Here is a 144179-nt window from a genome sequence, read left to right on the forward strand (position 1 = left end):
TGTACATAACACTACACTAGAACAAGGACAAACAGTTTAAAATTATTTAATTTTAAACTGTTTGTGAGAGCTCATTTATTAATTCCTACCAGATAGCATTGTGACACTAGAAAGCAGGAATATATAAAATGTTGATTTACTTTCCGCTATTTTTTTGGCTCTCCATGCATTATCCACTTAACTATTGGTTAAAAAAAATTCTGAACTTAACTTTACAATGCTTCAAATAGCATTGTTCAAACAATTGCAGCAAAAAAAATGCAAAAAAAGATGTATCAAGTATTGCAATGAAACATTTCGTGTACATTGATACAATAATCAGTTATTATGGATATATTAATTTATTAAAATATATTTTAATTTATAAAATAATTCTGATTTTATAAGTTTTGATCTGTTCTAGGTAAAGCTTGTAAACAAAAGATTACAACAATCTTAAAAAATAACATTTTAATATATTTTAACAAAAATCATTAAAAAACAATACATTAGCTACACTAAGTTTTTTTCTTAAATTCTGTTTTCTTAATATCAGCAGATTTTTTTACAGTTTTTAACAAGTTATCCTTCTTTTCCTTTATGCCCTCTGTGGTTTCATGCAAACTGTCTATAAAAGTTTCCTTTTTTTCTTTTATACCTTCTCGTACAGTCTTAGTAATATTTTCTTTTTTCTCGTGATATATTTCTTTCATTCTTTCAGCACTGGGTACAGGCTTGATATAACCCCATTTTTTCAGATAGTTGATAGAAATGGTAGTTCCCCCTAAAGTAACTGTGTATCTTGCTGGAGTAGCAATCTTATAACATGCATAAGCAACTGCTAGATAACCCATACTTGAGTCTCTCAATGGATTTAATACCTTCTCACTGACATGCCACGATTCCAATATATGTACAATATCAATACCACTGCAACCAAAAGATTATTTTAATAATTTGCAATAAAATAAGTAAATATCATAATTTTTTACAGAAGTATAGAAGAATAAACAATTTGTCAACCTCAATTTGAATAGCTAACATTGGTTAATTAGGTTAATTAAGTGTGCCTGCGGATTTTTTAAATCATGTTTAATAAAACTTGTTCGTACAATCAAAATATTCATTATTAAATATACTTTTCTAGTAGCGTAGTATAAAGACTAATACAATTTTTTAAATTGCTAAAATTGATATCAACGATATCAACTGAAGTGTTTATGTCTAAAGGAACATTGAAAATAGTACATAGTACATAAAAATAAAATAGTAGTAGCAATTATTATTGCATAATGCTCTTAAAAAATTGTTAAACAGTTACTATACTATACCTATTTTTAAAAGTTGACAATTGCCCAAATTATATGTAATGTAAAAAGTAATATTGTCAGTAAAAATTATTGATTTAGAACCTACAAAATAATTTACCTTTTTGCCATGTAATAAAATCCACCAAACCAAATACTGGACGTGAAAAGATGAACTGGCACTAATATATACCAATAATCCCTATACATTTGCTTGAACTTCTGAAAAAGTGTCAACTTTTCAGGTGGCTTTTCACCCCTTTTATTATCGGAATATTTGCAAATACTATATTTTTGTGGATTGATACGAAATGTTAGATTATAATTATCACAACTAAAACTATAGTCGTTTATGCGTTTGTTTAATCTAGTTATGCAAGGATAAGGGTAGTAGGAAAGTATGGAAAATTCTCTTTTGACTAATCTACCACATGCTGCCCTTGAAACAATTCTTGTAAGAACATTTGCCATTTTAATGTTAGTGATGTACACTATTTCGAAAAATCATGTATATGTTTTAATACTTAATTTTAAAATATATGTAACCTACATTTCCAAAAAAAAATATAAATCAAAAACCAAAACACCGGTCAGTCATTATGTCAATTGTCAAATTGTCAAAGCAAAGATTATTCAACCTCAGAGAATCAGAATCAGAATGCCAATTTTTGGCAAACAATTGTTTCTTATTCTGTGGTTATGGCAACTATAGACGTAATATGCTATTCGTACTTTTAGTTGAAGAATAGATTAAATTATTTCAAATTTACTAAATTATTAATCTCTAATAATTTAAATTACAGTTCTGTCGTAGCTTGTCACAAATTTCTCAATTTGAGTCTATGTTTCCGTTTAAAATATGGCGATCGCGTACTGACACACTTCGAAGGCGGCGTCTGAGAGTGGGCATTCTGATTGTTATTTATTCTGTGCCTGAGGTTTTAGACTATCACTACTAAAATGTATTATTTTCTCTTAAAAACAGAAAAAAGATAATTAATAAATATATTAATTGATGGCAATGCATTTAGATTAAGATTAGGGCTATAAAAGTAAGCAATGGAAACTAGTGTCACAGAATAATAAACAATCAGAATGCCCACTCTCCTTGAAAAAACAGAGATGTTGAAAAAATAAGTACGCGCAGACGGAATCAGCCACATTTTAAACGGAACCAGTGCTGTTCCGTGACATTTTATCTTGTGTGTATAGAAAAATTAACCCGGTTTAATTTATTTACGGCAACTATAGACATAATGTGCACTATTTTATTCGTACTTTTAGTTAAAAAATAGATTAAATTATTTCAAATGTACTAAATTATTAATCTCTAAAAATTTAAATTACAGTTCTGTCATAGCTTGTCATAAATTTCTCAATTCGAGTCAATGTTTCCGTTTAAAATATGGAGAATTGCGTGTTGACAAACTTCAAAGGCGACATCTGTGGGCATTCTGATGTTATATTCTGTGCTAGAGTCATTTGTCTCAATAATCAGTAAAACAACATTTCGTAAAATCGACTAAAATTAATTTAAAATGTCAAATCAAACATAACTGTCACTGACTGTCACATTCGCCAGCCATAGACCAAGGCTGCCGATCTAGTACAATTGTACTATTTCTAGTACATTTTTAGCACATGAGTACAAAAGTACATTTTGTAAGTTATCCACCCATTTCTAGTACAATTATTACGCAATCTATTTTATACGGCTAATCAGATATATAAAAATGTCAATTTGTGTAGTTTATGAAATAATTTTTTATTCCTTTCATTTTTCTTTTTTATGTATAGATAAAGGCACAAAACACAAAACCGGGTAATGCAGGTACCTTATTCCATCTACTAAGGCAACTTTAGACCGATTACTGTTAGATGACGCTGCATGTGATTAATGTCGGTGTCGGTAATACAGTTACAGTCTGTACCTACACAGTGTGAATAAAGTTGTCATTTTTGTATTGTTTTTGCAAAGAAGATATTAAGCGTCTATATTCTTTGGTTTTTGGTTGCAATTTGCTAAATTCTTACAATTAAAATGGACAAGTAAGTAAACAATAGTATATTTACAGGAAGGATGTATACAAAAAATGTTTTTTAGATTTGTGAAACGATTACCCATGTTGCCGTCTACATCGACAAGTGAAATAACTGAAATCCCGACACCATCTACATCAAAATCAGTAAGGGAAACACAATGTGAAAACATGAACGTTGCTGAATCAGATGCGGCCGAATATTCTTCGTCCAATGAACAAAAAAGTATTATAAAAACTATTAAAAAACGATACCCTCAAAAATATAATACTGGATGGGAAAATGAATTTGTATGGTGCAAAAAAGCACCAAATAGTAAGTATCCTTATTGTATATTGTGTAATAAGGAAATTAGAGGTAATCGGGCCCATCTTAATCGTCACCAACAGAATGCTATACATCTGAAAAATGAGACACATAAGAAAAACACTGTAGCTATTGATGTATCTATAAAAAAAACTTTTTTAAAAAATGAAACGTTGGTTAAACAGGGTGAATTAAAATTGGCAGTGTTTATTGCAGAACATGACTTATCTTTTAAAACGATGGAACATTTACCAAATTTAATCAAATCTATTTGCAAAGATTCTGAAATTGCAAAGGAAATAAAATGTAGTCGTACAAAAACTACAGAAATTATTAATAACACAATTGGACCCTACGTTAAAAACCAAATAGTCGATGACATAAATAGAACAACATTTTCAATCATTATCGATGAAACCACAGATGTATCGACAAATAAGTGTTTAGCCATACTCGTAAGATATTTTTCAATAAAATTGAAAAAAGTTCGAGACAGTTTTTTAGGGCTGTTAGAATTAAATGATGGTAGTACAGCAGAAAATATATTTAATGCAATTCTACTTTTTTTTAATTCAAATAATATTAATATTGAGAATATGGTGGGTTTCTCTGCTGATAACTGCAGTACCATGATGGGTCAGCTAAATGGAGTTCGAAAATTGTTAACAGACCGTTTACCGCATCTAGTTGTTGTTGGTTGTACGTCACACTGGTTAAATTTATGTTCTTCTAACGCATGTTTAAAACTTCCTCGATCTGTAGAAGATTTTGTTAGAGACATTTATTCACATTTTAATTTGAGTGTCAAAAGATTAAATATTCTTAAGGAATTCCAAGAATTTTGCGATCTAAAACCACATAGACTCCTCAGACCATCACAAACCAGGTGGCTATCATTACAACAGGTAGTGGATAGAATTTTATTACAATATGATGCTCTCGTGTTATATTTTACAAATGCAGTGTTTGAGGATCAAACACATAAAACAGATAATATTCTCAGTGCCTTAAAAAATAAGATGTATAAAATGTACTTGTTGTTTTTATCATACGTTTTAAAAATAGTGAATGTAGCAAATGTTGACTTTCAGTCAGAAAAACCACGATTACATCAAATCTTACCAAGAATTTCGGCACTGTATAAACAAATATTAAAAAATTATATGACTGTTACGTATGTTAATAGTACAAACATACATATTATTGATCCAAATGATCCAAGACATTTTGTGTCTATTGAAAATATGTATCTGGGATTTCAAGTTCAAGAAATTATAGATAATAGTGGTGAGGAAATTAATGATAAAGACTTGCATGATTTTCGTTTACGATGCCTCCAGTTTTATATAGAATTGTCAAGTCAAATAAAAAATCGCTTTCCGTTCGGAGATGAACTCTACCAGCAGTTGACGTGGTTGGATCCTATAAATATATTTTCTGAAAATAAAGTAATAAGCATAATAAAACTTGCGAGAAAATTTCCAAATATTGTATCACATCAATATCTTGAAAATTTAAATCTGGAATGGCGACTACTATCAGAGTTGCCAGAAAATAAATTTAATAATCAAATGGATTTGGAAGAACTTATTTTGGAGTTGGATTCTAGTAAAAATCCGTTGGGTGTACCATTATTTCCAACTTTATGTAAGTTCCTCAAGAACATATCTTGCTTACCTCATGGCAGCGCAGCAGCAGAAAGAGTTTTTTCATCATTAAATTTAATAAAAAGAAAAAATAGAAATTGTCTGAGTACCTCAACATGCCAAAATTTATTATTAACAAAAGAAATAACGAAAACTCTAACCTGCTTTGATTGGGAACCACCGAGTGATCTACTTAAGCAGTATAAACGTTGATTTTTTACTTTTTATTCAAATTATTGTTTTTAAACCTTAAATTTTTAATTTTTTTAGTTTGTTTTTACATTAATACATACTTGTTTTTTTGTATCGTAGAATTTAATTAGTTTGTTAATTTGTAGCAGAATTTTTTAAAGTTAAGTTTTAAAAACTAATTTTGTAAAAGACAAAAAATATATAATATCTGTTTTCTTTCAAATTTCCCACCTCTTCCCCTACTATTCCCCATTAATTTATTCATTGGGTACCAAGGTTAGTAAATAGACAGGTTTTCTGGTAACTTTACACCAATCAGCGTCGAGAATCTAATGGCGGGGAGAATGCTACATTCAAATTCATTTTCCTTACTCCTTGTAGTATACTCCTATTAATCTATGTATATTGAAAAAAATACGTTTGGACTTTTAATGACTAATTATTTCATTCAATCTTTAAAAAATGTGGGAGATAAGTACCTTAAGAGTTACAGAAATCATAAAATATTGCAACTAAACATGTAGTAGAATAGCATTACTATATTAAATTGGAAGTAGATTCTTTCTTGTGTATACATTTGACTAAAACATATATACTATATTAATAATGGGTTGGATACAATTTACTTTCTTTTTAATTATTTTGGGTACATAATTTTGAATTAAAGATAAAGCATGTAGTGGATTATTATAAATTAATCCAAACAAGTAAACCATGCTGAAAAAGAGATTCAACTAAAGATTTATTTATCAGAATTAGTAGTTTTTCCCGTAAGTTCAATATATTTAAGGAACATCTGATTATATTACTGGATTATATAATAGAATATAAAAAATATTAAAACATGATTCCATTAAATGATACCTTTTAAGTAGTACATATATTATTAACAGTAAATTATAAAAAAACTATAATTCCAGTATGATAGAGGGGATTTTCACCATTTTTATATATTCATCTGATTAGTAATTTTTAATGACTGTTGAATTTATAAATGATTATTTAATAGGTTTTGTTCAAAATAAAAAAAAAACATCTTATTTCATGACGTTTCAGTTTATTTATTGTTTAATCCATCTTCAGATAGCTGCAATATTAATTTATTATAATTTTAAATGAAACTATTACATATATATATTTAAATTACAATAATTTTTTTTCTCCTCACTCGAGGAACATTCTGAATAAAATAAAATGAAGGAATCATTTAAAAAATTAGGATGACACGAGTTAAAAGTTTTTTGTATTGTACAAAATTTGCAAAAGATTGTATTAATTCTTTTGGTATATCTTCTACCTTGGTCGCATTATAGTCTGTGGTTTTTTTTTAAATATCCTCTTTCTTTCTGAATAAATCTCGAAGTTGTTAAAAGTAAGTATTCATTTTAAAAACTTTATTGTTCCAATCTTTAGAGGTTCTGTTAAACCGCCAAAACATAAATTTTGCAGGAATGAGGGCAATCGACAATAATTATGGTAGTTCTATTCGGCTTGGTGTGTGTATTGTCCCAAAAATGGATAGTTTTTCTTAGGTTTCTTTGCCAAGAATCCAGCAATATATATTGACATCTCATTCACAGAAGATAGATGGTCATGTAGGCCAACACGAGTTCTCAACTAAAAGACAAATATCAGATGATTGCGATATACAAAAATTATAATACAGATACGTCTATGATACTTACTTGAGAGAAGAAATTTTCCAAACAATTTTGGTTTAAACAATGGGTCAAAATATAATAATATTTGCAACCCACTGTTGCAATGTGGATAATGCAATGTTTTCCTTAAATAAATATAAGCTCGTTTACTAAAGTATCTTAAAAGCCCTTGATAATTCAAACTCAGTTTCGCTTTCCAGTTTAGTTGTCTTAAAGTTCTTTAAACCATGATTTAAGATTTTTTCAGTATCTTCTTTTTCTAGAAGTTCTTGTTGAAGTTTTAAGTTTTCTTCTTTCATGTTCCTTAGTTCTCTTTTTAATATATCTAATTTTGATTCTTTATTACATGAAGGTATTTCTGGTAAATCAATATGTTGTGTAGGAGTATTTGTTTGTATTGCTTTTATCTGCTCCTCTTTAGTATCCTGTAAAATTATGTTCGACAATATCTTTGTTTTCTTTCCTGGCCATGCGTTTTGATCCTACACTTATCTTTTTTACGTCATCTTCATTTGGCAGTAGAAATAACAAGGGAATTGCTAAAATTAAAAGTTTTAATTACAACGAATTATGTGAAGTTAATATTAATGATATTTGTTTGTTTTTTACTTTATTTTGTAAAAATCAATCACAAAAATAACTCAGTCAATGAATTAACACATTTTTGCTGAACATTTAAATGACTATATCTACTTACCATTTTTTTCAGCTTTTTAGGTTGTATATATGTTTAATAGTTTAGCTTTTAAAGCATCCTCATAATCTTCCATGCGAAAGTGTATTATACTACAAACTCTTTTATTAAAACAGGACCACTTATCCTTGCTCATCCATTGCTTTTGAATTTTTTGTAAATGTAAAAAACATTAAATTCCTTCCATCCTTTTTGGAATTTTTTGAATTATTTTTGCAGATTGCTACACTACAAATATTTCCACCAGTCATCTGAATCAATAAAAAAAATTTAATTAAGTTATGTTTTTCCTGCATTAATCCCAATGTTACCTTTACTATACAATACAGAAGAAATAAAATCCAGTAAGACACAACCACATTAAATGTATCTTAACATTTGTATAAGAGTTTTGGGTCCAAGTTGTATACTAAAAATCACTCAATGATATCTATAGATACATTATATTTCAAGATATTAACATAAACTAAAGCAATAACGATATTTAACAACAAAGTATATTCTTCAAACCACTTACAAATCATACTCTGTTTTCAAACAATTCGTAAAATTGACCCCCCTGGGTGACGTCACGGTGACATATTTCATTCTGTCAATGTCAGAGTTACCATGCAACCTGTCACCTGTCTTTTACTACCTTGCTTTGGTACAATCTAGTACATTTTATGAATAATTCTAGTACATTCCTAAATATTTTGACGGCAGCACTGCCATAGACCTCTTTTGTGTCCATTCAATTAGAGGACACATGTAATTTTGAGCCGATTTTATTTTTAGGTATTATCGAGGTAAGTTTTATGTCCTATTTAGATAATGTAGTAGTTTTACAATTATGCTAAGTACTAAATAGAGTAACTGAAGTTTTTTTACCCTAATTAGTGCCTATATCAGTAACTTTCCATGAACTTTCAATACTTGTTAAATTAGATTTTTTTTTCTTTTAGCATAAAGTATTCAAATTAATTAATAACAATGCCCTCCGACGCTAAGAAACGTGAACAACAACGTAAAAAAGATGCAGCAAAAGCCAGACAAGCAGGAAAAAAGAATGAAAAACAAAAAGGAGAAGAGCAAAATGACACTCTTAAAACAAATGGTCTCAGTAATGGTGCAACAAATGGCTCGAATGATTTAAGTGCTGAAGGTAACCCGTTTATATGTGCAATATTTTTTGTCTATTATCTGAAATCAACAATTTCATAGTTTTTTATACCTTAATCCTTCAAGTGAGACATTACATTTTAATAATTACATAAAATTTTGTATTGTACAATTACGTGTTCAAATTAGAATTTACTATACCTATAAATATTAAAAATTAATTTAGCTAAATTAGTTTTTTCCAATTTTTTCCATCAATTTATACAATATACTTAAGTCCTTTTAGTCTTTTTAATTATATTAATGTTATATTGTAGGAAGAACTGTTAAGCAACTCTTGAATTCAAATGTATTCTCTGTTTAAAATTTTAAATACTATATCATGGTTTTATTTTACTTTGGTGTATTTGTATAATACTGCTAATTTTGTTAATGAATGCCTGCTGCTACATAGAAAATATAGGGCTGAATTTTCCCAGTAGCCTTTATACTTGATATCTAATTAATCCCTAATTATGGACCAAGTTATACCAGTATAACTTGGTACTGGAAACTGTTGTAATGTCAACTTTTGTAATACTACTATTTAATTTTCCTAACTTGGATGTGCTTTATGATTTATGTAGTTTTGCTCATTATGATATTACATGGGTCCATTCAGTTAATGTGGTGTTTCTTTAATTGTGAAGAGATCCTGGTACCCTGAACTAGCACTTCTCTCAGTGTATATATTTTCCTTATGTTCTTTTTTAATTGAACACCCACCACAGAATCACACTAGAACTCTTATCATCATTGTATGTCGTAAAGCATTGTATCATTGTAAAGCTGCTCTTGGTGCTCTGAAGGTTTGTTCATTGTTCTAGTATATTGTCTTGTCTTTCTATGATTTTCTGAAATTACTTGTAAAAAGAAGTTTGGTGATAACTTTCATTTTCAATGACACATGTTCATTGTTTAAACTTTTTATTTAATGTTTTATTGTGGTATAATAGAATATGTAAAGACTTTAAAGAAGTTTTTAAATATGAAAATTTGATGTAAAATGAAATTAAAGTTTTTATTTCTCTAAAATTAAGATCATTTTTATTGCTCCTAAAGTAGGTTAAATATCACTAGGATTTTGTCACTTATATGGATTAAAAGTATTTTGACATATTTTATTAAAAACATCTGTTATAAATGATTTACTGAGCTTGGAAATAGTTTGAGTCATTATCAGAATCCCTAATATAAAAATTCCTACCACTCATAATGTTGAAATGAACTTACTGTTGCAGTAAGTATATTTCAGCTAGTACTTAGTAAACAGTAAGTTTATTTGAAACATGGCACAAAATTAGTTAACAAATTTGCTAAACAGTGAGACTTAGCTTAATGAATAGAGTTTATATCGAAAACTATAGGAGACCATAATCTATATTTGGTCTTACAACAATTGAAGATACATAAATTAACATATTTTTATAAAACCCGGCAGTTATTTTTGATACTACACTGGAAATGTAAGATAAAAAAGTTAATAGGATGTAAAGAGTCACACCCACATTCCTAATGCATGTTACTGATTCCTATATGATATAATAGATTCTTTACATAATATTGTACTTTTTTACACTTTGAGGATTGAATGCCTTATTATGTTTAGTTTATGGAAATAAACTTGTTGATATTAGTAATATTACTTTTGCCCAATAAGAAGTGTGAAGAGTTTATATCAATGGCACACAGTATTAAATTTAAAGTAAATTAAAAAACTTAATATATATTTTATATATCATTTAAAAAATAAAAATATAATACTCCAAGAATAAAAATAAGCTCGTTTAAATAAGCTTTTTACTTTCAAAAATATAAATATATATTTAAGTTTTCTCTTGTGTTCAGTAACAAATATGATAAACAGTGACAGTAAAATATGGTTTAAAATGTAAATAATTAAATTTCAAATTAAACAAAAATGTGTATTTTTGGATGATATACTCAATAATATTATTTCAATCTTAAAGAATTCACCATTATTTATTGAGTTGTTTGTACTCTATCACATAGTTATTATTTATTGTAGAAGCCTTATGTGCAAAACTTGAAGCTGATGCCCGTTTGAATGCAGAGGCTCGGGCATGTACTGGTTCTTTAGCAGTGCATCCAAAATCTAGAGATGTGAAAATAGATACTTTTTCCATTACTTTCCATGGTTGTGAAATGTTACAAGATGCTTTATTGGAATTGAACTGTGGTAGACGATATGGTCTTCTGGGTTTAAATGGAAGTGGAAAATCCACAATTTTGGCAGTACTTGGTAACAGAGAAGTACCCATTCCAGATCATATAGATATTTTCCATTTAACTAGGGAGATGCCTGCTTCTGATAAAACAGCTCTTGAATGTGTTATGGAGGTAGATGAGGAAAGAGTGAGGTTGGAAAAGGTAAGAATTTAAGTTTATAATAATTGTTATAGTACTACCAATTTCTAAGAGTTGATTTGTTATTATTCAGCTCAACAGCTTGCTATTGTTCAAGGTGTGAATTTCCATAAACAAGGGATTATTCCATAAAACAGGTAGATCCTTTGTTTATGGAATTTCACACCTTGCACCCCACTGAGCTGAATATTAATGAATCTCGAAGGAATGTGGTATTACTCTACTTAATTGATTATAGCTAATATATGCTGGAAATCAATTTTACAGTTTGGAATTTATCTAATATTCATGTCCAATGCTTCTAATACAAAAAATATTTTTCTTCCTCAATTAAGTGCTAGTGATTATACAAAAACAGAAATTGATACAGCATAATGAAAAGTGGATGGAAAGTTAGACTCTGCAATGGAATGAAAATCTAAATATATGGCAATTTGGCTAATGCAATAGTTGTTATTTGATAAAAAGAACTATGTGCTAGTATGATTAAGCAAGAGAGTTTGTGGTAAATCATGGCCTTAGACAAGTCTATCAACTTTCCACTATTTTTTTTACCATTTCAATAACTAATATTCATGTTCAGTCATTGCACATCCAATAGCTGTGGTAAAAATATTCAAAATTAAAGCAAAAAATTCCAAATAGATCTTGGAGAACTAGGCATTTGGTACGCAGACAGACAGTCCACTATTTCGAAGCTATAAAATATGAACGTATGAATGTAAGTTAAATCCAGGGTAGCAGAAGAAAACAAAACATGGAGTTTTTATATGTATAGCTTAAACTATTTTAATTAAAAAAAAAAATAATATATAGTGAACTGAGAAACCTAAAACCAATCATAACAATAATTTTGGTGATTACATGCCTACTGTAGTGTTAAAAAATGTAACCTGGATATTGTTGACTACTGTCTGTGGAGGAAAATTGGAACATGACCATGTAATTTTGTTTTACAAAGGATTCGCTATATAAAATAATAACAAAATCTCCTGTAGTATATGCTAAAAATGATAAGCAACGAGGAAATCCTGTGAAATGATATTAGTCTTAGTGATATTAGTGAAAAGATAATAAGAAGCTACTCTGAGATACAGTAAAGAATGAACTAGTGGAGGACACATTTAGGAAATCAACAAAGACCTAATGTACAGTTCAACCAATTACAGGCTCAATTGTTCAAAAATATATAGGAAGACTCCTAAAGAACATATAAAAAATGAAAATATTTAGAATATAAATATAGGCAATGAATAAAGTGGAGAAGTAGATTATAGAAAGATGAAAACTACCTTGGTTGGAAATAGTTGCATTAGATATTAAAAAACTGTGGTAGGTATTGAATTGAGTAGTCCACTTGCAAACACCGCTATGTGTATGAACAATTAATTTGAGTAAAGTAAAAAATACATTTAACTCTTAATCCAAATAGAAAATAAATATTTTGCTTTGTGCTAATTTTGAAGAGATTAATATAGAATCGGTACGAGTCAGATAAAAAAACAGGTGCCAATAATAGTTTTTTTATTTAAATTTCAAAATTGAACATAGACAGTTTTGCATGAGTAATTTTAACTTAAGTAGTTTTGCAGGAGCATTTAATCAACTTAGACAGTTATGAAACAACTAATTGCTAATAAATATAGTAAACATGCCATGTGCCATTGTACACAAAGAGAATATTAAATGTTTTTAATCTTAACATTAAACTCTTAAGTCTACATTATCTTGCATTACAGTATCTTCATTGTCAGTTTCTTCAGGAGCACTATCACTTTGGTCCCCTTGAAGGAAAAGAAAATCAAAAGTAATCCAATCTTCACCAAATGCTTAATGCTTAATGAAAAGGCCTTTTATGTCTTGTAATTTTGCTGGAACTCCAACATCCATGATGGTAGGTTCCATATTTTCGAAGGATTTGCCCCTTGTATAAACATTTCTGTAACTCAACAGCTCAGATGCATAGTGTGGCTCTTCTTGAATTGCAATTTTGTTATTTTTATCCTTTCTTAAAAAGAATCTCTTAGAGGCCTTGAATTGAAAATGCCATAAACCAGGTACCTTCACTACATCTTTAATGGTAGTTTTCCAATCATAGAAATTAAAAATTCAACTTAAAACAGAAGCACTACGACACATCAAAAAAGTTACAGTGACATACCCTGTTGTTGGACATTCTTTTTTACCCCCTGACCGAGTTTTTGGAAATATAGAAAGAGAAATACGACCTATTGAAGTAATTGGCGAACCTGACACATACTTCGATATTTTTAAGAAATATGGTATGGTTTTAATATCTGATTGTATTTATCAGAATTACATTAACTTTCACGCCCCATTCCAAATTATGCAGCGCTTCTTTAAATATTCTATCTGAATATAAATTAAATAACAGTGGGGATAGTATACAACCCTGTCTGACACCTCTTTGTATTTTACATATTTCTGTCGATTTTACTATATATACTTTAGTTTATTTTTTACTTTGTCTTGATTTTTTACTGGTAAATTTTTTAATAGTTGGCAGAAGAGTTAGTTGCATGTGAAGATGATGAATCTCAGGAACAACTAATGGATATCTATGAGAGATTGGATGATATGGCAGCTGATACAGCCGAAGCAAGAGCTGCTAATATTCTACATGGTCTTGGTTTTACCAGAGAAATGCAGAATAAAAAGACGAAAGATTTCAGCGGAGGCTGGAGAATGCGTATTGCACTAGCTAGAGCTCTTTATGTCAAGCCACATCTTCTATTATTAGATGAACCTACCAACCATTTGGATTTGGATGCCTGTGTATGGTTAGAAGAGGAATTAAGAAAGTAAGGACTTAAATTTAAAATATATTTCATTTATTTATGTAGTACAAAATCTGATGTTCACAGAATATGACAAATCACAATCACTAACAATGTTTTTAAGATATTTTATAGTATCTGGATTTCTTATGTAAGTGACATTGGTCTCTTCATATATATACTGCTATATTTTGTTTCAGGAAGTTAAAATTCTGGTTAAATTTTAAGGCATATATACAAACGCATTTGCATTCCTGTAATGAAATGTAATCATAATTCCAGCTAATGAAAAGATTTTCTGAAAATTGTCCATTTGCTCTTGAACAAAAAAAAAATTATAAAAAGAAATATACTTGTACAAGAAATAATAAATACTGTCATCTGAAATTTAATTACATTAGGAAAAGATATGTTTTCGATGTGATATTTGTAAAATAAAACTTCATCAAGAATTAGTCAGTATTAGAGATATTTTTATTTTTAGTTACAAGAGAATATTAGTGTTGATATCACATTCGCAAGATTTCTTAAATGGTGTATGCACAAACATAATACACATAAATAAAAAAAGGCTCAAATATTATACCGGCAATTATGATGCCTTTGTTAGGACTAGAATGGAACTTTTGGAAAATCAAATGAAACAGTATAATTGGGAACAAGATCAAATCAACCATATGAAGGTAAGTAAAAGATAGACTTTTAAATATTGTTCATTGTTACAATAATCAACATAAAAAAAATATAAAACTAACTACAGTCTTACATTTGTTACTCTGACTTATTTAGTAATCTAACAATCTCATGACGCTCATGGAAGGAACATATTATTTAATGCTGAAAACAATAATGTCTCACAAAAATATGTTGATGAAAAAATTGTTAGCGAAGCCGTTGCTAAATCTTGGTATAAGTGTCATTTAATCTGTTCCAAGACTTCAAAATTTCTTCTTCTTAGTTGTCTCACTTTTATCATCCAAATGATTTCGTTCCATATTTTCAACTACAGATCCTAACTTAACAAATCCTTGAATCAAATATTCAAGAATTTTTATTCTGAAAATATATCAACTGCTTCTCTAAATTGTTAATTTGCTTCCATTGAATTTCAAAGTATTGTAATTAACTACATTAAGATACTTATTATAATTGTCTGTTCTAAGCTTCTAAACTGTTGAATTAATAGTTATTATATTCTAATACAGAAGTATGGACTCCATTTCACAGGGTGCTATTGCCTTTTTGAAATATTTCTTTGTTTATTTCTATATTTTAGTTTCAATATCTCGCTTGAAATTTAAATTTACTTTGAAAAGATTTGTGGTATCAAACAATATCAATACATTTCCAAACTTTGTAATTTTAAGTTAAGTTCATTCATATCAACAGAGAGGTCAGTAAAGAACATTCAATTGCTGGTCCAGATATGATTCTTGACCTAAGGAACATTTATTAGATCTTTATTTTTAATACATAAATGCTAAAATTTTGTCAAAACGCTCCACAAATCTCTTCAATACTTTCCCTTGACTCAAATGTCTCATATTATTGAACATTAATAGTCCACAGTGGAATGATTCAACTTCCAGTAAAAACACAGAAAAATCTCGTTTGTAAGTGGCTGGGCAACTGTAAAATTCACTATTTTTGTTACAACATTATATCATTTAGTTCTGAAAATCACAACACTTCCTGATAGATAATGCAATAGAAAAGGAACAGCTGGATGCCCCCATAAAAAAAATAGAGATATCAATGATTAAATGTTTTTGTAACAATGTTGCACTTTTCAATTCCCAATGTACCTATTGACACTGATTCTAAAGTTATGTTTAGATCTGACACTTGATTGCATGAATTTTGTATAAATCTTTACTAATGTAAATAGTGAAAAATTTATATCAGCGGTATATATTTCAATCGACACATCTATAATAGTAGATCAAAACTAAAAAACTTAGTAGGTACTCCCACAATTGCAAAAGCCAAGCAGCCTACTGTAGTATGCAACTAAATTTCTACAATTTTACTATAGTTAAAGGAAGTTCCAAGGAAAAATTGAATCTATCTTAGATCATGTGTATGGACATACTGGATTATCCGAAAGGTCCAATGAAATAGCGTCAGCTCTCTACCATACCTTCACAACATTTGAATTTAGTAACAATGCAAAAATTGTTTGTTTGTTCTGTGATGGCTGTGAGTAAGAACTCCACGGTCATAGAAATGTTACCAAACTGGCTATTTTGAGTCTCTCAGTTATAGAAAAAGTTCAAGTAATTTTCCCAATTGTAAGACATTCATAAATTTCGCCAGACAGACTTTTTGGCCAAATTGAAAAAACACCTGAAGTTACATGTCCTGAACAGTATTCATTTTTTTATAAAAAGTGTATAGGCTGCTTACCTATTAAATTTCTGCAATGCTGTTGCTCCGAATACTGGTATCACAAGATTCAAACATACCGAAGATATTTCTACGACACAGATAATGACGCGTACCACACTTTACACTGTACATCTTGTTATTTGAACCACGTAACATGACCATCAAGGGCGTCTGTTTGCCGAATGTAGCCGAGTGCACTCAGTGCATACCATAGCTGATGTACATATTCCCAGACTTTGGGATTTTTATATTAATATCAATATAGAAATAAAGTATTTAAATGTTTCTAAACCAAAAGTGAGCTCGCGTGTCAGCACTGACACACGTGTCATAGGTTCGCCATCATTGGTCTACGCAATGCATTTACAATAAGTTTACAATTCAAGTCCAGAAGTTATTGTATGTACAGCGGAAAATAACTCAATATACAGTCCATTAAAATATCGAAAAATCTATTTATTCAACAACAGTAGTGGTAACAGTTATTTTCAATTGAGGTGGTAATTAAGGAGTGACTTTCGTCACCTTACTTTTTTTTGATGGTTGACTTTTACATAAAACAACTAAAATAAAAGTTTTTTCAAGCACTTTAAGAAAGGGTTAGTTTTTCGCGAAAAACCATCTGAAAACGTGTTTTTTTTGTTGTTGAAAAATTGACACTTCATTATATGGGAACATTGACTAGAGTATATTATTAAATAATAAAAACTATAGTTTTATAAAAAAGTAATTATAGTAAAATATAACTTTTTTTTTATTGTAGAACTATATTGCACGATTTGGGCACGGATCAGCAAAGCTTGCGAGACAAGCGCAGTCCAAAGAAAAAACGCTAGCCAAAATGGTAGCTCAGGGTCTAACTGAAAAAGTGGTAAGTGACAAAATTGTCACTTTTTATTTCCCCAGTTGTGGTACTATACCTCCACCAGTGATTATGGTACAAAATGTCAGTTTTAAATATAATGATTCTACACCTTGGATTTATAAAAATTTGGAATTCGGTATAGATCTGGACACTAGGTTAGCATTGGTGGGACCCAATGGAGCAGGAAAGAGTACTCTCTTGAAATTATTATATGGTGATGTGAGTATTAATGTTTTAAATATAAGGTTGAATGTTCGAATAAATGAACTTTGATCAAATAAAAGGCATATATCGAGCACATATATGCCTTTTATTTGATCAAAGTTTATTAATGTTTTGTTTATAATATTTACTATACAATTTTAACTTCTAATTTCACTAAAAATCCTGAAAATATTTTGATGTATATATTTGACACTGAATATTCATATTTTATGAATAAACCGCAACAATTATAATTAAAATCACTTGTTTTTGTCTTTGGCGTTTCAACTTTTAATCCGGAAATCGTTTTTGAAAAACTCCTTGCCAAAAACAATAATACAGTCCGTTTCACCCTTTTTGGCCGAATTTGATATTGAAAACCACCAAAGTAAGATGAAACTGTCAATCTAATGTAATGTTTTTATTAACTTTATTTATTATTATTACAATCTTTTAATTTATTATTAAAATGTGCTAACACTTTATTTATTTATTTACACTAAATGATTTAGTACAGTCTTTAGTAAAGTAACACAATATTAATTTATTTTACAGCTCACGCGATACAACAGTTTATTTTAGACTAAACTTTAAAATCTAACTTATTTATACGGTCCGGCTCTACATCGAAATTCTCGATCTTTCGGCCAGCTTCTGGCAACGCGGCGTCTGCTTTCTATTGTTAGGTTAGGAGACAGTGGCGTAACACTAATTGCCAATGGCGGAGAGAAATATATTTTCAAAATTAGAGCTAAATTCAAATGTATAAATACATAATGTTAATCAACTTGTTTTAGCTTACTCCAACAGAAGGTATGATTAGGAAAAATTCTCATTTACGTATTGCCCGGTACCATCAGCATCTGCACGAACTACTAGATTTAGACCTATCGCCGCTTGAGTATATGATGAAAGAATTTCCGGATATTAAAGAAAAAGAAGAAATGAGAAAAATCATAGGAAGGTATGGTCTTACGGGGCGACAACAGGTAGGTTCACTTATTAATGTAAAAATATTTAAAAAATCTGTCACTTTACTTGATACGAAATACGAAACAAAGTATACAGTGGGTGTCTAAAATTTTTGGGTAACTCAACTCAGTTGCAAATGAACTCTCAATGGCGAAAGAGCGCCATTTTGTAAAATTATTTTAATAAATGGGAATATATGACAAGAAATGTTCATTTGAAACTTTGTTTCATGTCATTTTTAACAATTCAATTATATACGAAAATGGTTGCGTTTCGATTTAATTTGAGCTTCTTACCACTCCCTGACACGTGTTTCTGGGTCTTCCCGTCATCAGAGAGAGCTTGTAAGAAAACTCAAACTAAACCAAAACGCACCGACTACTCTAGCAATTATAGAAAAAATAATTACCAGAGTATGCTACTAGAGACATCTAGTGAGTGATGAAAGATGAAGTTAAATGTGCTATCGACACATTTAACTTCATAATTCAATTATAAAACCATTCAGTCCAAAAACTTCTAAAATATTAATTTCCATTATTATTATAAGTTACAATTTGCGCGTCTTGTTTTTGAACAATAATACTTATATAATTTTTTGAATAACTGAAATAAGTAAGTTCTGTACAAACGTTGCAAAAGCCAATAAGAGTTTCAAAAGGTGCAACACTCCCTTGTGTAAGAATCTAGCTAGTGCTAGGTGTTATATCTAAAAACATAAACTCAAATTAATTGTTGTTTACAACTTAATATGAGACTTTTAACATTAATAGTTAGCTGTGTGACTAATGGTCCAAGACAAAATAAAAAAAAAACAGAAAGGGACACTCCGGGAGTGACCGAGGAGGGGAAGCATAGCTTTCTTATCGTCTACGCACCTAACGATGGCTTTAATTTAATTGATTTTATTTTATTCGATTCAATTCGTTTCGATTCTATTCCATTCGATTCGATACGATTCGATTCAATCATATTTAATTCCATTCGATTCAAATTACGTTGGAAATATTTAAGTATATGGGACAGGAAGGAACTGAAATATTACTACAATGATTTAACAAAATGCGAAGAAATGAACAATTTCCAAAAGGTCGGCAAATAGTACCATTGTTTAAAAGAGGAGACAAGAATGATTCTAGTAATTATAGAGGACTGACCACCATGAATATGTTTGGAAAAGTCATAGATACCAGAATAAGAATATTTTTGTGAGATACCCTTTATGAATCAAAAAGCGGATTTAGAAGTGGAAGAAGCATCCAAGACCGCCATATTTACGGATATACAATTCACAAAAACATTACAAGAGAAAATGAATATGTATCTAAGCTTCTTAAAAATGATCCCCAGACAAATACTATAGAAAAAATAGAAGATAGAGGAATAAATAATAAGAAATTAGTCCAAATTATTAAAGAAATATATAGTAAAATACCAAAGGAGAAATGCGAATATTTCTTGGTTGACCAAACCAAACTTCAGATTTTTGCTTGAATCTGTGCCTTTTATAAATTGCAAGGCAAAACAGATGATGAAAAACATGTAAAAAGAGACATGGGTGATATTTGCACCACAAAGAATTGCATTCACAACATATCTCCTCATATAAGCAAAAATCTTTGGTGAACTGGTTTCTTGTACTCATAAAGAGTAAACCGAAATAAAATAAAAGACAGTTAAAATTTGATTTCACGTACAGTGCCTCTGTATATTCGCATATATGTAATTCATCTTACCAGGATTCTTCAGAGTGACTGGTACAGAAGCTCTAAAAGTGAAACTAAGTCTTTTCCGTCAAAAGAAGCAAGAATAAAATGGCTTCAATATGGACCCTCTAGCGACATCTGAGAATAAAACAGCAAAGTAGAAATGCGAAGATTTCTTGATTGACGAAACAAAACTTCAGATTTTTGCTTTAATCTGTACCTTCTATAAATTACAAGGCAAAAAGATGTAATATGAAATATAGTAATAATATAAATGTAGTTATCAGAAACAGTATGGTGTCAGGAAAATTTAGATCAGAGAGAGGGATAAGACAAAGTAGAAGTTTAAGCCCAACTCTGTTCATAATATACATAGACAGTGTCATAAAGCATGTACCAATAAAACACAAAATTTGATACAGGAACCTACAAAAATTTATATATCCAAAGAAACATTTGCCAATGAGTAATGTTAATTTTCTTTCTATTTCTATCTTGAGCTTCTTGCATCCAATTTGTGGTGATGCGCTTTATATTATCCGTGCATCTACTGAAAACAAGTACAAATATTTAATTAAGTAGGGGCTAGCATTGAAGAAAGGGAGACACGAAACAGAAATTAACAGAACAGAGAAGACATTAAAGTTATACTATACACAATGAGCAACAACTTAAGGAAGAAATAACCAGAGATATGAAAATTGCGTTTAAAACAATATATAGACTGATATTAACATTTAGTTGTGAATCTGGTGCGCAACGAGAGACAAAAAAATAATGTAAGAAATATATACGGAGAGTGGCCAAAATGACCTAAAAATGGAACCATTACTAGGAGTCATTGAACAGCGACAATTAGGTTGGTGGAAATCTTACTTATCATTGTATACTATAATTTCTCCTTTATATAAGAGAAAACGAAGCGAAAATTTTTAATTTTATTTACTAACAATAGATTTAATTTGTTCCAGGTATGTCCTATTAGACAATTATCTGACGGTCAACGATGCAGAGTAGTATTCGCTTGGCTAGCATGGCAAGTACCTCATATGCTTCTACTTGATGAACCTACGAATCACTTGGATATGGAAACGATCGATGCTCTTGCAGATGCTATTAATGAATTTGATGGAGGAATGGTGCTAGTTAGTCACGATTTTAGATTAATCAGTCAGGTAGGTTCAGTTTCAATTTATTTGAAATTGTTTAAAGGATGTTTATTTTATTTCTGAATTCTCATTTTTTAAATACCATTAATTAAAGCCATTAATTATAAAAAATCACAAAATTACAGTCGGGGATACTAACAACTGCACTACCCAGTACGACATTGGAGTCGTGTTAAACACGAAATTGTTACAACACACGAAATTTAAATAATCGTTAAGGTTTCTGAAACTTTTCAATTTTCTGTGAAATTTTCTTTCTTTCCTTAAGGTTGATCTGCACCCCCCAAAAGACAAACCCCAAATTCAAAAAATTTGAAAAAATTTGAGAAGGTATATGTGATGACTAGAAGTATTTTGACAACTTTTAACCAAACTTCATGTTTTCGTTTTTGAAAAAACTCAAAAAAAACTACTTTTTTCCAAGTATAAAGCGGGAAAACCAAACATAGGATTTTCTTAATTTTTTTACAGCATCAAGATATGATTATAAGAAATACTTATGAATTTTTTGAAAATTTTTGAATTTACAGTTTTGTTCCAATAGGAAAAAATAATATGTTTCGGCTTATAATAAAGTTACCGGTAAGAAACCGAAAAATTTTTTAATAACGACATATATAAAACTGTAAAAGTGAACAAAAAGTTAAATATTTTTTCCTAAACATATGAAAAATCTCGTTAAACAAGAATTATGTCTTGAACTGCCGCCTTCAAATTGTAATGTAGGGAGATGGCTCCATCTGAAGCAATGCTAGTATTTATCATCGATAGATAGCATTACGTTCGGCTTCGAAACGCTTCAAGCGAAACGTCACACTAACAGGGTTGCCATATTAATTACTTTGTACAACACTTTGCCAGATAACAACAAAATTTAATAGGAATGTTATCGGTTTGAACTTTGAACCGGTCATGCTGAAACTAACAGAGTTACAGAATAGTAGATACTGCAACTTTTATTTTGAAAGTAGGATATCATAAAATTTACACTCTATAAGTAATATATCTATAAAAAACCTATTTAGTTTTAAAAACCTATTTAGGCGTTTTTAGTTAATTATTTTAGTATTTATAAAAATAGTGTTTCTTGCATAACCAGTGGCGTACACAGAATTTGTCTGAGGGGGGGGGGTTTGAAATTTTTTTATGCTACCTCCATTTTGAGTCCCTAAAATTTGGGTTTTAGTTTAATTTAAAGTACTAAAGATAGCAGTGCCAAAGATTCAGGTATCTATTATCCTGCCTGCCAACTAAAACCACCCTCTCTTACTTGTGTGCATTTGACTGTCGCACGTACCATACTCCGAAAGTGGGGTGAAGACATTTTTGGAACACTCCCTTCTCTTATCTAAATCTTATCTATTGTTCTGAAACTATTTTCTTGTGGCTTTTAGAGTAATTACTATTTTAATGGGAATAAGCCAACTTGTAAATACAATACATTTTGGAGACGGCTATCGCCGTATTCCCGTTTTTCTCCGCCAATCCTGCCGGTTTAAGGCATGCTCCTCCTCCAAACCTTTCGATTCCATCGCTCTTCTAATTCCTTCATTCCATGAGCGTCAAATTCTACCTCTTTTTCTTCTTCCAGGGGGCATCCATTTGTGAAGTTTTTGGGGCCAACGTTCGTCAGGCATTCTCAATAGGTGTCCAAACCATTTTGAACCTCTTTTTTTCTATTCTGTCAATGACCGTTTCTGTAGCGTTGGTCTTCCTTTCCTGGCTTGATGTTCTAGCACTTCTTCTCAAATAATCCATTTCAACTGCTAACAATCTTCTCTTCAGGTCTGCATTGACAATTGTCCATACTTCAGAGCCATAACAAAGAACTGATTCAACCATGGTTTGCCCTATTCTTTTTTTGTTCCTTTTGGAAATGTTGCGATCCCATCATAAGGAGTTCAGACATCCTACAATTTTACGTCTCTGAGTAATTCGGTGTTTAATTTCGGTTTTTCCCAAGCCGTTCTTAGCAATGAGTGCACTTAAATATTTAAATTTTTCCACTTGTTTGATTTCCACTTCCTCGTCGATCAACACTCCAAACCTTGCATCTGAATTGATAACTAAATATTCTGTTTTCTTCATGCTGACTTGTAACCCACATTTTACATATTCTCTGTATAGACGCTTTATCATAAATTCTAGATCATAAAAATCTTGAGCTAGGACGACTTGGTCTTCCGCAAAGTTTAGGGAGCTTCTTCTTTCTTTTTAATGACTGCTCGGATGTAATTGTGAACATTATTCCATCCCTCCGTACTTCCAGTCATCTTCACGATCATCTCTCTTACAGTCACAGGGTTCATACCTATTTCTTTCTCTATTTCTCTCCACTGTACATCTATTACACTCCAGCATTGTGTGAGTAACAATGTCGGAATATTCGCAGTATAGGCATTTATCTGTATCTGTCTTTCTGAACCTATGAAGATACGCCCTAAAACAGACAATCTAACCAGTCCCCTTAGGCTCGGGATCAGCATCTTGGTCCACTGGGCAACATCTTCCTTGTTGTTCTCCTCTTCTTGCCATCTTTCCATTGATCTTTTCCTTTCTTCTTTTTTTTATAGCTGTTGTCAAATGCTCTCTTCTCTCATAGAGATGTCTCTTTTCTACTGCTAGCACATGCAGAGAAACACAACCCGTGATAGTCCACAATGTCTACCACCTGTCTACTTTTGTTATAAGCCTAATATTAGATATGTATATCTAATATCATATTGTGTATCTATACAATAATTATTGTGTTCTGCATATTTAACGTGATAATTTAATTATTCAATTAGCGTTGTTGGATTTTTTGTATTGTGTGTGAAAGTCAAGTTACATTTTCCTACTATTCTTTATATATTTTTTTACTGGTAAGATAGAAATCTTTATTAACATCAAAAATGGGTGCCATATTAGAATTATTTGAACTGGATTGCTGGTGTAATAATTATAGAAGGTATTTCAAACGAACTTGTTCATATTCGTATTCATATTCAATGTCTAAATATTGCACAAGAAGAAGTTATAAGAATAACTAGGACAAAATCGAAGTCACTAAGAATCGTCTGTAATAGTTGCTATACATTCTAAGATCAGTTTAATAAATTATCTGATTTAATTTCTAAGTTATCAGATAGATTCGCATCGATTAAGGATTGTCTCAAGGCCTTGGAACAACTTTCTCAAAGTAACTCAATTGAGTAACTCGAGGATTGTAACAAGAAGCAAATATTCGTTATCAGTTTTCACGTTTTTCCGTTTTTCGTATTGGCAGGTTAACAATAGTAATAAGCCTAGGCCATTAACGGTTAAATTTGCAGATAATAATAGTCCATTATTTATGTTGCACAATTAGATGAGGTGGTTAAGAACCAAATTTTCTAAAGTTCAATTTTAAAGGATGACATAACTAAATATCAACTAAACTATTTGAATCAATGGCGAGAGGAACTGGAAAAATATAAAGTACTTAACAAAGAACTAACAATAAAGTATATTAATAAAGTTTCAACTATTATTAGTACTAACCAACAAAATGCCGCAAAAAAACGAATAAAGACAACAACCAATATTTTTTAGACCAATATTGCTTCTTTACATGCTAAGTTTTTTGACTTTTTGTCATTTAAATCTTCTCATGCCGATATTCATATTTCCGATATACATAATATGTTTGGGATGTAGTTCCTCTGAAGTCGCTACGGGAAGTTAATGATTTTGGTGTTACGGTCAACCAAACATTAAGTTGGTCTACTCAAACAGCAAAAATAGTTAGTAAAGCGAACTCTGATTTATACTTTATATCAAAAGCTTTTCATAGAATGTCTCCGGACTTGTTTTTATAGTAGAAGCTACTAGTTTAAATAGTTTCAAAAACAAGTTTGATGAAAACGAACAGAATATTGTACCTAGCCTTATATTGTTTGTATTTTTTTTCTTCTATTTATATCTTTCCTAACCCAGGGAATAACTTATTTAATTCCCAAAGATCAAAATAACACTCAAGATCCAACCAAGTACCGCCCAATTACTTGTCTTCCAACTCTGTATAAATTGGTCACATCCTGTGTAGCCCGGCCTATCAACCTTATCATCTATTGTATATGGATGATTTAAAACTATTAGCTTCCACTCGAAGCCACCTGGATCAGATGCTAAGAACAGTAGAAAATTTCTCTAATGATATTAGTATGCACTTCGGTCTTGACAAGTGCCGTATAATCAAAGAAAAGGTTCAGCCCGGCTGATTCGATATGCAAAACGGCCAGAACATCGAGGCCATCGGTGAAAATGATATGTATAAATACCTAGGAATAAGGCAAGCGCGGAAGATTGACCATAAGCAAATAAAAACTGAGATAACTACTGAGTTTATACGAAGGGTAAAACAGGTGCTTCGTTTACACCTTAACAGTAAAAATTTGTTTAAGGCACTAAACATCTACGCATGTTCCGCGCTTAGCTATTCATTTGGTATTGTTAAGTGGACAAAAACGGATATAAAAAATCCACAAGGAAAATAAATTCCTGTAGCTGGCTGTATACCATGTAACACAAAAAGAGGTTTAATCTTGATATAGAATTTTTGATATAGAAAATCTTCAGCGAAAAGTATGAACACACCTCACCAAGACACAAAAACACCATCCTCGAAGTGCAGTAGAAAGAACGACATTACCGCGGTATTTCGGAGGACGAGGACTTATGGATGTAAGTGAGCAACTCGAAAAACAAATTACTGATTTAAGAACTTATTTTCAGGTGCAAGCTGAGACATCTACTTTACATTGCGCGATTTGTGCAGTAGATCACAACACCGATCTAACTGAGGGAACCAGAAATGCGCATAAACCATCTTATTAAGGACGAAAAAATGCGCACCTGGATGGGTAAACCTCTGCACGGGCGACATCCCATTGAGGTCACTCAAGACCATGTCGACAATATAGCGTCGAACTATTGGCTGACATCAGGAAAGATGTTCCCTGAAACAGAAGATTCACTACTGGCCATTCAGGATCACGTTATACCAACCAAAAATTACCTGAAATATATCGTCAAAGACCCTCAGGTCCAGAATGACAAATGCCGATATGGATGTTAAGCTCAGGAAACCATCCAACATCTTACCGGGGCTGTCAGGCATTTGCTGCAACTGAATATAAGGAACGGCACAACTCACTAAGAAAGATCATTCATCAAGAGATAGCTATCAAACTGGGACTTCTTCAAACAAACCATCTTCCATATTATCAATACGTTCCTGAGAGTATACTTGACAATGACAACTACTAGCTATACTGGGACCGCACTGTGCTCACAGAACAAATAGTGGCACATAATAGACCAGATCTCATACACTAAAGAGACAAACAACATTAATTGATGTGGCGATACCCAACAACAATAATCTTCGTGTTAAACAGAACGAAAAAATCGCCAAGTACAGGGATCTGGAAATTCAAATACGAAGACAGTGGAGAATGGAAAGTACCCAGACAATACCTATTATTCTCTCTACTACTGGAGTCATTCCAAAGAAACTCCTAGAAAACATAAAAAAGCTAGGTCTGAATGAACATCTCTACAAGACTATGCAGAAAGCTGTAGTACTCTCAACGTCCAGATGTGTACGAAAATTTTTGGGAGATACTCCAACATACCAACCCACCTAGGGCTCGATAACACGGAAAGAGTCCCGCCAGAGCTCAATCCTTTTGATACCGTAGGTATCTGGGATGAGTGAATTTTCCCCTTAGATGGAGTGTGAGCCGTATGACTAAATCTGGGATACTAATACTCAAAAGCAAACTTAATTCCAAGCACATAGTAAAAGCAATAAACACATACGCAATACCACTTTTCACATACTCATTTGGCTTTATAAAATGGTCGAATACGGAAACTGAAGAACTAATTATAGACCAAATAGAACCGTGATAACTAAATAGGCATCAACTACCCCAAATCGTACATCCAACGCATGACACTACCACGCACACAAGGTGAGAGAAGAACATCGTGTTTTGGAAATATCATTCACTACTTAAAGATAAAAACCAGCAAAAAACAAAGACAAAAATATATAGAGCAGCAATTAGACCGGTGATAGCATACGTAGCAAAAGTAATATGTCTTACGAAAATGGATATAAAGAAAATAAAAATATAAATAAAAAGTAAAATATAAAGAAAAAGTAAGAATTATTAAAAGCAAAATGAAAAGAATAAACAGCCCAATAAAGCCCGAACAAGGAGAATATAGAAGACTAATGAAGCATGAAATAAGAAATAGAAATATAACCGAAGGGGAAGACATAGTGAAATTTATTAATCCACACAGACTGAGATGGTTCGGACACATACAAAGAAGAAAAAAGGCGCACTAATAAGGAAGATAACAAACCTGAAACCAGTAATAAACAGACCAAAAGAAAGACATGTTCGCATGTTTTAAATAACATTTTTGACGATTGACCATTTTTCATATAAATCCCACTAAAATATTTAATAATACTAGATAATTTAATTTTTAACTATCAACAAAAATCTAATATATAATTGCATGTATAAATTTAATGGTAATACGATATTCACAGATAGTGCCGCTAAGTACCTCTTTGTCGATAAAAATGTTTACATAATAAATATGTGTCATTTTTCAATGATATTGTGTGGATTATGTTCTTGCAAATGCGTAACTTTAATATATTCCGATTGACACAGCGGAGCAGTAAAATATTATACATAAAGATGTTGTTAAAGATATCTTTGCTTACTTGGTCTACTAGGTATTTGATAAAATTACTGTCTACACAACTTGACAACTCAGCCAATGGATATAATGATAGAAAACTGTAATTTATATTAGGGTTTGAAAATATTACAGAGTCATCATGTAGAAATCTACGATTAAGTTAAAAAAATTACCACAGTAGTATGCCGCAGTAGAGCCATCTCTAGGATCAGAAACAAATTAATCGAGGGTGAAGATCAACCTTAAGAACCGTAATCGGTAGAAAGGTTTGCACTGCCCGTCGCATGCGACGGGGGATCCAATCAATTGTCATAACAGCACAGTAGTATTAAACTGTGTCTACAGTCAGTCATTCAATTTTTAAAATAATAAACTTTTTGCATATAATCCAAGTAAATATAAAGTATGATCTAGTGCACTTGTGACCTGACATCATGTTTTTTTTTACTATACCCTATATACAGGGTGAGTCATAACTATTGGGACATAGACTAAGGACAGGTTATTTGGACCAAAATATGGCTATTGGGCCAAATATGCCTTAATAAAATGTTGCTGAGAAAAAAGATACAGGGTGTTAAAGTTAATTTTTGTTTTTCGTTTTTGGCTAATAGTTTCCCTGTATATTTATAAATTGCTATCAAAATTGGCACAGAGGCATAATCTTAGACAAGAAATAGTATTTTATTTACAATTCCACTATCAAATACCAAACTAATAAACAAAGTTGCAACTAACGTAAGGTTTCCGTTTTGAGGATAAATCAAAACTAAACACACTTTAACTTAAAAGAACTCACAAAAACTCAAACTAAATGTTCTACATGGTCTCCTCCGATTTCTATGCCTTTTCTAATTCTTTTTATAAAAGATTTTCGGACGTTAAAAAAAATATTATTCTGTCCCCTGTGTATTAATTTCATTGGCATAAACTAAGGACTTCATATGTCCCCAAAAATAAAAATCTAGCGGGTTGTACTCAGGACTTCTTGGTGGCCATTGAAAATCACTGCCTCTGCCAATCCATCGTTGAGGAAATACGTCATTAAGTTGATTTCTAACAGCTAATGAAAAATGAGGTGGCGCTCCATCCTGCATAAACCACATTTTTCTTCTTACATCCAGTGACAGATCATCTAAAATATCACTAAGAGTATTTTTCAAAAAGAATAAATAAGAATCTCCATTTAAATTCGGAGGAAGAACATAAGGCCCTAGTAGTTGGTCGCCTATAATGCCACACCAAATATTCAATTTAAACTCATGCTGAAAATGTCTAGCTTTAATAGCATGCGGGTTTTTTTCTTCCCAATAATGACTATTTCGCCAATTAAAAACCCCTCGTCTGGTAAAAGTTGTTTCGTCGGTGAACATAATATTCTTAATAAAGTGTCTGTCATTGCGATGTTTATTCAGAATACGTTGGCAAAACTGTAACCGTCGTGGAAGATCTGTTGGAAGTAAATTTTGAACAGGAGTGAAGTGATAAGGATGGAGGTTCTGTTTTTTTTTTAGAATTCTAACAATAGACGACTGACTATCCTGTTGCTGCTGATAGATGTCGTGAACTTATTTCAGGATTTTCATCTACTCGAACCAAAAGTTCATCTTTTTGATTAGGTGTGATTTGTTTCGGTCGACCACCCCGATTTTTAGTGTGAAATGACCCAGTTTCACCTAAACTACGATATAATCTTGCAAAAGTTTTGTGATTTGGTTGCCTTCTGTTTGCGTATAACATTCCATACCTTCTGGCTGCCGAGCGACCGCAAAAATTTTCTTGTGCGTAAACGCAAATCGTATCTCGCATTTCTTCATTAGTAAAATGGTTGTGACGAGGCATTTCAATCAAAAAAAGTAATGATTACTTTTAAAAAATGCAACATTACACTACACTGTCACATCAAAAATAATTTACTCTGAACAAATGACATTTACCAACAACAATTATCTGACAGTCCAAAGCATACTTTTCATAAATGAAATAATATTTGAAATCCTTTTTTAAGACTCGAAGCAGTTCGACTGCGTTTTTATCGAAAACGGTTGAAATTATCATGTTTAAACAAGAGTACCAATTTTACGTAAAAATGATGTTTACGTCATATTTTTTTTTTTTTTTTTAATAAAAATTAATAAAAAGTTTCATCAGAAAAAGTTTAGACTCAATTTGATCATTAGGAATGATCCACGTGGCGCCCTCTATGACAAAACGTAAAATTGTAAATACTATTTCTTGTCTAAGATTATGCCTCTGTGTCAATTTTGATAGCAATTTATAAATATACAGGGAAACTATTAGCAAAAAACGAAAAACAAAAATTAACTTTACCACCCTGTATCTTTTTTCTCAGCAACATTTTATTAAGGCATATTTGGCCCAATAGCCATATTTTGGTCCAAATAATCTGTCCTTAGTCTATGTCCCAATAGTTATGACTCACCCTGTATATATATATATATATATATATATATATATATATATATATATATATATATATATATATATATGAAAATTACTGAGTTCTCGGGAAGAACCGCGTTGAGAATTTAAAACTCGACGTTTCGGCACCCATTTTGGAGCCATTATCAAGAGGGATACGGTTCGGTTCGAGTTCGGGGTCTCAATCTGCCTACTCCCCTCACTCGAGACGTACCAGTATCGTGTTCTATATTGCAAGAACTGTCTCTCGGCACTGAGGTCTCAATCTGCCTACTCCCCAGTGTCGAGTGACAGCCGGTCTTACCCTGTGTGGCTGCTTTTATACTCGCTGTATGCGCGGGAACGGTATGCGCTGACGTGGTCTGAACTGACGTGGCCTGAGCGGTGTGGGCGGGAGGTCGCTGAAGAAGGGGTCGCCATGTTGCCGGCAATCGTTTCGCGTCATCGCGCGTGTTCAAGCTGTGAGGCCGTTTTTCGATTTCGATAGCTTCACGAATGATTCTCGCTTTTAATGAGCGGATGGGAGCGATGGTTTTTGCTTTTTCGAAATCTATTTTGTGGCCTGTCTGAATATGATGTTGGGCTAGGGCTGAAGTGGTATCGGAATGTTTGACTGATAGAGAATGTTCGTAAATACGGTTATGGATTCGTCGGTTTGTCTGTCCTACGTATGTACGTGGGCAACTGGAACAAGCTATCTCGTAGACACCATGGTCTTCATTGGGGATTTGGTCTTTTACGGATCTAACGAGATTGGACAATTTGGAGTGAGTGGTGAAGATGGTTTTGATATTAAGAGGAATAAGAGTTCTACTGATCTTGTCAGTGACACCTTTAATAAAAGGTAGAAAGATTTTTGGGTTGATCCGGCGGCAAGGTTTCTTTTTTGGATGGAATGGGGTTTAGAAGTTTTTGAATGCTTCTATTGATTTGGGTTTTGTGGTAGCCGTTTTGTAGGAGTGTTTGTCTTATTGAATTGATTTCGGATGACCTGTGATTGTTGTCGCTAAGTCTTATGGAACGGGAAATAAGAGTGTTGATGACTGAATTAAGTTGGGCGGGGTGATGATGTGACTGGGCATTGAGATAGCGGTTTGTGTGAGTGGGTTTCCGGTACACGGAATAGGAAAAACTGTGAGGTGGATTTTTCTGAATAAGAACATCAAGGAATGGCAAAGACGCTTCAGACTCAACTTCCATCGTGAATTGAATGCTGGGATGTATTCCATTCAGGTGGGAGAGGAAGAGATCTAATGTGTCTTTACCATGGGGCCAAATGACAAAGGTGTCATCAACGTACCGTAACCAGCAGGTGGGTTTGAGATTTGACGAGGACAAGGCTACTGTTTCGAAATGTTCCATGTATATATCTGCTATTACGGGAGAGAGGGGCGATCCCATTGGGGCACCTTTGATTTGACGATAGAAACGATTTTGGAACGTGAAATATGTATTAGACATGCAGTGTTTTATAAGAGATAATGTGTCTTGGGGAATTTGATGTTTAGAGTCCAAGATGGAAATGGTTTCATCGATGGGAATGTTGGTGAATAAAGAGACAATGTCAAAACTGACTAGTATGTCTGAGGGCGAAATAGAAAAGTTTTTCAGAAGATCAATGAAATGAAAAGAGTTTTTGACAAAGGACGAGGCGTTTTCGGCTAATGGTTGTAAGGATGAAGCGAGATGTTTTGCCAATTTCTGAGTGGGACAGTTGTATGCACTGACGATGGGTCTTAGGGGAACATTGGGCTTATGGATTTTTGGAAGGCCGTATATCTTTGGAATTCGGGATGATTTTTCTCTGGGTATAAGAGATTTTTTGAGGTCTGGAGATAGAGTAGACTTATTTATAATGGATTTGGTCGTTTTTTCTAGATATGTGGTTGGATCATTTGGGACATGTTTGTATTCTGTGGAATTCAGAAGTTCGGACATTTTATCGAAATAGTTAGAAGAGTTGAGAATGACGGTGGCATTACCTTTGTCGACCGGAAGGATGACGATGTCAGGGTTGTTGTAAAGTTCTTTGAGGGCACGTCTTTCTGAAAGACTGATATTTGAAGGTGGCGGTTTGGAAGTACGGAGAATTCTGGCGACATCTTGTCTGGCAACTTCGGCTTGGTCGGAAGGAAGATGGGAAATAGCTTCTTCAGTTTGACAAATAATTTTCTCAGTTGGAATGGAAAGAGGAGTGACAGAGAAATTGAAGCCTTTTGACAGAGCTTTGGTAGCTGAATCGGATATGTGAATATCTGAGAAATTATGGACAACAGTAGAAGGTTGTTGATTTGAAACGGGCGGTGGATTTTGCTGAGAGATAAGTTGGTCCAGTTTGCGTTTCTGGGTTTGGGTTTTGTTGTCAGAAATGTGTTGGGCTTTTTGGTGAGAAAGACGATCGAAAGTGTCCCATAATAATGGATGGATATTGAAAGAGTGGATGTCATTGTAGGTTTTAAGAAGTTGGGAATTTGTTGTATCTAAGTTGCGTCGGGTGGAATGAATTGAATTTCTAAGAAGCGAAAAACCAGTGGCTCTGAGAATTTTGGAAATTGATGAAGATTTGGTGTGATGTTTAACTTGTAAAGATTTTGGAATGACTTGATGGTCACGACATGATTTAAGAAAAGCAAGATCACAGAGAAGACGGTATTTGCGTGTTAGAAGATTAGAAAAAGATTTGGTAAGAATGAAAAATTCCTCCCCGTAGAGGCGAATAAAATGTTCGGATAAGTTTCCGCGGTCAGATGAATGAAAATTACTGAGTTCTCGGGAAGAACCGCGTTGAGAATTTAAAACTCGACGTTTCGGCACCCATTTTGGAGCCATTATCAAGAGGGATACGGTTCGGTTCGAGTTCGGGGTCTCAATCTGCCTACTCCCCTCACTCGAGACGTACCAGTATCGTGTTCTATATTGCAAGAACTGTCTCTCGGCACTGAGGTCTCAATCTGCCTACTCCCCAGTGTCGAGTGACAGCCGGTCTTACCCTGTGTGGCTGCTTTTATACTCGCTGTATGCGCGGGAACGGTATGCGCTGACGTGGTCTGAACTGACGTGGCCTGAGCGGTGTGGGCGGGAGGTCGCTGAAGAAGGGGTCGCCATGTTGCCGGCAATCGTTTCGCGTCATCGCGCGTGTTCAAGCTGTGAGGCCGTTTTTCGATTTCGAAAGCTTCACGAATGATTCTCGCTTTTAATGAGCGGATGGGAGCGATGGTTTTTGCTTTTTCGAAATCTATTTTGTGGCCTGTCTGAATATGATGTTGGGCTAGGGCTGAAGTGGTATCGGAATGTTTGACTGATAGAGAATGTTCGTAAATACGGTTATGGATTCGTCGGTTTGTCTGTCCTACGTATGTACGTGGGCAACTGGAACAAGCTATCTCGTAGACACCATGGTAATGATAATGTTCTTGATAATGGTTCTTGATAATGGCTCCAAAATGGGTGCCGAAACGTCGAGTTTTAAATTCTCAACGCGGTTCTTCCCGAGAACTCAGTAATTTTCATTCATCTGACCGCGGAAACTTATCCGAACATTTTATTCGCCTCTACGGGGAGGAATTTTTCATTCTTACCAAATCTTTTTCTAATCTTCTAACACGCAAATACCGTCTTCTCTGTGATCTTGCTTTTCTTAAATCATGTCGTGACCATCAAGTCATTCCAAAATCTTTACAAGTTAAACATCACACCAAATCTTCATCAATTTCCAAAATTCTCAGAGCCACTGGTTTTTCGCTTCTTAGAAATTCAATTCATTCCACCCGACGCAACTTAGATACAACAAATTCCCAACTTCTTAAAACCTACAATGACATCCACTCTTTCAATATCCATCCATTATTATGGGACACTTTCGATCGTCTTTCTCACCAAAAAGCCCAACACATTTCTGACAACAAAACCCAAACCCAGAAACGCAAACTGGACCAACTTATCTCTCAGCAAAATCCACCGCCCGTTTCAAATCAACAACCTTCTACTGTTGTCCATAATTTCTCAGATATTCACATATCCGATTCAGCTACCAAAGCTCTGTCAAAAGGCTTCAATTTCTCTGTCACTCCTCTTTCCATTCCAACTGAGAAAATTATTTGTCAAACTGAAGAAGCTATTTCCCATCTTCCTTCCGACCAAGCCGAAGTTGCCAGACAAGATGTCGCCAGAATTCTCCGTACTTCCAAACCGCCACCTTCAAATATCAGTCTTTCAGAAAGACGTGCCCTCAAAGAACTTTACAACAACCCTGACATCGTCATCCTTCCGGTCGACAAAGGTAATGCCACCGTCATTCTCAACTCTTCTAACTATTTCGATAAAATGTCCGAACTTCTGAATTCCACAGAATACAAACATGTCCCAAATGATCCAACCACATATCTAGAAAAAACGACCAAATCCATTATAAATAAGTCTACTCTATCTCCAGACCTCAAAAAATCTCTTATACCCAGAGAAAAATCATCCCGAATTCCAAAGATATACGGCCTTCCAAAAATCCATAAGCCCAATGTTCCCCTAAGACCCATCGTCAGTGCATACAACTGTCCCACTCAGAAATTGGCAAAACATCTCGCTTCATCCTTACAACCATTAGCCGAAAACGCCTCGTCCTTTGTCAAAAACTCTTTTCATTTCATTGATCTTCTGAAAAACTTTTCTATTTCGCCCTCAGACATACTAGTCAGTTTTGACATTGTCTCTTTATTCACCAACATTCCCATCGATGAAACCATTTCCATCTTGGACTCTAAACATCAAATTCCCCAAGACACATTATCTCTTATAAAACACTGCATGTCTAATACATATTTCACGTTCCAAAATCGTTTCTATCGTCAAATCAAAGGTGCCCCAATGGGATCGCCCCTCTCTCCCGTAATAGCAGATATATACATGGAACATTTCGAAACAGTAGCCTTGTCCTCGTCAAATCTCAAACCCACCTGCTGGTTACGGTACGTTGATGACACCTTTGTCATTTGGCCCCATGGTAAAGACACATTAGATCTCTTCCTCTCCCACCTGAATGGAATACATCCCAGCATTCAATTCACGATGGAAGTTGAGTCTGAAGCGTCTTTGCCATTCCTTGATGTTCTTATTCAGAAAAATCCACCTCACAGTTTTTCCTATTCCGTGTACCGGAAACCCACTCACACAAACCGCTATCTCAATGCCCAGTCACATCATCACCCCGCCCAACTTAATTCAGTCATCAACACTCTTATTTCCCGTTCCATAAGACTTAGCGACAACAATCACAGGTCATCCGAAATCAATTCAATAAGACAAACACTCCTACAAAACGGCTACCACAAAACCCAAATCAATAGAAGCATTCAAAAACTTCTAAACCCCATTCCATCCAAAAAAGAAACCTTGCCGCCGGATCAACCCAAAATCTTTCTACCTTTTATTAAAGGTGTCACTGACAAGATCAGTAGAACTCTTATTCCTCTTAATATCAAAACCATCTTCACCACTCACTCCAAATTGTCCAATCTCGTTAGATCCGTAAAAGACCAAATCCCCAATGAAGACCATGGTGTCTACGAGATAGCTTGTTCCAGTTGCCCACGTACATACGTAGGACAGACAAACCGACGAATCCATAACCGTATTTACGAACATTCTCTATCAGTCAAACATTCCGATACCACTTCAGCCCTAGCCCAACATCATATTCAGACAGGCCACAAAATAGATTTCGAAAAAGCAAAAACCATCGCTCCCATCCGCTCATTAAAAGCGAGAATCATTCGTGAAGCTATCGAAATCGAAAAACGGCCTCACAGCTTGAACACGCGCGATGACGCGAAACGATTGCCGGCAACATGGCGACCCCTTCTTCAGCGACCTCCCGCCCACACCGCTCAGGCCACGTCAGTTCAGACCACGTCAGCGCATACCGTTCCCGCGCATACAGCGAGTATAAAAGCAGCCACACAGGGTAAGACCGGCTGTCACTCGACACTGGGGAGTAGGCAGATTGAGACCTCAGTGCCGAGAGACAGTTCTTGCAATATAGAACACGATACTGGTACGTCTCGAGTGAGGGGAGTAGGCAGATTGAGACCCCGAACTCGAACCGAACCGTATCCCTCTTGATAATGGCTCCAAAATGGGTGCCGAAACGTCGAGTTTTAAATTCTCAACGCGGTTCTTCCCGAGAACTCAGTAATTTTCATTCATCTGACCGCGGAAACTTATCCGAACATATATATATATATATATATATATATATATATATATATATATATATATATATATATATATATATATATATATATATATATATATATATATATATTGATGGCACGGTATATACATTATATTATGTACTATACGTTTCACGTCGTTTGATTTGATGTGGCATATGCTAGTATTAGGCTAGTTGTTTATTTTGTAATCAGTCATAGGACCTTTTCAGGTCAATAAAGCAAATTTATCTTATGCTTTATATATAAAGCAAATATGTCTATTATCTTCCATAGTGTCATGTGCTATGTCGTATGTTGCTATACATTCAATAATAAAGAAGACGATGTGTAGTGCCCTTTTGGTAATCTTTTTGTTTGTTTTTTCTATCTAAATATATTCGTTATATCCCTTTCATTTGCTATGTCGCATATTAGGATTCTTTGAGTTCTTTATTTTGTACTCAGCCGGAGTCCTTCTTTAAGTCAAATCAAAATCTGTCTTTTAGATAAACAATTTTTATACATAGTGTCCTATGTCATCTTGTATGTAACTATGCGTTCAATAATAAAGGAGACACTGTGTAGTGCCCTTTTGGTAGTCTCTTTGTTTGTTTCTATCTTAATATATTCGTGATATCCTTCCCTTTCATTTAACGTATGACACGCTCCAATCGGACACACAAAGGAGATATGATGTAATGCTCTCTTAGCAATACCGCAATGTGTGTTTTTTCTGTCTGGTTTTGAATGATATATCATACGTCACGATCCGACGATCTATTCCACCCCCATCACAAAACGCTAAAAAATTATTTAATTCTACATAATTCTGTTTAACTTTATTTAATTTTAATTAATTCTATTTACCTTTATTTAATTGTATTTAATCTTATTTAGATTTTATTTTATTTTGGTAAAGCGTTGACGTTTGTTAAACGTCATTTTATTTTTATAGTAATTGTATGTTTACCTTACCCAATGACATATAATAAATATATATTATACGTCATTGATCTTACTTTACAATTACAGTAACCTATATTTTTAGCAATTTTCGACAAAATTAATTAATTCAGATTTCTTTGTTCAGATGGCGTTAGGATTTTATATCTAAACTAACATAAAGCTTTATTAATTATTAACTATTAAAATTAATTATTAATTAAACGTATCGTTTGAAGAACAAAATATGATTGAAGGTAGTTCATATTTCTTTCCTAGATGGCGCCGTTAGTTTACTGGACAAAAGCCAAAAAGTAGTTTACTTTGTTTGCAACATATGTTGATGAATAAGTGATTTTTAAAAAAAGATGAATTAAATCGGTAAGGTCGTTCTCAAGTTATGGCGTGACATAGAGGCATAGGGATTCATTTTTATATGATAGATTTGCATATAAAATTTAGACAATACGTAAAATTAAACTGCTGAAAGTACCTACACATACTTTATTGTTTTTCAGGTTGCGGAAGAAATTTGGGTATGCGAAAAAGGAACAGTAACGAAGTGGCAAGGCGACATTCTTTCATACAAAGATCACTTGAAAACAAAAATTTTGAAGGATGCGGCAAAACGAAAATAATGATAAACATTTAAAAGCAATACTTCAGATTATTAGGAGCTATTGAAGAAAGTGTAATTCTTTTATCACGTTAGATTCATTTTTGACATAAAATTATTTAAGCATATTGTATGGTATGTCGAAATTAAATGATTGGCCGGCCTTGGTTTTATTTATTTAATAAACATGTTTCATATATAGGTTGTTTCATTAAATTATGTTACAAGTACAAAAATAATTTTCTCGTAAATATTTCTTGCTGCAATGTGTGAGTTTTGAATTTGCGTACGTTAAAAAAATTTTTTTTATTGAAAAAAAAAAGACGTTTGTCTCTCATCAGATTTGCAAATTTTAACTAGGCTAGTTAATTAGATATGTTTTTGTCTTGTTCGTAATTTCAATATTAATATTGTTAAGAACCGGATAGGTCAAACTGTAGAGTGACTAACACGTAGACTAACCCGGTTTCAATACCCGAAAGTTATTTTTAAAATATCTAATAAAAGATTGGAAGTTACTACTGGCCTCATTACCTTCATTGTATATGATAATCCCAAGAAATAGCAGAGTGCCCTATTATACTCCTAGCTGCACTAGCGATATGAAGAGAAACCATTCTTAGGATTGTTGTTCTTATTGTTGTAATATTATGTTGTTGCAGCTACAGATTACACTTCATCCACATATTGTATGTTGTTGGTTATACTTATTCTTTAAATACACTAATTTCTGATCATATCATGTATGCTGACAATTTTTCTAACGGTTACTTCCAGATTTGAACAAATGATACTGATCTATCTACCCAAAAACAATTTTATTCGACATCATTGGCGTTAGCATTTATTATGAATGATCATCAGTCTTCTTCAAAACAGTATTCTTATCCGCCCTATCTCAGGCAACTCTTCTCCATCCTTTAAACCCGATAGATTTTATGCCATCGTGTAAGATACCAGGTTTGGTTCCTCCTCTGCTTCGCTCTCTTCGGTCGAAAACATAGTACCCAAATTAATTTCACAAAGTTGGGCTTTCCAAAATGTCTATTTAAATCAAAGTCATAAACTTTGCAACAAAATCTTTGTCCTTGTCTACTCCATATATACTTAGGAAACGGTTTCTTATCTCTGTAACGTGGACTCTAAGTATATATATATATATATATATATATATATATATATATATATATATATATATATATATATATATATATATATATAAGGTTCTTGAACTCCCAAGTGGAGCATAGAGCTTCAGTGAAAACGCGCCATCGGGTTCTATTTTGCGCTAAGGCTTTCACCTCAATCCAAGACTTTCCTTGGCCTCTTATCTCGTCCATGATGGATCTTCTCTAAGTTTGAACTGGGCGACCTCTTTTTCTTTTCCCTTGGGGATTCCACTCTAGGGCAGTCTTTGCGATACTGGAACTATTTTTTCGGAGTGTGTGACCGATCCAACCCCACTTTCTGGACTTAATTTCATTTTGTACCCTCTTTTGTTCGGTCAGGTGTAGCAGATCTTCGTTTCTGCTGGTGTTAGGCCAGAAGATACGAACAATTCTTCGTAGACATTTGTTAACAAAGACCTGCAGTTTGTCTGTATACTCTGTCTATACTTAGGACTCTAAGTATAGACGACCAATTTAATTTTTCTTGACAATTTTAAGGCCATTTGATTTTTCAGTTCGTAGGTAATACTTATTGACAAGAGCTATTCTTCTTTTAATTTATTCGCTGACGTTATCTTTAATCGGTAACGAAGGTTTAAGAAGATGTTCAGAGCCTCTAATTCTAGATATCTGATTACTTGACTTACATAATAATGTTACACTCAAATTTGTTTTACAGTGCAAGATTAAATAAAAGACACGGCAGTCCATTTCGGTCCTAGTTAATTTTGAAATAGAACGGTCTTTACATGTCCTGCATTGTGACGCTACATTTTTGATCTGTCAGTGTTAGTTAAACAAGTTTGTTCAAATGGATTTTCAATAGGATTATGTATTTTTTACTTATTTATACTATTTTAATTTATGTTTATGTTATACAAGTACCTTACTTGCATTTTTTTTAAACGAAATTTTTCCTATTTTATAATCTGCCAAGTGCCAATTATTGTATATATTGGTCATTTCCTTATAAATCTGTTTCACCTATTTTCCGTTCATAGTTTCGCACAGAGTTGCCGGATTATTAACGTTATTATAAATTCATCTACTCAGAGTTAAAAATTGCCACTACAAGAATTGAAACGTAAAAACAAAACAAAACGGCTGCATGACAAGAGATTCGTAATAACGTCAGAAGCACTTATCATTTTTCAAGTTGAAAAGGCGGGTCTAAATTTATTTGTTTCGCTATACTAATAATTACATTGTTCATTATGTGCTTTATATAAAATTCAACTAAAATCGTCTTTGGAAGCCATACATGGCTGCTTTTTATAACTTCCACTCAAAGCAGCTAATCATCTAAAAATCTAACTAGGAACATTGATGTCCATAATATCTAATACTAAGTCGTTTTTGATGGTTTAACTAAAAACTCCCTTCAATAAATATTTGCATATAGTTATATTATTGGCTTCAAAAGATGGATTATTAAAAAAAATAATTAGAATTAGGCTTTTTTTAATTTACACTAGAAAACTATGCACATTTCTTAGCATTTAACATCATAAGCTAAAATTTACCTACAGTGTTTAACCGTTGTGATTGGTAGGTCCTCTTGAACATCATTGTGATAAAAAGTATTTAAAACAGAGTAATAAACAAATTGAATTTCCAAGGTTGTTTTCTTTTATTTATAAAAACTATTTGAACACTACTGCTGTTGTCGAACGAACATTCACCAAAAGGCTAAAATTAACAAACTTAAAGAGCAAAAAAACATATCATTAGAACGACAGACCAGATTTTTGTAATGCGGCAAATACTAGGTACGGTCTCGGTACCAGAAACAATAGGGGAGATAGACTGGTAAAATTCTGCGTAGAGAATAACCTGTTAGTAGCCAACACCTTCTTCAAACAACATCCTAGAAGGCTATACACTTGGAAATCACCTGCAGACAGAAAAGATAAAATTGTTAGAAATCAAATTGACTTCATTTTGCTTGATAAAAACTTCAAGAAGTACATAAAATCTACTAAAACATTTCCTGGAGCTGACATTCATAGCGATCACAATCCAGTTATAATGGATTTAAGACCAAAAAGGTTACTTAAAGTTAAAAGGGTCAAGAAAAATAGTCAACTCACAACAGAACAACCTTGAAAAGAAAGATGAAATAAGTATCAAGGTTGAGAAAGAAATAGAAACGCTAGAGAACTTGGTACAGGCAGACGTTGAAGTAACATGGGCTGCTCTAAAAACGAAAATAACAAAGATACAAGAAGACGATATATAGAATACAAACGAGTCAATAAAATCGTTGAAAAAAAGTGCAGGGAAGCTAAAGAAAACTGGATGTCAACCAAATGCCTAGGAATTGAACAACTTCAGGAAAGATAAGACACCTTAGATATGTCCATAAAAAATTGAGAGAAATGACAGGTAGACCCAGAAAGAGACAAGAAACAATATTGAGAAATAGTAACGAGATAATTATAGGTACAGAAAACAAACTGGAGAGATGGAAAGAATACATTGAGATACTTTTTAACGATGATAGACCTTGTTCTCCACCATCCACGGATGATCGAATAAATGAAAAAGATCCAAAAATAACACGAGAAGAAGTTATTTATGCAGTAAAAGCTCAGAAGAACGGAAAAGCCACCGGTCCAGACAATATCGATGTCGAAATACGTAAATTAATTGCAGACAACGAAAGTAAAAGCTTCGACTTACCAGCACTATTCAATAAGATATATGACACAGGTAAAATACCATCAGACTCTCTAAAATTAACATTACCAAAAAAATCCAATGCCTCACACTGCGATGACTATCGAATATTAAGCATGATGTCTCATGTCCTTAAAACTTTTCTCAGAATTATTCATAGATACTCATTTCAGATGAGTAACACTTAATTCGGATTTCGAAATGAACTGGGAACATGAATGTAGATGTATATGCATGTTTTTTTTTGATTATCGAAAAGCATTTGACTGCGTTAACCATCAAAAGATGATCTAAATTCTGAGAACAACTGGAATTGACGAACAAGACTTGCGAATTATCTCAAAACTATATTAGCACCAAACGGCAACGATTGAAATAGAGCACACAACATCCGAAGATATACAAATCCGACAAGTTTGTGTGTTATCACCGCTATTATTTAATCTGTATTTAGAATCTATATTCAGAAAAGCATTAGACGAGGTTCAAGGTGGAATCAAGATTAACGGAACCAGCAAAGACAACATCAGGTATGCTGATGATACCGTCCTAATAGCAAGCAAAGCACAAGAACTACAAAATATAATAAATGTGGTAGTTCACCACAGCGAAATGTTCGGTTTACATCTAAATGTTTCCAAAACTAAAATTCTAGTAGTTTCAAAAATACCAACAAACGTACATTTGTATGCCAAGGGACAAATAATAGAACAGGTAACTTCCATAAAATATTTGGGACCAAATATCAACAGCCAGTGTAATCAAAAAAAAAAAGAAATCCTATCAAGAATCGAACAAACAAGAAAAATACTCATGAAGATGAAAACATTTTTTACGAGATCAAACCTTAGTCTAGAGCTCAGAATTCGAACGATCAGATGTTACGTTTTCTCTATTTTGCTGTATGGCTGTGAAAGTTGGACAATGGACTCTGAAACAGGAAAAAGAATAGATACCTTTAAGATGTATATATACAGACGGATGCTGAGAATTCCATGGATACAAAAAGTTACCAATGGTGAGATACTTTGGCGCATAAGTAAACAAAAATAATTACTCAGCATAATTAGAGAGAGAAAAATACAATACTTGGGTCATGTGTTGAGATAGGAAGATATGAATTACTCCAAATCATATTGGAAGGTAAAGTTCGGGGCAAAAGATCAGTTGAAAGATGCCAGAACTCGTGGCTGAAAGACCTGAGGAGATGGTTTGACCGCTCAACCACAGAAATCTTTCGTGCAGCAGTTTCCAAAGCTAAAATTGCCAACCTTCGAAAGGAGATGGCGCAATAAGAAGAAGAAATACTAGAACAAAACTAATGAATTTAATGTCGATATCTTTTGTCTTCTTATTTATTTTAAATCAGCTTATGATAGCGTATCGAGAAGTAAATTGCATGAAAGTATGAACAAATTAATATTGTCCACAAACAAATAAGAATAATGGAAGAGCTTAGGTTCAATTTAAGTGGGCGCTTAACCACCCTTCCACTTAAGAGGTGGATTGTGGCTGACGAGAGCTTAGAATGTATAAAACTGTCTTAATATAATAAATACAGTATATCCAGGAAGATACGTTGGCGTGTCTCTTTTTAACATATTGGAAAAAGTAGTAAAGATGTCGAATTAGCCAACAGGGAAACCATTTTTAAACTTTCGCACATTATAGTCTACAAATGATTTAGGCTTAACAAAGACATAAACTTAAGCCGGAAAGCAAATTGAAATGAATAAATGTTTTTCCTTACCTGGATAAATTCTTTTACGAACATCACAAACTGCATCCAAAACTTCTCCAATACATTTACTTATGGATGCTTTAGGGACTCTAAATAAATATTCTAAACACGGGCGTTGCCAGAATTATTTTCAGTTCATTTGTATCTACACATACTATTAACCAATATAAAATATAGAACTACATGTATAGCTATGTACTTTCTTTTCGGAGAAAGGGTGCAGTTTCACCTTGCTGCCGGCGCCCATGATCCTAAACTTTTAAAAGAGTTTCTAGTAGCTAAATATCGAAGTGATATTTGCAATTTCAGTTTGGCCGATAGAGCGTCTCTCATATTGGTAGAGTTTTTTTTTTTTTATTTTGAGGCTAACAAGTTCCAATAAATATTGAAAATGGTGTTCCGACATTCTAATCAAATTTTTAAAATCTTCAGGGTACTCGGAGATGTCTTTAATTAAATTAGTATGACTTCTGTGTTGAATCCACTACCTTGTAAACTATCGTTTTTCTTCCTTTTTTTTAATAAATTTTGTGAAATCCTATCTGCTATCACTCCACACATAACTTGACATATTTTTGCCATCCAAGGTCTACTGAAGCAAATATTTGCCGTGCAAACTCTCTTCACGAAAGAGGCATGACCACGGTCGTGAAGTTATTAAGATTCGTTTACCACGAGTGTGGCTCTTGTTCGTGATTCACTACCCATGTCAACCCGACTTAAGAATGACTATATGGGGAAGTCGAGGGTGGCACCATTTGATGCCAAAATAAAAGAGCATAGTAAGATGGTTTGGTCATGTTTAATGTCGAGAAGCTAGCAGGCCCAATACGAAGAATTACTTATCTGCTGCTTCCTAAAAGGATTAGAAGAGGAATATCAAAGAAGATCTGGTGGAAGACACTTAGGCTCCCACCAGATCTTTTTTGATATTCCTCTTCTAATTTCAGTAAAAAGGATTGATATAGGCATGACCCAAGATAGAAACTTATGGAGAAATGTAATTAGGTTAACACACAATACACAGTTACAGTAAATACATAATAAAGATGCACTAGAAATCAACGAACCAATACATTATGAATATTACGAGGAGAAGTCTCAAATCATGATTTTAACCATGTGTAAACGTACAATACATATCTACCTCATAAACTATATTAACAGACATCGTAGCATAAGCTATCGGCAACTCTACTAATTAACAGCATGTCGTATCATTTCGTAGTCATTATACGCGGAAGAATTGACTGTAACTCAGTTGGGCGACTGTCTTGTTCTTCTTTTGGTGCATATCCTCTGTGGATGTTGGCAATCACGTTGGTCCATACAACTTTGTTGACAGCTGCTCTAAATAGATGTATGGTAGTTATTCCTGCCACTGTCTGATGTTCTTCAACCACGATGTCCTTCTGCGACCTTGAGATCTTGCCTTGTAAAATTAGTTGATACTTCTCATTGCGCATCACATGCCCTAAGTATGTCATCTTTCTGATATTCACGATAAGTATAATTTCCAGATCTTTATTCATACGCTGGATCACGGTGTTGTTTGTAACATGATGAATATAGGAAATTCTGAGCTTGCGGTGGTAGCACCACATTTCGAAGGTTTCTAATCGTTTGGATGTTGCCTCCGTCAAGGTCCAGGCTTCGACTCCATATAAAAGGGTAGAAAATACATAGCATCTCAAGACTCGTGTTCTTATATCAATGTTCAGGTGCATATTACATAAAATCTTCATGAGGCGATTGAAGACAGCTCTCGCCTTTTCTATACGACATCTTATTTCCTGTGAGTGGTCCCATTCCTTATTTAGGCTGCATCCGAGGTACGTAATTTTGTCGATTATTTTCAAGGGATTATTATTAGCTGTGAATTGGTGCTGCATTACGTCGTTTTTACTTACTACAAGAATTTTGGTCTTCTCACAGTTTAACTTCATGCCGTATCTGTCACATCCTTCCACTACACGGTCTATTAATGTTTGCAGATCCTTCGTATTATCAGCAATCAAAACCGTATCGTCCGTCTTCTTCATGTACCCTGTCCTTTCAGAACGTTGGTTACCATCATAGCTATCTTAATTTTATTCACTGCCACCCTAAATAGCATGCTTGTATCAACACTATACCAATCTCGCAAGTTCTTCAACCATGAGGTTCTTCTTCGTCCTGGACTGCGTTTGCCTGCTATTTTTTCCTCCGTATCGTCCTCATATCTTAAATTGTTTATGGTTTCACCATTGATTTTTATACCTTCTCTTAAACCATCAATAGCTTCCCTGAACAGCATTTCCGAGTAAGTATTGAACAACGTCGGTGATAAAATGCAGCCCTGACCTACTCCCCGTTTTATTGTGAATTCTTGTGAGGTTTCGTTGTCTACTCGTATAGTTGCCCTTTGCTCTAAGTATCAATTTTTAATTAGGCGTAACTCTTTGTCATCAATACTAGATTCTTTCAGTATCTGAAATAATTTTTGATGTTGCACCTTGTCAAATGCTTTTTCAAAGTCTATAAAGCATGCGTAGACTTCGCAATTTACGTCTCGAGCTCTTTGTATGAATACTTGAATAGAAAATAGGGCCTCTCGCGTTCCCAGTCCGCTTCTAAACCCAAACTGAACACTGCTAATGTTTTCTTTAAGTTTTCTATATATGTGAGAGTGAATAACACAAAGAAGGATTTTGAGTGCATGGCTCATTAAGTTTATAATTCTGTAATCAGAGCATCTGGTGGCATTTGTCTTTTTTGTGAGATGGATGAAGGTGGAAACTAGCCAATCTGTAGGAAATTCTGCGGTTTCATAGATTTTGTTCAGTAGATTCGTTAGGAGTTTGAGTTGGTTGTTTTTAAATAGTTTCAATATTTCAGCTTGTATGTTATCAGGTCCAGGTGCTTTGTTGGTTTTTAGTCTTTTTATTGCATATGTTACTTCACTGAGCGTTATTTCTGGTCCTGAACATCTAGAAACACTGGGCGACTGTATCTCGGTGTTAATGTTGTAGCAAGGGCATGTGCCAGGGAATTGTACGTACCAGAATTTATTCATTTATATTTTATGATCAGAAGAATCTTCTTCTTCTTGTAGTGCCTATCCGTACGTTGTACGTACGTAGATTTTTCAGCCAGGAAACTCTTCACCTTCCTGGTCCGCGTTTTCCTTCTACTTTTCCTTGAAGAATTAATTGCAGCAACCCACATCTTTCGCTGTTCCTCATGATATGACCGAGGTATTCAATTTTGGCTGTTTTTATTGTGGTTAACGACCCTTTTCCTTTTTGCATTCTTAATAAAACTTCCTTGTTAGTAAAGTGGTCGGTATAGGATATCTTCAGGATTCTACGATAAAGCCACATTTCGAAAGCCTCAATTTTGTTACAGGTAGCGTCTGTGAGAGTCCACAACTCAACTCCGTACATCAGAGGAATAACAAAGATGAAATCAAATTAATAAATGTTAGAATGAGGTTTTCCAACAACATAATAATGTGACTTCGTTATTGTAATGTATTAAATCAATAGAATTAACCTCTGTAAAAACTGTTTTAAAATTAAATGTAATATTTAAGAGCTTCCGGTCGAAACGGAGTTATCAATCGTAGACTGAGCTTTTAATTGCACCCCATTCGTTTTTAAGCAAATCAAAGTTTCAACGCAAAAACCTATGCAAAAAAAAAACATTCTACATATCTGACCAACAAATAAAAAAAAACTCAAAGTGCAAACTAATATTTTATTCAGAATCAGTGTCTGACGAGCTGCTTTCATTAACTACGTTAATTATTAGCGGTTTAACCTGAGTCTCAACGATATTGTCAAAATCCCACATCTTTTGTTCAACTTTCTGCTGAACATGCTGAATATATTTTTGACATTTTGTAGATGTAATACTCGCGATTTCTTTATTAAAAAGATCTTTCATATCTGAAAATTTAAAAGTAGTATTCTTCTCCGCAATATAATTTTTTAAAAGTCTGCCCAAATTAACTCAATTGGATTGAGCTCACAGTGATATGACGGAAGCCTCAATACAATTTGCAGCCATTTCATCTACAATATACTTAGTGTATTCTTTTTTATTTATTCACAATAGTTAAAAGCTCGACTTTTAAAAGTGAATTGTCAAAACTTATATTTTTTGATCGTAGCCAATCTTGAAAATCCGCTTTCTTCGACGCGGCTGTAGGTATTTTTTCCACTCTCCTTGAGTGGTACGGTGCATTATCTAAAACAATCACTGAATTTTTGTCTAGTTTCTCTAATACCGAAAAGAACCACGTTTCAAATGACTCAGTAATCATCAGTTCATTAAAGTCGCCAGATTTTTTTTATTCGAAAGCCCATAAGGCATGAGGAACAAATCCACTACCAATGTGACAAACGATCAACTTCTTTCCTTTACCTAAAAATAAATTTTTAATTTACTCTCGAACTGGAAATTAACTACTTTTGAAAATGCAAAACAATTATCGTTGCACGTCAATACGTTATGATACTGTCTTATATTATTTACAAAAGATAATGGAGAATAATTTAACTTCATTAACTCAAGTACCTTCAAAGTAAAACCGACTGTTCACCATTATTTAAGGATATAAGGCAGTACCATGCGTTCTAAGGAGATGACGTACAACGATAATTGTTTTGCAGTTACTATATGTGAACATTTATAAAGGTACTGCAAATTTAAAACGATCTACATATTTCAACTGACATTTAAACGTACCTGATGGATTTTTAATCCATTGGACAAACCATCCAGAAAGACTTGCTTTGAAGAAACGATATACTTATCTACCCAAACTTTAGATTTCGTATGTCCAGCATTCACCCACGTCTCATCCAGGTAATAAATCTTACGACCATAATTTCGATCAGATTTAATTTTCTTTAAATATTCCCTCCTCCACAAAACAATCTCATCTTTTTTTAACAATATGATCTGTATTTTTCATTTTTTATACTTAAAATTAAGTGTCTTAAGAAGTTTATAAAATATTGTTCTTTTAAAATTAGGAAGATCATTCATTTCTCTTAAAGGTTTTTCTATCGTAGGAATCTCGTTTCTAAAATAACATTTATGTACCTTTTTTCTTATGGCATTACGATCAGCTCTGCCTACTAAATCTTTTATCGAGTTCGACTAACTTTTGGGCCTGAAAATGTGTGAGTATTTATATATTCTCTGAGTATATTATAAATACTTCACCTGACTTATGTGCAATTCGTATTACCGACTCATCTATTATTAGAGCAAGAATTTTCTTCTATTTCACACTATTTAAAACAATTTCTTTCGACATCAAAATGGCATTTTTTGTTTGCTCTTTTGGAGAACTCAGAGATTTCGGCAACCTCGTCAGCAGTAGGATCTGTGCTAGACATATTTGTTTTTTTTTGCTACTTATTAATTGAACCTGCTGATATTTAAAAATAATTATACGAACATTGGTCTATAAAAACACCATACTTACTTGACAGAACAAAATACAAATATGAAACTAATAGTTATTTTTAAACTAATAACCAATTTAGGAAATAAAAGTAAAAAATAAATACAACGATTAACAAGCAACGTTCAATAATTGCACTTGCCAATCTTGCTAAAATAAGTAGCAACTGTACTTTTAATAATTTAATAGGAAAGCAAAACCGTACCCCTACGGCTTCTTACCTGTCTTAGCGTGATTTTGTTTATTCCCAGTGCACCTTTATTTTGAATATACTGTAGGAATTAAATACTTGATACACTTTTAAAGTACTTTTCCATTCATTCATTTGTTCATAAGTGTGTACAAACATATCAGTCTTGTGCAATTGATTTATCATTGAGTAACTCCATGACTTCTATATAATTTACGGATTATTTAATCAACCACTCTATTAGCAGCTATTTGTTTCTGAAACTTCAATTTTGTAGGTCGATGTAAGCCGTAATCAAGCATCATCATCATCATCAGTAGTACTACAGCCCTAATTGAGCCTCGACCTTCCTCAGTCTATTCAGCCAGTTGTTTGTTTCTGTTCCAAAGTCCATACCATCCCTCCATCTCAGTCTTGATCTATCCCTACTCTTATTTCCTATTGGTGTCGCTAATAGGGTTCGTCTGGAAGGGTAATTTCATTTGTTCTTGACATTTTTTGTCCAGCCCAAGACATAATTAATAACTTCCGGTAATTAAAAACACAGTTTGTTTAAAATATATTTATTTATGTATATATTATTTTCCAAATAGTGTATATATATATATATATATATGTATAAAAGATAGAGTATATAAGGATTTCTTAACACTTATAAAGGAGTACTCAGATTCATAGAATTCGGGATTTTGTTTGTTGTTTCTTGTTGGATAGATGCATCTCTTAAAAACTAAAACAAAACAAATATAATTAAAACTAAAAAAGAAAAATGTTAAGAACATGGTATTTAACATCCATTTTAAAACTTTAAGTCGAAGTGAAAAAACGGGTTGAAAAATTTTTTTAGTCATTGTAAATGTTTCTGGGAAATATTAAATTTATGGAATTACCACTAATAGCGTGTAGGCCTTTCCATCAAAAAATTTTTGTGTGCTCCAATCAGCAAATCAATTTTTTTAATCGATTATTATTTGATACCTGTACAAAAAGAAACAACGAAGCGGTGTCGTTATGGACTATGTAAGAGTGATATTTGCTATAAACCATTTAAAGGCAATACATGTTATATTATAAATTTTCCAAAGCCTTCATTTCTTTAGAGAATATATAGTCTCGTGCTATATCTGCAATAATTTAGTTGTATTAAACAGTAATTACGCATTTTACATTTTAAAATATTAAATGATCTATTTTATTGATTATACACTATAATAATATTGTAAATTAATATATCTATCTATATAAAGGGCTATGATGACAATAACATCTCACACTGTAAGTCCAGTCACCTAACGGCGCCATCTAGGAAAGAAATAGGAACTACCTTATTTCAATCATATTTTTTTTTCTTGGAACGTACGTATGTTCTTCATATGTTTAATTAATAATACTGTATTAATTATATATTAATATATTTAATAATTAATTTTAATGTTTACTTTATGTTAGATTTAAAGACTTCTTTCCTAGCGCCATCTAGGAAAGAAAATCTGAACTACTCAAATCTGACATTTCATTCATAATATTGTTCTGAAGCTATTTTCTTGTGGCATTTTAAAGTAATTACTATTTAAATGGGAATAAGCCACAATTAAAGGTTGAAGTAAGTTTATTGACGTTTCAATTTCCACTTCGGAAATCGTTCTCAAAATACTATATATAAAAACTCGTTAAAATCTATAAAACAAACATAATCATACGATAGAGAATAACCTTTACGTACCAAGCTGGAACTTACCCATTTTATAGGACATAAATCTATTCAACAATTAAAATATTATCTACAAAAAAGCTCTTCGACAAATCAGGCTAGGCTGTACAATAAAACAAACCAGGCACTTAAGACTGAATTGAAGGTTGTTCGAAATTCGTTCGCGATGTAAATCAATCCTGAATCCCTAGAATCGTTTTGTCATTTAATTTAGCAATTCTGTTAAATAAAATAATTATATCTGCAAAAATCAACCAGTCTATTCCATTTTAAACAATCAAAGGCTTTACTATATTCAACCAAACATGCCATCATCATTATCATTTAGCCTCCAACGTCCACTGCTGAACATAGGCGTCTCGCTTCAACTTAGTCCGATTTTGCACCATCTGAATCCAATTTGAATTCACTCTTAACTACTGCTAAACACAGGCCTCTCGCATGTTTTTCAACTTAGTTCGATTTTGCACCATCTGAATCCAACTTGTAATCACTCTTTGTATGTCATCGGTCCATCTTGTCGGGGATCGATCTCTGTTTCTGTTAGCTTGTATTCGGGGTCTCCTTTCCAAAATTCTTTTTTCCACCGCTCATCAACTGCTCTTACTACATGACCTGTCGAGTTCCATGTTAGTGTTGTTATTCTTTCAATAACGTCTGCTACTCCTGATCTTTTGCATATAGTAGCATTAGGTATTCTATCGCGTAAAGAAACCCCAAATAATATTCCCTCCATTGCTCTTTCTGTACCATACGTCATCACTGAGATACGCAGAATGCACTGGTTAAATACTTTTTTCAGACACAGTGTAATCTTTGACCTAAAAATATCCTTCATCTTTACAAATGCAGCCCAATGTAAGTTTATTTTTCTCTTCAGCTCGATTGTTGGGTTGTCCCGACTTATTTTGATCTCATGGCCGAAATATTTATAGTAGTCAACTGACTCGACATCCTTATCTTCAACTGAAATATTTTTGCTGTGGACTAAATTGGTCATAAATTATGTTTTTGAAAAAAATATTTTAAGACCCACTCTTTCTGTAGCAGTATGGAGCTCTTAGAGCATTATCTGCGCTTGTTCAAAACTGTCCGCAATGAGAACTGTCACCTGCAAACTTGAGATTATTTAAAGATTTTCCATCTATATTAATGCCCTTTTCGTTCCAATCTATTGTTTTACAGGCATATTCTAGCAAAGTTATACACAATTTAGGAGACATATTGTCTCCTTGCCGAACGTCTCTTTACATACGAAAGTTCCTGGTATCCTCATTAAGCCTTATACAAGTTGCAGCTTGCTTATAGATGTCTTTGATGCGGTATATATATGAACAGTTACTTATAATTGTTACATCATGAACCATGTTTTGTGTTTGGTTAAGATAAAATCGATTTCATTTTTGATCACTCTATCTGGACTGGCCCAGGTCCATTTTCTTTGGGGACTTTTTTTGAAAAAGCTATTCATTGCAAAGAGGTCATTTCGCATTAACAAATCCAAAACTATTTCACTTCTTTAATTTATTTGACCGAATCTGTAGGGACCCACTGTATTTTGACTCCCAACTTAGCATTAAAGTTACCCATTATTAGTTTGCGTATAGAAGGCGCCAGTCTTATTGCATTCTCTAGGACTTCATAAAAGGTTTCCAGTTCCTCGTCCGAGTGTGTGGATGTGGAGGCATAGGTTTGAATTATTTTAACGCTGGTTTTATGTTAAATTTAAATATGCAGAGAATTGTTCTTGGGCTAATCCCTAGAACAGAAAATTGGCTTACTTTGGCCACATCATGCGTAATAATAAATACCGACTTCTACAGTTGATTCTAAAAGGAAAAATTGAGGGTAATAGATGCCCTGGACGTAGACGTATATCCTGGCTGGCTAATCTTAGGAAGTGGATTGGTCTAATTATTATCAACTGATCTATTTCGAGCTGCTGCGAATAGAATAAGATGGGTCAATGTGGTCGTCAACATCTCTAGAAGATAGGCACATTTAGAAGAAGTTAATCCCTTTAAGTTGTTGGATATTCTTAGTGTGTTTGTTATGTATCATAAATCCAACACCTGTTTCCAATATAGAAACCGTTGTTTCCCTGATTTCAAAGTTATACATTCCTTTCATTCGCGTCTAACTTTACAGAGACCCATAACATGCCATTTTATGTGTTTATGTCTTCTCTTTTCCTACTCCAGTAACTTTTCCTCCGATGACAAAGTTCTTACATTGTACGTGGCGATATGCATTTCTCGTTGTCCATTGTAGCCTGATCTGACCCGGGGATTCTTCGCACCCTCTGTTTTCTATATTTCTTGACCTTGACCAAGGATCAGCTCACTGCTTAGGACTGAAAGCCGTGTTTTTGTTGATTGGATGTTTGCATGTTTGGATTTTAGCCATATTCTACCGTACTGGCTAGTGCAAGTTGGTAGATGGTAGAATGAAGATGGGAGTTTTTAAAGTAATCGGCAGAAAAGGGTATGAGGATCTAGCCACCTCAGGCAAGAAAGGAGGGAGAATCAGCAGATAGCATACGACAGGGTCACCAATCCGCGTACCACCCTGTCTTCTAATGGGATTGCAGAAGAGTGCTACCTGCTACCTAAACAAATTCGTAAAGAGATACTTACCATTAAATGGCTTTCCATATCGTGCAAAGACTGGTCAATCCACATCAGCGTTCTTTCTTTTGAACCACATTCGTATTTAGCCAAAAGAGCCAAATGAGTTACAGCCAACGTTAATGCTGCGGCTCGGGCTTCTAGAAGTCGGGGATCTAAAGGAGGATACATACTTCTTACCATGTCATCAACTCTGCTCGATATTCTCCTTGCGCTCTATAAACAAATAAAAATATATTGATGACTCCTTAGTTTTGAAATTATGAAGGGTTATAACTTCTAAAGTTGTCAGTAATGATATAAAACAATTTGTAAAAAAAAAAATCCCACGGTGAAAATTCGATATCTTTTTATCAGAGTGGCCTATCGACAAACATTAAAATGGATTGTAAAAGTGAAGAGTGCAGTTTTCGTAATCAATCTTTGCATTTTGCCGCAAAAGCCAGTTTCTATAAAGTGTTAAATAAATAAACATTGCGCGATTTTTGCCATTTTTACGATTCTCATGAAATCAATAAAATTTATCAATTCCATTAAACGGTCACTGTGGAATTTCCGTTGTTCGAGACTAATCTTCAAAACCTATTGCATGAACTTTCGATTTTAAGTTCTAAAGTAATCTAAAATGTTTAAAACTCCTTCTTTTCGATATAGCACAAGCACGTTGTTCAAAACTACACAACTTCAGCTACAAATTCCACCTAATGCCGTCATTTCCCTCGAAGCGAGACGCTCAACGTTTAATTACAAAACTAACTTTGTTTGTGGCCAACTACAAAACTTTGCATATGAAAGCTGCACTCTTCGCATTTAATGATAGAATTATTTTTTTGCCCTTCTGGCAGGATGCCTTTAAATATATATTCTTCTTCTTAAAGTGCCCTCTCCTCAATGGAGGTTGGCTACTACAATTTTAAACTCTTCTCTATCTTCAGCTGTTCTTATTAGCTGTTCAAAATTTAGCCCTGTCCATTGTCGGATGTTTCTGAGCCACGATAGTCTTTTCCTTCCTAGGCCTCTCGTTCCCTCGATTTTTCCTTTCGCTATAAGTTGGGCATATTGGTACATATTATTTCTCAGTATGTGGCCTAGGTATGATGTTACCGTGTTAAAAAGTTCTCTTTCCTTGCCTATTCTATGCAGCACTTCTTAGTTTGAGGTATGCGATGTCCATGAAATTTTGAGTATTCTCCGGTAGATCCACATTTCAAAGGCCTCCAATTTACTTACGGTTGATGTTTTAAGGGTCCACGTTTCAACTGCATATAGAAGAGTCGACCAGACGTAGCATTTTGATAAACGTAGTCGAATTTCGAGTTTTATTCGAGATTCACAAAGCCGTTTTTTTATTTTTTCGAAAGATTTTCTGGCCTGTTCTATTCTCGATCTTATTTCTAGATCAGGATTTAGGCTGCTATCGATCCAACATCCCAGGTACTTAAATCTATTGACCTGTTCTAAAATGTGCCCATTTATTGTGCAAGGTTGAGGTACGTTTTGGTACGTACGAGATTTAGGCAAAAATCGTGCCTTTGTTGTAGTTCTTCTATTTCCACGCATTTTGTTTCCAGCCATTTCTCTTTTGCTTCGGTTATTTTTTTTTTCGAATTATTCTATTTAGTCTTTTGTATTCTCCGTCCGTGTCATTTCTTCCTTTAGATTCTCTTCGTTTGTTCATTAATTGTAAAATCTCTTCTGTCATCCATTCCTGTTTGTTATTTCTAGGTGTTACTTTTAGATGTTTTTCCGTTACATTGTTCATTTGTTCTTTAATAGTTTTCCACAGAACGTTTATGTCATCGTACTCGCTAATTCTATTGTGGTCGATATTTCCTAAATTTTTGTTTAATTCTTTATTTACTGTCTGATGTATGGTGTTGTTTTTCAATAATTGGATGTCTAATAGTTGGTGTTGAGGTTTTTGTTTCTTTATTAGTTTCCATCTTGCGCGAACTTTTGCAACAACAGGATTATGATCGGAATTGATGTCAGTTCCAGGATATGTTTTTGCACTGATGATTGCATTGTGATATCTTTTGTTGACCAATATGTAATCTATTTGGTTACGGATTATTCTGTTTTCATTGTGTTGTGGTGAAGTCCAAGTGTACAATCTGCGAGGGTGTAATTTAAACCATGTATTTATCGCTACCATGTTGTGTTGTTGGCAGAATTCGGCCATTCTCTCTCACCTGTCGTTCCTTGTTCCAAGTCCGAAGTCTCCGATCAATCCAGAAACTTTTCCTCTACCTAACTTAGCATTAAAGTCACCTAAGATAAATGTTAGGTCTCGTTTTTTGGTCATCTTTATAAGTTTTTCTACGTCAGCATACCACGCTTCTAGCTCTTCTATGGGTTTATCGGCCGTAGGGGCATAAGTTTGAATGATGTTAATAAATATATATATATATATATATATATATATATATATATATATATATATATATATATATATATATATACGAAGGTAAAGAACATTATGGCTAAAAAGAAATGGCAAAAAGAATTTAGCGCAGGAACTGCCACCACTCTACATTTGACGGAACCATGGTATGGGTCTGGCCGTATAGTCGTTGGATATTCTTGGTTTGCTTCAGTTAAAACGGCAGTCGAACTACATAAACGAGGTCTGTATTTTGTGGGTATAGTAAAAACAGCTACCAAGCAATATCCGTTAAAGACAATGAAGGAAAAATGCTCTAAAAATCGCCTCAACCATATACCTATTAAAAGCATTGAACAGCGCAAGTAATAAACAAAGACTACAAAGAAAATGTGGAGTTTGTTCCCGAATTACTCATAAACAACAAAAATCAAGTTTCTGTTGTGAAAACTGTGGAAATAAATCGGTGTTATGTGCTCCAATGACAGGTCGCAATTGTTTCGCATACCATATTTTACATGGGAATTCCAGGTGTACCTTTCATTTTATAAATAGATTTTAAACGATTTAGTAAATGTTTGTTCTTAAAAAACCTCAAAGATTCCCTTAAAATCGATATGCGAGCAAATGATAAATGTCTTTGGACTGCAGGAACCTTTCAAGTCCTGCCGCAAGGAAAATTCATATAAAAATCGCTCTTCTTCTGGCAGGATAGCCTCTGTCCAATTGTCCTGTCGGAAGAGGCTTCTGGCAGGACAAACCACTGAAAATCCATTTTAATTTCTGTCGATAGGTCACTCTAATTAAAAGAAATCGAATTTTTACCGTCGAAATGATATAACTTTTATTTAAATAATTGATTCACGCGCGTAACGGACATTTACAATCGTCGGTCGCTTCAAGCGTTGTTTCTGAGAGAACGGTTCATTCTACACAAAAAGTGCTAATTATCAAAGTTCAAAATTATCTCAGCTACATTTTTTGTTTGAAACATTTTTTCCTACGGCGCTACAGATTCTTGGTAAATCGATGTTTCCCGTTTTTCACCCCTACGAGGGGAGTTTTAGGGGGAAGCCAGGGATAAAACTTGTTTGGTGTCCCAATTGACATTCTCAGCAAAATTCAGCTTGTACGCCTGATTTTTAGAGGTCAAATCTCTAACGAGTGGACTATTAAAGAGCAATTCTATTTTGGCACAAGTCTCTCAACTTGTAAATTCGGTAGAAACTCAAATTTTAAATAATAAATTAAGTAGACAAACTACCATTGACAGTTTTCTTTTTTAAATATTTTACATGTAATATAAATATATACTTGTATATAATTTAATGATATATTTAGAGTTAAAATAATAACTTTTTACTAACTGCTATTTTAAACTGAATAACATATATGTATCTACCTATACGTGCGGAAGAAATTACATACATACAATTTTTTTAGAAAATTTAAGTTTACGATTTCATTTGCTCCCTTCAACGGACACCTCCTTTAGAATGATACTTTGGAACGACTGCTAGCTGTCCGGTCAAGAGGGAGAGTTCACTGTACCCTATTCAACTAAACATTCTCGGAAAAGACTTGACTGTTTACGAATAATTTGTAATAATATGCTGTATTGGTTCGTTCATCCAGGCACAATGTGTTATCGATAATAATTAGTAACCGGAGATAACAAAAGATACATTTATACTATCTAATACAGAAAGTTAACTATGACAATGAACCAATGCTCTTGGGAAATCCACAAAAACGATGGTAAATTAAAACACATATAGTGTAAACCTTTTAAAATCCGAAATAAAGGGGCGGATGGCGTTTCGGAAAAACAAAATTTATGTTAAAAATGTGAATTATATGTTAATTAAAAGTAAAAAATTAAATAAAATACACACTTTTAGACATATTTTAACAGACATATTAATCTTAAATTTAGGATTGTATATGATATTAAATAAATATTTAAAACAAATTGTTTTTTACCCAGCTCGAAAGTTTTCTAGTTTTCAATTTATTATACATCGATTGCTTATTTGAATTTTGTTGTGTTGAGTTTTGTAGGTACATTTTTTTCAATTTACTTTGATAACATGTGTAACCTGCATCTAAGTAGTCTTATTATGTTTATTACAGTTTTAGGCATTTTGTATGAATAATGACCGTTACGAGGCTCATAGTCCAGGAAACGAAGCTTAAAATAGGATAAAGCCTCGCAAATTTTTCAGTAAAGACCGATTTGCAGAAAAATTTGGAATTAAGCTCAACTTACCCTCTACTTTAAAATCTATATTGTGCCGACGGACGTTTTTTTTATTTTTTTCAGGGTGAAAGCTACCCATTATTTCCAATATCTATAAAAAGCTTAACAGAGTGAAATTTGGTTCAGATGAATTAAATAATGATTATCTGATACTCTAACTATAATTGTTGGCTATTTAGCCCTTTTAAACTCCATTTTTAAGAGTGAAAACTACCCCTAATTGTACAAATTTATAAAAAAGCTTAAGGAGGATAACATTTGGATCGGATCATTTAGGTAATAATAGTTTGATATTCTTAATATAATTTCTCGGCATTTCAACCCTTCAAAATTCATTTTTAAGGGTGAAAACTACCTCTTATTCCAAACTCTGCAAAAAAGTTTATAAACAGTGAAATTTGGTTAAGATGAATTGAATAATGAATTTTTGGTGCTCTAAGCATAATTTTTAACTATTCCAAGCCTTTGAAAATTCATTTGTAAGGGTTAAAAGTAGCCGCTTATTGCAAAAATATATAAAAAATCTTAAGATTTTGGTGTGAGTTACGTACGAGCCCCTTCCCATATCAGTTGGCCCTACGTTAGATTGATAAGAAAATTAAATTTTAGAGAACAAAAATAAAAGCGCAGCGTAAATTTTATAAGTTTTAATGTATTAAAATGTATTTTAACGTTTTTTGAATTTTCTAATTATAGAAAACATTTTATAACGTAATGAAAACTATTGATTAAACGGAATAATAATAAATTTAAAAAAATACATAGAACATGTAATATTAACAAAAAAAAATGTGTGAAAGTTTACCACTGAGTTACATTCCCTTTATTTTTAATGACATCACAATTCTTCGAGGCATAGTTTTTACCAAGTTCTGACAAAATTCTAATGTAAACGAATCCCATTTCTTGCAATTTTTCCTTCAATTCGTTGACGGAAATGACAGGATGTTTTCCCAAAGCTTTTTTCATTTCGCGCCACAAAGTCTCTATCGGAGACAAGTCGGGACTGTTAGAAACCCATTCCAGAAGTGGTATGCCATGGTCTTCGATCCATTTCAAACTCTTTTTTGAGGTATGCCAACCTGCGCCGTCCTGTTGGAAGACAAAATCTTCCGATAATGTTAAACGGTGTTTCATAATCAGTAAAAGATATTCTTCTAAAATATTCAAATATTTGTCCGTGTTTACAATCCCTCCGATAAAATGTAACTTTTCCACACATTTAGACGACATGCTGCCCCAGATCATGACAGATGCAGGAAATTTGACTTTTCTCTTCAGACAGTCGGGATGGAAAGCTTCATTTTTCCTGCGAATGACGCGACTCATACTGTACAGTCTAGCGTGACAATTGCAACATATTCACGATTTCCGAATTGGATTTTCCAGAATTAGAAAATCTAATTGAAATGATAAAGCAAAATCTAGGATATAAGGTTTTAATCAACATAAATTGTACATATAATGTTAACAAAAACAATAGAAATTAATATGGCAGTGACTTCTTTCAAACACTGACAGCATAAAGTTGCCTACAATATTAGAAGTCTACAGCCAAAGCAATACTAATGAGGTTAATATCACATCATTCTCCCACACTATAATCTTCCAAATACCGTGGTCAATGACGAATTCTTTCAGATCTTCTAGGTAGTGCTGAAGGAGGCGATAAGCTCTGTTCAGAACTCATTGGGGGTTCTTCAAGAAGTAATGAATCCGGTGGAAGGGGAGATGTAGATGTATCTGCCAGGGGCTGCATGTTTTGCGTGGTTGTATTGGATGAGGAATCATTAAGACTCGAATGTAACTCATGTGGGTCTTCTACGAACACTGATTCTTGACCTGGTATATCTAGTATTTCCCCTTCACCTCGTCCACACGGAGCCAGATGACGATTAGACACTGTGGTCTCCCGTCCGTCTTTCAGTTTAACAAAAGAGTATTCAGGATTTGCCTCTATTACCTCCACTTCCTCTACGATAGGCTGGTACTTGTTCTTCCGATCGAACCTTTTCATCAAGACATGCCCAGATTCTGCTAGCCATGACGGTATTGTATTCCCATTTGGAGATCGACGTGTGTGCACGAACATTCTTTCATGCGGCGTACAGTTAGTTGTGGTACACAACAGTGAACGAATGGAATGCAGCACGACAGGTAGGTATTGTTCCCAATTCTCAATAGGTGCTTCATGTGATTCACAGGCCAGTTGAATAGTTTTCCAGATAGTAGAATTCAACTTCACTTGACCATTTCCTTGAGGATTATAAGCAGTAGTTCTACTTGTTGCGATTCCTCTGGAGTTGAGAAACTCTTTGACTTCAGCTGACAGAAATTGAGTCCCCTATCCGAATGAATGTATGCAGGCATTCCAAACATCATGAATAAGTTATTTAAATTCTTGATTACTGTTTTGGCACTAATGTCACTGCATGGGAAAGCAAATGGGAATCTGGAATACGCATCTATTACCGTAAGAATATAACGATTATTGGTATTCGAAGGGACTGGCCCTTTAAAGTCAATAATAAGGCGTTCGAAGGGAGATGTGGCTTTTATAAGCTTTGGAAAAAGCCCCTCATTCTTAAAGTATCTCGGCTTAATTTTAGCACATACCCCACAGTCACGAGTCATAGTCTTGACTTCATTGAGAGAGAAAGGCAAATTCTTTGATTTTATCCAATGAAACATACGTGTTACCCCTGGATGACAAAGTGCAGTGTGAAGTGACTTGAGTTTTGATGCACCTGCCGCCGTGGTAGTAGCACAAGAGCAGATGCGCGATAAAGCATCCGCTGCTTGGTTGTCTTTTCCTGGTCGATACACAATGTCATATTTATAAGGTGCCAATTCAAGTCGCCATCATTGTATTTTCTCATTTTTAATCTTGCTGGAATGCTTCGTGTTGAACATAAATGTTACAGACTTTTGATCAGTAATGATTGTGAAAGGCTTTCCTATAAGAAAAAGCCGCCACTTCTTTAGAGATTCAACAATAGCATATGCTTCTTTCTCCACAGCAGAATGGTTCAGCTCACTAGAGTTAAGTGATCTTGAAAAGAAAGCAACGGGTCTGAAATCCTGACTCAAGGTAGCAGCAATTGAGTGTTCTGAAGCATCAGTTTCAACAACAAATGGCATATTTTCGTTGATAGCGTGAACAGATGACTTTGCAACTATAGATTTCAGATTTTCAAAACAAGATAAAGCATCTTCGTTCAATGGAAAATTGTTGACATGAGCTAATGTGTGGACCCTTTCGGAAAATTTGGGAATCCATTTTGAATAATGGGCAAACATACCTAATACCCTTCTGAGAGATGCAGTGTCATTCGGTGGAGGCATTTTTAATAAGGGTTGTAGTCTGCTAGCATCGGGCTTTATGACATGGTTTGGTCCTATAGTATAACCAAGTAAGTTTATTACTGTTTGATTGAATTTGCTCTTGGTTTTGTTTAGTGTCAAGCCATATTTGTCTGTGGCCTTCAGAAAGTTCTCAAGATTTTTGTCATGTTCTACCTTCGTCTTACCACAAACAGTTATATCATCAAGATAGGCATATATCCCTTCAAGGTTTTCTGTGCGTATGAGCCAGTCGATTGTTCTTTGGAAACTGGATACACCATTGGTAACACCAAACGGAATGCGACAAAATTGGTACAGTTTCCCAGCGGCTTCAAAAGCTGTGTACATCTTTTCATGTGGAAGTATTGGAACCTGATGGTATGCATTTTGGAAATCTATTGCACTAAAGACAGTGAATTGTGATACATTGGAAACCATTTCCTCGATATTTGGCAGTGAATAGGCATCAAGTTGAGTGAATCGATTAATTGTTTGAGAATAATCAATGACAAGCCGCTTCTTGTGAGTTTCGTTTTTGGTGATAAGCACTTGCGCTCTCCAAGTGGACTGACTTTCTTCAATAATGCCATCATTTAAAAGCTTCTTTACCTCATTTTTAATAAAAATCTGATCTTCAGCACTATGCCTGTGCGATTTTACTGAGATAGGTTTACAATTTGAAGTCAGGTTACAAAATAAAGGAACTGCAGGTACTGAGGCTTCAACTACACTACATACCTTGAATACTTCTTTAGGTCCTCCAAATTCAAACTCTAGACTTGAGTGGTTAGATAGAACATCATGACCAATTATAATATCAGCACAGAGATTTTTAACTATAAGTAAATTAATGTTGTCGTAGGAGTGGTCACCAATTTTAATATTTTGAGTAGTCACACCTTTAACTTCAGAGGTGTGTGATAATGAGGCCATAGAAACAGTCTGAATACAAGGCTTCCTAGGGAGTTTGCAAAGGTTAGCAAAGTCTTCATTAATAAAACTGACAGAGCTACCAGTATCTATAAGGGCATCAGCACGAAGACCTTTTATAGATGCAGGCACTATAGCTTTTTCAATGAAGCAGGAGTAGCAGCAATAATGCAGGCTGTGCAGTTTTCATAGCCTTCAAATACGTTGGCAGATGCACTAGTGCTCTTGGAGCGGCAAACCTTTGCAAAGTGTCCCTTTTTATTACAGGATTTGCAAATGGATTCTCGAGCAGGACAGTTCTTCCTTGAATGTATTGGCCCACCACAGAAAAAACATTTGTGTCCTGACCTAGAAGAGTTAGTAGAGTTGGTAGCAGCTGTCACAGTGACACATTCAGAATTTGTTGGAGAGCTCTGTGACTCAAATTGATAGTTACCAGGTAGCGCACTAAGTGTCGAATGTTGATTAAATTGAAATGATAAAGCAAAACCTAGGATATAAGGTTTTAATCAACATAAATTGTACATATAATGTTAACAAAAACAATAGAAATTAATATGGCAGTGACAGTGACTTCTTTCAAACACTGACAGCATAAAGTTGCCAACAATATTAGAAGTCTACAGCCAAAGCAATACTAAGGAGGTTAATATCACATCACTAATAATGATTGAACAAATTTTCTCATCGATAACTTTACTTTGACCCATTGCACAATCCACAAACGCTAAAAAGCTTTACAATACTATAAAATACATTTGGCATTAACTGACAATATTATTGTTTTGATGTTATTTTTCCATAGCTACCTCTGGATTTAACGTAATTATGAAAAAATCAACATATGTTGACACATGATACTATAACTAACAAGATAAGTCAACGCGCATGTTATTGCATCTCTCTCGCACACCTGTGACGTAAGCCCGAGACAACTTTAATGATGCCAAGTTAAATGCTCTATCTGTTGCTATCCTGTGTGCTTCAAAACGTAGTGAATGAGATTTTATTTATTCATTGATGTAGTAAAGACTTTGTATATTATATTGTTATATAAATTTTGTGGTGAAAACATACAGTTTACTGTGTTAATATCAACTAATTTATTTATCGTACGCAACTTCCTCTCGACTACCTGTAGCTACTTTATAAAGAAGACTAATTATTTGGTTGCCATAATGTATTGTGCAGTGGTGGGTTGTTTAAACAATTATAATAAAAAAAGTAAAACTTTTTCGAAGTGTCGTTTTTTTGTGTTTCCTAGAGACAAACAAATGCGTAAAGTATGGGTCTTCAATTGTTTTCAGCGAGACAAATTTAATGTAGAAACCGCGAGAATATGATAAAAACATTTTACAGAAGCTGACTATTGTTTAAAAGAAAAACTATTGAGATTGCCTAACAAACAGTGTAATATTACTACTAATAGTATAATTAATTATGAAATTATCACTGAAGAGATCTTTTCCTCGCTAAACCTTCCTAGTGGTGATACAGAAATTAACCCTGAAGATTTAATTGGCAGTCATCAAGATTTTATTAATTCGAATATAAAAGACCTGGAATGAGATGGATTGGAAAATTTAGCCGGTTTCATTGCATTTAAGTTACAAAAAAAATACTTGGATATATTCCGGACGCTAAAGATAAATCGTTTACTTGGGTAAACCACGTTTCTGAGGGTGGTTTACTCAAACCAACATTGGAATTTGTAACTAAATGTAGTGAACTGGAACATATTTTTCGTAGTTATAATGGCAACAAATTAAAAATAACTAAAAATTATTTAAAAAACCTAATAGAAGCTGCAAAACATGTAAATGTTAGCGAAGATGTAAAATTACATTTTTTATATGTAAAATGTATTTTAAAATACTAATTCTAAATAAAAATATTAAATATAATTAAAATATCCGCAGGAGAAAAATCACGAAGATTGTAAAATAAATGTCTAAATGATATTCATAAAGTCTGAAGTATGACCTGCTTTTCTTTATGTATTTCTTTAATTGATTTTACAAATTACTTATTAATTTTCAAACCACGTTTTTACAGAAAGTAACTTTATATTTATGACTTCTTAGTGCAAGATATGGCATCAAGGTATACGTACCGTTAACAATTTAAGTTTCGAAGTTGTTCATTACAATAATGAAACAATGTTGCCATATAAGTATATCCATATCGTTTAAGTCGATTAAAATTAGAATGGCAAGTGAGCATATCTTGTTTGTTATAGTATCATGATGTTGACATAAGTGAATGCATAGCCAGGCCACAGAATAATAAACAATCAGAATGCCCACTCTGCTTTGTCAAGATAAGTACGCGCATCTCGTTCGCGCAGACGGATTCAGCCATGTTTTAAACGGAACCAGTGCTGCTCAGTGAAATTTTATCTGTTGTGCATAAAAAAATTAACCCGGTTTAATTTATTTACGGCAACCATAGACATAATAATATGCACTATTTTATTCGTACTTGTAGTTGAAGAATAGATTAAATTATTTCAAATTTACTAAATTAATTATCTCTAAAAATTTAAATTGCACTTCTGTCGTAGCTTGTCACAAATTTCTCAATTCGAGTCTATATTTCCATTTAAAATATGGCTATCGCGTGCTTACAAACTTCAAAGGCGGCATCTGAGTGTGGGCATTCTGATTGTAATTTATTATGCGGCCAAGGTTTTGAGAATTATTTTTTATTGTTGAAAATAAATAAAAAAGCATAAGGGTAATATTTTTAATAAATATTAATAAAAATGCTATATTAATTAATATGGGAACTTCCATAGGTGGGCCAACTGATATGGGAAGGGGCTCTTAATGATAATCAAAACATAAAATTAATACAACCCTTTAATATATATATTTACAATTAAAATACAATTTCACATACAAATATTTGTTAATCATATAATATTTATAAATCAAATCTCACATATATTATACATGATTAAATTTCAAACTTCATTTTTGCCATTCGTGTCACTTCTTTCACCATCTTCTTCATCATCTTCTATTATTGGAGTACTATTACTGCAATTACATATCACCAAAACAACCAGAGCAAGTTGGGTTACCAAATCACCCCAGTTTTCTGCAGCTACATAAGGCACCGCCACCTTTCTTGCAGTGACAAAATATCATGTTTAACAATTCTTCAGGAGCAGGCTCTTTCACTTTTGATGGATGCGACGATCCGTCTTTTGAAAATCACCCCCAGTCAGTTGGCTGAATCTTGTAGTTTCCAAGCCACTGCTTGACCTGAAGGTAAGTCCTTTTTGAGTGCTCATCTAAAGCATCTACAGTAGGCACGAGTGATAACAACTTGACGGCGCTATTTTTCGTAGTAGCTTTGATGAATGACTCGTAGCGCATTCGCTCAAGTAAAACGTTCAAGTCTTTACTTTTTTTTTTAACTTCATTGAACTCTTTAGCAGTTCATATCATTTTATTTCAATAAAATTGCACAGTACCGGCTGTTAATTTTTTTCAGTTTCAGCAGTATTACTGTAGAATATTTCGGCCAGTTCTCTTAAATCTGACCTTTTTTTTTTTTCTATAAGATCAAAAAATTGTTGCAATGCAATGAATGCATGTGAAAAATGTTTGGGTAATCTACTTCAAAACTACACTATGTACACTACTATTTTACGTGTGTGGGTTGCAAAAATAACACACATTAGCAGGCGCCCGCCTGTATTGCATTCCTCGCAGATCCGTTATCGCCGGCCCTGATCAAATTGATGGAGCCCTGAGGTAGATTTCTACTTAGTTTTTTAGATCATAACCCATCTATTTGTTTATATTCAATAAAAACTTTTATTTCTGATTACTACGGTTTAAATATGTATTTACTGTAGATGTTATAGTAGGTTTCCGAAAATTGGAAAATTACGTTCATAAAATGTATTCCCAGTTTTCTAAAAACCAATAAATGAAATAAAAAAAAAAGATGTATAAAAAGGTTTACCATAATATTAGCCATTTTCTAATTCTTATATAACCGACGTATAAAAATTCATCAGTTCAATTGACTCTCCTAAACAAGATGTTGCAAAATATCTAACGCTGTTGCTAAAACCATCCATTGACCAATCTTAAATTTATGTAGCGATTCTATACACTAAATATTTTTTTTCATCACTGACGGTGTCCCCATTAACCAATCATCATCGTCATCATGCAACCTCTTCTGTCCACTGCTGGACATAGGTCTCTCCCATTTTTCGCCACTCTTCACGGTTCTGTGCTTAACCAATGCGCCGTTACAAATCTCAACTTATTTGTTTATATAATATTGGTTTAGTATTCCATTAATATTTAAATATTAAACAAATTAATCAGTTTGAACAAACTTTAAAGAGAGGTAAAAATAATTATACATTACCTCAACAATCTGTCTAAAATCTCCAGAAGCAGGAGTAGAACTCATAGCTAGAGCAGTCAGTCTTTCTGTGAGATATCTACAAGTTTTTAAAATTGCAAGGCAATGTGGTATCAGTCCCGTAGCATCATCAATCCATTGCTCATCGGTTAGATCTTCAACATTTGCACTTACTTCACCCAACTCTAGTTCTGAAGGCTCAGAATCAATTAGATGTTTTTCAGGCCTTAAAATGACAGGACATATTTATAAAATTATTAAAATAAATCCATTATATATATATATATATATATATATATATATAATTATATATCCAGAAGACGCCCTCTTAACCGACCGTCGGCTTAACCGACCGACCTTACTCCTTTTGGATGATACTATTTTTAGATTAGATTTTATGTATTTCCGTTCGCACCATACCGTACTACCACATGTACGTTAGCCACTGACGAGTTTAGTCGATGTCTCGCTGCCGTATTAGAGTCAAAGCATAGTTTGTTTTTGTGCAAGTTACAAACTTAACTATACATATGTACATACTGTTGTTGTGTACATAGTGAACTTTTCTTCGAAATGAGTGGAATTAAACGAAAACTTGTTGTAGTGTCAATGAAAAACAAGTTAAATGCTATAGAGCGGCTTGAAAAAGGTCATTTTGTAAAATCGATTAGTGACGAATTCGGTGTAGGAGTGACAACCGTAAAAGACTGGCGCCGAAACAGGAAAACCATTCAAGATTATTGCACTCAAATCGAGTCTGATAAAGTCCTCTTAACTAGGTGTACTTTAAAGAAACCAATTAATATGAATGTGTAGACGATGCATTATGGTTATGGTTTATGCAAGAGCGTAGTAAAGATACGCCTATAAATGGCCCGATTTTAAAAGAAAAGGCTGAGATACTACATGGTAAGTTTGATAATGGAGAAAATTTTTATGCAAGCGATGGCTGGTTGGCACATTGGCACGGTGTTCACTTTTTAAGCGTGTGCGGTGAAAAATTGTCAGCTGATCCAACTGCAGTAGACGAATGGAAAAATAAATTACAAGAATTAACTAAAAAGGAAGAATTACTGCCTGAACAGGTCTACAATATGGATGAGACTGGACTAAACTTTAAGCGATTGCCTGTAAAAACATTTGCTGCCAGTAATGAGAAATCAGCTGCTGGATTCAAAATGAACAAAGAGAGAGTTACTATTGCTGTTTGTTGTAATGCCTCTGGAACTCATCAAGATCTCCTGCTCGTAATCGGAAAGGCTAAGAGACCTCGAGAATTCACAAACTTTAACTTTTCTTCACTCCCACTATGCTATAAAAATCAAAGATCAGCCTGGATGGACGTGTATGTGTTTAAAGATTGGTTTATCAATGAATTTTGTCCTAGTGTAGCAAAATATTTAACAAGCTTAAAGTTACCAGTCAAGGCTATTTTGGTGTTGGTTAATACACCAACACATCCTGAAAACATTCAGAGTGAAAAGGAGCCTCGAATTAAATGTATTTTTCTTCCACCAAATGTAACAAGTATCATCCAACCAATGGATCAAGGAGTGATCGAATGTCTTAAGAGGCGCTATAGGAAAAAACTACTTTCAGAAATCCTGGCTAAAATGGAATTTTAGCTTAACAAAAGCCTAATCGATGCTTTGAAAGACATAAACATTAAAGACGTTATTTTGATGGTGCCCAAAGCTTTTAATGAAATTACAACATTCAACATTTGTAAAATCTTGGAGAAAAGCATGGTCTAACATAGAAAAAGTGATTGAATCCAGTTCTGATCCTGATGAAACCCCTTTGGAAGAGCCAGATGATATTGCATCTTTGATGAATGACTTGCAAAAATTCTCAGACTCGAATGATATTCAACTGCAGGATTGTCAAGAATGGATTGTTGGAGCTGATGATGACTTGACCAATGATAATTTGATAGATGAACAAATTGTACAGGCTGTTATGTACGAAGATCAATCAGACGCAGAGGTTAAAGATGAAGAAGGCAATACTGTTAGTCATGCTGATGTGAGAAATGCTTTACAACTGGCTTCACTGTACATTGAGCAACAAAATATGTCAACATCGGCAGATGTAATGTTCATTAAAAAGTGGCGTGACTATGCATTCAAGAAAAAAATGGAACATAAAAAACAAAAGAGAATCACAGACTTTTTCTAGTACATTTTACATTCATAATTATGTACATACATACACATGTATGTACTTATATACATATATGTACATTTTATACAAGTTTCATAATTGGTCATGTGAGTGATATTGTTAATTACATATATGTATGTACTAACTACTATTTTGTTTATAGATCATAAAATATATATATTTTTAATAGAGTAACATATGTAATGTCTTTCTGAGGGTGGTTTTAAAGATTTTCGGTTTAACTGACTTTTTGATTATCCGACCTATGGCCAGGTCCCGTCATGGTCAGTTAAGAGGGCATCTACTGTACTCATATGTAATGTACAATGACCAAAGATAAAAACGGTACTATGATATTGGACACAGAACAACAGCTAACTCAGTGGTAGGAGTATATCAAAGAATTTTCCATGATAATCATTCAGAAATAACTTCAAATTTTACAGGTCTAACTGATAAACATTTTTTGCAAAAATTAATATTTATTTATCAAAATTTTCTTCTTTAGCGGCGCTATCTTTGCTTTCAAAATAGGCTTCAGTTTCAGCGATATCTTCCCCATTCTAGCGATATCTCTTACCACTGAGCATTTTTTTATATCAGCAAAAAGGAGACGCTATATCAGCATCTTTTGCCACATGTTGGAATTGTGGCGAATTAGGCCATCTTTGTTGTAATTACCAGAAACACAACAGTCAGAAAACTCAACAAACTTTTTTTCAACAAAATGGATCTTGTGAAGTAAAGCGTCTGTACTCATTATTAAATAAGGTGTTTTGGTTGAGTTCACAGTTTGTACATTAATAAGTTATATTGATAAGAAACATCGTTTTTGATAGATATTCATGAAACAATAACCACTGCATAACTAGAAATAACAAGACAATATCACAGTATATTGCTTTAAGCATTCAACTGTGACAATATATTAGATTATCACCAGCATATCAGTACAACTTAGAACAAAAACTGGTGATATAATCACATAAGGCATTTGACAAAGTTAATTACTTTTTATTAATTGAAGAATTAAGAAATATTGCTAAAATATACATATTGCTAAATTGGATTAAAATTGGTAATTTTATATCTAGGTATTATTGTGCTACAAATTGACAGTATAGTAATGGTAATGAAACATAGATATATTATGAATAAAAATATGAAAATACGACTTACCTGACAGCAGCATCCTCAAAGAACATTGATTTGTAAAACATTTTTTGTTTTCTGCATATTACTACCAAAATTACAAATGCACTGACAAAAATGGCTGAAAGTACACCAAATGCAACAGCTGCCACCATTTCTGCATAGTCTGGTTTCATTTTCATATTGTTAACAGCAGCTGTTACTATCTGCTATTAATTTTAAAGAATAAAAATAAATATGCAACTATGTGTTACAACAGAAAGAGATAAAAAGATTTGGTTATATTAAATTATGAACTGTGCCATGTATCAAATTTCGTTCATAAATGTCTTACGTGTTATTTGGAATCCATAATTTTTAATGGAGATTGTTGGGGCACCAACAAATTTCAAATATTTAAAAGCAAGCAACAAGTGTATTGCAGAGTTTGTTGTGACGTTTAATTCTTGATTTTGTTTGGCAAACGTATTTCTTTATGTCAATGTCAAGATGCCAATCTAGGATATGTATATTCTGTGGTTTTTGTCAATTCACAGTTTGTTCATTAAAAAATTGTAATTAAACTGTTAATCAAAAATTTTAAATTATGTACTACAATTAAGATAAGATAATCTATGTCATAAATTAAAGTATTGGATGATTTTCACATTTGGTCCCATTGAAGATAGCTACAAAGGAGCTGTGAATTAAATTCACAAAACAAATTTTTGACGTTTGACTGTGTTGTCATGTCATTGTCATATAATGTATATGTTGTAGGCTTCAATTACAAATAGAGAAGCTTTCAAAAATACATTTTTATTATATTAATATATGAATTATGCAATTTTTTTATTTTTTTATCTACAACACGAACGAATAAATACTCGTTTCTTCTCATATTAATTGCAGTTAATTATTACATTTTTTTGACATTTGACTTTGATAAGCTAATAGATTTGGCAATCCTCAAACCACCAGTTGCCAGATTGTTACAGATGGTCACCAGATGTCTGTGGAAAGTACCTGAATACTATTCTTATTATTTGTTTAAAGAATTTCTTTTTTACTGTTAGTTTGTTAACGTTCTATTGGATTTTTATTAATTATAAATCACATGCTATTTCTCGATTAATTAAAAAAACATGGCAACACAGTCAAGCGCCAACATTTCGTTCCATGAACTTTAATTGACAGCTCAATTATAGCTATCTTCAATGGGACCAAATGTGAAAATCGTCCAAAGTATTTAATCTGGCATTTTTAATCTAAATATTTTATTAGAATTTTGTATTTTGTGAACGATTTCCGAAATGAAAATTGAAACGTCAATAAACTTATTTTGTAGTAGTAAACTGTGAGATAAAGTGGTAAATTATTGTATCGTCCGAATCGTATGCGTATCGCATGCCGTCTGAATGGGCTGTTAATAAATATATGACATGATATGAGAATATCATCTTTCTCTTTTCTTTTTATATTTAATACGCTTTTTTAACAATTTAATTGGAAGTCGAAAAGTTAAAAACAATATTGTTGTAATAAAATTATTGTGGTGTATTCCCAAAGAAATATATAATATTCTATGATTATCATAAATAGGATTCTACGTCATAAAGATGAAGAAGAAGCTGTCAATGTCATTTTCATTATTATTCCCGCCATTTTGACATTATAAATTGTTTTGTGTTTAATCTACAGATTATAATATTTTGCCGGTTTTGTACAAATTTAACATATTAATACACATATTTTGTTAAAATTATATTAATCAATATGTCAGAGGAGAACGAAAATAAATCAACTAACGAAGAAATGGATACTGAAAACGATTCTGTAACAGTAACATTAAATGATGTGTTGGAATTTGAAAACGAGCTGATCGAAAACACCGCTGCTGTTCTTGGGGCCGCAAATGATAAAACATGCTCCTATGTTGAGGTAAATTGCTAAATCACATTTATTAAGTATATATAAAATACTTTACAATCTCTTTGTTTAGTATTTGACGGCATATTTTTTAGCGAACCCGTCTTCAATTAATAAAATTTACATACATAATATTTTACTTTTTTTAAGGGTATTACATATATTTTTACATTAAATGCAACTTAACACAAACAGGTAAATCATAGGGTCCCCTACAAAATTAGACACTATTGACCAGGAAAGGGTCTATATGTCTATCCATACATGGGTACGTCATAAGATTTCATTTTTTATGTTGCTCTTGCTTCTACTATTGACCATGACCATCAAGATTGCTATTTAGCTATTAATTTTTGCATCATGTGATACAGTCAATTTCAACACAGACCAATTTGGATTCAGTTGGATTTAGACCAAATGTTTGATCATTCATCTGCTTACTATTTTAAAATAAAATATTTAACCCTTAGTCTCCTGACACGTACCATGGAATTCTGGTACCCTTATATCCCAAGCATAACATTTAATCATACTTGCCACATAAAATTGCACTCACAACAGTAGTTATCAGCTGATGTTTAAAACTTCTAATGTTCAAACTATTTTGTGTTAAATACACAATAAGATTTGTAGGTACTCGAAAAGATTGTCTGCAATAAACAACACTTTTAATTTATTGTAAAAATTTATAAGGCAGACTTTAAAGTACTGTTGGGAAGTAACTGTCTAAACGGCATGAGAGACTAAGGGTTAAACAAGAAATCTTGAGTACAATATTTTAAAAAAATATATGATAGCACTTGTTACAAGCTGCTACTATTCAGATTACATCTTCATAATGTCTCCCAATTCCTGTTACACTTAATCCAAGATTTCCTAAATAATAGTTTTAGCAAGCAATATATTCCTAAGTAATAGTCCAAAATTGAGCCATTTCCAATTCCTTTAACCTCAAACAGTGAATTTCGCAAGGTTCCCCCTCTTATACAATATATCCATGATCATTTCACTTCTTTTGGCAATGATGCTGCTTCATATGTCTTACAATCTAGTGATGAGAAATCAGTAATTCACATTCACAACAGTGAGCAGTGAACTCGCCAGAAGAGGAAGAGATGCAAATTACTTCAGTCCAGTGCCAGTTGTAAGAGTGCCAAAAAAGACACTGGAAACATTAAAAGTTGTTTATTATACAAATTTTGAGTGTTTACTGAGATTTGGTATTATCTTTTTTTGGAGGGGGGGGGGAGGTGTCTAGAGATGCTAAAATCTTTTTTTTTTACAGAAATCTTGTAGGATCAATTCAAGGTGTTTAATCTTTTATGAATGTATTGTATGTGTTTGTAAATACTAACCAAACTTATGCACGCTTTCAACTTTGACATTCAGAATGCATAACTGATTCTGAACCTTAAGTTCAATGTGATAAGGGATTTTTGACGACTATTATTTATGTTTAATTAATGTTTTTAGTGTTTTCCACATAAGTAGACTTATTTTTGTACCTATCGATTTTATCAAAATAATATTTTTCTGTTTTTGCTTTTAACATATTAACTATCACATTTTTTGCCCTTTTAAAACCCTACCATTTGGTATGTCTATCACGTATGTTCGCAGTTTTAAACACTTTGTATAATTTGTCCCTAATAGTTTCTTGCCTTTAAAACCTCCCATTTGACATTTCTATCACTTATATTCGCAGTTGTAAACTCTCTATATAATTTGTCCATAACTTTAATTTTACTATTAACCATTATGAAACAAAGACAGTACACCCCATAAAAGACTCAGCAACTCTCAGATATCTACCGAGACTTATCATGTATAGTTTCTTGTGGCATTCTTGATACATCTTGATCATTTAAAAATTCCAATAGGTCGAAGTACCACAAGGATGGTTTGCATGTCTTCTTCTAGAGTTCAAGAGACAACTAATGCCCTCACTTTTTTAAAATCTTTTATTAACTGATATAACTGAAAACCGAAACTCAAACAGTTTATTTTTTTTGTAACTGTGTTTTTATTTGCCATCATGTCTATTTCTTTGTATTTTATAAGTTTCTCATATGCGACATTTTGTTTTACAGTGATTCTAGTCTTTATTTTTCACTTGCCACAAACACAGAAAACTTTTATATATTTTAATGAGTTCCACAAAAATATTGTGGGTGCATTGCAACAAAAAGAAGGGAACTGGAGTGGAGCTAGTTGTGAACAGAGTCAAGATTGGATGTCTTGTCTGAACATGAGTTTATGTGTTTTGTTTTGTTCTATCAGATCTTGCAAAATGATGCTTCTCTCATCACTTTTTCATTCTGACATTGAATTTCATTTCGATTCGACAAGATATATGTGTTACTGTTTACGTGTCACATTTTATTGGATAAGATTTATCCTAAACCACAAAACATACATTAAGATGTAGCATAAAATACACCATTAACCTATAAAATACACAATTTGGAAGCTTTTTTAAAAGACAAAATTTTTGAATTTTATTTCAAATACTTACCCCTTAAATAGTAAGAAAACATGTTTCATAATTAATAACAAAAAAAAAACAACACTGAATTAATTTCGGAAAATGTGTAGAATTTCTTTCTACAGATCTGTATTAACTAAAAAATTTATCAGATACCTGAATTATTGAAAGTCCCAAACATAGTATTTTTTTATGTATTTCCCTGGTGTAGTTGTAGCAATCAAATACATATGTAGGGACCACCTGAAATAGGTAACATTACAGTATGAACTGCACACAAACAAAATTGTGTTTTGTCATACTAGTTTTTTGTATTAGTTTTCTGGAATTTAAATAGCTACTTAATCTTGGGTTCTTGTTATCTTGTACTTAAATATAATATTTTAAACAATTTTATGTACCTAAAAATTTTGTTTATCTCTTAGGGTTACATCAAGAGACAAGCTTTATACTCGTGTCTCACATGTATTCCTGAAGCTAAAGAAGATCCAGAGAGAGGAGCTGGAGTATGCTTGGCTTGCAGTTATCACTGTCATGATGGACATGAACTAGTTGAACTTTATACTAAGAGAAATTTCCGATGTGATTGTGGTAATAGTAAATTTAACAATGTTGTATGTAACTTATTTACTGATAAGAGCCTGGTAAATGATCTGAATGCTTACAATCAAAATTTTTCTGGGTTGTATTGTGTTTGTCACCGCCCTTTCCCTGATATGGAAGATCCAGTACCCGATGAGATGATACAATGCATTATCTGTGAAGATTGGTATCATACCAGACATTTAGGTACTGAAGTACCTTCGAATAATTTCGCAGGTAAGGCTTCAATAAAATATAAAGGTTAGTATAAAGTATTATTAAAAATAAAATAAATATAGATAGATAGATAGAGAGGATTCATCAGTTTTATCAAATGTGAGAACAGGGACCATCAGTATTCTATACAGTCTTATACAAGTTTTTTTGAGAGAGATGTTTCTTAGCTAAGAACTTTGACATACCATGCAATACCTGTTTGCAATTATGATGTGTTAGTATTGGGGTCAACTGATGACCCTAGACATGAACTCTTTGACTGCTTCGAATTTTTGGTCGTGGGTTAATAAGATCTGTGTCAACATTGCGAGCTCTCGTGTTTTGTTAGTCAGTATTAATTTGATTTATATATAATCCCATTCATTCTGCTGCTGTTACTCAGTTAGTATTTCCGTGGTTCTCGCCTTGGTTATGTTACAATGTTCATGTCATCAGCATATGCTAAAATTTAGACTGGTCTATTAAATATGGTCACCTTCTGTCTACATTAGTGTCTATAACGACTTTTTCCAAGTCTATGTAAAAAAGCTGACACGCCTGCGTCAGCTTTTTTATCATCGAAATGAATACTAAGAAAAAGAAAGTAGCAGACCAATGTTGCAGACACAAAAAAGGTTGTGGATGGAAGAGTTGTTAAAGGGCCTAGAAGAGAATAGTAAAGAAGGCTATAATAACTTTTTTCTTGGAATATTTTTCCAGTAGGCTGCGATAAGTTCAAGTTCATTCTTCCATTTTCGAACAAATTTCACTGTGCTCTTTTTGGTATACCACAGAATGGTACTGATCCGATAAAAGAGCATTACCTCCTTTTTTAGCAAGATTATTAGGAATCTCGTTTGTGCATTAAGCTTTCACGGCCATCGTTTAACTTGTTAAACTGTTTGTTCGGGCTGTTAGGCCGCTCTCTTCTGAGATTAGTTCTCGACGTTTCGCCAACACTAGGGGTTGACATCTTCTGGAGATGTTAGTACATATTTCGCTTGTAAGTTGAAAGTGACGCCGCGTTGTACTACGGAGGTCATATTTATATTTTTTACTCGCCTCCCCTCCACTGGTTTCGGCGTGAGGGGGCGTGTCGTCGTTTGTAGCTTTACTTTTTTCGTGATTTGCGGGAGGGTGTTTGTCGATTTTACTATCGGTATCCATGTTTTGTTAATTCTTAGTCCTTCTATCCGATTAAAATTATTTGGATGCATATATATTTCCACCGCTTCCCGATATAACCGTGGGTAGTACTGTGATGTTTTATCCAGCATCTGCATTTCTTCAAACAGTATCTGATGTTCTCCGCCTCCCAAAAGCGTATTCGGCAACGGCAGATTTGTCGATATGCCCTAAACGATAATGAACGATAATAAAAGCCATTCATTCTTCTTCTCGACATATCGCTGTTAGCTTTTGTTCGACTGTATATCGTTAATTTTTCTGTTATATCTTTCAAATCTTTGTATATTCTGTATATTCTGGCGTAACAACCAGGTTTCACTGCATACATTACATATTGTTAGATTACTGTACTTTATATTCTTATCTTAGTTTTTTTTAGATAGTAGTTAAAACACCAAGATTTTGCTAGAGTTGCTATTACCTAACAAGTCCTTGTAGAAACTTTGTCTCAGGACTAGCAATCTCCAGTGGAGTCTTACGTTGCCATGTTTTCTATTCCTGTTATAACTTAAACACCCTAGTTTATAAATTCAAATAATGTAACTCAAATTTAATTTAACAACATTTAAAGTGTACCCATGTATTTAGTGGCTCAAAACATGTACATTCAGATAACACTGATGATGGAATATTAAATCCGAAAACGTTCTGTGATATAGCATGATAGGGTGTGTTAACATCATACCTTTTATACAGGAATTTTTAAATAATTTTTTTTCAAGATTTTACTTTGTTCTTATCATCATCATCAGTAGCTCGACAACCCTTTCTGGGTCCTGGCTTGTTCTAGGATTTTCCGCCATTCTGTTCTGTTCCTTGCTTTGTTTTTCCAGTTGGTAATCTTAAGTGTTTTCAGATCTTGTTCCACTTGTTCCATGTATCTAAGTTTGGGTCTTCCCTTTGACCTTCTTCCTACTGGTGTTTGTCTCATAATATGTTTTGGTGTTTCAGTCTCCAACATTCGTTCAACATGGCCCATCCAGCGCAGACGTCCGATCTTTATGGATGTTATGATCTCGGGTTCGTTGTATGCTGTGTACAGTTCAAAGTTATATCTTCTGCGCCATATGTCATTTTCCTTTACCCCCTTATATATGTGTCTAAGGATTTTTCGTTCAAATGTGCCTAATAGGTTTTCATCGCTTTTCGATAGTGTCCATGTCTCTGATCCATATACAAGGACCGGTTTTATCAGGGTCTTGTATATTTTGCATTTGGTGTTTCTTGTGATGTTGTTAGATCTTAGATGTTTAATTAGTCCATTATATGTTTTATTAGCGATATGTATTCTTCTCTTAACTTCTTCACTGACATTGTTATCTGTGGTAACTAGTGAACCTAGGTATGTAAAATTTTTCACGCTTTCGATGTTATAGTCTCCTATATACTTTGTTCTTATGGCTTTACTTTATGTTACAATTTTTTTTATTCCCATTTTGTTATACATACAATGAAATGGAAATAGAGAATACTGAAAACAGTATTCGTTGTTTTCATTATTCTTCCTTTTTATCCTTTTATTTCTATAGGGATTCTGTTATTCCCATTTCGAAGTAATTATTGTTATATTCATTTATGTAAATCAAAACTTCTTGACTGTTGATTAGTTTGTTACGTTTTTTTTGTGTGTTCAGAGATTAAGTGAAGTACAACGTGGTTTAACTAATTTTATTTAACTCTAAAAAGTCACTTAATTACAAATATTACAAATTCTAATTAGATTAATAATTATTGCTTACAATTCGCAAACCAAACTAAATATTTGCATTTTCCAAATAATTAACTCAAATAATAGGGGTAGCCACCAAAATAGTTGTTTTCAAATAGTAAAAAATGTAATAATTTAGGAAACCAGTTTAGAGTACTTATAAAGTACATTTTCACAAAGTGTTTATTTAATTGATATATTTCTGATGTTCATATCACTTTTATGATTGGTTTAATTTAAGTTTTTTTTAGAAATGATTTGTGAAGCTTGTGTAACTAAACATGAATTCTTACTGAATTATGACAGCTACAGTATGGTTAAGCCTACTCGTGTTAGTGAAGAAACTAATGTAGATGTAACATCTGATACGACACAACCAAGTGATGAAATAAAGACAGATGAAGAACAAACAGAAAATGAAAATGCTGGTTATTGCAAAAAACCAAAACAGAAGTCACTAAAAGTCTGTGCTAAATTTTGGCCAAATGTAAGTAATATCTATGTATATGTGTCTATATTCCAAGTTTTTCTAAATTTATTTCCATTTTTGTTATGTTTTATCGCTAATTTGGCTCTAACCATTCGGTGATCGCTACTTACTGATGCCATATTTATTACTGTTACGTCCTGTATGATATCTGTTTTGTTACACAGTATGTAATCTATTTCGTTTCGAGTTTTTGCGTCTGGGGATAGCCACGTCCACTTTCCTTGAGGTTTTTTTTATAGAATGTGTTCATTGCATAGTATTTGTGGGCTTGTAAGAAGTTAACCAAGGTTTCTCCTCTCTCGTTTCTAACTCCAGAGCCGAATTGTCCTATATAGTTTTCGGTTTTTTCAAGTCATTGTCCGATCTTAGCATGGAAGTCTCCTATTATTATCGTATACACGCTGTGATAATTCGTTCTAGGTTCTGAAATTTTCTCATAAAATTCGTCTCCCTTCATCGGGATGTGCTGCGGTTGGAAAGTATACTTGAATCATTTTGAGGGAGATGTTCTCGTTTACATTAGCCTAATCATTGCAATTCTTTCAGATATTCCTACGAATTGCTCTACTTTATGTGCATATATCTTGGTAATGAGAAATCCTACGCCATCTAGGCTTTGTTCTTCTCGCCCTTTGTAATATAGGGCGTTACCGGACTCTAGTGTTATGCACTCTTCCCCTTTTCTTTTTACCTCTGCTAGACCAATTATGTCCCATTTTAAGTCATTGATGTCTTCTTTGAGTTCGTAGACTTTTTGGTCTACCCACCTGGCGACCCATTCCTTTTGTTTTAGATATCGCCATATTCCTGTTAGGAGGTTTTTTAGCCTTAAAACACCATGGTGTCTAGACGGGTTGGAGAGCGATATTATACAATCCCTAAAATCAAGGGATTGCCACTTTCGCCATCCACACCGTACCGAAGGTATTCTTCTCCGCCGTGGCTGCCGTTGTGGACTTCATCCGTGATTTGTAAAATATATTTTAATTTTAAAATCTTGTATTAAATTTACATCCAAACTATATACGTATTACAGTTTTGGTAAGCATAGCTTTCTTATCGCAGGCTACGGACGGAACTGTGGATCGCGCGCAGAGGTATGATAAAATAAAAACGACTGTAAGGAGAAATCGCGCGATCACACACCACGTGGAGTAGTAAAAGCAGGCACATGGCCATGCGTGTTTCTTAATACAATAAAATAAATTAAATTAAAAACCATGGCTCCGTGCGTGGACGATAAGAAAGCTATGCTCCCCTCCTCGGTCACTCCCGGAGTGCCTCATCCCGTTTGTATTTTGCCCATTTGTATAATTTCATTACAGGTGAATTGGCGTAAAGAACTTTGTACATGCGATGACTGTTTAAAAATGTACGAAAACGAGGACGTCGCTTTTCTACTAGATTCCGAAGATCCGGTACATTTATATGAAGAAAAAGGTAAAGCTAAAGCTCAAGAAGTAGTTGATGATCATGTTAAGCAACAAATGAATTCAATGAATCGCGTTCAACTTATAGACTGCATAGCCGGATACAACGACCTAAAAGAGAGACTGGGAGAGTACCTAAAAAAATTTGCGGAAAACAAGAAAATAGTTAGAGAAGAAGATATTCGAGAATTTTTTGATGAGATGAACGCTCGTAAAAAACAAAGAGTTGATCAAGTTGAAGTTTCCCATTTTTGCCGTTAATTTGTTTTACTTAATATGTATTATACAAAAGTTCCAGTGTATTATAGCAGTAGCTTACATAGTAATCAAAAATATTATCACTATTATGTACATTAATTACACTGCCCCACAAAAAAATGTTGAGAAAACCAATACAGTAACGAAATTATTTCAATAGCTTTAATTTTTACAATATACAATAGTTATGGCATGACGTCTCTGCATACAAACCAGCAGTAACCTGCAAGCATGGCTTCGTTCTAGCGACATTGTTACTTTTTTCGATTACTAAAATGTTATGATGGAATCTTTCTCGTATGTTCATCACACACAGCTCCACAACTAGGGGAAAAAAGTTGAGGTGGAAATGGATTAAGTGGATTTTAAAAGACATGTTACATCCAAATCGTTTGAATTTGTCCAGTAATACTTTCACTAAATTAGGATAGTTGTCATCTCTTTTGTTGCTTAAAAATCCACGAATAGCTCTTTTTAAGATTTCTTTGCCTTTCCAAGCTTTGTCAACTGCTTGATGCTTCATAAGTTGACGAATTTGTGGCTCTACAAAAATACCTACTTTAAATTAAGTCTAAATTTGCCTCTGAGATATTTAGAGGCACGCCCTTCTCGATTTATTCCTTTGACAACATTTTTCATCAATACCAGCTTAATATGTAAGGGTGGGAGTAAAATAACTTTTTGATTCATGGGACACTCAGTAACAATTCTTTTCGTTAAGGTTAAGGTTCTTTGAAGGGCAGTCTACTTTTATATAATTTCGTAGCTCTGCTGCCCCACATGCAGCAGTATTTTGTGTAGCAAAATCGTATTTCTAAGAGAACAACAATGACTTTCAGATCACCATATATTTTCCATTTATGTTCATCATATTTGAGTTAAAGAGTGTTTTCAAATCATATATCCCCCTCACGTGGGCTGCATAATCAATACACTAAGAAGAAAGGTGGTTGCTATAAGTTTAAAGGAGTCTATGAATAACCTCCATTCCGTTGGATCATGGTCCAAAATTTATTAAATAATTGACTTCTTTACAAACAATAAGATTGTTTATTTCTCAAAAAAGAGAGCAGATCCCGCTGTCTGCCTTCTCCTGTAACAAGTCAAGACCATGAATGAGTTCGCCAAGTTATGCTTACTGTTCTGCTAACTTAATCAGTCATAAGAGGGGGAGGATTTGGTTGCTTCTTCTTTTTCCGTTCAGATATTGAACTGACAACCCTGTTTTAATGGTTAAAGTAAAGCAGAAGTAGCTCAGTCATCAATATGATTTTTAGATTCTCGCCAAATTATTGGAACAGCAAAAATCGTAGATCGAATTTTTATTTTTTAACCAATCTGGTAATATAACTGAGCAAACTTTTCAACAAGTCTTCTGGTCCCCTAGTTAATGATAATGATAATAAGCAGTTATACCACAACGATATTTTCATCATGTATCTGTGATGAAAATGTTATTTCACCACATATATAACAAACTATTAAATGGATTGATACTTCCGTGGTAAGTACTCAAACACAGCGTTCTGAAACAAGAGATGTTGCCACTGCAGCATAAACTATATAAAAACTAAACTAAACACTGTTGTACAGTCACAATATCTTCTTGATCACACGAAAAGAGCTTAATAGCGAGGAATGTTTTCAATTTTTGAAAATGAAGGGAGCCAAATCTGGAGAATGGAGAGAAATCCCAGCACTTTAGTACAGATTTCTCAATTTATTATATTGCCAAAACATTTTTGTGAACAAGCGCATTGTCCTGCGGAAAATTATTTTTCTCGTTTAAGCCAGTTTTACTAGAAGTTGAAGTGGGTTTCGCTGCTGAAACTTTTTCGATAATTACTACATTGCGGTTATTGTTTATTCGTTCCTGATACATTCTTGTTCTATGAGAAACTATAAGGAATGGATGGTCACATTGGAAAATGCTAATGAAACCTGGGTTTCACCTTAAACACGGAGTTAAACTGCGGTTTCTGAGAGGACTTTGTCGGATAAGTAATTCCTGTTGCAATGATTCTTACGGTAGATGGTAAAAGTGACGTAATAATAATGTCAACGATCTCAACCTATACTTTCTCATTTTAGCATCATTCAGTGTCAGCACTGAATTATTGTCGTCCATCTTTCAAATTTCATTTAGTCACTTTCTATTTCATGCATCCAGCTGTAAGCTACTACACAAATCTCTATGTAGACTGCAACTTTTATGTATTACATTTGTTACGTATATAACAATAAACAATGAAATACTTTGCTTATTTGTACTTTTGAAGGTTTTTTGGTATTTAGTGTACTCTGTAGTTTAGATTTTTTATTGATATTTTATCTCACAGCAAAGTATTTCAGTGTTGCTTATAACTTAATTTGTTGTCGGTATAAAAAATGTGAAAATACAGTACATGATACATGTATTTTTTAGAATTTGGCATTGTAACGAAATAATTATTACTAAGCTATTTATTATTTGGATCTTATCTGTATATCTGAAATTGGTTGTATTTTTCCAAATCTTATTTAATACAGTAAAAGGTATCTGCTCTACATATAAACTTATTTGTGTAATAACCATTTCAAATATATTTTTTCAATGTCTGTTATTCTTTGTTATTTAAATATACATGGTGTCCCACACAAATTTATACCCTCCAAATTTCGTCAAAATAAATGTTATGTTTGGAGCAAAAATTCAGAAACGGGTGGATTTTTCTATCGAGGAGACCAATTCTATGCAAAAACTCATGGAAAGAATATAATTATAGTCCCAATTCTCAAACAACATAAACCCGCAGATTGTCCGGATTCATACAGAGGCATTTCGCTATCGTCATGTATCTTAAAAACATTAGAAATAATGATAAACAAAGATTAGAATTTTGGTTGGAGAAAAATTTCCTACACTCTACAACGCAATTTGGATTCAGGAAATCATACTCAACAATGGAAAACTTATCACACTTGATACGGGATGTCTATAACTCATTTTCTAAGAATAAATAAGTCGTGGCTACTATTGTAGACGTTTATTAATATTATATCACCAAATGAAGAAAAAAGGAATCCCAGATATACTGTGCTGGAAAATTTATAAACTACAGTAATAGAGTTTTGTATTCAAATTGACAACAAAATAGTGGGCCTCAGAATAACAAATATTGGGATACCCCAAGGAAGTATCCTAAGCCCAATGTATTATGCTAAGTATTTACACTTCGGATATAGGTAAAAGCATAGTAAATAGTAACCAAGGTAAAGTACTACAGTTTGCAGATGACATATGTATTTACGTAGACCAAGAGAAGGTAGAAAATGGTTGCAACATGATAAATGATGTACACAATTATTTACTTGATGACTTTTATTAGTTAAATTTAACAACTGTTAAAAAACCCAAGTTTGCACATTTTCCAGAAAACAAAAACTTCCAAAGTTAGTAAAAATTCTAAACTTACATTTTAAAGTTCAACCTAAAGTTAAGTATTTGGGGATGATACTAGATAGAAAAATGAGCTAGAAAGATCATATCGAATATGTTGTGACAATAGCTGAAAAAGGTTATAATGTATTACGAGTAATAAGTCACAACTTGGGGAGTAGATTCTAATATTTCATTAATAATGTACAGATGATTATATAAGATCAATTTTAGACTACGGATGCATATTTTACAACCAATCAGCCAAAACTCACCTAAAAAAAGTAGAAGTGTTATCAAATAAATGCCTTCGATTATGTATCGGAGCTCTAATAAGCACCCCGACATCTAATTTGAGTATAGAGTGCAATGAACCACTACTGCATATAAGAAAAAAACCTATGCGAAAAGTTTATAATTAAAACAACTGTGTCAAAAACTTTTTATACTTGATCTAACGAGTGAATACTGGCAGAAAAAACCTACTTTACTATTTGTTGAAACCCACAACTTGCGCCAATTTAAAAATAAATTATACACATCAAGAATATCACCCATATTTCAAATATATCTAAATAGTATTCCTAATATACAGCCAATTTACATGAGAGACTATTCGAGTTTCCCAGCGAATCTAAGGAACTCTATATTTAATACAGATATAGAAATACTATGTCCAAAATATCACCAAATTTATACAGATTCCTCAAAAATTTAACTCTAAAGTTGCTGCTGCTGTGTGGGACCCTAAAACACAATACAAAGAAGGAATATTTTTTAATCGATTGTATAATTTTAACTTCTCTCAGAAAGATATACACCTAGAAATTACCCAGATAGACTTACAGTAGAAATGATAGATCGTGTTATTGTAGACTCTATTCGCTAATTGTAGAATATTCGTTTGAAATTAGATTCATCAGAACTATAATAATATAATATTTTTTGCTTTTTTTACTTACATTTAATAATTTTCACAGCTTAATATGTCTATTTAAGGGAGATTATCATTACTCCCACTATCACTGCTGTTGTCGCCTGTTAACGTAATCACTGCGAATTCGATTATAGTCTCAACATAAAAATCTAACTCCCACATTCCTTTTTCGACCTTCCGTACATGGGAAATATCATTCTGCCATGCTAATGGTGTAACTTCATCAATAGCAGTATTTAGCAGACACTTCACATCTTCAATTTTAAGTTACATTATGACGTGGCACATAAAACCTTGTTTGTGCCCAAATTAGCTCAATCTGGTTTAATTCGCAATTTAAGCTATGGTGGAAGTCTTAAAAGAGTAACACCACGAGCACGGGCCATTCCATCCACTACTTAATCGATATGATTAGGGCGATGTTGTTTGATTAAACACATCAACTCTACCCTTACTGCACTATCATAGTACGGAATATTTTTTTCCGGAGCCATTGTTGTATTTCAGACTTTCCTGTTTGAAGTGGAAATTTGTTCACTCCGATGACTATGGTATGATGCATTGTCCTGTCCATAACGATGACGCACTTATCTTCAACACGTTGCAGAACGTATTGAAACCAATGTTCGAAACGACCTGCATTCATATCTTCATGGTTTTTTTTATAAAAAATTAAATCACTGTCTTTGGTTGTCAAGGAAGCATTAACACCTTAAGCGCCACCATACAATAAAAATTGTTGGTCCCTGGGACCATTTTTTTGTAATAGTCTCTGTTTGCTAAGGTATTTTATAATCTATTTGAATAATATTTTTGGGTATCTGTCTTTTTTTTTGTGAATTTTGAAAGACTTTTTGGTGGCCTAAGGTTTGTGCCACGCGGCTCAAAGAATTTATATTGCTTCTACGAGGCCATGTGGTACATACCTTATGCCATGCACTGCCTGGTATTCAAGGACAAAGTAACCGTCTCGAGCATCAAGAGACTCTTGCAAGCCAGTCTGTCGATAGCTCCTTAGTTGAACGGAGTTTTTGAGAATAGCAGTGTAGTAAAGTGAATGGAAGATTACGAAAAAGGGCAGAAACGCATTTTACAGTTGTGGGATGAGCTAATGTCGGATGAGGAAAGTTACTCTGTAATAATAGGTGATGTGTATTCGTCTGATGCTTACTCTCCTAGTTCGCAAGCTTCGAGTGACGCGGAAGATGAAAATAGCGATGTTAGTGCAGTTTTTGTCCCAAAATTATAAAAATAAATTATGTCAAGAAGTAAATGTTACAATGGATTCCGGAGCAAATCAAAGCTATTCAAGCAAATCAAATAGTTTATCTGCCTCTAGTGATGTTGGAGATTTGCCGATTAGCTCACAAACAGGGTCAGATAATATCCATTCAAATTTACAAAATGTAAGCAATGTTATTGAATATGTAATTTCCCAGTACAGAGCTGAAAGTGACCCAGAAAATAGAAGTAATCATCAAGATGACCTAATTGACTTGAATAACTTACAGTGGAACCCTGTTAACGGATAATCTTTTAAGCATTTTGACTTTGACGGAAAATACACAGGAGTTAGAGCTCAAATCTTTGAAGATTATATAATTAGGGATCCCTATAGTTTTTTTTAAGATACTTGTTTGTGACGAAGTGATTACACTTCGTCAGCAGTGTTTCGCCAAACACTGCTCTTGGCGAGCAGTGTTTGGCGAAAGAAGGACTGACACAAAAATCGCGCATCAAAAAGCGGACTCTAACTGATCATCTGGAAATGGAAAGTTTTATTGGTAACCTATTATGGATGGGCTTGTGTAAGTTGCCTACTATACGATCGTATTGGAAAAAATCATTATTATATCAAAATGAAATCAGCCGACTCATGTCGAGGAACCGTTTTGGGTTATTGCTAAGTAAGTGGCATTTTAGCGATAATAATAATGCTTTTGCAGACAACAGACTTCGCAAAATTACTCCCCTCCTTACAGTAATTTTAAAAAAGTGTTAACGCCTGGTAAAAAAATTGCATTGACGAGACCATGGTACCATTTCGTGGTAGAGTACGATTTATGCAATACATAAAAAATAAAAGGCACAAGTTCGGTATAAAACTGTACAAGTTTATTGTGGAGCGGATACCGAAAATGGCAGTCAAGCATCTTCAAATGTAGTGTTTGCTCTAATGGACGATCTTCTGGATTCTGGTAGAGAACTGTATACGGATAATTATTATACAAGTGTCTCCTTGGCAACCAAATTATTAGAACGAAAGACGCATCTTGTGGGCACCCTCCGTAGCAACCGAAAATATAATCCTAAAGAGGTGGTCCATAAAAAATTAAAACCAAAAGAAATATATGCCAGAGAAAGTGATTCCGAAATTATGGTCATGAAATGGCGTGACAAGAGGGATGTGCTTATGCTCAGTACCCTTAGAAATAATCCAAAAGAAGTCTTGCAAAGAGGTGGTGCAGTAGAAAACCCCGAAGCAATAATCAATTATAACGGAGCTAAATCTTACATTGACCTCTCTGACCATATAAAAGCATATTCTCACTGTCTTCGCAGAGGAATGGTACAGAAAGCTTGCCATCGAATTATTATTGGGGTCTGCAGTTGTAAACGTTTTTTTGGAAGGAAGTTACACATAAAAATTGTCCATAGCCGATTTCAAAGAAAAACTATGTTATTCATTGTTACGCATTGAAACAGATGATATAAATGAACATAAGCCCGAAGGTAACACCGAAAATCATGCTTTGGAACAAACTAATTCAAGATTGAGATGTGTTGTTTGCCACGAAAATTTGAAAAATTCTGACAGCCGAAAAGTTGCACCAAATAAAAGTGCGCGAAGTAAATGGCAATGTATGTTCTGTAAAAAACATTATTGTGTTGAATGCTTCTTTACTACACACCGAGCAAAAGCTGTATAAAACATGAAGTTCTATCTTCAATTTTTTTTATTGTATTTGCGTGGGTATAATGTAAATGTTAATTTGAGAACTACTACTTATGTTTAGAAGTATGTTTTCCGTTTGCTTTTGTTTTAGTCTGTAGGTATTTAAACATTTTTCAAGTAACTTTATTTTATATTTTTTGAATAAATATTACAAAAGGGAATATACAATGTATCATTAATTTGTATTTTTTCAAGTGACAAAAATATACTATATAGGTGTAATATTTTTTCGGACCAAAATCACTACTTGGCTTTCCGGGCCACATATTTTTAACTTCCATATAAATACTACACAAATGCGACACACCGTGTAAGCCACGATCTCCAAAATACCAGACTGCATTTAGGTATATTTATAATGAGGCAAGTGCAAGAGAAATCACAAGGTACTTTAGTGCTTCATATAAAACTGTATCATAAGCTTTTCTGAAGCAATGGAAACTGGAAAGTATATGCGTTTCTTTCTTATATTGATCTTTCAGCTGGAGTCTCTCTTAGAGTAAACATTTGCTCGACGGCTCCTGTTCCGCTTATAGACCCATATTGATACTGAACTATTATGTTTTCGCATTCCACGTCTCCACCACCTTGTAGCTTACTTTGAACCGAGCGATGGCACTATAGTTATCGCATTTTTTTTTCAGGGAATTGTAAATCGGCACAGCCACCTAAAGCTAAGGGTGGTTGTGAAACCGGTCGTACTGTGTCAGTTGGCTTATTGCACATTTTCCATTTCTTCTTGCTACCAATTCCAGCATTCTGGAACCCTGTACAGGTGCAGTGGATGGGTACCATGTTTTGGAGTCACTTGATATACCAGGTCTCCAGTGTTTCCGCCTCTGATACCGACGGCCAAAATTGAATTTCTTAAGTATGCAACCAACTTTACGGGATCAACTGAATTTTTGAATCCTATTGCTAATGTTGTATTTTAAGTTTTTTATTATAATTTAAAATATTGAATCATATATGAAAATCTTTATTACTCACATTGAGAAAATATGATATTCTGTATTGACACATTTAAATATTTTGAAATTTGATAGAATTGGCAACTCTGTACTAATGGACTGGCAACTGGCACTACTGCAGTACTGACTGACATGCTGACTGACTGTAATCAGACAACTATCAAATCAAATCTAACTGCCAAATAAATAATAATAGCAAAGAATATAGAAGCGTCTATATTCTTTGATAATAGTAAAACACAATGGAATTGGAACATTTACATAAAATAAAATACGAACAAATAGATATATATGAAGATCAACCGAAAGTTGATATTGCAGATTTGTTTAAAAACGATTCTGAGGACAATAAGTATTTTGAAGACACTCATGGGGATAACCACGTCCAAATCAAGAGTTCCAACCAGGTATATACAGAACAGCCCACTGATAATCTGAAATATGTCCCAAATGGTGCAGATTATCAGGCAATACTTACTGGCAGTGTGAAAAGTCACAACTTAATTGCAGAAGAAACTGAGAAAGGTAAGTCAATTAATTAGCTTATCTTATAATCCAAGAATTGTCATTAAAAAGTTATTTTTTACAGAATTTTACTTTTATAACTACCTATTATAGTATTGGAATTTACCATAAAAATAAAATTGTTCCAGTTCAAAATAAGTTTTGTTTCTGTTGTTAAAAACACAATTCTTTACATGTATTATTCACACGATTTTGAAAACTAATTAATTACAGAATCTTGAAATATATGAATGTTCAATTACATTAAAATTAGTGAGGTAATTAAAAATGGTAGATGGCAATAGTCAAATCAGAAAAGGATGAAATGAAGAGTAGCATAAAAGGTCATATTGCTAGTGCAGTTAAAAAAAAAAAAAAGAAAATGAGATTTAGTAAAAATGAAAGTGGATATAAATTGAACCTTAATCTGAATGCACTGTCAAATATTCTAGATCAGAAGGTTTCTGGCCAGTAGTATTATACCCACACAAATCTGAATAACAGCTTTAGAGGTGGGCTAAATATCACTACCCTGCGGTGTAACAGCTGTAATTAGAAAATAACAATCACTACCTGTGAATAACAACAAAATATACTGTGACTGTGATTTCGATCTTATTTTATGTCTGTAGTTATTGATTGCTAAAATGTGATATATTATGTTCTTGTCTCAGTCGCAAAGTTGTGAAATGAGAAACGTCTAACAGGATAACAAGGAACTAGATAAAGGTAGTCGGCGCATCGGCGGTATTCTGAAGTCTCTTTGTAATGATAAATGTAAAAGCAAAGATAATATCTGTACCCCGGAGGTAAAGGACACTATGCCCATTTTTATCAAAATTGGGATTATTTCTCTTTTAAATATAACTTTTCTGGCTCTACACAGAGATAAACCATACTATGTCCAGAGACAATTTTACGGCAAGTTACTGACTTTTTAATAAACACCAAGTCCACTTCCAGTCAGAGGTAAACAATACCATGTGGACTTGGTGTTGTTTACCTCTACTAAATGTGTGCACTGTTATTTACCAGTCGGGCATAGTGTTATGTACTCTGGTACCTGGTGTAATTGTCATGATTTAAAATAATTGTAACCATTTTATTGAGTTCGCAATAGTGTTAGATTGTTAAAAATTGTACAATACATCCATTGTTTAATAATTGCAAACTAGATCCGAACTCTCATGGGAAAAGAATACTACAATAATTACTGACATATAATATTCCTAATGAAACAACACCTACAAGTAAGCTATTGTTTAATAACACTGATTTAGTACTTCACTAACCTCAAATATTTAGTATTGTGTACTCTTTTGACAGATGGATCCTGAGTAGGATGATAATTTGTTTGGAGATGATGATGTGGATATTGATAAAACCTATGAGCCTCTAAGTGGTGAAAGCACAGAATCAGACGACAATGATGTGAGACTTATAGGTAAACCAGCAAAAACAAAGGTAAAAGAGAAATGAATTACTACTCCTTCGACTAGTGGGGCAATAACAAAAAATGTTCTTAAGGGCGATTTATCCCTAAGCAGTGATGCAGGTAATTCCAATTAACATAATAAAGTTACCATGAAATGCTCCAAATGATGAAATTTATCTTCTCATGTGTCGACAGCCAACCTACTCTTCGATCAAGAACAAGAGACACAAACTCTACCAAATCTAAAAATAATACACTACAATCTTACAGTAAAGACTCAGCGATTAAGGTCTGCAAGGTTATGTTTTTAAACACACTTTGTATATCTAATTTAGTGTAGTTGTGAATATGTTTAAAAAAAATCTAGCCAAGAAGTTTAATAAAAGCTGATCAAAGAGGTAGACACGCGCCAATCAATAAAACTCCTACCGAAACCATAAATAGTATACATCAACATATCAATTCCTTCCTAAAGTATGAGAGTCATTATTCCAAAGAAAGGAGCAAGAGAAATTATCTGGGTACAGAACTTACAATAGAAAAGATGTATAAACTGTACATTGATGAATGCAATGAAAGACATGTGGATCCAAAGCTGAGAGCAAAAAAGTTGTACGCAGATATTTTTATTAAATACTTCAAGTTGTTATTTAAACTACCCAAAATGGACACTTGTGGTCCATGCAGTACATTCACCTCTCAATTAAAAAGAGTCTTACTACAGATGAACTAACCAGTGTACAGGCTGATCATGATGCTAACCTAATTGAATCTAAAACTCGGTATAACTTAAAACAATTTAACTTTATAATGGCTATAGAGTCACCAAAACACAAAGTACTATCTGGTGATTTGCAAAAATCTTTGCCTTCACCACTAACAAACAGTTGTATTAGTTTCTACAAAAGGAAGCTTTGGACATTAAATTTTACATTATATGATGCCAGCGATTCTTCTGTACATGTACAATGTATGTGAGACTAATCAAAAGGGGCCCGTGGTGCAAATGAAATTGCCTCGTCAATTTTGAAATTGGCTGACAATACAATTCCAGGTAGTCAAGTAGAGGACATCACTCTTTGGACTGATAACTGCTATGGACAAAATAAAAATATAAGTATTACAATGTGCTAGTTTTTGGATACTTCATACATATCTTCAAATAATGACGATCACTTAAAAGTTTTTACTGAAAGAGCACACACACACATGGAAGCAGACAGTGTTCATGCTTTGATCGAGAGAAAAAGAAAAGAAACTTTCCAATTTGGCCATTTTAACACCATGGGACTGACAACAGCTAGTTAGGCAAACATCAGGTAAATACACAGTGCACATTAGATTTTTATTCTCATACATTTTAAAAATGTCACCAGTGCCTAATAGAAAAAATGTTTAACATATGCATACAACTATTTCGTTGCTCTGTTAAATTACAATCCCAGGTAAAAATCACAATGAATAAGAAATCATGATCACAGTAGTTATAACTGTGATTGCAGAATGACAGTTTAGCCCATCACTAAGCAGCTTGATTATCTCATTGCCACCAATGTTGATATCTCTTCTTCCTGAGTTTAGTTAGAAATGTTTTGAGACATCTACACAACAATAATATATTAATCTTGGTTAAATATAAGAAATATTTGAGTATTTACTGATTACAAATTTAAAAAATGTTAAAACTGCTCTCCTGAAAAAGTAAGAAAATGGACATAGTTTACCTCTGGGGTAGAGATATTATATCGCCATTGGAGAAATATGATTAGTGTAATATTAGTACATAAATAAATATTTGAAGAAAATGAAAAGGGTATTTAAAATTTCAGTTTATTGAGTTTGTGTAACTCGTCGTATTTGTTATTTAATAATTTTTATTCTCATACATTTTAAAAATGTCACCAGTGCCTAATAGAAAAAATGTTTAACATATAATGTTGATATCTCTTCTTCCTGAGTTTAGTTAGAAATGTTTCTACACAAATCAATAATTGGAAAAGATACAGCCCCGTTTTACTCCATATGATTTATCTCTAAAAAAATAATACTGTAACGAAATAGCCCATCTCCGATACGTCATAATTCTTAGAAGGAAAGATCTAGAGAACACAAGAATTGGCTTTTCAATACCGCCCGTCTTCGATGGTTCTTTCGATGAGACGAATTAGAGGTGGGATAACGCCAGAATATTCTAGAACATAGTAACTTTGTTATATATATGTAACGTTTTTAGGAGTGAGTTTAGTTGTTAAGATACTACCGAACTGTAAAGTTATAAATAAATATGTTCACATAAATTCGAACCGCTCGTTTTAGTTAATCTCGCTACAATACTAATGTATAAAGGCAATAATACTTAGAATCTCTGTCAGTTAATAATGATTTTGTGTATATTTTTGTGCTTTGTATTTGTCTCGTTATCTCATAGGCATTTTATAAAAACTACATGTGAACCATTAAACAAAATATTAAAACATTGGTGGAGAATTTAATACAAAAAATATTAGAAACAGTTATTTGGTATAGCCATATTTCAAAAAATAGGTTTGTCATTCTTATAGTTGCAATATTTTGAAAACTGTTTTAAAATAAAAACCCACTTTATTAATAAATTACTTAATTTGCTGAGCACAGATTAATAAACTGTTTTCCATAACCTAACCAATTAGTTATAAATAAAAAAATATTTAAATCGCAAGGAACATGTTTTGGTTCTTCCCCGATAGTTCAATAAAAAACGATCAGTCAGCTGAACATGTGTTTTTAGATGTTGAAAAAAAAAACTTTTTCAATAATTCAAATGCAAAATCCGTTCAATATGGTTTATTGAAAATAATCAGTTAAGGCTGTTTTATCGGTGCACCAAAACCTAGGGACAGTGTTTTCTCTGTTATTTACCGATAAAATGTCTCGAAATTTGGACACGTTATTCGAAATTATGTTGCCTTTAAACTGATGGTTTTACTTTTTTTATTTTTTTGAAATTTCTGTTGAAAAATTGGAATATACTGTTTAACGTTCTCTTATAACCAAACTTTTTACGCCCATCACTCGAAAGAGTTTTTTTTCTGTAATCGTTGATTTTTGTTTCACATTTCTGTGTCCAGTAATAATCGAGTAAAGCGTGTTCCAACTTTAAAGAAAATTGCTAAAAAGTACTGAAATCTAATAGTGAAACGTGTTACTCGTCATTGGGCTTAGTTTCATCGTTATCGCCTTCGTGACGTCAAATCTCATGAGCGTACGGTCAGTTAGTTCGTGTTAAAACTAATTTGAATGGAGAATAATGTATTTGTTGTCATTAAACTACCCGTCGGCCGGCGGCACTGAGTAAAGATGGTCTCGCGTAAGCAGTGTAGAAAAGTAAGTGATACGCCCATTTCAAATCGCAGTATGCTTGAACTGCTAAAACAGCCTTAATTCAACACATGATTATAAATACCAACGAAAAACATACTATTTGTGCTAATAGCTCTGAACAATTTTAACTGAGAAAACTACAAATATGTTTGTTACGGAGAATTAAAACATAAGTGCAGTTGCCGTGAGAGTAGGTGCAGTTGTCCACACCTTTAGTTAAGAAGTGACAGCAGATGAAAAAAGAAGTAATGAATGAAGTTAGAAACAGATTTAATGTTGAGCGTGAAAATAGTTTTGTAACCAGATTTTTGTAAGTTTCTTTTAATAACAATAAAGTCTACTAGTGTATCAGTTTTACGCAAGCGATTTATCCAAACAAGCGATTTACCCCAACATTTTTTGGTCCAACGAGACGAATAGTGAGAAAAACCAGTGCAAGCGATTAGAAACACGTGTAAATTAACCTCAACAAAGGTGAGTTTTTCCTTATAATTTCCATTTAATTTACCGTTACCATACATTTCCTATATTTCGAATTGAGTTTTATTTGAGTTGAACTAGTACTAAGATGAATTCTGAAATTAACAGATTAATAAGGGAAAGGGGCATATTAAAAGGTCAACTGTCTAGGCAGAGTAAGTTTTTCGAGAATCTTTCGGCGAATTTAGACGATAGAACCGCCAAAGAATTAGAAATAAGGTTAGACAAAGTCGAAGGTTTATACGCAGAATTTAATATTAAGCAAGAAGCAATAGAATTAACTGAAACGGCGGAATCTGAATTACAGGAGCACGAGGGCGAGAGGGAATGCTTTGAAAAATTATACTTTGCACTAATAAGTAATATGAAGTCAAAACTGGATAAATTTTATACTAGCAATAGTGCAGTCTCTTCAGGTTATAATTTATGCGATGCTCCGATTCAACAAAATCGCTCAAGACTGTCGATTTGCCCGCGATAAAATTGCTAAAATTCAGTGGCAGTTTTCAACAATGGATAGAGTTCAGAGATTCATTTAAAGCCTTAGTTGACGATAACAGTACATTGTCTAATATTCAAAAAATTTATTATTTACGATCATGTTTGAGTGATGAAGCATTAGGGATTATAGAATCAATTTCAGTTTCCGAGAATAATTATATAATAGCCTGGGATTTGTTAAAAGATAGGTATGATCAAACGAGTTTATTAATCCATAGTCATATAAAAGAATTATTTGAATATCCTGTTGTACAAAAAGAAAGTCATGTAAGTTTGAGATCATTTTATGATAGCTTCACTAAGAATTTGCGAGCATTGCAAGTTTTAGGAGAGAATGTAAACATGTGGGATAGGTTATTGATTTATTTGTTTACTAACAAGTTAGATAAATATACTCGTAGAGAATGGAAACTATTTAGAATTGAGGGCGATTTGCCGACAATGATTGATTTTAATAAATTTTTAAAACAAAGATGTGAATTATTAGAGAAGCTTGAAGTTTCAAATGTAGTTCATGATAATACAAAAGAAAAAGTTCAATTTAAAGGTTTTAATAACAAATTCAATAACAATAAGAGGAATGCATTTGTAAGTACTTATCAAGCGGGATCAGGTGCGGTAACTTGTTATTTTTGTAAAGGAAAACATACTATTTTTCGATGTGAACAGTTTTTAAACTTATCCTCAGCTATGCGGTTACCTGAGATTCATAAATTAAATCTATGTAAGAATTTTTTGAGACCAGGACATGACATTATGAGTTGTAGGCATTCAGGTTGTAAAGCTTGCGGAGGTCGACATAACAGTCTTCTACATGTCGATAGTTCTAGGGATACTAGGGCATCTAGCGATAACAAAAAGGAAAATAATAATCATAAACAATCTAGCGATAATTGTAGAACTATTAACAATGACAATCGAACATTACAAAGTACATGTGAAAATCATAACAATACACAAGTAAAAAGTAGTCATACTTGTTTTAACGAGAAAATTATGACATCACAAGTGCTTCTGTCAACAGCCTTGGTCAATATTAAAGACAGCCAAGGCAATGTACATGAGTGTAGGGCTCTGTTAGACAATGGATCACAAAGCAACTTTGTAACAAGGAGATTTTGTGAAAAATTAAATATAAGTATGGAGTCGGTTAATTTTAAAATAATAGGAGTAGGGCAAGCGATATCCAAGTTAAATAATCGAGTGAAGCTAAATATATCTTCTTGTACAAGCGATTTCAATTCAGTTATTGATTGTTTAGTGTTAGAAAATATTACCGACAAGCTACCTACCACCTCATTTAATAAAAACATTTTGAAAATATCAAACGATATTAAATTGGCTGACCATACTTACAATCGAGCGAGAGAAATTGATCTGTTAATAGGATCATCTGTATTTTGGGAAATATTACAATTGGACAGAATTCAATTAGAAGATAGCAAAGTTGTTCTACAAGAGACAAAATTAGGATGGATCTTGGGCGGCGTGATAAGCTCAACTTCTAGCCAGGTAGAAAAGCATGCTAGCAATTTTTCCAGCGAGTTGAGCCAGGAGCAGGCTATTGATAAAATATTGTTGAAATTCTGGGAAATAGAAGATGTTCATTCTAGTGTAAAAACGATTCTTTCAGAAGAAGAGCATATTGCGAAACTTATTTCAAAAATACATTCAAGCGATCAGCGGACAATAAATTCATTGTATCGATTCCATTTAAGGAAAATTTAACAGATCTAGGTGATTCACGTAAGAGTGCTTTACAAAGATATTTTTCACAAGAAAGTAGGCTCTTAAAAAATCCCGAGCTAAAACGCGATTATGATATGTTTATGCAAGAGTACTTACAATCGGGACATATGAGTGCGATTGATGAAGAAGGAGAGCAACAATTAGCTTACTATATGCCTCATCATGCAGTTGTTCGCGAAACAAGTAAAACTACACGTGTTCGAGTAGTATTTGATGCTTCATTGAAATCGGAATCCGGTCTGTCTCTTAATGAGGTACAATGTGTGGGACCGACCTTGCAAGATGATCTTTTTTCAGTAGTTCTCCGGTTTCGAAAGTATCGATTTGTTATGACTGCAGACATATCAAAGATGTATCGAATGATTCACGTATCTCCCGAACAACGTAAACTACAGAGAATATTTTGGAGACAAAACGCAGCCGATGACTTAAAATGTTATCAGCTGAACACAGTGACGTACGGTACGGCTTCAGCTCCGTATTTAGCTGTACGCTGTCTAACACAATTAGCAAGTGAACATGAAAAAAGTAATCCTAAAGCGAGTGAATCGATAAAAAGGTCTTTCTATATGGATGATTATCTAGAAGGAGCAGATAGTGAGCATGAATTACTGACTTTACAAGCACAAGTGACATCCATTTTAGCGAGTGCAGGATTTCAACTCAGAAAATGGCTGTGTAACAAAAGACGATTATTGACAAAATTCCAAGTAGATACAAGCTTGGAATCAAGTGTCTTAAATATAAACAATGGAGAGACGGACAAGACATTAGGGATATTATGGGACTCTGAATCTGATTCCATAAAATATTCCTTGCCAGTATTTAAAGCGTACCAAGCTATATTAGCACAGCTGGCACAGAGAACAATAAAGGATTTACAAATTAAGTTTGATAAGTGCTATTTTTATTCGGATTCACAGATAGCATTGTCGTGGATAAAAGGTCCAGCTAGTAAGTGGAAATTATTTGTAGCAAATCGTGTAAATGAAATTCAACAACTAACAGATGTGAGTGATTGGTATTATGTAGCGACTGATCAAAATCCCGCGGATCTCGTCTCTAGGGGTATGAGCGTTGATGAGATACTTATGTCAAATTTGTGGTGGAATGGTCCTGGTTGGCTAACTACAAATGATCTAAAAGAATTTATATCTAGTAAAATCCTAAATTTTGAAGGCTTACCAGAGCAAAAGGCTACTGCTCATCACTCAATATTAATTGATAATTTTAATTTGTTCACACGTTTTTCAAATTTGAATAAACTTATTCGAGTAACAGCGTATATTGCAAGATTTATATTCAATTGTCAATTAAGGCTAAAGGTGAAAGATTTATGCGATATGGAAAAAAGAGTGGGCTTATTTACTAGTAATGAATTAAGAGACGCACTCGACATATTAGTAACCTTGGCACAAAAGGAGTTTTTTCCTGAAGACTTTGAAAGATTAAGTAAGGGTTTAAGATTAAAACGCAATAGTACCTTATTATCTTTGAACCCATTTTTAGAGAATGGTATTATCCGAGTGGGTGGCCGGTTGCAGAAGTCAACCTACGAATACGATAAAAAATATCCAATAATTTTGTCACCTAAACATGTACTAACACGTTTAATTTTAAAATCTGAGCATCAACGATTGATGCATTGTGGGCCAACTATGTTGTTGGCTTCGATTCGAGAAAGGTTTTGGCCGATATCTGGACGTAATATTTGCAAGGGAATTGTCAGAAACTGTATCTCATACATTAGAGCAAAACCTATACCTGGTAATTACATTATGGGAGAATTACCAGCTACACGAATAACACAATATTTACCTTTCATTAATATAGGAACGGATTTCGCTGGTCCGTTTTTGTTAAAAGATCGATTGACTAGAGGTTCTAAATTAATAAAAAGCTATGTATGTATATTTGTATGTTTGTCGACAAAGGCTGTGCACCTAGAGGTTACATCTGATCTAACCACTGCTTGTTTTCTAGCTGCTTTTAGACTACAAAGTCTTAATAACTTTCTCAAAAATCAAGCGATATCGGAAGAATTCAATAGTTACTTCACCGAGCAAGGAATAGATTGGCATTTCATACCTTCCAGAGCGCCAAATTTCGGAGGGATCTGGGAAGCCGGGGTTAAGAGTTTTAAATTTCATTTTAAGAGGGTTGTGGGAGAAGCACATTTAAATCTAGAAGAATTTCACACAGTACTGGTTCAAGTCGAATCAATTCTTAATTCACGTCCTTTATGCCCTATAACATCCTCTCCTGATCAGTTAAATCCTTTGACTCCCGCTCACCTTCTTCTGGGAAGAAGTTTAGTTTCGCTGCCAGACAGAGATGTCAGTCAGATACCAGAAAATCGTCTCAAGCGTTTCGAGCGATTACAAAAAATTCTCTAGCATTTTTGGAGAAGATGGAAGAGAGAATATCTTGCTGAACTACAAATCAGAAGCAAGTGGAAACAACATTCCGAGAGAACCATCCAACCAGGAGATATTGTGCTAGTGATAGATGAACAGACTCCAACTCTAAGTTGGCCAATGGCTAAGATCGAACAAGTTCATCCAGGAACTGATGGAGTAGTGCGAGTGGTAACAGTCCGCATAAACAATAAAATGTTTAAACGACCCGTATCAAAACTTTGTATATTACCGACTGAAGCACAGGACATAGTTGAAAGTATTAACACGTTTCAAGGCGGCCGGTATGTTACGGAGAATTAAAACATAAGTGCAGTTGCCGTGAAAGTAGGTGCAGTTGTCCACACCTTTAGTTGAGAAGTGACAGCAGATGAAAAAAAGAAGAAATGAATGAAGTTAGAAACAGATTTAATGTTGAGCGTGAAAATAGTTTTGTAACGAGATTTTTGTAAGTTTCTTTTAATAACAATAAAGTCTACTAGTGTATCAGTTTTACGCGAGCGATTTATCCAAACAAGCGATTTACCCCAACAATGTTAAAAAATGAAACTTCTTTTCAAACAAGTCATAGAAATAGCACAAATTACATGTCTCAAATTTAACCGTGCTGAAAAATTATATAAATTAAAACTTTTTAAATTTGACTTGTGCTTAAAAAGATTATCTACAAAGAAATGTCTAATTTATCATAATCGCATACGCACAGGCGAAAGTCTTTATAAGTGAGAAATTTGTATGAATGATTTTAAAGTAAATTTTTTTAAACGAACATATGAAATTACATTCTAGAAAACAGCTTTTCAAATGCGAATTATATCCCAAGCAGTTCAAGCTTAATAGTGCATTAAACTTACATATGCGATTGAATATAGGTGAAAAGCCATTTAAGTGTAAAGTAAATGCTACATCTAATTGAAAAATTAACAAACTGTATGTTAACTCATATACTTTAACCCCACAAAATATTTTCATATTTATTTTTTAATATTATTAAAAATTATTAATTATGTTATAATATATATTTATATTTTTGTTTGTAATACTTTATAATCATTTATACTTATGTTGTCCATGTACCTAATATGCTAAATAAGTAATAATTAATTATGTTTTAGGTTTTCCTCCTTCAGTTGTTCAGAAAGGTAATATAGACAGGTATATATTGCAACATCCAACAGGCAAATCACTCCAACGCCAATATAAAAGTGCTAATAGTTCAACAAAAAAGTTTGTTGAAAATAATCAATTAATTCAAAATATGACTATACATACTGACGAAAAACAGATTATTGCTAAAAACAAAAACATAAAAACAAATTTGTCCAGTGAGAAGTCATTTACATGTAATGTATGTTCTATGAAATTTACTCTCAAAAGTAGCTTGAGAAAACATTTAGTTAGGCATGCTCAAGAAAATCCTTTTGAGTGTGATATTTGTCATAAAAGTTTCACCCAAAATTTCCAGTGTCTTGTACATAGACGTACACATATAAAAGAGAAATCCTTCAGATGTGGTATTTGCTTCAAGAACTTCAAGGGAGAATTAACCTTAAAGAGACATATGAAATTGCACACTGGAGCAAATTTTATAAAGTATCATTACAGATCCAAACAGTTTTCTCAAAAGAAGAGCAAAACCGAAGAAAATTTTTTGCAACATATCCCATACAATAATGGTTCTAGTATTTTAACAGAAACTGATCAATCTACTCAACAAGAATTCCATCATGATGAAGATAAGACTTTACAATCGATCATGTCTGAAAACAGTTCAAATATATCGACAGATAACAATAAATTAACATGTAGTACACTTTTAAATGATAAAGAAAACACTGTGAAACAAATCAAATTTGATAATCATCTTATAGAAAAAAGTATACAATATGGCTTTGCACATGGTACATTAAAAGATAAACCTTTTCAATGCAGAATTTGCTCTAAGCAGTTCTTATTAATAACCAGTCTAAAACGTCATATATGTAGGCATGCAGATTTAGCTAGATTTAAGAAACGCATACAGAAACGCACTGGAGAACAACCATTAAGATGTAATATATGTTTTATAAAATTCACGCTTAAAGATAGCCTAATAAATCATTTACTTAGGCACACTGGAGAAAAACCCTTCGAGTGTGATATTTGTTGTAAACAGTTTTTTCACAATTATCATTGTATTGTTCATAGACATACACATATAAGAGGGAAACCTTTAGAGAATAACTCACCTGATAGTTATTCTAATATGCCCATAGAAATCGATCAATCAATGAAAAATACGCCTTTAAATGCTGAAGAAAAATCTTTACAACATGTTACATTAGACCATTTTTCTAATATTTCAATAGTAAAATCGTTCCAATGCAAAATTTGTTTTAAACAGTTCTCAATACAAAGCAATTTAAACCGTCATACACTCACGCATTTAGGAATAAAACACTTTAAATGCACTATATGTTTAAAGAGATTTTCTACAAAAGACACACTAACAGACCATGAGCGCATACATTCTGGAGAAAAGCCCTATAAATGTGATTTGTGCCATAAGGAATTTATATCAAAGTCGCACTTCAACAAACATATGAGATTGCACACCGGCGAAAACCTTATAAAGTGTAATTATTGTCCCAAACAGTTTACATGTAACACACAACTTCAGAGGCACGTAGTAATACACACTGGAGAAAGACCATTTGAGTGTGGTGTTTGTTTCAAGAAGTTTGCAATGAAATCAACCCTGGACAAACATCTGCATACCCACACTGACCGTAATATGCTTTTTAAATGCATTATATGTTTAAAGAGATTTTCTACAAAAGGCACACTAACAGACCATGAGCGCATACATTCTGGAGAAAAACCTTATAAATGTGATGTGTGCCAAAAGGAATTTAGGTCAAAGTATCCCTTTAACAAACATATGAGATTACACACTGGTGAAAACCTTATAAAGTGTGATTATTGTCCCGAACAGTTTACATGTAACACACAACTTCAGAATCACGTAGTAAGACACACTGGAGAAAGACCATTTGAGTGTAGTGTTTGTTTCAAGAAGTTTGCAACCAAACCAATCCTGAACAAACATCTGCATACCCACACTGACAGTCATAAGCGCTTTCAGTGCAATATATGTTTAAAGAAATTTTCTACAAAAGACACACTAACAGACCATGAGCGCATACATTCTGGAGAAAAACCTTATAAATGTGATTTGTGCCAACATGAATTTAGATCAAAGAATCCGTTCAACAAACACATGAGATTGCACACTGGCGAAAAACTTATAAAGTGTGAATATTGTCCCAAACAGTTTACAGATAACACTGGATTTCAGGCACACGTAGTAACGCACACTGGAGAAAAACCATTTCAGTGTGTTATTTGTTTTAAACATTTCTCAAAAAAAAAAAATTTAACAAGTCATAGACTCACGCACTTTGGAATAAAACACTTTAAATGCATTATATGTTTAAAGGTATTTTCTACAAAAAGAACACTAACAGATCATGAGCGCATACATTCTGGAGAAAAACCCTATAAATGTGATTTGTGCCATAAGGAATTTATATCAAAGTCGCACTTCAACAAACATATGAGATTGCACACCGGCGAAAACCTTATAAAGTGTAATTATTGCCAAAAACAGTTTACATGTAACACACAACTTCAGAGGCACGTAGTAATACACACTGGAGAAAGACCATTTGAGTGTGGTGTTTGTTTCAAGAAGTTTGCAATGAAATCAACCCTGGACAAACATCTGCATACCCACACTGACCGTAATATGCTTTTTAAATGCATTATATGTTTAAAGAGATTTTCTACAAAAGGCACACTAACAGACCATGAGCGCATACATTCTGGAGAAAAACCTTATAAATGTGATGTGTGCCAAAAGGAATTTAGGTCAAAGTATCCCTTTAACAAACATATGAGATTACACACTGGTGAAAACCTTATAAAGTGTGATTATTGTCCCGAACAGTTTACATGTAACACACAACTTCAGAATCACGTAGTAAGACACACTGGAGAAAGACCATTTGAGTGTAGTGTTTGTTTCAAGAAGTTTGCAACCAAACCAATCCTGAACAAACATCTGCATACCCACACTGACAGTCATAAGCGCTTTCAGTGCAATATATGTTTAAAGAAATTTTCTACAAAAGACACACTAACAGACCATGAGCGCATACATTCTGGAGAAAAACCTTATAAATGTGATTTGTGCCAAAAGGAATTTAGATCAAAGAATCCGTTCAACAAACACATCAGATTGCACACCGGCGAAAAACTTATAAAGTGTGATTATTGTCCCAAACAGTTTACAGATAACACACAACTTCAGAGGCATGTAGTAATACACACTGGAGAAAGACCATTTGAGTGTGGTGTTTTAAACAGTTCTCAATACAAAAAAATTTAAAACGTCATAGACTCACGCACTTGAATAAAACACTTTAAATGCATTATATGTTTAAACATATTTTCTACAAAAAAAACACTAACGGATCATGCGCGTATATATTCTGGAGAAACACCCTATAAATGTGATTTGTGCCAAAAGGAATTTAGATCAAAGAATACCTTCAAGAAACATATGAGATTACACATCGGCGAAAACCTTATAAATTGCAATCAAATCAAGCCTGAACAAACATCTGTATACCCACACTGACCGTAATATGCTCTTTAAATGCATTATATGTTTCAAGAGATTTTCTACAAAAGACACACTAACAGACCATGAGCGCATACATTCTGGAGAAACACCCTATAAATGTGATTTGTGCCAAAAGGAATTTATATCAAATAATCCGTTCAACAAACACATGAGATTGCACACCGTCGAAAAACTTATAAAGTGTGAATATTGTCTTAAACAGTTTACAGATAACACTGGATTTCAGGCACACGTAGTAACGCACACTGGAGAAAAAACATTTCAGTTTGTTGTTTGTTTTAAGAAATTTACAAACAAATTAAACCTGAGCAAACATCTTAAACATTCCCAATCTTAAACATTCCCACACAAGAGAAAAACTAAGTCAGCCTTTTGAATGTGATATTTGTCATAAACGATTTAGTGACAATGACATATGTGTTGAACACAGACGTACACATAGTGTATAAAAACCTTAGTAATATTATAATTCCGCCAAAAAGTTTAAGTGAACATTGTATTTATTTTTTAATTTACATAATTGGAATGTTCAAAATGTACACCATTCCAAGGCAAACAAACTTCATAACGATTTTGCAGATTATCCAACATATTTATTGGGATTGGTTGCTGCATTTGTTGAAAAGAGGTTATTATCTTTTGTCGTACTTCTCCAATATCAGCTGGCGGAACTTCTGACTTAAATTACAGGTTCCTTCAGCTTAAACCAAATGTATGAGTCAGATCAGGTGAGTTAAGCTTCGGTTTTTTAGAACAGTGAGCGACGCATAACTCACAGTCAGTCAAACGCCGCGCACGTTCGTCAAAATTAAAGGAAGGGTTCTCTATGATAACGGTTTGTTAGGTAATGCTTACTTTCGCGCTCTGCAGAGCGATAGCAGTGTACGTTGATGGAATTTGCTCCTTGTATAACATGCTTTTGACGAAAACTGTTTGGAAATCAATATATGACCTCAACGCTTGCATTCGTATGTATTTTCGTAAGAATCATGTAATAGCAATTTAGAAATGTAAGATTACAGAACAGAGTGCAACAAATTTAAGTTTGGGATTGTGACGTAGTGTTTAGCGCCGGTGGGCGGAATCATTATGAAGTTTATAGTCAGTTACACTCAATAAAATAATCAGTAAAATATTAGAAATACTTTAATAAATAACAAATTCCTCAATACTTACAATTTATTAAATTATCACGAAGGAGAGGTTTCAACGTTACAAAAAAATAATTAAGTAGTTTATTTTAACTAATTAAATAATATATGTATTTATTATTTATCTAAACAAGAATGCCTTATTTATGATTCCTCGCATGATTCTAAGATCTCTATTCCTGAATTTGAATCACTATCTTCATCCTCAGCAAGACTTTCTTCGGATGAATCAGTTGGCACTCTACCTTTTACCAAATCCCATATTTTTTCGATAGGGTTTAACTCCGGATAATAGGGAGGCAAGCAAAGTACATTATGGGCTTGTATAATTTAGTGGTAGGTTAGTGTTTTTTGAAAAAGAATACTATTTTCCTGTAACCACTTTACCATAATATCCCTTCGCCTAGCAGACGTCACATTTTTTTCTATTAGCACATTATGATAGAATGCATTATTAACTTCCAGAACCGAATTGTATCATTGTATATTATTATGTTTATCAAAAAGTTTTTGCCGAACGACCTTTGCCTCGTTCTTAGTTTCATATACAGTCGTTAATAAGCTTTTTATGAATTTTTTCTCAACAATAGAATTTGATGTATTATGAAACTTTAAAAGTAATTATGGCTTACATTACTGTTATTATTATTAAAATTTATTTTTTAATTATAAACACGCACCTGATTTAAAAATTAACACAGCGTTAGGTACAAATCCAGTCTCTGCTCCAGTATGAACAATAATCTGCCTTTTGCCCTTAGAAATCGGTTTCTTTAAAGTTTTTCCACTTTGATCTGCCCATTGGTATGTGTTGCTATGTATATTTGTTTCGTCGGTATAAATTATGGATGTACCATGAGATTGAAATTGAATTAGCTGTTTTAAATATTCTATTCGTTTTAAACGAATATCATAACTTTCCATTAGGACACACCTATTGTCTTCGGTTATTCACCACCTACAATTTGTTCCAGATGATTTGAGGAGTATCTTTTCAAAAGTATGATGAATTAATTTTGTTCTTATCTTTTTAGGAACCACATTGTTAAATAACTGTTATTATTAATTGATCTAAACACACTAAATTACTTTATAATACACTAATTACTACTACCAAGCACTACTATTATATTAAGCACTAATCTAGAAAAAAATAATAAAATATCCAACAAAATCAAATCAAGAAGACAAGTCAAATACTCTCTGCGATACGTACTGATACGTCCGTACTACTCAGACTACGGCACTGCCAAGCAGCACACTGGTCGTTTCCATGGTAACACTAGTAAACACGATTCATTGCGCATCGTCGAGGTATGAGTCATATTCCTAAACTCAAGTTTGTTGCAGTATACTTATTTACTTTATATTTTTAAGCAGTCTTATTTGTTGTTCTTAAACACGTGTATTTTTATATTTTCTCTAAATAAAGAAAACTTATCTCAAAGGGATGCTTTTTCTGCAAGTTGATGTTGTTTTCTGTTGTATGATTTTTTTAATAATATCATCCCTGATAAATTGTAAGACAGTTCCAAATAAATTCCTGGAAAGTCTAAAATATTCTAGAAATTTTTCCTCGTTTTAAAACAATCTTCTTTCGGCTGTAATTTAAAAGCACCTTCTGTATTATAACATGAAAAAATTTCGTTTATATTTTTATTTCTTTTATTTAGATTTGACATTACCAACTCTTCTTCTTTCTCCTCTTCTTGAAGTAATAAAATTATTGCGTTAAGTTTGCGAGAATTCATTTTTCTAAAAGTACAACCTGTAAGAGAACAAACGTGAAACTAATTTCTAAACTTGTTTTGATTTGAGCGCGACAGAATATATGTATGCAAACTAATCTAACAAACCGACTCACCCAAAAATGGCGTAAGTTACTGTTCTAACAAACCTTAACTAAGCTGAGTACTCGATGTCTGTTCCACGTGAAATAATTCTGTTTTCAAAATGCTCGTGAAGTAGGGCTAGCGGCTAAGGAGTGTATAGTTGTATGGTGTGTTGCGCCATTCTGTTGAAACCATTGGATGGCAAATTTCTATGGAGTCAAATCCCTTCTCGTAATCTACCATAGCTAGAGTATGTTTCAACTGTCGTGGCGGAAATTTCTAGGAACAGTAAAGCCTCACCAAACAAAGCAGTGCCGTTCCAAAAAATATTTATAATTTAAATCAAATTGTTAAAGATAGGTACACACAATTTATTAAACAATGATATTAGATTATATTTTTGGTAATATTGTACTACATTTTAATACAAATTATTATAATATATCACATACATATATTGTCTGTATGCGAAACCATAGATAGGTATTATAGATTATAGTAATAATAAATATTAATTACAAAGATTGTTTTAACTTTAAAACCTTTATTATTTATATTATTACTCACTTAAACGTCACAAAGTTAAATAGAAGAATATATGAAATGATTGTAATAAACTAAAAAAATAATACATACATACAGGACAGTTTGGAAAACTTATATTGACATAGGTACATCGTAATGTTAAATTATATTATTCACTTTCATAATCAGATGCACTGTCGTCGTCACTAGAATTATTTAAATCAATCCTTAATTCTTTAGTTATTACTGTCGCAAGGTAACCAATCACGACAAAGATTGTTACTTTGCCGGCCAATCACAGCGCTATTAACTACGCTGTCATTGGCCTCTCGGCGGAAGATTGCTGCAAATTCTCAAACATTAAGTGTATAAAAGAGCAGCACATCTTCCGATCGGGATCCAGTCGTCATATACTACTAGCCCCGCTAGACCTTGTTGGCCTGGTGTTCTACTACGCTACTTTGAGTTTTATTATTTATCCAATAACCTGATATCGTCGAATACGAGAAGACTTCATCCAATTTAGAAGTTAAATTTACAGATCACGAGAACCGGCGTGTCGACTACGAACGCTCCCTGGCAGTAGAATATGACTTTTTGAAATAGAAAGACATTGGTCTTAGAACTATTTTAAATTGTGTCGAACTGACCACAGCGTTCTTTGGGACCTGTCACGGTAAAGAGTGAATAAAAGCCCCGACGGGGACTTATAATTGCTTTTCCGATAATGGTCGAGCTGCGATAGCGCTTAGTCACCAGAAACCTTATGCAAATAGTAACTATCGAAAATACTGTTAGCGAAAGGTAGTGCACGAAGCGACGGGCAGTAAGAAGAGTCGACACGGCCGGCATTCTTGTGCCTCTCTCGAGGAGAGGGAACTCGGCTACAGGAAGTGAGAAGGCCGGCATCTCTGTGGAACTTGAGACATACACCATGCATCAGAATTCTAACACACTGGATGATATGACGGAAATTTTAAAGAAACATGTCCACATTCTTGCAGCACTTTGTCAAATTTATATTGAATATGATCTTGTTTGTGTCGTTTGATGATTTCATACAATTGCGATTTTAACATTGACGTTATGGATGGGCTTGTGTAAGTTGCCTACTATACGATCGTATTGGAAAAAATCATTATTATATCAAAATGAAATCAACCGTCTCATGTCGAGGAACTGTTTTGGGTTATTGCTAAGTAAGTGGCATTTTAGCGATAATAATAATAATGCTTTTGCAGACAACAGACTTCGCAAAATTATACCCCTCCTTACAGTAATTTTAAAAAAGTGTTAACGCCTGGTAAAAAAAGTGCATTGACGAGACCATGGTACCATTTCGTAGTAGAGTACGATTTATGCAATACATAAAAAATAAAAGGCACAAGTTCGGTATAAAACTGTACAAGTTTATTGTGGAGCGGATACCGAAAATGGCGGTCAAGCATCTTCAAATGTAGTGTTTGCTCTAATGGACGATCTTCTGGATTCTGGTAGAGAACTGTATACGGATAATTATTATACAAGTGTCTCCTTTACAGTAATAGAGTTTTAAATCATGAATGTGTTGCTTGTGTGAGTCCATTTCAAAAGGTAAAAGAAATAATAAGTTAGACTTACTCACAATCAATTTAATTTAACTAATCGGACGACCGGTTTCGCTTTCTATAATATGCAAAGCATCTTCAGGTCACGATACAAAGTTAAAATGCTGAAAATAATAATCCCATATTAGGGTGTTGTCTAATAAAGATAAAAAACATAGGTAGGTGATATAAATTATATGAATTACAGTAACTATGCCAATATTACATGTCTGTGGTTTTATAAATGAATAAAAAATAAAATGTTTAAGCAGACAAGGTAAGACCCACAAATTGGTAACATCGTCTATTAAACTGTAATGAATTAATAAATAAACCAATAAATAAACATTACTTACATGCCGGTACTCTATTAATAATTAATTTATTTAATAATTAATTAAGTTATTTAAGTTTATTCTGGAGATATATTTATGAAATATACATTTCATAAATATATCTCCAGAATAAACTTAAATAACTTTAAAGAAATTAATGGTATAGAACATTACTTTCATAAAACAAACAATACATTCCACCTATCTCTACTTCATTGGATAAAATCTGTCTCCTCAAGAACTTCCCAGTTTACTGTTAAACAATTACAATAGTTGACCTGAGTTCTCCAATCAACAATCCAAGATAGTTTGAACCATGTTCTTTCAACCATCAATTAATAGAGTACCGGCATGTAAGTAATGTTTATTTATTGGTTTATTTATTAATTCATTCCAGTTTAATAGACGATGTTACCAATTTGTGGGTCTTACCTTGTCTGCTTAAACATTTTATTTTTTATTCATTTATAAAACCACAGACATGTAATATTGGCATAGTTACTGTAATTCATATAATTTATATCACCTACCTATGTTTTTTATCTTTATTAGACAACACCCTAATATGGGATTATTATTTTCAGCATTTTAACTTTGTATCGTGACCTGAAGATGCTTTGCATATTATAGAAAGCGAAACCGGTCGTCCGATTAGTTAAATTAAATTGATTGTGAGTAAGTCTAACTTATTATTTCTTTTACCTTTTAATAGAGTTTTGTATTCAAATTGACAACAAAATAGTGGGCCTCAGAATAACAAATATTGGGATACCCCAAGGAAGTATCCTAAGCCCAATGTATTATGCTAAGTATTTACACTTCGGATATAGGTAAAAGCATAGTAAATAGTAACCAAGGTAAAGTACTACAGTTTGCAGATGACATATGTATTTACGTAGACCAAGAGAAGGTAGAAAATGGTTGCAACATGATAAATGATGTACACAATTATTTACTTGATGACTTTTATTAGTTAAATTTAACAATATCTGTAAAAAAACCCAAGTTTGCACATTTTCCAGAAAACAAAAACTTCCAAAGTTAGTAAAAATTCTAAACTTACATTTTAAAGTTCAACCTAAAGTTAAGTATTTGGGGATGATACTAGATAGAAAAATGAGCTAGAAAGATCATATCGAATATGTTGTGACAATAGCTGAAAAAGGTTATAATGTATTACGAATAATAAGTCACAACTTGGGGAGTAGATTCTAATATTTCATTAATAATGTACAGATGATTATATAAGATCAATTTTAGACTACGGATGCATATTTTACAACCAATCAGCCAAAACTCACCTAAAAAAAGTAGAAGTGTTATCAAATAAATGCCTTCGATTATGTATCGGAGCTCTAATAAGCACCCCGACATCTAATTTGAGTATAGAGTGCAATGAACCACTACTGCATATAAGAAAAAAACCTATGCGAAAAGTTTATAATTAAAACAACTGTGTCAAAAACTTTTTATACTTGATCTAACGAGTGAATACTGGCAGAAAAAACCTACTTTACTATTTGTTGAAACCCACAACTTGCGCCAATTTAAAAATAAATTATACACATCAAGAATATCACCCATATTTCAAATATATCTAAATAGTATTCCTAATATACAGCCAATTTACATGAGAGACTATTCGAGTTTCCCAGCGAATCTAAGGAACTCTATATTTAATACAGATATAGAAATACTATGTCCAAAATATCACCAAATTTATACAGACTCCTCAAAAATTTAACTCTAAAGTTGCTGCTGCTGTGTGGGACCCTAAAACACAATACAAAGAAGGAATATTTTTTAATCGATTGTATATTTTTAACTTCTCTCAGAAAGATATACACCTAGAAATTACCCAGATAGACTTACAGTAGAAATGATAGATCGTGTTATTGTAGACTCTATTCGCTAATTGTAGAATATTCGCTTGCAATTAGATTCATCAGAACTGTAATAATATAATATTTTTTGCTTTTTTTACTTACATTTAATAATTTTCACAGCTTAATATGTCTATTTAAGGGAGATTATCATTACTCCCACTATCACTGCTGTTGTAGCCTGTTAACGTAATCACTGCGGATTCGATTATAGTCTCAACATAAAGATCTAACTCCCACATTCGTTTTTCGACCTTCCGTACATGGGAAATAGCATTCTGCCATGCTAATGGTGTAACTTCATCAATAGCAGTATTTAGCAGACACTTCACATCTTCAATTTTAAGTTACATTATGACGTGGCACATAAAACCTTGTTTGTGCCCAAATTAGCTCAATCTGGTTTAATTCGCAATTTAAGCTATGGTGGAAGTCTTAAAAGAGTAACACCACGAGCACGGGCCATTCCATCCACTACTTAATCGATATGATTAGGGCGATGTTGTTTGATTAAACACATCAACTCTACCCTTACTGCACTATCATAGTACGGAATATTTTTTTCCGGAGCCATTGTTGTATTTCAGACTTTCCTGTTTGAAGTGGAAATTTGTTCACTCCGATGACTATGGTATGATGCATTGTCCTGTCCATAACGATGACGCACTTATCTTCAACACGTTGCAGAACGTATTGAAACCAATGTTCGAAACGACCTGCATTCATATCTTCATGGTTTTTTTTATAAAAAATTAAATCACTGTCTTTGGTTGTCAAGGAAGCATTAACACCTTAAGCGCCACCATACAATAAAAATTGTTGGTCCCTGGGACCATTTTTTTGTAATAGTCTCTGTTTGCTAAGGTATTTTATAATCTATTTGAATAATATTTTTGGGTATCTGTCTTTTTTTTTGTGAATTTTGAAAGACTTTTTGGTGGCCTAAGGTTTGTGCCACGCGGCCCAAAGAGTTTATATTGCTTCTACGAGGCCATGTGGTACATACCTTATGCCATGCACTGCCTGGTATTCAAGGACAAAGTAACCGTCTCGAGCATCAAGAGACTCTTGCAAGCCAGTCTGTTGATAGCTCCTTAGATGAACAGAGTTTTTGAGAATAGCAGTGTAGTAAAGTGAATGGAAGATTACGAAAAAGGGCAGAAACGCATTTTACAGTTGTGGGATGAGCTAATGTCGGATGAGGAAAGTTACTCTGTAATAATAGGTGATGTGTATTCGTCTGATGCTTACTCTCCTAGTTCGCAAGCTTCGAGTGACGCGGAAGATGAAAATAGCGATGTTAGTGCAGTTTTTGTCCCAAAATTATAAAAATAAATGATGTCAAGAAGTAAATGTTACAGAGCTGAAAGTGACCCAGAAAATAGAAGTAATCATCAAGATGACCTAATTGACTTGAATAACTTACAGTGGAACCCTGTTAACGGATCATCTTTTAAGCATTTTGACTTTGACGGAAAATACACAGGAGTTAGAGCTCAAATCTTTGAAGATTATATAATTAGGGATCCCTATAGTTTTTTTTAAGATACTTGTTTGTGACGAAGTGATTACTCTCATGGTTAACGAAACCAATCTCCTGGCGAGCAGTGTTTGGCGAAAGAAGGACTGACACAAAAATCGCGCATCAAAAAGCGGACTCTAACTGATCATCTGGAAATGGAAAGGTTTATTGGTAACCTATTATGGATGGGCTTGTGTAAGTTGCCTACTATACGATCGTATTGGAAAAAATCATTATTATATCAAAATGAAATCAGCCGTCTCATGTCGAGGAACCGTTTTGGGTTATTGCTAAGTAAGTGGCATTTTAGCGATAATAATAATGCTTTTGCAGACAACAGACTTCGCAAAATTACTCCCCTCCTTACAGTAATTTTAAAAAAGTGTTAACGCCTGGTAAAAAAAGTGCATTGACGAGACCATGGTACCATTTCGTGGTAGAGTACGATTTATGCAATACATAAAAAATAAAAGGCACAAGTTCGGTATAAAACTGTACAAGTTTATTGTGGAGCGAATACCGAAAATGGCGGTCAAGCATCTTCAAATGTAGTGTTTGCTCTAATGGACGATCTTCTGGATTCTGGTAGAGAACTGTATACGGATAATTATTATACAAGTGTCTCCTTGGCAACCAAATTATTAGAACGAAAGACGCATCTTGTGGGCACCCTCCGTAGCAACCGAAAATATAATCCTAAAGAGGTGGTCCATAAAAAATTAAAACCAAAAGAAATATATGCCAGAGAAAGTGATTCCGAAATTATGGTCATTGTAGTATAGTAAGCTATGAATATTGACTAATGTCTAGAGCCTGACCCACTACTCTGAGCCGCGTAATGTAGGTTGCCTATTATGAATTTGAATCGGGGAAATTACTGACATCACAGTTTAACCACAAAGTTTCTTTTTTATACTATGCTGACATACTTACGCATGACGTCCGACATCGGATAATCATTTTTTACTAAAATAGATGTTACAATAATTATTTCTCTTCTAAAAACGGATTGTCATTAGAACACGCAATTTTAGTTCTATCATATAATGATTTAATGACATCCATTTTAACATTTATGTTGGGATTTGATTTATAATTTAGATATATGTTCATATGCGCAACAAAAAATATTAAAAGCCAGAGCTTTTCGAGGAACTAACCATCATTTAATAAATAATTTTTATATAACTGTGCTGAATAATGTATTTCGAAACGGGGAAATTATTCATTTATTGATATTACAAAGAAAAGGTCTCTAAAACGTTTTTAAGCAAGCCAAAAAAATCACATTACAAGGCATGAATGAATCAAATATGTAGCACCTTTTTTGTAGATGTATTATTCAAAAACAAACTGAAGTTATTACTATAAACAGGGATCTGTATAGCTGGGGCTATGCTTAACTTAAATAAAACAACGATTAGATAGAAAAAAAAAAATCACAAATTTCATTAAAATTATCTATATTTTTTAAATGTTAATATAATTTGGTACATTTGGTTTGTATAATATGTAATATTTTCTAAGTAAGTTTTTATATAAATAAATAGTCTATATATAAATGTACCATTAGATGAAACTTTGAAAACAATTTAGGACCAAATTACAAAATGATAGATTAACAACTAGAACCAAATTAAATGTGTCAGCTATAACGGAACTGTTGACATTATCTACTGACAACACTTATTTTCATATAAACAATGATTTCTATAAACAAAATTTTTAGGCTGTGCTTTAAATCCATTATTAGCTAATATATTGACGGAAGATTTCAAAACAAATATTCCTAATCAAAATTTAAAGCCCACAATACGTTGGAAATATGTAGATGATCTTTTGAACACACTTCTGGTTAATATAAATAAAAGATAAAAAAGAGGAGTCAATAAAACTTACAATGGAAAAGAAATAAAATAAATCGTTGCCTTTTCTGGATGTTTTAATCTCAAAGGAAAATAGTGGATATGGGAGTGATGTATACAAAAACCAACACATATGAACATATATCTAAATTATAAATCAAATCACAATATAAATGTTTAAAAGGGAGTCATTAAATCATTATATGATAGAACTAAAATTGCTTGTTGTAATGACAACATATCTCCTCTTACATATCTCTGCATTAGTGGAATATTGTGAGTTGGTAACACTAGTTGACAGTTGATGGTGAAGCATGGTACAATGAATACACTTGAATGTGTATTCATTGTAATGTACAATAAAAGAATTAAGCGTTAACAAAGTTGTTTGACTAATGAGAACAGTACAATAATACATAGCGCAATCAGTAGGATCGGAATCAGTTTATTTCACATATAAACCTATTATTATAAATGATGAAGATCAAAATGTTAATATTGAGAATATTTTATATAGTGACATAGGTAGTGCGGAAAATATTAATGATAACAATGAAACATTGAGTCGTGGTACTCGGATAAGAAGACAACTAGTTTATTTAAAAGACTTTGTGACTGATTGTGGTGATAGCTATGATTCAAGTTAATTAGGGAGATGTAGTATAGTAAGCTATGAATATTGTGAGTTCGTAACACTAGTTGATAGTGAAGGTAGGAGACGACATGGTCGATCGGATGATACATCTATGTTAAGTGGTAATGTTAATGTACAATAAAAGAATTAAGCGTTAACAATGTTGTTTGACTAATGAGAACAGTACAATAATACAGTCATGAAATGGCGTGACAAGAGGGATTGTTACGCATTGGAACAGAGGATATAGATGAACATAAGCCCGAAGGTAACACCGAAAATCATGCTTTGGAACAAACTAATTCAATATTGAGATTTTTTTTTATTAACATTTAAGGTTTTTACAATCTGTTTTGCAGTGAAAACAATAAGTAAAATTTTTTGTCTTTACATGACAGAGGGATGTAAGGTCCAGTGACCAAATCATCACGACACAAATTGGCTTATTTACCGGTAGGATGCGCACAAACACTGATACGCGAGCACTAAAAGCGGCACTGATCACAATGGCTGGGTGCTGTTGAAGGCGTAACTCCCACTGCTGTAGGCTCTGTCGGGATCGGTGAGGTAGGTCCAAGGGTTCATGTCGTTTCAATCTCTTCGCTTGTTGGTTGTTGAGAAGATTGTGTGCCAGGGTATTAGGATGCACCCGCAACCTGTTTTGATATTATTCAGAAGATTTTTTGCACTCTTCAGAGACTGTTAGTACCTGAAGATCTCTATGTATTGCATCATTCTGGATATACCAAGGTGCATTAGCGATTGTTCTCAGAGTTTTGGATTGGAATCTTTGTATTATCATAATATTAGATTTGCTAGCTGAACCCCAGAGCTGTGAGCCATATGTCCAAATGGGTTTTATTATTGTATTGTATATCAGCAGCTTGTTGTCAATCGATAGGTGAGAGTTTTTTCCCAACATCCAGTAAAGTTTTCTGTATAAAATTCCCAATTGAAGCCTTTTCGTCCATATATGTTTGGACCAAGTTAGACGTTTGTCAAGGTGAATACCTAAGTATTTTACGTCATGCTTTTGGGGCAAAGGATGTCCATTGAGGTTAACTTGTGGACATGTACTTCTTCTTAGAGTGAATGTAATTTGTGTGGATTTTGAGGGGTTTACTCTAATTCTCCAGAGTTTAAGCCATTCATTTGTTTTGTTCAGATGTAGTTGCAGTCTCTCTGATGCTATTATTGGGTTGCTATGAGTGGCCAAGATAGCAGTATCATCTGCGAATGTTGCAAGCGTTAGGTTATTGCTTATTGGCAAGTCAGCCGTATATATCAGGTACAGAATTGGTCCGAGCACACTACCCTGAGGTACACCAGATAGGATGGGGTAGAGTTTTGTATAGGCTTCACTATATTTTACCAGATATCTCCTTTCTGTAAGGTATGATTGAAGCAGTTTAAAGTAAGGGTAAGGTAAATTTTTCTTTAATTTGTACAGAAGTCCTGTATGCCACACCTTGTCAAAAGCTTGAGAGGCGTCTAAAAAGGCTGCAGTACAGTATTGCTTGTTCTCGAGACTACTTCTTATTGTTGTGTATAGTCTGTGAACTTGTTCGATTGTACCATATTGGTTACGAAAACCGAATTGATGTTCAGCTATGAGACACTTTTCGTCCAATATTGGTTTAATTTTCGTAGCAGAAGTTTTTCGAAGACCTTAGAGATGACTGGGAGTAGACTAATCGGTCGGTATGAGTTGACATCTTTTGGATCTTTACCAGGTTTTTGAATGAGTATAATCTGTGCCACTTTCCATTGCAATGGGGAAGTAATGCAGACTAAGCATAGCATTGAAGATCATAGTGATTATTCTGTAACAGTCATTGGTTAGTTCCTGGAGGATCTTACCCGTTATGAGGTCGAATCCCGGAGCCTTATTGGGTTGTATCTTATTCTTTATTATCTGTTTTATTTCTTTAATATTAAACTTGGTGATTGGTAGTTCCATTTGATATGGAGCCTCAAGAAAATAATTAAATGGTTCTTCTTGTTCTAATGGCACTACTCTGTTAAATGGATTAAATACTGTAGAAAGATGTTCAGCGAATGTCTCAGATTTTTCTGTGTCTGTTCTTGCCCATTTACCTTTGACATTTTTTAGAGGAGGTATGGCGTCTTGTGGACCTTTTACCTTTCTCGTCGCCTTCCATAGAGAATAATTGGTGTCTTTGGACGGAGTCAAATTTTCTAAGTAAGTTTGGATCCCCCTGTTTTTCTCCTCTTTTAATAGATTTTTAAGTCTTCTGGTAATTCTGTTTAAATTTTGTTTGTCAATAGGAGCGTGTGTGTTTTGCCACTTTTTCCTAAGTTTTCTTTTCTCATCGATCAGGTTTTTTGCACTTTGCGAACAGTTTATGCTTTCCTTCCATGTTGTTTGTTCAGGAGTAGAAATCCAACCTGCCTTTTGTATGGAGGTAGTAAGTTGTTATACCGCATTTTCAATTTGTAATTCTGTTTTAAGTGGCAAGTTCGTTGGTATCTGTTCTGCTAGTGTGCTTTCGGAATATTTTCCAATTTGTTTGATTATTGGTTAGGACTGGGGGCTTATTTCTGAGTATGATTTTGGAGTCTAGGTCAATTAGAATGGGAGAATGATCTGAAGAGAGGTCCCAGCATGATTCTATTGCTAAATAGTTAAGAGAGATACTTTTAATCATACAGAAGTCTAAGAGATCTGGTGTTTTATTTGGATCTGTAGGCCAATAAGTTGGTTCTCCTGTAGATATGTGTTGTAGGTTGTTTCCTGTTATTGACTTCAGCAGTTGTCTACCCCTTGTTGTAATTACCCTAGAGCCTAAGTGATGATGTTTACAGTTAAAATCTCCTCCTGCTATGAATTTGTGTCCAAGAGAATTGAAATAGGTGCTAAAGTTGTTTTCGTTGATTGGTTGACCAGGAGGACAGTAGACCGCAGATAAGGTAAGGTTACCTAGCCAGTCTTCGATGACAATGCTAGTTGATTGCAGGTACTTTTCACTGAACTTATTTAACTCATGGTGTTTTATATTAGATTTGATAATGATAGCTGTGCCACCGTGTGCCTTGTTATTTGGATGTTTTGTGTAGTGGACAATGTATTTTGGAATTTTGATATAGTTTTTGTCTATTAGATGAGCTTCTGATACAAGCATAACATCAATTTTCTTCTCGTCGAGGAAAATTTTTATTTCTTGGATGTGGTTCGTTAGGCCATTTGAGTTCCAGACGGCTATTTTAAGTCTGTGTTGCATTAGTGCATTTTGGAAATCATAGTCATAAGAAGATTAAGTATAGTGTCCATTCTCTCTACTAGTTTTGTCATCAGGTTTTCAAGGTTGGCAATTTTCGTTGAATGGTTTGAGCCGACATTAGTTTGTTGATTTGTGATTTCATCCGCTTGACTATTTCCTGAAGTTTTTTGAGCGTAAGAAACACCAGGGATTACTTTTTGACTATTGGTTTCATAGGTGTCTGTTCTGTGGGTCTCTTGATTCTTTCTGATGAATGTTCTTTCTTCCTTTGTTTGGTAGGTGTAATAATGAGTTTTTTTCTCATTGAGTGCTTTGGTTATGTTTCGGTAATATTCAGAAGTTGAGGGCTGGATCTTTACTTGGTCGTTATAGAGACATTTGATGGAATATCCCAGAGGGGATATTGTTTCTAACAATTGTCGAAGAAGTTGTATATCACCTACATCTGAAACAAATATGGGTGGGGGTTGAATACTTTCTTTAACTGCATCAGTTCTGGTTTGGTTGGTCTCATCAGGTACTTCATCTAAGCTAGCAAATCTATTAGACGTTGGTGTGGGTGCTTTGAGCCAGTAATCGTTCATTATTGTTTGTTTTAGTTGTTTATCACCTCCAGGGCTGTCATTTCTTGCTCGTTTGTGGGTTTGAACAGTTTTCCATTCTTGATCTTGGTTTTCTTGGCTATCTTGTGGATTAGCGATGTATATTTGTGACGGTAGATAAGAAGAAGAAGAAGCATGATTAGAAAGAAAAGAGTTACCTGGTTGTTCATGTTGATTCTCAGTTGACTCTGTCTCTTGGAGTAGTATATTGGTTGAGCAATTTTCATTGCTTTGTTGTTCGCTAGACAAGGTTCTGTTGCTCGATGGTTGTTGCTTGGTAGTTATTTGCAGATTAGCAATGTGTTTTTCTGAAGTTAAATTTCTCGGCGGAAATCTGCTCACTTTGTTTGAATTTAAGAACGGATTGTCTATGTCCATCCTGTATCACGATTAAATATTTTATACATCACGATCAATTATTTATGATACGCCTATGTCTTCTGGATTCTGGTAGAGAACTGTATACGGATAATTATTATACAAGTGTCTCCAGAACAGTACAATAATACAGTCATGAAATGGCGTGACAAGAGGGATGTGCTTATGCTCAGCACCCTTAGAGATAATCCAAAAGAAGTCTTGCAAAGAGGTGGTGCAGTAGAAAACCCCCAAGCAATAATCAATTATAACGGAGCTAAATCTTACATTGACCTCTCTGACCAAATAAAAGCATATTCTCACTGTCTTCGCAGAGGAATGGTACGGAAAGCTTGCCATCGAATTATTATTGGGGTCTGCATAAGCCCGAAGGTAACACCGAAAATCATGCTTTAGAACAAATTATTCATGTATGCTCATGTAATCATGTATGCTCTGTAAAAAACATTATTGTGTTGAATGCTTCTTTACTACACACCGGGCAAAAGCTGTATAAAACATGAAGTTCTATCTTCAATTTTTTTTATTGTATTTGCGTGGGTATAATGTAAATGTTAATTTGAGAACTACTACTTATGTTTAGAAGTATGTTTTCCGTTTGCTTTTGTTTTAGTCTGTAGGTATTCAAACATTTTTCAAGTAACTTTATTTTATATTTTTTGAATAAATATTACAAAAGGGAATATATCATTAATTTGTATTTTTTCAAGTGACAAAAATATACTATATAGGTGTAATATTTTTTCGGACCAAAATCACTACTTGGCTTTCCGGGCCACATATTTTCAACTTCCATATAAATACTACACAAATGCGACACACCGTGTATGCCACGATCCCCAAAATACCAGACTGCATTTAGGGACAACATATTGCCACGCGATCCGAACAACAAAATTGGGTGTGGCACGCGCATTATACCACGTGGCACGTGTTAAGTAAATTAAAAAATAAAAAAACACCAGGAGAGGACAGAATACTGAACGAACTCCTAAAGTACGAAGGATCCGATTCGACCAAACAACTATTAAAAGTAATCCAAAAATTAATAGAACAAAACAGAATTCCTCAAGATCATGCACCGACGGTATATTTATAATGAGGCAAGTGCAAGAGAAATCACGAGGTACTTTAGTGCTTCATATAATTCTCTCCTAACTGTATCATAAGCTTTTCTGAAGCAATGGAAACTGGAAAGTATATGCGTTTCTTTCTTATATTGATCTTTCAGCTGGAGTCTCTCTTAGAGTAAACATTTGCTCGACGGCTCCTGTTCCGCTTATAGACCCATATTGATACTGAACTATTATGTTTTCGCATTCCACATCTCCACCACCTTGTAGCTTACTTTGAACCGAGCGATGCCACTATAGTTATCGCATTTTTTTTCAGGGAATTGTAAACCGGCACAGCCACTTAAAGCTAAGGGTGTTTGTGAAACCGGTCGTACTGTGTCAGTTGGCTTATTGCACATTTTCCATTTCTTCTTGCTACCAATTCCAGCATTCTGGAACCCTGTACAGGTGCAGTGGATGGGTACCATGTTTTGGAGTCACTTGATATACCAGGTCTCCAGTGTTTCCGCCTGTGATACCGACGGCCAAAATTGAATTTCTTAAGTATGCAACCAACTTTACGGGGTCAACTGAATTTTTGAATCCTATTGCTAATGTTGTATTTTAAGTTTTTTATTATAATTTAAAATATTGAATCATATATGAAAATCTTTATTACTCACATTGAGAAAATATGATATTCTGTATTGACACATTTAAATATTTTGAAATTTGATAGAATTGACAACTCTGTACTACTGGACTGGCAACTGGCACTACTGCAGTACTGACTGTAATCAGACAAATATCAAATCAAATCTAACTGCCAAATAAATAATAATAGTAAAACACAATGGAATTGGAAAATTTACATAAAATAAAATACGAACAAATAGATATATATGAGGATCAACCGAAAGTTGATATTGCAGATTTGTTTAAAAACGATTCTGAGGAAAATAAGTGTTTTGAAGACACTCATGGGAATAACCACGTCCAAATCAAGAGTTCCAACCAGGTATATACAAAACAGCCCACTGATGATCTGAAATATGTCCCAAATGGTGCAGATTATCAGGCAATACTTACTGGCAGCGTGAAAAGTCACAACTTAATTGCAGAAGAAACTGAGAAAGGTAAGTCAATTAATTAGCTTACCTTATAATCCAAGAATTGTCATAAAGTTATTTTTTACAGAATTTTACTTTTATAACTACCTATTATAGTATTGGAATTTACCATAAAAATAAAATTGTTCCAGTTCAAAATAAGTTTTGTTTCTGTTGTTAAAAACACAATTCTTTACATGTATTATTCACACGATTTTGAAAACTAATTAATTACAGAATCTTGAAATATATGAATGTTCAATTACATTAAAATTAGTGAGGTAATTAAAAATGGTAGATGGCAATAGTCAAATCAGAAAAGGATGAAATGAAGAGTAGCGTAAAAGGTCATATTGCTAGTGCAGAAATTAAAAAAAAAAAAAAGAAAATGAGATTTAGTAAAAATGAAAGTGGATATAAATTGAACCTTAATCTGAGTGCACTGTCAAATATTCTAGATCAGAAGGTTTCTGGCCAGTAGTATTATACCCACACAAATCTGAATAACAGCTTTAGAGGTGGGCTAAATATCACTACCCTGCGGTGTAACAGCTGTAATTAGAAAATAACAATCACTACCTGTGAATAACAACAAAATATACTGTGACTGTGATTTCGATCTTATTCTATGTCTGTAGTTATTAATCGCTAAAATGTGATATATCATGTTCTCGTCTCAGTCACAAAGTTGTGAAATGAGAAACGTCTAAAAGGGATAACAAGGAACGAGATAGAGGTAGTCGGCGCATCGGCGGTATTGTGAAGTCTCTTTGTATTGATAAATGCAAAGGCAAAGATAATATCTGTACCCCGTAGGTAAAGGACACTATGCCCATTTTTATCACAATTGGGATTATTGCACTTTTGAATATAACTTTTCTGGCTCTACACAGAGATAAACCATACTATGTCCAGAGACAATTTTACGGCAAGTTACCGACTTTTTAATAAACACCAAGTCCACTTCCAGTCAGAGGTAAACAACACCATGTGGACTTGGTGTTGTTTACCTCTACTAAATGTGTGCACTGTTATTTACCAGTCGGGCATAGTGTTATGTACTCTGGTACCTGGTGTAATTGTCATGATTTAAAATAATTGTAACCATTTTATTTAGTTAGCAATAGTGTTAGATTGTTAAAAATTGTACAATACATCCATTGTTTAATAATTGCAAACTAGATCCGAACTCTCGTGGGAAAAGAATACTACAATTACTGACATATAATATTCCTAATGAAACAACACCTACAGGTAAGCTATTGTTTAATAACACTGATTTAGTATTTCACTAACCTCAAATATTTAGTATTGTGTACTCTTTTGACGGATGAATCTTGAGGAGGATGATAATTTGTTTGGAGATGATGATGTGGATATTGATAAAACCTATGAGCCTTTAAGTGGTGAAAGCACAGAATCAGACGACAATGATGTGAGACTTATAGGTAAACCAGCGAAAACAAAGGTAAAAGTGAAATGTATTACTACTCCTTTGGGGCAATAACAAAAAATGTTCTTAAGGACGATTTATCCCTAAGCAGTGATGCAGGCAATTCCAATTAACATAATAAAGTTACCATGAAATGCTCTGAATGATTGCCAGAATACGAAAGACAAAAAATCTTCAACTCATACTGGACTAAGACAAACATTTCAGATGTTAAAAAGAAATTTATCTTCTCATGTGTCGATAGCCAACCTACTCTTCGATCAAGAACAAGAGACACAAACTCTACCAAATCTAAAAATAATACACTACAATCTTACAGTAAAGACTCAGCGATTAAAGGTATGCAAGGTTATGTTTTTAAACACACTTTGTATATCTAATTTAGTGTAGTAGTGAATATGTTTAAAAAAAATCTAGCCAGGAAGTTAAGCTGATTCAAGAGGTAGACTCATGCCAATCAATAAAACTCCTACCGAAACCATAAATAGTATACATCAACATATCAATTCCTTCCCAAAGGAGAGTCATTATTCCAGAGAAAGGAGCAAGAGAAATTATCTGGGCACAGAACTTACAATATAAAAGATGTATCAACTGTACATTGATGAATGCAATGAAAGACATGTGGATCCAAAGCTGAGAGCAAAAAAGTTGCTGTACGCAGATATTTTTATTAAATACTTCAAGTTGTTGTTTAAACTACCTGAAATAGACACTTGTGATCCATGCACTACATTCACCTCTCAATTAAAAAGTGTCTTACTACAGATGAACTAACCAGTGTACAGGCTAATCATGATTCTAACCTAATTGAATCTAAAACTCGGAATAACTTAAAACAATTTAACTTTATAATGGCTGTAGAGTCACCAAAACACAAAGTACTATCTGGTGATTTGCAAAAATGTTTGCCTTCACCACTAACAAACAGTTGTATTAGTTTCTACAAAAGGAAGCTTTGGACATTAAATTTTACATTATATGATGCCAGCGATTCTTCTGTACATGTACAATGTATGTGAGACTAATAAAAAGGGGCCCGTGGTGCAAATGAAATTGCCTCATCAATTTTGAAATTGGCTGACAATACAATTCCAGGTAGTCAAGTAGAGGATATCACTCTTTGGACTGATAACTGCTATGGACAAAATAAAAATATAAGTATTATAATGTGCTAGTTTTTGGATACTTCATACATATCCTCAAATAATGACGATCACTTAAAAGTTTTTACTGAAAGGGCACACACACACATGGAAGCAGACAGTGTTCATGCTTTGATCGAGAGAAAAAGAAAAGAAACTTTCCAATTTGGCCATTTTAACACCATGGGACTGACAACAGCTAGTTAGGCAAACATCAGGTAAATACACAGTGCACATTAGATTTTTATTCTGATACATTTTAAAAATGTCACCAGTGCCTAATAGAAAAAATGTTTAACATATGCATACAACTATTTCGTTGCTCTGTTAAATTACAATCCCAGGTAAAAATCACAATGAATAAGAAATCATGATCACAGTAGTTATAACTGTGATTGCAGAATGACAGTTTAGCCCATCACTAAGCAGCTTGATTATCTCATTGCCACCAATGTTGATATCTCTTCTTCCTGAGTTTAGTTAGAAATGTTTTGAGACATCTACACAACAATAATATATTAATCTTGGTTAAATATAAGAAATATTTGAGTATTTACAAAAATGTTTGCTTTCACCACTAATCAACAGTTGTATTAGTTTCTACAAAAGGAAGCTTTGGACATTAAATTTTACAGTATATGATGCCAGCGATTCTTCTGTACATGTACAATGTATGTGAGACTAATCAAAAGGGGCCCATGGTGCAAACGAAATTGCCTCGTCAATTTTGAAATTGGCTGACAATACAATTCCAGGTAGTCAAGTAGAGGACATCACTCTTTGGAACGATAACTGCTATGGACAAAATAAAAATATAAGTATTATAATGTGCTATTTTTGGATACTTCATACATATCCTCAAATAATGAAGATCACTTAAAAGTTTTTACCAAAAGGGCACACACACACATGGAAGCAGACAGTGTTCATGCTTTGATCGAGAGAAAGAAAAGAAACTTTCCAATTTGGCCATTTTAACACCATGGGACTGACAACAGCTAGTTAGGCAAACATCAGGTAAATACACAGTGCACAATATGAAACTTGCAGATTTCAAAAAGTTCAAAACATTGTTCGATAAAAAACTGTCACCTAATCCTTCTTTTTTAAGTAGAAAAAAAGAATGTTAACGAAGAGCCTGTTCTACTGTCAACATGTGGTTTTCTACAAGTCCAACAAGAACACATTGGAAAGCTCTTTTATAAGACAAATTTCAATAATCGAAATTTGTATGAGGTGGACTTTATGAGGTATTGAAGACAGCAAGTAACGTCTCCAGCCTAATTAAATCAAGTCTCAGTAATCCCATTGCCAATCACAAAACAAAAGTACAATAACTTAATTGCGCTATTGCCTTTTGTTCCGTCGGTTTGTCATAGGTTTTATCAAAATTTAACACATAGCAATGTAGCCACAAACGATTACCTCCGAGAAGATGAAGATATGGAGCCTCTTTAACAATTTTGAGACATGTCGTCTATAATTTTACTTAATGTGTACAAGTCTCTAATAAAATAATAGTATGGGCTGTTTAATGTGTTTGTCTTGTTTATTTCATAGAGACCTTAACATGTAATGTCACATTATTTAAAAAAGTTGTTAGAGGTAAACAACACTATGTCCAACTACACACTTTTTTAAAAATTTTATAAAATGAACGGTAAACTTCAGTTATATAAGACTTCATGGAAGAAAAAACGATTATATACACAACAATAATATATTAATCTTGGTTAAATATAAGAAATATTTGAGTATTTACTGATTACAAATTAAAAAAATGTTAAAACTGCTCTCCTGGAAAAGTATGAAAATGGACATAGTTTACCTCCGGGGTAGAGATATTATATCGCCATTGGAGAAATATGATTAGTGTAATATTAGTACATAAACAAATATTTGAAGAAAATGAAAAGGGTATTTAGAATTTCTAGTATAGTTTAAATAGGATCCTATTGTGCTATCCCGTGGGAACTTTGTTGCTAAAATGTAAAACCCATTTTTTTTTGTTTCTAATATTTTTGTAAGACAAAATCACTTGGTCGTCCAAAAATCGTAGTGGGAGGGGAGCGGTGGAGAGCCTTACAAAAAAAAATGCAATTTTTTTTTCATTGTTTTTCGAATGTACAATATCCGAAAATTCATTCGTCAAATTTGCATACCCATCAGGACATTAGAAATATTTTTTTTTATTTTTAAAAATACGTCATACCATTATTGTATACGGAGCGCCTTCATACAAAATCACTTGCCCTGAAAACCCATATTTTTAAAATCGTTTACCTCGCTCTACCTCGAAAAATATTGGGTTTAGCAAAAAATTGCTTTTTATAAACGTTATAGGCCAAAAATCAGAGAACATGCTGGTTTTTTTAGAATTTTGATTGGATAATTAGTTTAAGAAAAAATTAAATAAATCGAACGGCATGTCACGACGGACAGTGCTGAACGCAGAGATGCGAGGAAGGGCGAGATTCCTATGCCATAGTCAACCGCAAATCGACTCTACTGATGGCGATGTTGTTATGGTCGTTTTTTCATTGTGATGCTGATTTTACGGGGGATGAATACTCTTCTAGCGTAAATAAATAGTGACTTCTTTGGCTCGTTTTGTTGTCAGATTATTAACAGTTTTAAAATACTGTATTTGTTAAGTGATAGTAGTATTTATATTATCATAATAGGTATTGTATATCTTTAAGGTTGTATACTTATTATTATTAAATTATTAATATTATCCAGATTTAGCCATACGGCTCGCACTCCCTCAAAGGGGAAAATTCACTCATCTCAGATACTTACGATATTAAAAGGATTGAGCTCTGGTGGGACTCTTTCCGTGTTATCGAGCCCTAGGTGACTTGGTATGTAGGAGTATCCCGTATCCCCAAAAATGTTCTTACAGATTATTGTTATTATTATAAAGCTTACTAAGGACGTAGTAAAGTGGTTAAATTTCAAAAGCTTGGGATATACATATCTAAAATGGCAAATTCTAATAGAATATCTACCATTTCCAAGTATGCATTCCAGTATTTGCCTGTGGCAGTTTGAGCTGCAATGAATTCTGGAAACTCTGTCAAAAGTTCACGAGTTAAAGTTGAGATTTTATCGGAGAGTTGCATAACGTCTTCTTTTCTCCTGAAAGTATCGATGATTTCCGATGTACAAAGATGAATTAAGTTAATATAATGTACAGAAGAAGTGCCACACTCTAAAAGCCACTTTTTATAAAGATTTATTTATAATCTTGACAGAGCTTCGTACGTCAACTTATGGGTTCGTATAGCTTTATTGTATTTTTGCCAGATAAAATACCATCAATTGTGGACTGAGCATAGAGACCACTGTCCAACTATACATCAGCAAGTCCAGAATCTGTCATGAACCACCATTAAAAGTCCAGAATCTATCATGAACTGACCAATTATTTTGAGGAAGTTCATAACCATGTGAAATCCACCTAGACGAATGACTACGTTTTTTGTGTCTTCTGACTGGGACCATTGGAGCTCTTTAGCTTTATAATAGATCGCTTGATCAAACGTCAGTACGGTGTATCTGTTATTTAGCTTCTTAGCAATTTCATTGCACTTTATGATAACAGTCCAAACGGTATCATATTCTGACGAGACATGGAGTAGCACAGGTAAGTAGCCATAGGTCGTTACATGTGATTTATCCTCTACAGTCCGTTTATGAAATCCTGATCACTGTGGATAACGGTTTCATCCCTAACAGAGTCCCTCATTTTGCAAATGCACCATGCCATGTTACGATATCTTATGTTATTATTAAGATTCTGACCCTTTTCTATGAAGCTCAGTTTATTTTCCTCAGATTGTACTTTTCTTTTTGATTTGTCAAAATAAATTTTGTAAAGGGAATGAAAATCATTCGGTATTACCAGCTTCTGATTATACGGCAAAAATTTAAATTGTCCAGGTATATTTTCATTAAATGGTTCTCTCTGGAAGGCAGCAATTTGGGTTCCGTGAAAAGTAGGTGTTTTGTCCAAAGTCTCTTCCAAAATGTCAATGTTGTCAGCAGCAAATTGAACGAATCGATTTTGTACCAATTGTCTCGGTATGGTCACATGATTATTCTCCAAGTAAAGTTGAATTTCTTCTTGGGCGATGCTGTTACGCACTCTAAGAGTACCGATGTATGAAATTGAATGACCGCAAGCGTGTATTGCTTCAATGTGTTTTTTCGACCTTGTTTCCTGGTGAACTAAAAGTCCTAGCCCAATATGCTTTGGAGTTTTTATTTTTCCATTCGAACAGGCAAAAATAATGTCTTGGAAAATGCTTACAGTTTCAATTTTCTTTTCATTATCGCTTTCATTGCGGACAATAAGATTAACAAGAGAATACAAGCTTTCAGGAATAGACTTTTTGTAGTCTCTAACAATCATTCTTTTTTAAATCGGACTCAGTTGACATCTTGTTTATCTCGCTTCGGATAGTTTGGCACATTTTGACTAGAATGTGTTGCTCCGATGCCCCGAAACTAAAAGTGTCAAATTCGTCGTGGTTATTTTTTCTTGCATATTATTAGTCATAACTTGGCATAGTTTTTGATTCGGTGAGTGCTTTTGACAAAAGATGCACTTTTGTAAATTAAAGGGCTGTTCAAGGGCCGTTTTTGAAAAATATCGTCTCTACGAAAATCAAATGGCAGTTTAGTATTTTTTGACTTGTACGAGGCAATGTTCTTTAAGCTCGTAAAAGATTTATAACAGTTTTTGTGCAATTTTAAAAAATCTTGATTTTTTAGATCATCAAACTTTGAGAATATATGCCGCATGTATTTATTCTCATGACAATTTTTCATACGTTCGCTCGTGCATTCAATAAAAGTTTTTTTTGATCTTTCTTGAGAGTTAACCAGCCTTCCTCCTTCCAAACAAATAAGACACACATTTTGAATAAAAACGTCTTGTTCGGCATCAGATTTATGGAAAGAAACATGCCTTAATCTGATTTTTGACTCAAGTTCGCTGTCAGAGCTGCTGCTGTTCGTTAAATCCATTTCTAGATGGATACAAAAAAAAATACTAACTGTAATAATAAGTAAGTACTAAATATTGTTAACTTACCAATAAGTTTAATTAATCACTGTTAATAATATAATTAACACATAAGAACTTTATTATGTCTCACTTATAATAATCTTAGTGGATTTCGCGCTAAAAACAAAGCTTATGAAAAAGAATGCACATATGCAAAACAATACACTTGTTGCGCTAGAATATATACAACCATATAACACAACAGCGTCTCGAGGTAAAAACGACCGTAACAACATCACCATCAGTAGAGTCGATTTGCGGTTGACTATGGCATAGGAATCTCGCCCTCCCTCGCATCTCTGCGTTCGCCACTGTCCGTCGTGACATGACATTCGATTTATTTAATTTTTTTTAAAACTAATTATCCAATCAACATTTTAAAAAAACCCACATGTTCTCTGATGTTTGGTCTATAACGTTTATAGGAAGCCATTTTTTGCTAAACCCAATATTTTTCGAGGTAGAGCGAGGTAAACGATTTTAAAAATATGGGTTTTCAGGGCAAGTGATTTTGTATGAAGGCGCTCCGTATACAACAATGGTTTAACGTATTTTTATAAATAAAAAAACAATATTTCTAATGTCCGGATAGGTATGCAAATTTGAGGAATGAATTTTTGGGATATTGTTCATCCGAAAAATGATGAAAAAAAAATTGAATTTTTTTTTTGTAAGGCTCCCCACCACTCCCCTCCCATTACGATTTTTGGACGACCAAGTGATTTTGCATTACAAAAATATTAGAAACCAAAAAAAATGGGTTTTACATTTTAGCAACAAAGTGCCCACGAAAATCTATTCTAGAAGCCTTTTGCCAGTCTATTTACTCTACTATTCAGTTTAGTGAGTTTGTGTAACTCGTCGAATTTGTTATTTAATAATTTTTATTCTCATACATTTTAAAAATGTCACCCGTGCATAATAGAAAAAATGTTAACTATTTCGTTGCTGTGTTAAATTACAATCCCAGGTAAAAATCACAATGAATAAGAAATCATGATCACAGTAGTTATAACTGTGATTGCAGAATGACAGTTTAGCCCATCACTAAACAGCTTGATTAATTATCTCATTGCCACCAATGTTAATATCTCTTCTTCCTGAGTTTAGTTAGAAATGTTTTGAGACATCTACACAAATCAATAATTGGAAAAGATACAGCCCCATTTTACTCCATGATTTATCTCTAAAGAAATAATACTAATGTATAAAGGCAATAATAGTTAGAATCTCTGTCAGTTAATAATGATTTTGTGTATATTTTTTTGCTTTGTATTTGTCTCGTTATCTCATAGGCATTTTATAAAAACTACATGTGAACCATTAAAAAAATATTAAAACATTGGTCGGAGAATTTAATACAAAAAATATTAGAACCAGTTATTTGATATAGCCATATTTCAAAAAATAGGTTTGTCATTCTTATAGTTGCAATATTTTGAAAACTGTTTTAAAATAAAAACCCACCTTATTAATAAATTAATTTGCTGAGCACAGATTAATAAACTGTTTTCCATAACCTAACCAATTAGTTATAAATAAAAAAATATTTAAATCGCAAGGAACATGTTTTGGTTCTTCCCCGATAGTTCAATAAAAAACGATCAGTCAGCTGAACATGTGTGTTTAGATGTTAAAAAAAAACTTTTTCAACAATTCAAATGCAAAATCCGTTCAATATGGTTTATTGAAAATAATCAGTTAATTCAACACATGATTATACATACCAACGAAAAACATACTATTTGTACTAATAGCTCTGAACAATTTTAACTGAGAAAACTACAAATATGTTGAAAAATGATATTTTTTTTCAAACAAGCCATAGAAATAGCACAAATTACATGTCTCAAATTTAACCGTGCTGAAAAATTATTTAAATTAAAACTTTTTAAATGTGACTTGTGCATAAAAAGATTATCTACAAAGAAATGTCTAATTTATTATAATCGCATACGCACAGGCGAAAGACTTTATAAGTGAGAAATTTGTATGAATGATTTTAAAGTAAATTTTTTTTAAACGAACGTATGAAATTACATTCTAGAAAACAGCTTTTCAAATGCGAATTATATCCCAAGCAGTTCAAGCTTAATAGTACATTAAACTTACATATGCGATTGAATATAGGTGAAAAGCCATTTAAGTGTAAAGTAAATGCTACATCTAATTGAAAAATTAACAAACTGTATGTTAACTCATATACTTCAACCCCACAAAATATTTTCATATTTATTCTTTAATACTATTAAAAATTATTAATTATGTTATAATAAATATTTATATTTTTGTTTGTATAATCATTTATAATTACATTGTCCATGTACCTAATATGCTAAATAAGTAATAATTAATTATGTTTTAGGTTTGCCTCCTTCAGTTGTTCAAAAAGGTAATATAGACAGTTATATATTGCAACATCCAACAGGCAAATCACTCCAACGCCAATATAAAAGTTCCAATAATTCAACAAAAAAGTTTGTTGAAAATAATCAATTAATTCAAAATATGACTATACATACTGACGAAAAACAGATTATTGCTAAAAACAAAAACATAAAAACAAATTTGTCCAGTGAGAAGTCATTTACATGTAATGTATGTTCTATGAAATTTACTCTTAAAAATAGCTTGAGAAAACATTTAGTTAGGCATGCTCAAGAAAATCCTTTTGAGTGTGATATTTGTCATAAAAGTTTCACCCAAAATTTCCAGTGTCTTGTACATAGACGTACACATATAAAAGAGAAATCCTTCAGATGTGATATTTGCTTCAAGAACTTCAAGGGAGAATTAACCTTAAAGAGACATATGAAATTGCACACTGGAGCAAATTTTATAAAGTATCATTACAGATCCAAACAGTTTTCTCAAAAGAAGAGCAAAACCGAAGAAAATTTTTTGCAACATATCCCATACAATAATGGTTCTAGTATTTTAACAGAAAGTGATCAATCTACTCAACAAGAATTCCTCCATGATGAAGATAAGACTTTACAATCGATCATGTCTGAAAACAGTTCAAATATATCGACAGATAACAATAAATTAACATGTAGTACACTTTTAAATGAAAAAGAAAACACTGTGAAACAAATCAAATTTGATAATCATCTTATAGAAAAAAGCATACAATATGGCTTTGCACATGGTACATTAAAAGATAAACCTTTTCAATGCAGAATTTGCTCTAAGCAGTTCTTATTAATAACCAATCTAAAACGTCATATATGTAGGCATGCAGATTTAGCTAGATTTAAGAAACGCATACAGAAACGCACTGGAGAACAACCATTAAGATGTAATATATGTTTTATAAAATTCACGCTTAAAGATAGCCTAATAAATCATTTACTTAGGCACACTGGAGAAAAACCCTTCGAGTGTGATATTTGTTGTAAACAGTTTTTTCACAATTATCATTGTATTGTTCATAGACATACACATATAAGAGGGAAACCTTTAGAGAATAACTCACCTGATAGTTATTCTAATATGCCCATAGAAATCGATCAGTCAATGAAAAATACGCCTTTAAATACCGAAGAAAAATCTTTACAACATGTTGCATTAGATCATTTTTCTAATATTTCAAAAGTAAAATCGTTCCAATGCATAATTTGTTTCAAACAGTTCTCAATACAAAGCAATTTAACCCGTCATACACTCACGCATTTAGGAATAAAACACTTTAAATGCACTATATGTTTAAAGAAATTTTCTTCAAAAATCACTCTAACAGACCATGAGCGCATACATTCTGGAGAAACACCCTATAAATGTGATTTGTGCCAAAAGGAATTTAGATCAAAGAATCCGTTCAACAAACACATGAGATTGCACACCGGCGAAAAACTTATAAAGTGTGATTATTGTCCCAAACAGTTTACAGATAACACTGGATTTCAGGCACACGTAGTAACGCACACTGGAGAAAAACCATTTCAGTGTGTTCTTTGTTTTAAACAGTTCTCAATACAAACAAATTTAAAACGTCATAGACTCACGCACTTTGGAATAAAACACTTTAAATGCATTATATGTTTAAAGGTATTTTCTACAAAAAGAACACTAACGGATCATGAGTGCATACATTCTGGACAAAAATCCTATAAATGTGAATTGTGCCAAAAGGAATTTAGATCAAAGGATACTTTCAACAAACATATGAGATTACACACCGGTGAAAACCTTATAAAATGTTATTATTATCCCAAACAGTTTACATGTAACACACAACTTCAGAGGCACGTAGTAATACACACTGGAGAAAGACCATTTGAGTGTGGTGTTTGTTTCAAGAAGTTTGCAACCAAACCAATCCTGAACAAACATCTGCATACCCACACTGACAGTCATAAGCGCTTTCAGTGCAATATATGTTTAAAGAAATTTTCATCAAAAATCACTCTAACAGACCATGAGCGCATACATTCTGGAGAAACACCCTATAAATGTGATTTGTGCCAAAAGGAAATTAGATCAAAGAATGGCTTCAACAAACATATGAGATTACACACCGGCGAAAAACTTATAAAGTGTGATTATTGTCCCAAACAGTTTACATGTAATACAAAACTTCAGAGGCACGTAGTAAAACACACTGGAGAAAGACAATTTCAGTGTGTTGTTTGTTTCAAGAAATTTACAACCAAAGGAAACCTGAACAAACATCTGCATACCCACACTGACAGTCATAAGCGCTTTCAGTGCAATATATGTTTAAAGAGATTTTCTACAAAAGAAACACTAACAGACCATGAGCGCATACATTCTGGAGAAAAACCTTATAAATGTGATGTGTGCAAAAAGGAATTTAGGTCAAAGTATCCCTTTAACAAACATATGAGATTACACACTGGCGAAAACCTTATAAAGTGTGATTATTGTCCCGAACAGTTTACATGTAACACACGATTTCAGGCACACGTAGTAACGCACACTGGAGAAAAACCATTTCAGTGTGTTATTTGTTTTAAACAGTTCTCAATACAAAAAAATTTAACACGTCATAGACTCACGCACTTTGGAATAAAACACTTTAAATGCATTATATGTTTAAAGAGATTTTCTACAAAAGGCACACTAACAGACCATGAGCGCATACATTCTGGAGAAAAACCTTATAAATGTGATGTGTGCCAAAAGGAATTTAGGTCAAAGTATCCCTTTAACAAACATATGAGATTACACACTGGTGAAAACCTTATAAAGTGTGATTATTGTCCCGAACAGTTTACATGTAACACACAACTTCAGAATCACGTAGTAAGACACACTGGAGAAAGACCATTTGAGTGTAGTGTTTGTTTCAAGAAGTTTGCAACCAAACCAATCCTGAACAAACATCTGCATACCCACACTGACAGTCATAAGCGCTTTCAGTGCAATATATGTTTAAAGAAATTTTCTTCAAAAGTCACTCTAACAGACCATGAGCGCATACATTCTGGAGAAACACCCTATAAATGTGATTTGTGCCAAAAGGAATTTAGATCAAAGAATCCGTTCAACAAACACATGAGATTGCACACCGGCGAAAAACTTATAAAGTGTGATTATTGTCCCAAACAGTTTACAGATAATACTAGACTTCAGGCACACGTAGTAACGCACACTAGAAAAAAACCATTTCAGTGTGTTATTTGTTTCAAACAGTTCTCAATACAAAAAAATTTAAAACGTCATAGACTCACGCACTTTTGAATAAAACACTTTAAATGCATTCTATGTTTAAATATATTTTCGACAAAAAAAAACACTAACGGATCATGAGCGCATATATTCTGGAGGAAAACCCTATAAATGTGATTTGTGCCAAAAGGAATTTAGATCAAAGAATACCTTCAAGAAACATATGAGATTACACACCGGCGAAAACCGAAAGTGTGATTATTGTCCCGAACAGTTTACATGTAACACATGACTTCAGAGGCACGTTGTAAGACACACTGGAGAACGGCCATTTGAGTGTGGTGTTTGTTTCAAGAAGTTTGCAACCAAACAAATCCTGAACAGACATCTGCATATCCACACTGACAGTCATAAGCACTTTCAGTGCAATATATGTTTAAAGAAATTTTCTTCAAAAATCACGCTAACAGACCATGAGCGCATACATTCTGGAGAAAAACCTTATAAATGTGATGTGTGCCAAAAGGAATTTAGGTCAAAGTATCCCTTTAACAAACGTATGAGATTGCACACCGGCGAAAAACTTATAAAGTGTGATTATTGTCCCAAACAGTTTACAGATAATACTAGACTTCAGGCACACGTAGTAACGCACACTAGAAAAAAACCATTTCAGTGTGTTATTTGTTTCAAACAGTTCTCAATACAAAAAAATTTAAAACGTCATAGACTCACGCACTTTTGAATAAAACACTTTAAATGCATTCTATGTTTAAATATATTTTCGACAAAAAAAAAACACTAACGGATCATGAGCGCATATATTCTGGAGAAAAACCCTATAAATGTGATTTGTGCCAAAAGGAATTTAGATCAAAGAATACCTTCAAGAAACATATGAGATTACACACCGGCGAAAACCGAAAGTGTGATTATTATCCCGAACAGTTTACATGTAACACATGACTTCAGAGGCACGTTGTAAGACACACTGGAGAAAGGCCATTTGAGTGTGGTGTTTGTTTCAAGAAGTTTGCAACCAAACCAATCCTGAACAAACATCTGCATACCCACACTGACAGTCATAAGCGCTTTCAGTGCAATATATGTTTAAAGAAATTTTCTACAAAAGACACACTAACAGACCATGAGCGCATACATTCTGGAGAAAAACCTTATAAATGTGATTTGTGCCAAAAGGAATTTAGATCAAAGAATCCGTTCAACAAACACATGAGATTGCACACCGGCGAAAAACTTATAAAGTGTGATTATTGTCCCAAACAGTTTACAGATAACACACAACTTCAGAGGCACGTAGTAATACACACTGGAGAAAGACCATTTGAGTGTGGTGTTTTAAACAGTTCTCAATACAAAAAAATTTAAAACGTCATAGACTCACGCACTTGAATAAAACACTTTAAATGCATTATATGTTTAAACATATTTTCTACAAAAAAAAAAACACTAACGGACCATGAGCGCATACATTCTGGAGAAACACCCTATAAATGTGATTTGTGCCAAAAGGAATTTATATCAAATAATCCGTTCAACAAACACATGAGATTGCACACCGTCGAAAAACTTATAAAGTGTGAATATTGTCTTAAACAGTTTACAGATAACACTGGATTTCAGGCACACGTAGTAACGCACACTGGAGAAAAAACATTTCAGTTTGTTGTTTGTTTTAAGAAATTTACAAACAAATTAAACATGAGCAAACATCTTAAACATTCCCACACAAGAGAAAAACTAAGTCAGCCTTTTGAATGTGATATTTGTCATAAACGATTTAGTGGCAATGACATATGTGTTGAACACAGACGTACACATAGTGTATAAAAACCTTAGTAATATTATAATTCCGCCAAAAAGTTTAAGTGAACATTGTATTTATTTTTTAATTTACATAATTGGAATGTTCAAAATGTACATCATTCCAAGGCAAACAAACTTCATAACGATTTTGCAGATTATCCAACATATTTATTGGGATTGGTTGCTGCATTTGTTGAAAAGAGGTTATTATCTTTTGTCGTACTTCTCCAATATCAGCTGGCGGAACTTTTGACTTAAATTACAGGTTCCTTCAGCTTAAACCAAATGTATGTGTCAGATCAGGTGAGTTAAGCTTCGGTTTTTTAGAACAGTGAGCGACGCATAACTCACAGTCAGTCGAACGCCGCGCACGTTCGTCAAAATTAAAGGAAGGGTTCTCTATGATAACGGTTTGTTAGGTAATGCTTACTTTCGCGCTCTGCAGAGCGATAGCAGTGTACGTTGATGGAATTTGCTCCTTGTATAACATGCTTTTGACGAAAACTGTTTGGAAATCAATATATGACCTCAACGCTTGCATTCGTATGTATTTTCGTAAGAATCATGTAATAGCAATTTAGAAATGTAAGATTACAGAACAGAGTGCAACAAATTTAAGTTTGGGATTGTGACGTAGTGTTTAGCGCCGGTGGGCGGAATCATTATGAAGTTTATAGTCAGTTACACTCAATAAAATAATCAGTAAAATATTAGAAATACTTTAATAAATAACAAATTCCTCAATACTTATAATTTATTAAATTATCACGAAGGAGAGGTTTCAACGTTACAAAAAAATAATTAAGTAGTTTATTTTAACTAATTAAATAATATATGTATTTATTATTTATCTAAACAAGAATGCCTTATTTATGATTCCTCGCATGATTCTAAGATCTCTGTGTGGAGATGTGATGTTTCGTCCAAACATAAGAAAGGGAACCAAGCGTTTTGTTGGTTTCGTATTAAGACGTCGATTCCAAATAATCTCGGTCGAAGTAAGGATGATTTCCGGTAATAAAGAAAGTATTGAATCTGCTACCAGTCAATTTTATTGATCACAACTATTCTAACAAATGCGATTTTATATAATAATTATCATCGAAAACCGACCATAAATGCTTCTTGCTATGTCGTTGATCGCGAACAGATGTGAATATATCCCGTTTAAGATTCTAAATACACTATTTCCGCGTGAAAACCAAAGAGAGAAAAGTTTTGTATCATCGAACCGCTACGACTCAAGGCCGATGCTTGAATATATTTTTGTTTTACTGCATCGTCGCCAAAACATCAAGTCAGGGACCACAACCCGTTAAATCACCGGTTTAACAACTCCTAGAACTTGTTTAATACAATGTACGACTTAACGTTCAGGTAGTCTCTGAGAGAAAAAGGTTTTATTTTTTGAACAAAGAATAGATTTTTAATTCCACTAAACATTCGGAGAACTGATATAAAGAGAATTGACAAACTGACTTTCCTGTAAATTACCTTACTTTGTAAATAAATACTTTTATGTTAAAGAGATTTGAACATAAGCTCGCCCGCGCGAATTGCGGATAGTTATAATAGATATGTACCTATGTAAAAAATGGGTAAATAATATTGAAAGCGTAATAGAAAGAAAAACGCGAAAGAAAATATACCTAATCAAATTGTGGTAAGAGATATAATTTAGTTATTGGTCGAACAGTCTCTCCCGTAGCAGTTCTAATTTTAACTGCGCGGACATGATTATCTGACCCCGGAAAAAGTTCCAGGACTCTCGCGGTAGGCCATTTTAGAGGGGGACAGTTATCAGTTCTTAATAAGACTAAATCATTTATCTTAATATTTTGACTTACTTTGGACCACTTTGGTCGACTATGCAGTTGGCTAAGATATTCAACAGACCATCGTTTCCAAAACGACTGTTGAATCTGTGAACATCTTTGAAGGAAGTTAAGCCTATTAATTGGCAAGTGTAGTAATGTTTTTTCAGGGTAAGAGGTAAGGCTACTGCCTATTAGAAAGTGTCCGGGTGTAAGGCATTGTAGATCAGAGGGATCATTCGACAAGGGGCAAATAGGGCGTGAGTTTAAAATTGCCTCGATCTGCGAGAGAATTGTACTGAATTCTTCAAACACCAAATAAGCATTCCCTATCATTCGACGAATGTGATATTTGGCACTTTTAATTGCTGCTTCCCATATACCTCCCCAATGGGGACTATGAGGTGGAATAAACTTCCATTCTATGAAATTTTGTGCAGCGAAATTTTGCATGTCATTTGAAAAACTAGGGGATTTAAAAAATTCGCGCAAATCCTTAAGTTCATTTTTTGAACCAGCGAAATTGGTTGCGTTGTCACTATATATGAGAGAGGGAAGACCTCTTCGGGCAATGAATCTTTTTAGACATAATAAAAATGAATCAGTAGAGAGTGATGACACTAATTCTATGTGAACGGCCTTTGTGGCTAGACAGACGAAAATAGATATGTAACATTTTTGCATTGGAGCCTTTCTTAACTTAGAGGATTTAATAAGAAATGGCCCACCGAAATCGCAGCCCACATTTTGAAAAGGGCGAGAAGGAGTAATTCTAACCTTAGGTAAATTTCCCATGATTTGTTCCATAGGTTTAGCGCGAAATCTAAAACATACGTGACAATTTTTTACAATTTTTTTTAGTGTTCGAAGTCCGTTTAAAGGCCAATAATTAAGTCTGACGTTGGACAATGTCGTTTGCGGTCCGGCGTGGCCTAGACGACAATGTTCATGAGTTAGTAATAAATTGATAATGTGAGAGTTAGATGGTAACAATATTGGATGTTTTTGTTCATAGGGGATATTAGCGTTTTTTAGGCGTCCACCGACGCAGAGAAGTCCGTCTGCATTCAAAAAAGGGTTCAGGGTAATTAAGGACTTATTTGATGTAATTCCTTGGGTTTTTATTTCCAAGATTTCTTTAGAGAATTTTAGGGATTGTATAGCCTTAAATATTGATATAGAGGCGGATCGCAATTCGTCCGGAGATAAAATACCAAGTTTTTTATCAGATGAGTTTCTTGCATTAAACGAGAACCTGTATATGTAGGCAGTGGTGCGTAATAATTTAGAGTAAGAGGAAAACCTTGAAAATAGATTATTGATAAATTCATCTTGCGTTGAGATTTTTGAACTGATTATAAGGGATGATACCTTTTCGTCCGGTAATAATACTTGGGTAGAGTTCGGGTTAAATGTCGTTAGGTTTAAGTCCGTTTTAAGTAGAAATTCAGGGCCGTTCCACCACATCCGGGAATTTAGAAATTCAGTAGCGGTCAAGCCGCGAGATAGACAATCTGCTGCATTTTCATGAGAACGAACGTGTCTCCAAGAAAAATTTGATGTTAGGTCTTGAATTTGAGTTACTCTATTTGCTACATAAGTGTTCCAGCGCGAGGCAGAAGAGTTTATCCAACATAACGCGATTTGTGAATCTGTCCACAAATTAATGGAGGAGAAGTGCAAGCGATTTGCAAAGGTGGAATTTATTTTTTTAGTTAACCTTGACAGTAGTAACATGGCTGATAGCTCCAATCTAGGAATGGATACCGTTTTTAAGGGAGCTAGACGAGATTTGGATGCGATTAGAGTACAACTGATAGTATCATCAGCGTAAATTGTGCGAAAATATAAAACAGCGGCCTGCGCCTTACTTGAGGCATCGGCAAATCCGTGTATTTCAATTTTAGAGATTTGCCTGCTGTTAAAAGATTACGGGGTACTTTAAGAGACTCCAGGAGAGTGAGATCGTTAATAAATCTTTTCCATTCTTTAGCAAGAGTTTCAGGGAGTGGATCGTCCCAATTTAATTTATTGAGCCAAAGTTTTTGAATAAATACCTTTCCAGTGACAGTGAATGATCCCAAGAGACCTATGGGGTCAAATATTTTGGCGAGTGCTGAGAGGGCGTTTCTTTTTGTGAAGCTATTATCAGCAGCGGGAGGACTTGGAATTGAAATCGTAAAATAGTCATCTAAGGGGTGCCACGAGAGACCTAAGACCTTATTGGTATTTAAGTTGTTTGAGGTTATTTCATAATTAGACTGAGATGACCGAATATATTTGGCAGAAAATTCAGCCGAGTTAGAAACCCATTTGTGAAGAGTGATACTGTGACCGTTTAAGATGGAATTTAGTTCATGATATGCAGCTTCTAATTCGGCTAGAGTGTTGGTTCCGTATAAAATATCATCGACATATGTCTGATTTAACAGTGCATCAGAACCAAGGGGGTATTTTGTGGTATTTAAAGTAGCTATCTCTTTTAAACAGCGAGTGGCTAGAAAACTGGAGCACGTTACGCCATAGGTTACAGACGTTAGCTCAATACACTTTAAGGGTTCGTGTGGGCTATCTCTCCAAAGGATGTTTTGTAAAAAAGTCTGATTGGGATTGACATTAATTTGCCGATACATCTTTTCGATGTCGGCGATGAAAACAAATTTAAATTGCCGAAACCGACAGAGGATATCAAAGAGATCTGGCTGTGTTTGAAAGCCGGTAAGAAGTATCTGGTTTAAAGAGTATCCAGAAGTGGTTTTTGCACTTCCGTCGAACACTACGCGCAATTTGGTGGTTGCTGAATCCTTTAATACGCAGTGATGGGGTAGAAAATATTTGTTTTCATCTAGCGAGTTGTGGTATGTAAGAGGAACATATTTACCGTGATTTAGGGAGATGTATTGATCTATAAAATGTTTGTATGCATTATATAAATTGGAGTCATTTTTAAATCTCTTTTCAAGTGATTCGAAACGTTTTTTTGCAATTTGGAATGATTCACCAAGCTTGAGGTGCTCAGATGGAGATTTTTGAGGTAGATTTACTTGAAATCGACCATTTTCGAGGATTTTGAGGTGATTAATGAAATTTGATTCGGCTAATTGGTCATCGGGGGACAATATTTTTTCGCCGGGGCAATCTTCAGTTTCCCAAAATTTAGAAACAAGGGCTTCAAGGTTTGAGTCTGAAGAGTGGGTATTTTGAGTTTGCACGAATAGAGAGACATCATTTTTAGACTGAGCGTAGTTTGGAACATTGCCAGCGATTACCCAGCCAAAAATTGTATTGAAAAGAGTAGGGAGATTATGTCCTAACTTTACGAGACCTGGTTGAAGAATGTCATAATAATAATCTGCTCCTATCAAAAGGTCAATATTTGATTTTTGATAAAAATGCTTGTCAGCAAGAGTGAAACCCTTGGGTATATTGAGCTTATTGGGGTGAATATGAAATTGAGGTAACTGACAAGTTATTTTTGGGATAACTGCACAATTCAAGTTAAGATGCTGAGATTTTAAATTAGGAGAATGAACATTAATATTTGCCATTAAGTTCGAGGTGAAAGAGCCTTGTGAAATGCCAGAAATTTGTAATTCCCTGTGATAAATTTTGCAATTGATTTTACTTAGCAACTCTTGAGAACAGAACGTTTTTTGGCTTCCAGAGTCTAGGACTGCCTTAATTAGTAAGGGCCTTCCTGATTTGTCGATCAAATTAACTTGAACAGTGGATAAGAGAACTGAAGAGTATGTAAAGGACTCATTTGTAGCACTCAAAGCAACGCTGGAGTCGTTTCCATTGTCTGGAAAATTGTTAGAAGTAGAAGGTTGGACATTATTAGTCCGAAGCGGTTCCGTGGAGTGCGTGGTATTTTTATGTTGATATGAGAGACTAGGAGAATTGGTGTTTTGTGAGGTTGTTGGACTGGCATCATTTGGTTGACGAAAAGAGTTATGTTTAGTTCTATTATCGTACGAAGGGTTTTGTGTTGAATGGTTAGATCGTGAATGCTTTCCATTTATGTTAGAACGATAATTTTCGGAATGCGGAGAATGGGAAGAGCCAGAATAATTGGTATTTTGCGCATAGGAGTTTTGATGCAGTAAAGTGTGGTGTTTTTTGGAACAGATTAAGCAAGTTCGTGAAGGACAATCAGCATGGGTGTGTTTTGTACCCAAACAGTTAGAACACATTTGATTAGCCTTAAGAAAGTTATATTTTTCAGAGTGTGGCAGAGAGGAAAATTTTCTGCATGTATATATTTTGTGAGCTGAATCATTGCAGTAATTACATTTAATATAAACGCGAGATGGGAGTGTAGCAGAGGCGTTGAGGTGGAGAGAGGTAGAATTATATTTGCCGTGTGATTTTTCTCTTTTTGAGTCAGAGGTATATGTTAGGTCTGCGAGAATGTTGCACCGTTCATTCAATATTTCAAAAAGTTCGACAATCGAGGGAGTGTTGTCGCGATCCCTTCTTTCGCCATAATACCGTTTAGTGGCAAAATCAAGTTTCCTAATTATAATATTTATTAAGAGATAATCCCACGATTCGATCGGAACATGCAGAATTTTTAAGGAGTCAATATGTCTTTTCAAATCATTTACGAATTCATTTAATGAATGATAATTGCTCTTTAAAAGTGTAGGGAAATCTATTATAGCGTTAATATGCGAATTTATTATCGCGAGATTATTATCATATTTTTTTTCTAAAATAGTTATTGCGAGATCAAAATTTTCGTGAGTAACTTCAAGTGAGTCAATTAAAGTTAAGGGTTCACCTTTAAGAGAAGATTTTAAATATATTAATTTTTGTGCCTTTGTGATACTATTGTTATCCTTTACTAGAGAAGAAAATAATTGGTAAAAAGAGAGCCATTTACTGTATTCACCATTGAAATTGGGGACGGAAATGGGTGGTAACCTTACATTTGAATTACTAGCGGGTTCCTGTGATTGAGAATGTGATGGGGAAGAAGATGAGTTACTGAGCGTTAATTGAGATAATTTTCCGTCAATTCGTGACATAGCAGAGAAGTATTTATCCTCGATTTCTTCCCTATTTTCGGTATGCAAGTCGACCGCATCAATAGATTCTATTTTATTGCAAATATCATTGTAATTATTAAAGGTATTAACTAAATGTGCTTTTCGGTGATCTAATTCAAAGGTGTTAGTTTGAATATCAAGGGAGTTATTGATCCAGTTTAAAATTCTAGT

At 33.5% G+C, this 144179-nt stretch overlaps 8 protein-coding genes and 1 long non-coding RNA gene across 14 annotated transcripts in view; 5 read left to right on the plus strand and 4 right to left on the minus strand.

Annotated features, from left to right (window-relative positions):
- Positions 1-435: 435 nt before the first annotated feature.
- LOC140442813 (uncharacterized protein C18orf19 homolog A) lies at positions 436-1905 on the minus strand. Its single transcript, XM_072533785.1, has 2 exons — positions 1408-1905; positions 436-909 (listed from the first exon to the last, which is right to left on the minus strand). The coding sequence occupies exons 1-2, from the start codon at positions 1755-1757 to the stop codon at positions 498-500; spliced, it is 762 nt and encodes a 253-aa protein (XP_072389886.1). The 5' UTR covers positions 1758-1905; the 3' UTR covers positions 436-497.
- Positions 1906-3122: 1217 nt separating this feature from the next.
- On the plus strand, positions 3123-5961 carry LOC140443851 (zinc finger protein 862-like). Its single transcript, XM_072535331.1, has 2 exons — positions 3123-3335; positions 3391-5961. Exons 1-2 carry the CDS (start codon positions 3328-3330, stop codon positions 5489-5491), a joined length of 2109 nt encoding a protein of 702 aa, XP_072391432.1. The 5' UTR covers positions 3123-3327; the 3' UTR covers positions 5492-5961.
- A 37-nt stretch (positions 5962-5998) lies between these two features.
- LOC140443852 (uncharacterized) lies at positions 5999-8498 on the minus strand. Its single transcript, XR_011951273.1, has 4 exons — positions 8137-8498; positions 7829-8076; positions 7156-7670; positions 5999-7087 (listed from the first exon to the last, which is right to left on the minus strand). It is a non-coding gene; the product is annotated as an uncharacterized lncRNA (long non-coding RNA).
- A 30-nt stretch (positions 8499-8528) lies between these two features.
- LOC140443853 (ATP-binding cassette sub-family F member 2) lies at positions 8529-38610 on the plus strand. Its single transcript, XM_072535332.1, has 9 exons — positions 8529-8613; positions 8770-8969; positions 10995-11356; positions 13874-14175; positions 14636-14834; positions 17303-17623; positions 18406-18597; positions 21258-21461; positions 38314-38610. The coding sequence occupies exons 2-9, from the start codon at positions 8798-8800 to the stop codon at positions 38431-38433; spliced, it is 1872 nt and encodes a 623-aa protein (XP_072391433.1). The 5' UTR covers positions 8529-8613; positions 8770-8797; the 3' UTR covers positions 38434-38610.
- Positions 38611-50195: 11585 nt separating this feature from the next.
- LOC140443857 (transmembrane protein 98-like) lies at positions 50196-71099 on the minus strand. Of its 2 annotated transcripts, XM_072535343.1 has the most exons (5): positions 70946-71099; positions 70639-70820; positions 67300-67522; positions 53996-54202; positions 50196-50378 (listed from the first exon to the last, which is right to left on the minus strand). In XM_072535343.1, the coding sequence occupies exons 2-5, from the start codon at positions 70791-70793 to the stop codon at positions 50301-50303; spliced, it is 663 nt and encodes a 220-aa protein (XP_072391444.1). In that variant the 5' UTR covers positions 70794-70820; positions 70946-71099; the 3' UTR covers positions 50196-50300. The 2 variants fall into 2 exon arrangements, with proteins under 2 accessions (XP_072391444.1, XP_072391443.1); XM_072535342.1 differs by having other exon boundaries at positions 70639-71089.
- A 1133-nt stretch (positions 71100-72232) lies between these two features.
- On the plus strand, positions 72233-83474 carry LOC140443854 (putative E3 ubiquitin-protein ligase UBR7). Of its 2 annotated transcripts, none has more exons than XM_072535334.1 (4): positions 72233-72531; positions 75430-75847; positions 78950-79185; positions 80514-83474. In XM_072535334.1, exons 1-4 carry the CDS (start codon positions 72367-72369, stop codon positions 80877-80879), a joined length of 1185 nt encoding a protein of 394 aa, XP_072391435.1. In that variant the 5' UTR covers positions 72233-72366; the 3' UTR covers positions 80880-83474. The 2 variants fall into 2 exon arrangements, with proteins under 2 accessions (XP_072391435.1, XP_072391436.1); XM_072535335.1 differs by having other exon boundaries at positions 72234-72531; positions 75430-75823.
- Positions 83475-89299: 5825 nt separating this feature from the next.
- Positions 89300-107779, plus strand: LOC140443855 (uncharacterized). Of its 3 annotated transcripts, none has more exons than XM_072535336.1 (2): positions 89300-89683; positions 100720-107779. In XM_072535336.1, exons 1-2 carry the CDS (start codon positions 89401-89403, stop codon positions 104031-104033), a joined length of 3597 nt encoding a protein of 1198 aa, XP_072391437.1. In that variant the 5' UTR covers positions 89300-89400; the 3' UTR covers positions 104034-107779. The 3 variants fall into 3 exon arrangements, with proteins under 3 accessions (XP_072391437.1, XP_072391439.1, XP_072391438.1); XM_072535338.1 differs by lacking the exon at positions 89300-89683 and adding an exon at positions 94708-94931; XM_072535337.1 differs by lacking the exon at positions 89300-89683 and adding an exon at positions 99925-100052.
- Positions 107780-121655: 13876 nt separating this feature from the next.
- On the plus strand, positions 121656-139219 carry LOC140443856 (uncharacterized). 2 transcript variants are annotated; one of them, XM_072535340.1, is made up of 3 exons: positions 121656-122037; positions 123193-123264; positions 132048-139219. In XM_072535340.1, the coding sequence occupies exons 1-3, from the start codon at positions 121755-121757 to the stop codon at positions 135386-135388; spliced, it is 3696 nt and encodes a 1231-aa protein (XP_072391441.1). In that variant the 5' UTR covers positions 121656-121754; the 3' UTR covers positions 135389-139219. The 2 variants fall into 2 exon arrangements, with proteins under 2 accessions (XP_072391441.1, XP_072391442.1); XM_072535341.1 differs by lacking the exon at positions 123193-123264.
- A 1540-nt stretch (positions 139220-140759) lies between these two features.
- LOC140444606 (uncharacterized) overlaps positions 140760-144179 on the minus strand; it is a 3465-nt gene continuing 45 nt past the window's right edge. The window contains exon 1 of the mRNA XM_072536368.1: positions 140760-144179. This exon is cut by the window's right edge and continues 45 nt beyond it. Coding sequence (XP_072392469.1) covers positions 140760-144179 — 3420 coding nt within the window.

Source organism: Diabrotica undecimpunctata, chromosome 6, assembly GCF_040954645.1.
Source record: "Diabrotica undecimpunctata isolate CICGRU chromosome 6, icDiaUnde3, whole genome shotgun sequence".
NCBI classification, from domain to species: Eukaryota; Metazoa; Arthropoda; class Insecta; order Coleoptera; family Chrysomelidae; genus Diabrotica; species Diabrotica undecimpunctata.

Coding starts and splice junctions, on each gene's coding strand:
- LOC140442813 (XM_072533785.1), bottom strand. CDS start 1,757: ATGGCAAATGTTCTTACAAGAATTGTTTCAAGGGCAGCATGTGGTAGA. Junction 910..1,407: donor TTTTATTACATGGCAAAAAG/GTAAATTATTTT, acceptor TTTTGGTTGCAG/TGGTATTGATATTGTACATA.
- LOC140443853 (XM_072535332.1), top strand. CDS start 8,798: ATGCCCTCCGACGCTAAGAAACGTGAACAACAACGTAAAAAAGATGCA. Junction 8,970..10,994: donor GAATGATTTAAGTGCTGAAG/GTAACCCGTTTA, acceptor TATTTATTGTAG/AAGCCTTATGTGCAAAACTT. Junction 17,624..18,405: donor TGAAATTATTATATGGTGAT/GTGAGTATTAAT, acceptor AACTTGTTTTAG/CTTACTCCAACAGAAGGTAT.
- LOC140443857 (XM_072535343.1), bottom strand. CDS start 70,793: ATGAAAATGAAACCAGACTATGCAGAAATGGTGGCAGCTGTTGCATTT. Junction 67,523..70,638: donor TTTGAGGATGCTGCTGTCAG/GTAAGTCGTATT, acceptor TGTCATTTTAAG/GCCTGAAAAACATCTAATTG. Junction 50,379..53,995: donor ATATGGAAAGCCATTTAATG/GTAAGTATCTCT, acceptor GTTTTGTTTTAG/TTTTTAAGAGATGCATCTAT.
- LOC140443854 (XM_072535334.1), top strand. CDS start 72,367: ATGTCAGAGGAGAACGAAAATAAATCAACTAACGAAGAAATGGATACT. Junction 75,848..78,949: donor GGCTTCAATAAAATATAAAG/GTTAGTATAAAG, acceptor AGTTTTTTTTAG/AAATGATTTGTGAAGCTTGT. Junction 79,186..80,513: donor GTGCTAAATTTTGGCCAAAT/GTAAGTAATATC, acceptor ATTTCATTACAG/GTGAATTGGCGTAAAGAACT.
- LOC140443855 (XM_072535336.1), top strand. CDS start 89,401: ATGGAATTGGAACATTTACATAAAATAAAATACGAACAAATAGATATA. Junction 89,684..100,719: donor TGCAGAAGAAACTGAGAAAG/GTAAGTCAATTA, acceptor ATTATGTTTTAG/GTTTTCCTCCTTCAGTTGTT.
- LOC140443856 (XM_072535340.1), top strand. CDS start 121,755: ATGGAATTGGAAAATTTACATAAAATAAAATACGAACAAATAGATATA. Junction 122,038..123,192: donor TGCAGAAGAAACTGAGAAAG/GTAAGTCAATTA, acceptor ATTGCAAACTAG/ATCCGAACTCTCGTGGGAAA. Junction 123,265..132,047: donor TAATGAAACAACACCTACAG/GTAAGCTATTGT, acceptor ATTATGTTTTAG/GTTTGCCTCCTTCAGTTGTT.